General features: G+C 40.7%; 2 protein-coding genes across 9 annotated transcripts; both read right to left on the bottom strand.

The window, feature by feature from the left end:
- Nucleotides 1-32,485: 32,485 nt before the first annotated feature.
- On the bottom strand, nucleotides 32,486-74,000 carry BCAT1 (branched chain amino acid transaminase 1). Of its 8 annotated transcripts, none has more exons than XM_074163561.1 (10): nucleotides 73,935-74,000; nucleotides 55,539-55,739; nucleotides 52,152-52,262; nucleotides 51,139-51,258; nucleotides 49,161-49,324; nucleotides 47,374-47,516; nucleotides 41,703-41,788; nucleotides 39,622-39,762; nucleotides 38,413-38,487; nucleotides 32,486-32,755 (listed from the first exon to the last, which is right to left on the bottom strand). In XM_074163561.1, exons 2-10 carry the CDS (start codon nucleotides 55,647-55,649, stop codon nucleotides 32,714-32,716), a joined length of 993 nt encoding a protein of 330 aa, XP_074019662.1. In that variant the 5' UTR covers nucleotides 55,650-55,739; nucleotides 73,935-74,000; the 3' UTR covers nucleotides 32,486-32,713. The 8 variants fall into 8 exon arrangements, with proteins under 8 accessions (XP_074019662.1, XP_074019671.1, XP_074019657.1 ...); XM_074163570.1 differs by lacking the exon at nucleotides 73,935-74,000 and adding an exon at nucleotides 54,293-54,349 and having other exon boundaries at nucleotides 32,714-32,755; nucleotides 55,539-55,733; XM_074163556.1 differs by lacking the exon at nucleotides 73,935-74,000 and having other exon boundaries at nucleotides 32,714-32,755; nucleotides 49,161-49,382; nucleotides 51,137-51,258; nucleotides 55,539-55,649.
- Nucleotides 74,001-101,156: 27,156 nt separating this feature from the next.
- On the bottom strand, nucleotides 101,157-115,299 carry GOLT1B (golgi transport 1B). The gene is made up of 5 exons (XM_074168491.1): nucleotides 115,189-115,299; nucleotides 109,684-109,775; nucleotides 107,610-107,788; nucleotides 105,101-105,182; nucleotides 101,157-103,747 (listed from the first exon to the last, which is right to left on the bottom strand). The coding sequence occupies exons 1-5, from the start codon at nucleotides 115,211-115,213 to the stop codon at nucleotides 103,709-103,711; spliced, it is 417 nt and encodes a 138-aa protein (XP_074024592.1). The 5' UTR covers nucleotides 115,214-115,299; the 3' UTR covers nucleotides 101,157-103,708.
- Nucleotides 115,300-116,464: the final 1,165 nt, after the last annotated feature.

The raw sequence follows: 116,464 nt of genomic DNA, 5'->3' as shown, positions 1-116,464 counted from the left end.
ACTGCCTACATCACCAGACAGCATCCATCCACAGATAATTTTAAAATTACTCATTTAGTCACTGGCAGGCTGCAGCCATTTGGTCTTGGTATCTCTAGTCCAGTTCACCACTGCTCTTTTTGTGCAATCTGCCATAAGGCGCTAGTATACTGCAGCTTGAAGCTCCATGGCATCATGCTTTTTTATACCCGTACCATGTGCTTCTCAGTCCTTTTTTTCTGACTTATCTCATCAGCACAAAGGAAGAATTTCCATAGGAGTATTTGACGTACCCACCTAGCATTTTTGACAAAGTTGTATGCTTAGCTTCACGAATTGCTTATGGTGCTGAACTTGGCTCATGAAGTCTGGGACGTTTCAGGAATCTTTGGATGAAAGAAACTACATAATGAAAGCCATTTTTGGCAGGAGCAGCATCGATTATTAGGGGACTTGAGACTGCACCATTAAAATCTCTGGGAGTTTTGTCATTGATTTAATCAAGAAGAGGAAGCCTGTAGTTGCAAAGCTACATCCAAAATATAAATATCTATTATTTTTTAATAAAATGTGTAGGACAATGCATGCTTGCAGCAATATCTGCAGATAAGAATTCACAAGATAAATGGTGGTCCAAAGCTTACTATTCTAAGCTTTCCCTATACTTCAGATTTAGCTCCTCTACTGTCTCTGCAGCAACTGCATACAATTATCTTCACTCTAACAGGATCCCTAAAGCAGATGTAATTAGGGATCTTTGGAGCCAACATATGCATATCTTAATTACAGAACCAATATGGGATACTATTTGTTCCAACATTTACCATCAAAAAAAAAAAAAAAGTCATGGACGTCTGATTTAAGAGATCGTTATTTTTTATGCTAACTTTGATTAGAATGTACTCAGCTAAACTGGTCACTTTAAATATGACACTGAATAGTCACTGGGGAGGAGGACCTCACAGCACCCATCCTAGCAATGCTGGGACAAGACAAAAAACCAGATTTTTCACTCTGAAGAATCACTTATAGCAGAACAAAGTCAACATCTAAATGTTGGATCAGAGCCGTCCATGTACTCATAGCAGTTGTAAATTGCAAACTGAGGTGCGAGGTAAAGGAGAAGCAGACCCTTAACCTGCATAATTCAATTAACTGTTTGACTTATTTGACTTCTTGACTTTCAAAAATGTTTTCAACAATTTAGTTAGCCTTAACATACTACATGAGAGGAAAAACAAAGAGTTCCTGAGTTGCCAAGATCCCAAACTTTTCTCATGAGTCAAAAAATTAAAAATAGACATCACAGCGTATCGAAACATTACATACATTCATGGGATTGGATCAATATTTGTAAGCTAAGCAAAGTATGGAAGCAAAGCAAAATATGGAAAATATTGGATATGTAACTACTTACTGCTTACAGCATCTATATATTTTTTCTTTGAGCTGTCATCAATGAGTTCTCTGGAACTCTTTTTGCATCTTATGTTTTCTGTAGAGGAAAGGACATCTTCATTCCATGGTCTAATGCCTGCAGAAAAAGGAACAGGAAGCAGAAATTCTCAGTTTTCAGTCTCCAGTCTGAGACTAATCTCCTCATTCTCCATTTCTCTGTGTGAAATTAGAAAGTATTAACACTTAGTTTCCTCAACAGGTGGTGTTTGTAAGCATTATAATTCCATAGTGATCATATGCTTTACAAATGCCTTGTAAATTAAACAAACCATTTTAACAAATCAAGTGGGCTTCTGCGCAAGAGTTATTTTTGATGGGAGTGAGTGAACACTAATAACCCCCCAGTTGCTTCATTCTTACAATAAATGAAGACTTTACAATTGATAGCCCAAATCTCCTTGTTCGTTTTCCAGTTCAAACTCCTTACCCTGTACTTCCCATCATATTTCATGCCTTTCTTAATTTAAATACTTTTGTAACAGCTTCGCTTTCTTCAGGTTTTTAATGCCACTTGTTACAGATGATCTGTGCCTCCCTAGGGACACTGAATATCATATATTTAGTGATAGAAACATCAATCCTTTCAGATATTTAAGTGTGAAGACCAGAGGGCTGCACCAGAGTAATGTTCCAGTTGATATGACACAGGTGTTTCTTGCATCCTGCTTTAATTCAACAGCAGGCTGTGAAGGACAAAGGACAGATTAACAGCTTCAGTTAGGAGGTGAACCAGGGAGTGCTCTGGGAGGAACTGAATCTGTCTTTGATTTCTTGGCTCAGGCAAATTACATTGCCAATTTTGCCACTCTTGAAGCCCAGATGAGCAACTGACCAATAATAGTTTTTCAATTTCTTTACACCTGAAGAAGAGCAATTGCCTGATAACTTTCCATGAGGAAAAGACTGATACTCAGTGACACTCCCATTCAGGTGGTCAAGCTCAGGTAAGCTGTATCAAGCTTTTCTTCTTTTAAAATACCTTCTGATTAATTATATGAGTTTTGTTAGGTTTTTTTACTGACTGGATTAAGCAAAGTTTTATCTTATGGAAATTGCATCAGATCACTTGGATTTTTGCTACCCACATTCTACCATGGCACTTACTGGGTAAACTGTAAGCATCAAGGTTTGAGACATTTCACCTCAAGATCAGTGGCTGAGCAGAGCAAATGGACATGACAAATACAAAACATAATAAACAAAGTGGATGTGACAAGGATAATTAAACAAAGCAACGTATTGAGTCCCAAGATATATAACATATATATCTGTTGTTAATGGTATTACAGAAAAAGAGTAAAATGTAAAGAATATATTGCAGTTTTTAATATTTGTGAAGTTCTAGATAAAGAAAAATATTATTTTCCACATCTACTTTATGCCACCCATGCCAGTCAGTGTATGACTGAAGAAGCTGATAGGAAAGTGACTTGCAAAGGGTCACCTACCAGGACTGCCAGAACCACAACTGCGTGCCAGGAACACAAACTTGTGTCTGGAATCAAATGATAACACCAATAGCCCCCACTAACTGCTCAGCATTTTGCACCGCCAAAAACACAGGCAAAAAAAAATTAAATACTGTGACTGATAGCTAAGAGGCGATGGATAAATCCCCAACAAACACGTCACTGGTCAGAGAGCAAGCTGCTGACAAACCTGCATGCTGACTAGGAAAAGCAAAGGAAGACCTGCAGAAGGAGAGTGTTCAAGGGAAAGGTGAGGGGGTACAACTGCAGTAACAGCAAGAGCAGTTTGACTGCCCTCTAGTTCATTGCCAGTTCTTAATCAAAGCTTCAGGGCATCATTGAAATAGGAGCATTAAATAATACTAATCAATAGTGAAGGACAACTACGATCATAAATAATTTCCTTCCAACTGTGAGGGCAATGCACGTCCCTCAAGTGCCCAACATCACACTCTTGACTGACATGGTGGGCTTACCTATGCAAATACAGATCATATCCAGCATAGCATAGCATTGCATCTATGCACCAGGGAACTATAGGCCAGTCAGCCTTACCTCTGTGCCTGGCAAGATCATGGAGCAGATCCTCCTGGAATCTCTGCTAACGCACATGGAAAGTAAGGAGGTGATTGGAGACAGCCAACATGGCTTCACCAAGGGCAAATCGTGCCTGACAAATTTGGTGGCCTTTTACAATACTGCCACAGGCTTGGTGGACAAGGGCAGAGCAACAGACGTCATCTACCTGGACTTATGCAAAGCATTTGACACTGTCCTGCATGACATCCTGGTCTCAAAATTGGAAAGTCATGGGTTCGATGGATGGACCACTTGGTGGATAAGAAACTAGCTGGACGGCTACACTCAAAGGGTTGTGGTCAATGGTTCAATGTCCAATTGGCAGCCAGTGACGAGTGGTGTTTCTCAGAGGTCGGTACTGGGACCAGTGCCGTTCAGCATCTTTGTCAGAGACATGGACAGTGGGATAGAGTGCACCCTCAGCAAGTTTGCCGACGACACCAAGCTCGGTGGCTTGGTTGACATGCTGGAGGGACCTGGACAGGCTTGAGAGATGGGCTCGTGCAAATCGCATGAAGTTCAACCAGGCCAAGTGCAGGGTCCCGCACCTGGGACATGGCAATCCCAGGCACAAATACAGGTTGGGCGGAGAATGGCTGGAGAGCAGCCCTGAAGAGGAGGACTTGGGGGTGTTGGTGGATGAGAAGCTCAACATGAGCCGGCAATGTGCGCTGGCAGCCCAGAAAGCCAACCCCATCCTGGGCTGCATCAAGAGAAATGTGGCCAGCAGGTCGAGGGAGGTGATTCTACCCCTCTACTCTGCTCTTGTGAGGCCCCACCTGGAGTACTGTGTCCAGCTTTGGAGTCCTCAACACAGGAAGGACATGGACCTGTTGGAACAGGTCCAGTGGAGGGCCATGAAAATGATCAGAGGGATGGAACACCTCCCCTATGAAGACAGGCTGAGAGAGCTTGGGTTGTTCAGCCTGGAGAAGAGAAGGCTCCGGGGAGACCTCATAGCAGCCTTCCAATATCTGAAGGGAGCCTACAGGAGAGCCGGAGAGGGACTCTTTGTCAGGAAGTGTAGTGACAGGACAAGGGGTAATGGTTTTAAATTGGAAGAGGGGAGCTTTAGATTAGATATCAGGAGGAAATTCTTTCCTGTGAGGGTGGAGAAGCACTGGAACAGGTTGCCCAGGGAAGTTGTGGATGCCCCATCCCTGGAAGTGTTTAAGGCCAGGCTGGATGGGGCTTTGAGCAACCTGCTCTAGTGGAGGTGTCCCGGTCCATGGCAGGGGGGTTGGAACTCGATGATCTTTAAGGTCCCTTCCAACTCTAACCATTCTATGATTCTAGTGCTGCCTAGCCATTTTTCATTGATGACAACAGCAATCCGCTTCTCCTTTTATCACCTTGGTTGGTAGGAGAAATAGCTTGATTTTTTTGGAGACCATTTTTCTATGGCTTATGTTTGTATGGATATTCTGCACATTTCTCTGATCTGGGGCAGTATATACATATTTCAAAACTTAATCAGTGTCAGCTGAATGAGAAAGGACCAGTGTAGGTGCTTGTCATCGGACCTGAATGATGCTGGAGGGGCTCCCTAATCTGTGTTAGTGGGATCCCCATCTTAGGTTGCTCCCTCAATAAAACCTCTCTCCCTCGGGTGGCCATTTCATAATTCAGATGAAAAGCAGGTCCTGTGGCATGCTGGATCACATGATAATCTTTGGGTACTTTGTCAATCATTTACTTGTTAGGACTGAGAACTAAGTGGGAAAGTGCAGTAATGCCAGATGTTCCCCTTTTGCCTTTTTTCTAAGCAGATAGGTCAAGATATTCTTCACTTTATTTACCAGTCAAAGCATTTTTTCAGGGTCAGCTTAATTTGAAGAGCAGTACAGATCCCTGGTACACTGGGATTGTGAAAGCCAGCAAAAGAACTGTGCATTGGCATGTTCCTCAGCTTCTCACTGTTTCAGCCTTGAGCAGATTTCAGCCATTGCTTGTGAAGAGGTGAGGGTTGGGGAGGCGGACATAAGGAGCCATGTCCTGCAGGGCTCTCCCCCAGGCTCAGGAAGGCTTTCTCCCCACTGGGATGAGGTGACACTGTGGCATGCCTGACCATCCTGACCTGCCCCCCATGCCTCCAGCAGTTTGCTTTGGCTCTCAGAGCAGGCAAAGGGTAAATGTGGATGATTCCTCAAGCTGCCCCCAAAACACTGCTACAGCTACACACAGTAAGCTCTCTCTGGCCAGGCATGCCAAAAAGCTGGAGGTGGGCAGGACTTCTGGCAATGCACGAGCTCCCAGGACAGCCGAAGGGGCTCTGCTGCCTGCTTCCCGGCTGTGCCTTGGCCAAAGGATAGCCCCAAAGCTAGCCCCAAGTTATCCATCTCACCATGTCAAACATTCCTCTCTAAACCACCAGCCAAGGTCTGTTTTTTAATACAGCCTTACACAAGGGGAGGAAGGGAAGAGAGCAAAGATGTAGGAGCTCATGGTGATATTTGTGGGTGGGGTGTGGTTGTGGCATTTGGTTTGGTTTTGGTGTTCTGGGATTTTTTGGGTGTGTTTTTTGTTTTGTGTTTTTTTTGTTTGTTTGGGTTTTTTTGGTTGGTTTTGTTTGTTTGGTTGGTTTTTTTGTTGGTTGGATTCTATGATCTCAAAGGTCCCATCCAACCAAAAATATTCTGTGATTCTGTGTTTCTTGCTTAATATTATTGTGTTAATTCCTTGTTTGTCCAGCAGCTGAATCATCTGTGCCTCCTCTGGGACATGGCTCCAGCTGCTGTGAAACCCAGTGGCGAAGGCAGAGTTGATTAACTGTGGGCTCCCCTGCTGCTGAATCCAGCCACCAAGCCATGTACGGGCCATTTCCCTGGCAAAATTTGTCTGTTTATTGAAAATCATAGATGGATTTCCTTTGGCTTTGCCTTCCTCCCTCCCTGCTGCAAGGAAAGCTGACATAGCCAGGGTACTCTTCGGTATCAGGGAGAGCAACAGCAGGAGCTGGCTTCTGCCTGTGCCCTGCTATAAGTCCCACAAGGGTCTAGGGCAAGGGAGGAAGAGCAAGAAGGCTCACACCTATAGTCTGGAAGGAGTATATTTAAAACTGTTAGGGGAAGAGCCGCAAAGGAGACCTGTTAAAATCCAGATTTCCTGGAGAGTGATAAAGCACATAGTCTCGAATGAGTGACCACTAGACAGACACAGAGGCCACAAGCAGCCAGCATGAGGACACACGGAGTTCAGTTGCTAAGTGCGGATGACCAAGCAGATTGCTCAGCACTAGAAAACAAACCAAAACCTTACAGTTTGCTGCTTGATGACTACTATATAGCCTCTCCTTTCTTGCATGGAAAAAAAAAAATCCCTGTGTGATGCAATTGTTTTCCTTTGGCTTCTACAACTGGTGGCATAGTGAGCTTCCTTACCAGATAGAAGCTACACACAGACAACAGTGACCTGTGCTGGTCAAACTGGAGATCGAGGATTGCTCTGGTACTGGCCTATTTAAGAGGGCCCTTTTTATTGTAGATCAGAGATTGTTTTGAAATCAGACTCATCCATTCACACAATTGCCCAGAAGAGGCCTTTGAAATAGCCTGTTGGTTTCTGAGGATGGACTTGCCTGCCCAGGAGAGATGAGAGGCAGCCTCAGATCAGAGAGGGGTTACTGTCACTTTGTGATAGTCATTATTTTCAGCTACCTCATCTCAATCAGACCAAACGCCAGGTCAAGAATGCAGCCAGCCATGGGAGAGGACTCTGCATTCACCAAAGACATTTTCATCATTTATTATGGTAAGCAAGTAATGCAGAGTCAGGTCTGGGAAATCAGCACCAACATGGATAGCAGTGTAGTAATGCTGCTTACAATGTTTTGTCCTGAAGGCTGTTTTGGAATTAAAAAAAAAAAAAAAAAAAACACCATTTTTTTTTTTCATTTAAAAACATGAGCATTTTGCAAATAAGTGCTCTTTTTAAAGATTCCTCAGTTTTTCAGTACAAAGCAGTTTTGTTTACTGTTTGATTTCCTCCCTTTTTTTTTATTTTCTTTTTTCTCATTTTTGTACTGAAAAAAAAGAATGTAGGGAGAGGCTGGGGGAAACTTATTTGTCAGTTAAAGTTGATAAATATCTGGTGTTCTGTTGAGTTTTATTTGTTTGTTTGTTTTTAAATTACAAAGAAATAAATGTGGGAATCCCCAACAGTACTCAAAGGGGAAAAGGTGAAGAAGTCTTCAATGGTGGAAAAAGGTTATGGCTGGTTCCTTTTAGTTACATTGGCTTATGTACAAATATATATATTACACTAAGCTATTTGGTTCAATACTAATGAACACTGTAACAAATATACAGCCATCCAGGAGCTTCATCTAGTGCGCAGCAACGGGTAGCACAGAGCGTAGTCCTTTTCAAGGACAAAGTCTAACGGACACTGGCTGTTGATGTTCAGCCATTTCAGGGCATGCAAGGACATGTGCACAAGCACAGGATAAAGTTAAACATTTCTAAATCTATCCACTGAAGGCAGTTGTTTCATACACGCACTAGGCTAATATTATGACGCAATTTGTACAGCCAAAATTCTTAACGAAAAGAAATCTCTTTTTAGTATGATAGCAGAGAATAATGGTAACAGAAACTTTTCAGGTAGGCTGGAAATACCCCAATAGGCTGTACACAGACCCACATCTTTTTGAAATGACCAGCAAAACTCAGGAATTGGTATAGCATCAAGCCTTAGCATCAAAGCTACCATTGCTCAGCTGATGCACAGCAGCTTTTTGATCCAGGATGACCTGATGACCTGGCTGTGCATCTAAACCCTTGCATTCAAAACCAAATCAAGGTTCAGGCTCTAATTCAAGTACATTGAAATCACATAGCCAAGGAACTGAAAGTCTGAACCAACAGTAACTCTCATGACACTGATTATGTCCCTTGAGGTTACAATTTGTGAGGCCTATAATAGGCAGAAAGAAAGTTGAGGTCCCTGTCTCAAAAAGCAGTATCTAATTTCATGGCAAGACAATAGGAGAGCACTGAGAATAAATTACAAGAAAAAACCCATGGACGGAAAAGAGGAATTGGGAAGTAATAACTTCTGTTCGCATCCTTGGTGTGACTTTGTGATTCTTGGACATCTTAGGTTCTTTAACGTAATTCTGTGTTTTCCAAAGAGGAACAAAATCTTAAATCTTACAGTTATTTTTTAATATTTGCAGAGAACTTTTAGCTAGAGGGAAAATCTTGGCTGACACTATGGAAGCACAAAGGGACCGTAATAAAGCCTAGCCGACTGCTCAAGGTTCCCCTACTGCGACACACTCTCTGGTGAGTGCAGGTGGCTCTTGTTCACACCTTTGGTCCCTGGCATTGACCAAATGCCACCTGAGGAGTTTCTGGAGCATTTCTGGAACATCTTGAATGCCAACTGCATTTGAGCAGTTGGTGCAGAGGTCCCTGTAACATCCAAGACACAACAAGCCACCAGCACCTCCAGATACCTGGCAGATATAGCAGTGGCACAGCAATATCTTGGTCCTTAGGCTGAACACAATCAAACAGGGCTGGAGTCAAAAGGCAGTAGTTTTTAAGTGTTGTAGTCATAGAGATTTCTGTATTACAAAGACAGAGGAGTCCAAGCCCATCTCTACTAGATCTGTGGTAGAGGTCCTTTGTTTTCTGTATGGAAGGAGGGTAAATGTTTTATTCATAAGATCTTTTAATGTTGCTGTGGCCACAGGAAGTTGAGAGGTTTAAACAGAGGCCAACAGGAAAAGCAAAGTGTGACATGCCGTATTGCTTATTCAAAGCCAATGAAGATTGAGAACAACAGTTCTATACAAAGGACTGTTTGTATTAACCAATGCATAATTTTAAATTTCCTGCATGAGTCATTTTTTTGGTATCTTTTTGTCGTGTCTCTTTGCCATTCTCCACTGGACTGAAAAACGTAAGCATGACCACGTTAAAAATGTTTTTTCTCTTTTTAAGGAAATCCTAGTGCATCTAGAGCCCTGTAAAGCACCACCACGGTGGTGGCAGCGGCACACCAGCCACCAAGAGCTGAAGCTGAACGGTCACACTAAGGAATTGTTTGTAAGTTATCTGGGGCTGGGAAAAGTAAGGGACTTGCTAGCTCTGAAGAACGATTTAACTGAACACACTTGACCTGACTTGAAGGTGACACCTTTGAGAACATTTAATGGTCTTACACGTGGAACTGTTGAGCATCCAAAGACACCAACCTGGTGCTAGCAGGAACAGAATGAGTTCTGCCTCTCTGAAAACTAGCCTCTGCACTGCATCAGTCTCTGCACCCACATAACACTTGGCTTCTCCCTGAATACTGATAGCACACAAAGCTGCACCCAAGGGACTTCTGTGATGCCAGTTCGGTGGGGAAGGGACCTCAGGAGAGTACTTCTGACAGGCAAGCAATACATAACAGTTCAGGAAAACCAGTCTTTCCCCTTTATCCACAGAGAACAGCTCTACATCAAGGTGCTACATTCACCCCCAAAAATCCCCATAGAGAATTCGCATGCTTAGGCTAACGGCTTTTTAAAATAAAATCAGGGTTCTTGCCACACAATACAATGAAAATGGATGTTTTTCTTCTTAAACACATTTTAGCTTTTGTGAGCTTGTGTGAAAAGAGCCCATTATTAAGCCTGAGTTATTTAAGCAATATTGGAAATGCCCCTGCCTTTTTGTTAATTTGCTTGGCTTGCTGCACACATGGCATTTGTTTTATATCATGTGTGGAACTTGCTTCTTTTAAAAGTCTGCAGGTTTCAAATTCCTCCACTTTTGATAGATGTACTGTATGTACTGTTAGGTTTAAAAAAAAAGTTACAGGTGGCTGCTATTTTTCCCAATTCAGTCCACAAAAGCCCCTTTATTAAAAGAAGTCCTTAATGAAAAAGAAAAGTAGAACTACTGTATGTGAGGTTGCAAAGATCTCTGGTGGAAATATTTGGTGTTTACATTTTGCCGAACTATTTATACTGTGGACACATACTACACTAAAGGCTCTCTTTTCCCTGCATAATAGAAATCCTTGTGACTGAATTCTATATACTTAGTATGGTTTACATTTTTTTATCCAGCCTTACCACATTTTATTCCACCCTGCTTTCTATGCAACTGTGTCTTTAACAGAGCTGTATAATAGCAACACCTTCTGGAGGAAGAGAGACACTGGATAATCATTTCTGCCTCTTGCAGCTTGTTGCTCTCCCCAGCCAGCATACATTACTAATAAGGCAGAAGTTCGGGAAAATAATTAGGATACATCACTAACTGTATGTGCATTTATTGCTTCATTTAGCAGTAATTGAAAACTCTGTGGTTTTTATTAACTCTTTCAGAGTCTTTTTGTTCAGGGTACTTTTAACAGTTAACATTCGGTATTTTAATTACACGGGATTTATGAGTCTAAGTCTCTGCTTTATACATCCTTTGTCTGACGAGATGAAAAAGCGGAGGAGCGCCCTGCTGCTTGGTGGCAGCAGCCACCTCTTCTCCCCGCAGACCAGCGAGAGCCATCAGTGGGAAGAGCAGCCTTTCCAATCTCTACTGCCTTCGGCAGAGCTCCTGAAGCTGTAGACAGGCGACTGAAATGCAGTGGTCTGCGTTTAACAACAGCCAAGTGCCTGCAAGTCTCACAATCTTGGATAAGCAACTGCAGCCTTCCTAGTGTCTTTATAAACAAACCTCTGCCGCTGCAGAGCCTTTGACATTGGGGCTTTTAAGTTTTTGCTGGAGGGCAGACGACCCTTTCTGCATCTTGCTACAAACAGCTTTGCCAGCACAGGTAGGAAACAGCAGGTTGGTGGCAGCAGGAAGAACTCCTTTAACTGTCTCTAACTTCAATCCATGACAATATTTTCTTTTGCAAAATACTGCAGAGTGATACTATTGTAGTAGTAGTAATAATACTACTGCCACCACTTAGATCTTTGAACAGAGACGTGACCAATCATTTTCACACTACTGTTGTAAGGTGAGTACGGCTAGAGGAACGTGGAGAGAGAACTGAAGTCCTTGGTGAAAGACTTTATTGAGGGACAAGAGGCAAGGAGAGGAGCAGAGGAGCTTCCGCATTTAAACATCTAGGCTACACATTTCAAGCAACAAATCCACTATACCTTGCCTTAATGGTGCCAAACTGGTGAATGGTCATATTCTAAAACAGCAGACAATTATTCAGGAGGAGCTTAGGTCCTGCAATATTCAGTTGACTTGAAGGATGCAGGACAGAGTCCGGATGAACTTCAAACCTGGATGCCTTTCCTCACACAAGGCCAAGTCACAGTCTGGTTCTCCCTGATGGGCAACTGGAGCTAGGGTCAGATCTGACAGATTTTGATAATTTTGCAAAGTTAATACAAGATTTCTGGTTTTGCTTTTCATTTTCAAGTGATGTGCTTCATTTTCAATACAGGTGTGCTTCAGAGCAAAATTTGCCTGTGCTCTTCGCTTTGACACCATGTTTCTGTATCTTCCAAGTCCCATTCACATCCTATGTCAGGATTTTATTTTGTAAGCTATTCCTTTTCTTTCTGCACACCCTTACTCGTGCTGGCTCCGGCAATGCCAGCCCCTGCCCACCGAATAAGGAAGCCAGTGTGCTGCAAGGCATGCATGCCATGCAGCCATCAGCCACGAGACACTTTAACGTTGCTCACTCCATTGTGCAAAATAGCTCCGAGGAGAAGCCTTCTGAGAAATGGAGAAAGAGATTTTCCATGATGGAAAAAAAGAAAAGCTTTACAAGTTATGTTTAGGTATGTCCATGGGGGTGGGAGGGAGGGGACAGGATGGGACAATGTTCAGGAAAACAAGTTAAGTATAGTCTTCAAGATGTCACATTTTGGCAAAGCGTTCCAGGGCTACCAGTAGCCACAATACATACCCAGCACAACTAACCACAGCAAACACGCCTCCTCTCTCCACACCTAAGTAACATCATGTCTGTTCCTTAAAAAGCAGGGATCTCAGACATGATCCTGCATGAGGGCAGGCTGTGCAGCATTAAGAGATCCGTGAGGGGACTGCAGGCAGCTGCTTGGCATGGCCAGGTGAGGATAGCTAACCCAGCAGTATAGATAAGGCCATATGGCACCAGCTGTGCCCTGGCTCCCAGCAGGACAGCCTCTCCTCTTATGAATATAATTTACACAGCATGCATGAGAGTGAATTACTATTGCAATAAAACGTCCTGTCCTTTTCCTCACCTTTACCTGTCACCTTCGGGATACTGGGCTATCACACAGAAGAAAAAGCCAGTGCAACGAAAACTGCAAGCTCTGAGTCCCGCCCCCTCCCCGTGGGGGTGCTTCCTGCTGCCGCCAGGAAACGAACACAAATTTCAGTAGGGAAGCCTCTTCTGCTTCATGCGAAAAATGACTATGTCTGCTCCCCACACCTGCAAGTGCCAAGAGCCACGGGGTGAGGAGCCAGCAGGACTGTGAGAAAGTTGTTGAAGCCTTTCTCTGTGGTTCTGCCCGCGCAGCCTCACTCCAAATGACACAGCTCAGATGTGTCCCCTGCCCTGGAGAATCCTGGGTTAATCCCAGGACAAGGGGAGTTTGTGGCAAACCACCACTGACTAGCCTGAGAATCTCTGGTGGGATTTTAACATGTCTGGCCTGGGATCCTCAGTCGCTGATAATGACAGGCATTACCTGACCCAGCCAGCAAGAGGATCGCGATAGCTGTTCTCAAGAATTTGCAAATCGTTCCCCAGTTCCTGGCTCCTTCCCTTTGACTATCTTGGCAGCCTGTTCTGGCAGCCAGACTATCTCACCTAAGACTTCTCCAGCTGGTGAAGCATCTTGGCGCTCCTGCCTCTCTATGCCCACACACTTTCATCAACTTCAGCAGTAACCCTTTTAAGTGTTATCTTGCAGGCCTAATTACTTCAAATACGTTTTCTGGCTGACGGCATTGGACAGGTGGAAATTTAGCGCCATCTATTGCTAGCTGATAAAACATTGCTTTGGTAAGAATGTGAGAAAGGCCTTTTCCAGAGGGGAGCTTTGGCTGTAGGATTACTGCAATCCAGCAGAAGCACCCCCACAGAAGCCAGAAACTCTCCTACTTTGAACCGATGGTTAAATCCATGTAGTTTTCCCGAAAATACATCTATAAATCTGGCGTGGGACCCCAGCAAATGTCTTCAATTATTGCGAGAACTATCTTTCTTCTACGATTTCTAAAATGTCTTGATTAAAGTTTGTCCTGAAATACCATGGCATTAATTTCTCCCTCTCCCTGTCACCCTACAGGTATTTGGGTAACAATCCCCTATACTGTGTATCTGCCATGGACAAACTATAAAGCTGATCTCTTTATTCACAGTTTGTAGGCCCGAGCCCTTGGCAACACTGGCCATACCGCCTTTCCTACTGAGAGCAAATGAAGTGAAAGACTGAAAGACTGGAGTAGTCTCGAAGGCAAGCAGCATCCCCCCAAGCTCAGCTGCAGCAGAGGAAACCCCCAAACCTTAGAAGGAGACTAACTGGTCAGCATCACTGGCTGGTGGGAGGAGGACTATGTTTCTGAAGAGACACAAATGAAAGACATATTCTTGTCAAAGGTCTTGGGGATTTTACCTGCATAGGATTAAATATTTTACAAATGTATACCCCTAATACGACAAGAACGCCGAAAAATCCTATCAAAAGACAAAGGCTAGAGAGCGAGGTGTGTCAAGTTCCATGACAGGAGCAAAAGCCGTGTCTTTTCACAGCTCCATATATAACATTTGAACACATCTGAAGTGATGTGCATCAGTTGTATGACATGTTAGCACCAGATTATACTGTTGTTAATCTCTATTTCTTGCTGTAAGCAACTACTGATGTTGTAGTCTTTTTCACAAAAAGGTAAAGACTGCCTGTGGTGACGACAATTAAAGTTCGTAGGATAGATGGGCAGACACCTGAAAACACTTGTTAAACAAAAGTGCTGCTATACACAACCTGCAAAGACCAGAAGCATGCTAACTCTGTGTTGTCTCCAATAGATATGGCTGCAAAACTTCCCAAGAGAGGCAAGAGATGACAACAAAAATAAAGATGAGCAGCACTACTTCAAAGTGTCTGAAGCCATAAAGTTGGGACATCTTAAAACTGTTAGAAAAAAATACCTGATACACTGTAAACAGCTGTTTGTGTTTTATTGCAAGCTCCATAATACCTAGTACCTTTTTTTAAAGCTCTACAGGCTGTAGACAGGAAGAAATTATTTTTAAACATAAATTTTTAGCACATATGATGGAGAGGAAAGGTGGAATATGTGTATCAGGCAGTTTAAAAACAGGAAAGCCAAAAAAGAGAGATCCAAATGTTTGGTTTATTTTTCAAAAGATGCTTGGGATTTTTAAGGTTGTCTTGAAGGGTTGTAAGACTTGACTCATGATTTTGGATTAGGCTGTACTACTGATCCCAAAAAGTTAACATAAGCTATGTAGTCAACATGCTAATGACTTCTTTCTTGTTTTAAATAAATAAAAACTTTTTTTCCTCACAAAGAAACAGAAGGGTGAACAAGAAATCAAAATGAGAATTAAGTAACTCAAATTCAGGTGTGTCCTCCTTGAGACTCTGCCATTCCCTCAGTTTAATATAACATAGCCCACATTTCTCACTGCTGCCATGAAGTTAGGAGACCACTTTCATTTCCCACTATGTGTTTAGAGAACAGAGCCTCATTCACATGGCCCTGCTGAGCCAGTCCTGACAGCTTTGACTTTGACTCCCTATTTTATCTCCGTCTCCTTTTGCTGTTCCCCAGAGCCTTACATCAGCAATGGCAGAAATCAGGTTGGCCTGACAGCATTGCCAGGAGAAGAGAAGGGGAGAGTAAAACTTTATTGTGCACCAGATCTGGCCCATCCACTGACCAGCTCTAATTTAGAGCAATATAAAGGACAAGGCAAGACAGACACTAGGGGGAAATTTGTCCAAATCTATTAGTGGCTGCTACTTCTAGTCAGCAAGTCAGTGGTGGTCCTTAGACAGAGCCCCCAGTGGGATGAAGAGACACTGGAGTAGAGGAGCATGTTCCTGGCAGAACACCTATACACTCACATGGTAGGTACAGCCAGGGTACAAAGCCACTTGGTCAATCCATCACCCCCTCTGGGAGACGAGCACCAAGGGTTCAGGAGGAATAACGCTGCTCTGTGTCTGCCAAGGGCATCCTCCCACCAGGAGAATGTAACCAAACAGACCAGCATCAAGACTGAAAAGTGAATGGCAGGCTGAAATTCAAAAAGCAAAGAATTTAAAATTACTTTACTACGAATCTGAATACTGCTGGTAATAATCTGGGCCGTATTAATGGAAAAGTAGAGAATGTGGTGTAAGAAACTAAACTTGTAAGGTAGCACCCATGGGATGATGATGATGATGATTGTGGTCCATTCTTTGGTAGACTTTCCCAAATGCCCCCCTTTGTACACTATTTCAGCATAAGAGGGATTTTATTTCAGTTTTTGTTTGGTTTGGAAGAAACATAGTACTAAAGCTTTTAAATAAATATAAAATGAATTAATACTGTTGTGTTTCTTGGCAGGACTAATACAGAACATTTCACGTTGAAACACACTCTCTACCTCTGTTCTCTATATTTGCTTTTGCTTTCTTTTTTTTTTGAGGGCAGGGTGCTGGATCGCAGGGGAAAGGGAGGATGTAATTTTGTCTGGAGGGTTGAACTATTTTTTTCCTGTAACAGATTTAAAGCTGGGAAGGTAACTAGAACAAGATCCAATTTCCCAATCCACTGGCAAACTTCTCATACCAGGTAAATAAGTGCTAAAGTAAAAAGGGTTAAAGTAAAAATGGTTTCAAATTATCTTCTGGAGAAGGCAGTACTCAGATCTGCTCCAATGACTAATGTGGTAGAAGTAGTTATGGGTGAAGAAAGGATATTCTAGTTCAAAACAAATCATGGTATGTTACAAAGGCTCTGCAAAAGCCTGTTCTAACTCACACAAGCTCCCAGGGCTGTCAAGAAAACACCAAAGACCTGAGTCGCCTGGGATCAGTAAGTTTAAAGGCAATCTGTTCTTCCTGAGCTCTGAGAGTCCTGTGAGACTACGACTCCGTTCCAAACTTCTGCTAACAGCAATTCCAACTAGGAACATGGTGAATTGTGATTTCCCCAGCAGTGCTGTGCCAACCAAAGCCCCAAATGACTCTGCTGTTCTAGTAAAATTGTGCTTTTCCTGGCCCTGGCCAGGTGTAGTCTTACTATATAAACAAAAAATGCAGCTATCACAGCTGTATGTCTGCACTGATAAAACGCATCTCAGCATAGACATAAGAGCACAGCATACCATGCTTAGGTTGTAAGCAGGGTTGGAGGTTGATTATGTACAGCAGGTCTGAAAATCCATTGCTACCTCACAGAGGCTTCGCTGTTCTCTTTTGCAGTGTTGTGTTTACTCAGGGGAAGCTATTGCAAACTGAAAAAACGCAAGGTGTTTGTTTTGGTTTTTTTTCCCCCTTTTGTGCATGAAAAACAACACCTCCCATTCCCTACAATTTCCAGGGGAGGGGACAACTGCACATATCCCTTAATGGACATCTTCCTTCAGATAGGAAGAAAGATCCAATCACGCATCTCAAGTTAAAAGATTAAATTGCCTGGAAAGTTAAAATTGTGATAAATAAGCTAGAGTCATTCTGCCAGTGGAAATCAGAGGGGTCACAACCTGATTGCTGGAGACAAGGCAGGTTTTAGGCGCCAGCTAAATGAAGAAAAGTTGGGAGCTCTGTGTTTTATCAGGGAATGAATGTTCCTGAAGTTCAGGCATTTGAAAAAACGCATTAACCTGGAAAAGCCAAAGCAGGGACAATATACAGACATGAAGGTAAAAGATACTGACTGCGAGGGCTCCAGGGCAGATGTCAGCTCTTATTTCTGCAGTGGAGGTCATGGAGGAATCTTTTGGGTACTTTTTTTTTTTTTTTCCTTTTTCTTTTAAATCAGCACTACAGAGTGCTTTTAAGCAGCAAAAATAGTTCACTTGTGGGCAGGAAGGAAGAAACCAAACACGGGTCTAACTTTCTATGTCTCAGTCACCTTGCCTCATCTTGTACACCTAAAGATTATCTGGTCAGCTAAATAAATATGGTGCTACACAAATGAGCCAGAAAGCAGCTGCAGAATAACCTGCTTGTGGAGGGAACTCCACTGCAGGTACAGCAAGCAGAGCCAGCCTGACCTCATCCTGCCCTGGGCTGGCCAGGCAAGAGTCCACAGTGCTCAATTCTTCACTAACATACACAAAAGCACCAAAGAGCTCTTGCAGCTGTGAACTGCACACGCAGCCAGGAGTTTTGGAAGAGGAAGATCTTGGTTAAGTCACTGAACTCAAGTCCATCTTTTCTCTCCTAAGCAATAACCAATGTGTTGGTTTTTCCACAGATGGCTGTGGGGTTTCCTAGCTGTGTGGGCTTGGGTTAAGATCACAAAAATAAACACAATAAATGTTTCAAGTCTCACCTGTGTGGATTCTTTTACTCTATGCTGCTTAGTAACATAAAAGAACTTTGTACTTGCAAAACAGCTGGTCCTCAATCAAGAAAACTGTGTATGAAAAAATATGGCCACTAAACACATCGGCACAGAAACCTGAGCTTCTGTTGCAGGGTCCAAGGTCCTTTCTCTTGCATCTTCCCTCCCTCCTCTGAGGTCCAAGATGTGTTTGGCCCCCACGTGCAAAGGAGAAGGGCTTAAATTTCAGGTGGCCAAGCACTCTTTTGCAAAAATATAGCAATGTGCCTAGATTCCTGTTGTTGGTATAATTAATTTGCTTTTGAACACCTATAATCCCAGAAGATATCACCTGGGATTGAGAGCAGAACATTTAGGCAGTGCAAACTCCTCCAAGGTTAGGCGAATATGAGCCAGGTGTTTATTTGTTTAAACCAGAATCAATACTGTAGACTGGCAAGACCTGGAATTATGAAAAGTTTGGCCATGCATAAACTTGATTTTCTTGCATTTAAATATCACTGTCAGCTGTAGGCAATGTTCCAGCTTGTGAAGTTTCACTGAAACTGGAAGCAACACTGAGCTTGGCAGAAATGTGATTGTAAGGTTTAATTGAAAGAGTAAGCAGTTATTACAAATTAATGTGGAGAAGGCAGCTATGGTGGAATCTGTCTTCGGGTCCATATGGCCCTCCATTGCTCATTGATCATACAGCCTATCACGCATTTATCCTCACAGGAGTCTCTCAGTTTGCTGAGAGCTATTACCCCCATTTTACAGCTGGAAAATAGGAGCTAGGAGAGTTACCTGCCTTGCTCAAAGGCACAGAAATGAATTGATCAAGGGTAACTGCTTATCTTTTCTTCCTTTCCAGATTGCTTATAATTTTCCCCTAATGAAAAATCACTTCTTATCCGATAAATTTATATTATGCATTGCAGAGGAAACCAAGAGAAGCAGCATCTTTTAAAAATAAGTCGTTACAGACCTACGTGATTTTAGCAATTTACTGTAATTGCAGTTTGATTCTCAGTTTTCCTGTGAAGGATCTCAAACTTATTATCTTATGACTGAATGAAACAGTAATTTTTAAAATATATTTGGTTGATTACTGATGATCGCTGGGTCATAATTTTCTTTTTTCCCTGAAAAATTACTTTTTATTTTTTAAAAGGAAAACCGTACATTTTTCTGGCTACAAGCTCAACACAAAATTCTTTTTCCTGACAATATGTATTTTATCAGAGAAAAAGAAATGTTTAAAGCAGGCTGAACAAGTAATTTTTCCCTGAAAATTAATTTTTCCCTGAACTTCATATATGACTTGATGAGAGTCTCACTGGGTCAGACATTTTGTTGGCTTTCCCTCATGCTGCTTAATATCATAGTAACAGATAATAATGTTCATGTTACTTTCTCTTTCCAGGAAAAAGTTGCCACAAAGAGGCTGTGAGGTTTGGCAGAGACACATCAATGTCCAGAAAATAAAGTTTGTGTTTAAATATGATCTTACCCTGTAAAATTGGGAGGAATTTCCCTTTTCTCAGCCTGAAATTAAGCCTTATTGACAACTCTCAACTCCTGGGTTGATGTTATCTTAGTACTGAAAAAGCTTGCACATATTACACAAATGCAAAAGCGGAGAAATAGTACAGATGTTGTTATCTTTTCTGTTGGAACGTGAAATGAAATGTGGAATAAGAAGTTCTCCTTTGTGCTGCTTGGATGTAGTAGCATGGAGACTAACAAAGGGAATCCTTCCAAAGGACTCCGAGAGTTAAACACCTGTAGGAGGTACAACCAAGCTCTTCAGATTCACCTTAGCAGAAGTAAGGAGTTGCAAGGCAGGAACCCAATACATTGACCTTTCAAAAACAGAGCAGCCACCTGATCTAAAGAAACTCTCCCTGAAACTAAAAAAACAAAACAAAACAAAACAAAACAAAAAAACCAACACTATGCTTTGCCTCTTTGGAGGTCATACTGCACCAGGAAAAAGGTGCACCAGCATTTGGGGTCTCACCAGATTCTTTCCATGACAGCAAAAATACAGGCAATGAATTTAGGTAATATTATTTCTTTAGGTTGATTATTTTTTAAAAAGAAGCTCTCATTTCAGGAATATGATAGGACCAAACAACAAAAGATAGGTTCCTCACTCAGGAATCCTCAAGTGTGTTATGCAAGTAAGTAAAATCTACATTCCCCAAACTGCATTTCTTTGCTCCTTCAGAAAAGCATATGCAATGCTACCTTTCTCTGCTCTTCACCTTAACACACACAGAGGCTACAAACTCTGCAGTCTGAAAATTTCTTGTCACAACCATGGACAGATCTGAAGATCTCTGGATTAATGACTCACCTAATAACAACTACTAGCACTTCCCAGCCTAACACCATCACCAATAGTAGATGAAGATACTAAAACAAAGCAAGAGAAAGGGTAATTTCTTTTAGTAAGGCAATGTATAATTACATACCATAACCAACCACCAACATAACCAACTCTTGTCTTACTTTCACAACGCCTGTATAAGTGCAAAGATTGCTGCCACTTGACAACTAAGTAGGCATTTTGATTACACCCAATGCAGGACAGGTAGGGTCTCTCCCTATCAGTGAGTTACTGACCCTCCCCTTTCAGAGGGAAAACCTTCTGTATCAACTAATTGGCAGCAAGGATTAGGGAGAATTTCTGACCTTGACTTTATTTCAGATTCAACTGTTTTTTCCTCAAAAGCCACAAAAATTTCCAACTGCCAAAGTAAGGAACAGCAAAGAGAACCTAGTTATGCCTAGAGGTTGGTATTTGTGGGGGTGCATTTTTGAGACAGGAGCATAAGCAGCTGACAAACCACTCAGGTTTTCTCTTTTTCGCATGATATAAGAACAGACTCTGTGGTGGAGGAAGGGAATGATGTTAAGTTTATAAGTATTTAGGAGCAACGTGAGCCTTAGCTGGTAGGATCCAGAGCAATGGGATGGTTGGTACCCCATCCCCAGAGGTAAAAAAATACTGGGACAGTAGTTGGATCTGTGACATTTTTCCTAAAATTTTCAAGTGCTGAAAGTTCCTAAGAAGATGGGAGTGTTTTTCAGTATCTTTTTTCTAATCAGTTTTCAGCAATGCCCTTATGATGATGATACAAAATCTTCATAAGCTCCCTTCTTTTCCAACCTGGGACCTCACAGTAAAGCAAATACTGCAGCCTTTGCTCAGGCACAAGGATCATACGAGCTAAAGGAGGGGAAAAAAAATGAACCCAGAATTCAGCAATGATTTAAGCAAGGTCTGGTGCATAAAAGTTTAAGAGCCATAATAAAAGCGGCTAGCACCTGGGAAATATTCAAATCCTAGCATTTCATATGGGAGTGACTTCTTAACTGGCCTCAACTCCTTAAAAACTCTGCCGTGGTGAGAAGAGCAGTCCTGCTCTTCCTATGCATATGCTTCCCCCTTTCTGTGGGTCAAGTAGTGATACGGTCACTCTGCAACTGCTCTGGAGCCACCAGTGCCACAAAGGGACGCTCAGGGATGGAGCAGCCGGAAATAAGAATGGAGCAATTCTTTTCATCATGCTCAGAGCATGAAAGCCACCTCAAGTTAGGCTCTGAGCTAATACCAGTTGAATTTGAGGTTTCCAATGAAATTAGTGTTTCCGCTGGCTCTGCTTGGTGATGATGTATGTCAGCTTCACCTGAAAGGCAGGTGAGTCACAGCCTTTGTGTTCAGCTTGGGTGTGGGACACTAGATGCATTTCATGCCTGTCAAAATGAGAGTCAGAACAGCCCTAGCTGTTTTACAGGTGATAGCGGTTTTGGTGGTGGCAGCCTCCCAGCATATGTTTAATTTGTATATCTCTAAAGGATTGGTATAAAATCACCTCCCTCACATATACACACCTGCGAAGCACACACATCTGCATCATAGAATCATAGAATCATCCAGGTCAGAAGAGACCCTTGGGATCATCGAGTCCAACCATCTACCCTACACTGCGAAGTTCTTCCCTATATCATATCCCCCAACACCACATCTAAACGGCTCTTAAACACATCCAGGGATGGTGACTCAACCACTTCCCTGGGCAGCCTGTTCCAATGCCCGACCACTCTTTCTGTGAAAAATTCTTTCCTAATGTTCAGTCTAAACCTACCCTGCTGGAGCTTGAAGCCATTCCCTCTCATTCTGTCATTAATTACCTGTGCGAAGAGACCAGCACCAACCTCTCTACAGTGTCCTTTCAAGTAGTTGTAGAGAGTGATGAGGTCTCCCCTCAGCCTCCTCTTCCTCAAACTAAACAGTCCCAGCTCCTTCAACCACTCTTCATAGGATTTGTTTTCCAGGCCCTTCACCAGCTTCGTGGCCCTCCTCTGCACTCGCTCCAGCACCTCGATATCTCTCTTGGATTGAGGTGCCCAAAACTGGACACAGTACTCCAGGTGTGGCCTCACCAGTGCTGAGTACAGGGGCACAATCACCTCCCTACTTCTGCTGGTCATGCTGTTTCTAATACAAGCCAGGATGCCGTTGGCTTTCTTGGCCACCTGGGCACACTGCCGGCTCATATTCAGCCTCTTGTCAATTAGAACCCCCAGGTCTCTTTCTTCCAGGCAGCTTTCCAGCCACATTTCCCCAAGCCTGTAGCGCTGCTTGGGGTTGTTGTGGCCCAAGTGCAGAACCTGGCGCTTGCCCTTGTTGAAACTCATACCATTGATTTTGGCCCAATGATCCAATCTATCTAGGTCTCTCTGTAGAGCTTCCCTATCCTCCTGGGAATCAACACTCCTGCTTAGCTTGGTGTCCTCTGCGAACTTGCTGATGATACACCCTATGTCCTTGTCGAGATCATCAATAAAGACGTTAAACAGAAATGGCCCTAACACTGAGCCCTGAGGCACACCACTTGTGACCGGCCGCCAGCTGGATTTAAATCCATTGAGCACCACTCTTTGGGACCTTCCAGTCAGCCATTGCTTGACCCAGCGGATCGTATGCTCATCATGACACAGCTTCAGTTGTGTAGGCTTCATCTGGACCAGGTCTTTACCTGCACCTGCCTTTAGGCAAACCCAGCTCTCTGGCCATTCTTGAATACGGGGTGTGTACAGACGACTAGCCTGCTCGCTGAGCATTTACAAAGCACCTGCTTCATAGATATTGCCACATATCACATCAGTCTTGGCTCCATCAGTCTTTTGTTTGAAAGGCATGTTTTGTAGACTATGAATATGCATATGTCACCCAATAAGAAGACAATTTAAAATATTTTGTTATTAAGTCCCTTTGATAATATGTGGAGTGTCTAAATTTAAAGTGTGAGTGCATTTTACACAGTCTGCGGTTAGAACTGACCCATTTTAAACATTTGTTTTTCTGCTTATGCTTTAAAGTCAGGTACTTGTCTCACAAACACTGAGTTTGGTTAACATATTTTCTTTGTATATGGATTTTTCTCTACCTCACTCTAAAAAAAAATGTTAGCCTAAAGTGTCATCAAAGCAAAGGATAAACGCCTATATATCACTAAGAGCATAAATTAACCAAAGTTGAACCTTTGGAAAGAATTATTCCAAGAGCAAGTGCAGGTTCCTCTGAAATTACTCTAGAAGAATGTAAATTCTTTGACTAACCCACAAGAACTTATATGAGTTAAGATAAACAGTTTTGTCTTATCTAACATGGCATTGGCAATGCTCGGAATTTAATATCCCAAATTTGTATAGATACGATATAATACCACCTGCAGGTGAAGTTGTACAAGCATTTTCTTACCTGGCACTAAAAATCATTCCCTTGGGAGAGAGAAAAGTAGATAACTTCCACATTCTTGTATTTGCTTCTGCAAGTTACTCTTTGGAGGAGCATCCAGAACAGCAAAGGTGCTACTACAGAAAATGTTGCTCTTCTTGGCAACGGGGTAATTCTTTAGCAACTCTGTTAAAATCACTGCTGTGATGCCACAATATCAGAAGACTGAGCAAAAGAAAAGGAAGAAAAAAACCCTGAAATTCAACACTGGAATTTTAATTCTAATATTGGCTACCTATATTGGAATCCCCAACTTTTCCCCTTGCCCTGTTTATACGTACACAAGGCAGTTTTTTCCTTCTGCTTTGTCCTCCCCCTGTAATATTTCAAAACATTTTTTTTTGTCACATCAACTTTACAAGACTATGTATGCCAGATCAGAGTCCTCGGCATTGATACCCTCCACCCCCAAGAACACAGCGCTGGTGGTGGCACTGCAACAAGTGCTTTATTGAACAGAACTATTGCCAGCTGCTGAGATGTTTCAAAAGGGAAGAAAAAAGGGGCCTTGTGAGTGTTGCTAAGAGGCCCGGGTCTGTCTGTCTCTGGAGCCCCCTCAGCACCTTGTAGGATCAGTCCTCTAATTATTACTACTTGGGATAAGCAAGTTTTGAGTCTTAGTGAAGCTGAAGCTAGAGTTACAGTTAAGAAAGGTTCCCTTAGGATGAAAGTGGAGAGGCCAAAATACAGGAATGACGTCTGATTCTGACATGTTAGGTCTGTTCTCCTAACAGTAATTAACAACTCTTAGTACTTACCTGTCTACAGTTTCTTTAAAATGTCCTGTATCCATACCAGCTTTCTCTGAAGTCACCGAGAACCAAACCAGATGGAAAATTTACCCTGATGTATACTTTACCACAGCATGGATCAGCACTACCTTTAATCATAGTATTCCCTGCACTAAAAAGGGGGAATACATCAAGTATAGCTACTACACATGGCAAATGTCAAGATTTTAATGACACCCGCTTTTCAGTGCTTTCCCTCTTCAAAGGGCTTCCCATTGGTTGGCATTCTTGAGAGTAATGACTCTTCAAAACTGCCCTGTGAAGTAAGTGCTCAAAGTATAAAGTTATTTTCTGGCTTTCTTCTCTCCCTTGAGTTCATCGCCCCAAACCCCTTAGAACGGTGGCTGTGTTCAATCACTGCTGCATAGTCCTGGTATGTTCAAAGCTGTTTCATGACTACATGGTTAGCAGGTAGGTAGTAGTTTTGCTGCTTGATTTGTCCAGCGTTTTACTGTAAGTGAAACAACTGGCTCAGCCTCCAGGCTTGGCAGGGTAGATGCACGTCTGCCATTGTTAGGGCCTCATTCTTCCCTCTGAGTGTCGTATCAGACCTTAGTGGAAGCCAGAAGGCAGAATACAGGCTTTGTATTTTGACTATAGAGTTGGCTTATCTCTTACCACTTGCATCTTGCTCTGCTGTTCTTAAATGCTGCACTTCATTCAGTAATTCTTTTTTCTTTTTAATCCAGCCTTCAAGAATGTATTTCATAATGGCTCCCATCTGTGGGATAATTATGCTTAGTTAGGTGTACTCAACAATGATGATTTCATAACATACCACAAACAGGTGCCCATTAAAGTCCTTTATTGGAGACAGTAACATTGCATAATTACAGATTTGATGAGGAAAACTGCAAATAGTATAGACTGTTTCTACTGCCAGCAAAATACAGTTATTACAGGATTTATAGACATACAAATATAAAGTGTTTCTTTCATGCCAGATGGTCTGTACGTAACAATGCCATTAGGAGCGCTTAATTGTGCTTCTACAAAACCTTTAGAGAAGAATGAGGTAGAGTTTCCTTTAGTTTATCCAGTATTTTTTCACACATCTGTCCTTTACTGCTTTTATATGCTCAGATCCTTGTAAAATACCCAGTTAACATTAACATTTGAGAAAACAGAGACCCTTCAGAGGTGTTTACTTCTCCCTTTTTAAGTTACTAATTTCCCACTGCTTATACTTTACAATTCCAATAACTACTACTGCACCCTTCTAAATGCCTCAAAGGTCAGGTAGATTGGGACACATCTTTCCAAATTTACTGCTGCGACAGAAATTGTTTGCAAGTAGCTTCAGATAAAACTCTTACTTTTCTCCATCATGGCAAAGAACCTTTAACATTCTGTCACTCTCTACTATAGTGGCCAAGCTAGAGTCCAGGCCATCTCCCCAGGAGATGGAGGGAATAGATTCACTCTTTCTCAACATCCTCTACTATGGATACAGTTAATGATATTTTTTCTCTCTTACTTGCAGTTCTAGTCAGCTACTGGGCCATTAGAAAATAAATATAAATTATGGGAACAGAATAGGCCAGTGGCTTGCAGAAAATAGTTTCTCACTGTTAGATGATCTGGACCATTACCTGTTCATTTTGATCTAATGTTTTACTGTTTCATGACATATAAAAGTATGTTGCAGGTTTCAGGTAACATACTAGGGCCCAAGTTACAAAGTTCTGAAAATGTGGGCACAGATGTAAGTATTTAAGTAACTGAGTAAAAGCATTCTTAAATAGCAATCTCCCATCCTGCTAGACACTTAGTATACCTGGGTAGTCTCTGTTTCGGACTGAATGAGAACAGTAATGATGTTCTTCTGACCTCCTATCTTGACTGACTCAATGGGTAATTTTACTCTCATTCCTAGCCTGCCTCTTCTGGAGACAGAAGACTTTTCACTTTACTTTTTGCTCTGGCATTTACTGTGAGCACTTAGTACTTACTAAAAAACTGAGAGTGCTCTAGTAGGGCACAGCAGAGAAAAAACCTTCGTTTCACCTGAAGGGGTCACAATTCTAGTGGTGACGAAATCATGATGAAGAGAGGATTTGGCATACAGCAAGAAGGTGATTACATAAAGAATGAGAATGTTTGCTTTCTTCTCATAACCAACTGAGACATGATATTTTAAGATAATTGTTCAGTGATACTGTATCAGAAGTCTAAAATGAAAAGCAAAATTTTTATGAAAAGGTGCAAGATTTAAAAGATTCCATGTTCATATCTTGATCGCTTTGATCACAAAATGAAGGGAAATCTGTTCCTGCAAGACGGTGCCACCTGACGTAACTTCTGAGCTCCTCCACCTCACACTTAAATGACTGCTCTAAGCCTGACGGAGTCAAGTCCTATCAAGAGTTAGCATTATTAAGAGAACCAGCTCTTAGAAATTTTCCCAACTCTTACTTAGAAAAAAAAAGCACTACGCTTATTTTATCCTCTATTACCTGCATACCTTTTTGGTAAAAACAAAAATTGATCAGTGTTGGAAACCATTTGGAACACTGTAATTAATTACTTCCACAAAGTTGTCGTCTCTTTTTCTGCCTTAACTTTATCCAGCAGATATTTTAAAGGCTTTAAAATTCTATATCAGGGTCTTAAATCCTCCTTAAGATCTTCCTATGAACGTGAAATGTAAGAGTATTTTTTTAAAGCATGTAATGAGAATTCAGATTATGGTAAAAATCAGACATAATTCAGTTTTAAGATAAACAGTATAAATTCAGGTTCAGAGAAAAGGATGAGGATCTAGCCATGCTGTTATTACTAGTGAATTTAAACACTTGTTTTTAGTAAATTTGGGTGTGGTTAACCTTGCTAGTGTGCTCAATGAGATTTATTTCTATCTGAGCCACTAATTCCAAAATTTTGTTACAAATATAAGGCTTGATTATTCTAATTCAGTATTGTTCCACACCTGCTAAGCCCGATGTATTTGACTGTTCTAGCTTAAGGTAACGGACAAGTTAGTTTTGTTTATGGAGTTCAGGATATATTTGCTAGCTGTGCTATAGATGGTGCTCAGATTTTGCATAGTCAGGGAAAATACCCTGGAATTCCCACTAATAACCATCATGCTTAAAGCAAGGAATGGACAGAAGGATTGCTACAATTTTTTTCACCAATGCAATACCAGTACTCTCTTTTGCTATTATGACTAAAAATACAAATACTTATTAAGATGTTACTTTACTTAGATGATTTAGGACCTATGAATTATTTTTCCAAATTTTCCAAATCTTGAGAATAGTGGCAAAATGCAGTCAAACACAGTTCTTTGACACTTACCATTTGCTAAATATTGCAGTTCAGAAAATCTGTGGTCAAGCGCTACATGATAAAGTGTACTTCTAGAATAGTTGCAATCTCTACATTGAGAGGTACAATGTTTCCTTCAAGCATCACTTTTAAATAAGATAGCACTGTTTAGGAGGTGGAGATGTATTCTCTTCTCAAGATCTTTCTCTACGCTACTTTACATTCTGAGCTATATATTTTACTTTTTTATGGCTTCATACAGCAAACAAATATTTTTCTCATTCAAATAATGCTTTTTTTCCTGCTTAATCAAGATACTTCCACTCTAAAGCAATCCTTGAAATACTGAACTTTACACGGCACCTCCCTCTGATGCTTAAAAAGCTTTCTAGAAAGCTTATTTGATCTTTATTAAATAACTTTTTATGCAAAAATTTGGGTTGGAGTTAAAAGTGGTATAAGTGGTAATATTACTACTCCGCATGAACAAAGAAGTTAGATAACTTGTCCAGGGTCACCAAGTCAGTGGCAGTCTGTTCAGGTGTTACATGTGCACAGGTGGTAAAGTGCAATTCTGATCCCTGAACACCTTCAAGATGAACAAAACACTTTTTTTATTTTTTTTTAACTGTCACCACTGCAAAAAGCAAAAAAGATGGAAATTTCCTTAAATGGTCACTTCTAGACAGGAGACTTAGTGGCGTCGTGGTAAGAGGCTGGGGAAAAGGTGTTCTAAGTCTGTGTGTAAGGGAAAGCAAGATGGCAAGGAATGGCCCACCCCAGGGCATGCTCAGCCATCATTTACACTTGCCCACCTCTCAGTATACGAGCCTGCCACTAGGACATTAAAACTTATAATCAGCAGGGTGATTCCCATGAGAGTGCCAATGTGCCATACCCTGGCAAGCTGTGCTACCATCTCTGTATTCTACTTCATAGTGAGGCACTATCAACAGACAGTTCACACTAAGTAATCTGTTGAGATTATGCAGATTGTTTTGGAGAGGCAATTGAATTTGAGAGGGTTCCTCCTCTAATTAGGTGGCTATGAAATCAGTCCCAGCTGTTTTTCTGTCTACCTCCTTGGAAGACCATGCATTAGACAGACATTTCAAGTAACTCGCACTCCAAATGACTCTTTCAAATATCACGTTTTTCCAAATCGCCATTCTTCATGCCTAAGGAAAAATAAGTATAAAATAGGTATATAGAAGGGATCAATGAATTAGGTAAACCTTGAACAAGAGCTTATCTGGAGAAGGAGGAGTGGAGGACAACTGCTTTTTGGCTTGAGATAGTTGAACAGGTGTAAACAATGGCTGGGCAGAGAGATCTCTCACTATTTTGCTTTGGTCTTATCAGACTTCCCTTCTATACCCAAGAAAAATCGTGTTTGCCTTGCACTACTACAAACCAGATTATCTACCCTAAGCAGGGACCTTTATTAGCATTCTCACCAGAGTCTGTCACTGTAAATTCTCAGTGAATTCACCCCCCTTGCAGCTAAGAATCTAGTTAAGTAATGCCAGTTGCTGAAGCCATAACTCTTGGCATCAGAACGGCTTGTATGAAGTGCTAGTTTCATGAAAAGTTCTCTCGTTTAAAGGACTTCTTTCCTAGGCATGAATCATGCTCACCAAACAAAATTAAGGACAATGCTCAATACTGAAAATAATAATCAAAAGAATGCAGGGGAGAAGAAAGAACATACGAAAATGAGAGTTCATTATCATCATTTTAAAGTACCAGTGTTTGTAAAACATAAGCATGTGAAAGGCTGAATCTCATTTGATCAACCCAATTAAACATTAAATAATTGCAGTCAATTATGCAAATATCACACAACAATATTAATTTGTTGATCTTTTTTGAACAGTCTCAAATTCTCCTAATGTTAGTGTATCTTATGTCTTAAATGATCAATTAGCAGAACCATAACTAAGTGATGAAGAATAGATAATTGCCTAGTTATGATGTACCATACTCTTTCTAGGTAAATCTGTTGCAATTAAACAAATAGGGCACATGGAGAAAAGATGTGCAGGTGTTCTTTTACAATCTATTCTTAGCTCAGGGAATACCACAGTTCCCTCCTAAATCTCACAGGCAAAAGTTGGAGGAATGCAGTACCAAATACTCACTATTATTTACACATATTATTTCTTTCCTTAGGTTAACAGGATAAAAAAGCAGTGGCAGAACACAGGGTAGGACAGCATGCAACACCAGAAGAATTTCCTGTATTATACTGACCCATCAGCTCCATTATTTAGGTTTTAAAGTTTAAAATCTAGAACCTACTCACCTGAATCCCATTAAGAAACAAGCACAACTTTGAGTTGACACAGTCGGAGTAAAGCAATTAACCATGATGTTAAAGACAACAGTTAACATACACACACTACATATTCTCATTTTTCTCTTCCAGAAAAATCTGTGCATTTCTGTGGGTCTCACCGGTTTCAACTCTCCTCATTCTGAAGTCTCCATCAGCTCAAAATGTGCAGTAAAAGGAAAGGTGTCTCTCTGGTCAGTGCAGGAAACAGTGCAAACTACAATAAATGAAAACACCTCGTTTCCTCACATTAAATTATTTGCATCCAATTTAAGGGGAGCTTTACACAACTTTTAGGTTTACACCACAGTAAAATAATTCTGCTAACCGGTCCTTATTCATTCTGACTAGTGAATAGATTCCTGCTAGTATATTGATGCCTTTGTGGGTATTTTTGATATAGGATACCTGTCATCTCTATCAACATCCTGAGATGTTAAGGTATCGTACAACCGCTTTGCCACTCATCTGCAATGAGATATTTCCACTTTTCCTTTTGCTGCTAAATCTAAAATGAACACAAGGGGACAGATTAGATAGTTCAGTACCAGGAAGCCACATAATCTATAGAGAGATCCATGCCACGCTCTAGTTAAAGGCACTCTTTAGTTATGATACTAGTCTCATTGGATAAAACTCTCTACCCCATGTTGAATCTTGACATATTCCCCATGTTAATTTTACCACCCTTATAATTAAATAAAAAAGAAAGACTACCAGCCACACTGAATGAAGACCAGGACACGATATAGATTCACATGGTCAGAAAAGCAGACACACAGTACTATGGCTACTGTCAGCAAAACAACATTTTGTGCTTGCAGTTGTATTCTAAAGAGAAAACCACCTAACAAATTTTAACAATGGTTACGTTGTCAGAGAGAACCTTCAACTGTTCTTCATTAAAAGATCAGATTGGACTGCAGTGAAAGATAGTAAAAGTTATGATTTGAGGGAGCAAAAGAAAGTGATGGCTAAGTAGGGGTTGTCTTTAAAATCTGACCAAAAATGGACAAGAAAGCCATAAGGCTACTTTTTAGCAGTTGCATAAGGTATGGATGGTCTGTTAGAAATTACATTTTGCCTTTTTGAACTGTTAAAATGTTTTAAAACACTAACAAATGTCAGTAACTACAAAGGACTTATAATGCATGGGAGAGATATTGTTGGGTCTTAAAAAAAATAAAGTGCTAAATCTTTCCCTTAATACTGGTGCATCTCTACTGCAAACTATGGCAATAAATGTTTCACTTTTACTTCTTATAGGACTCCATTAGTGTCAATAAAGTTCCATCAGTTTTACACTGAAGTAGCACTTTGGAACACTGATATAAAACATGGTGATCCTTTTTGGCAAGAGATATCTTAAAGCTGTTCAACAAAGCTGTGTGCAAAAAGAGAAAGCTAATAAATATTACAGTATAATTGTTAGCCAACATTTGCAGAAGTTATTTCCCTAATATGGGCTACATGCTCTATACTGCTCCCAAATAGTATTAAGACTGCATGTGAGAGAGTAGCGGTATGTGAAGAAGTATGTGCTTAATCGGAACAAAACAGGGGTTTGAGTGAAATCTCTTCCCTTCTTGTGCTAGGTATCGCTTGTTCCTTGACAGGAAGGTCCTGTTAAGGTACATGTGTGTCAATGGAGGCCGGATACATTTCATAGCAAGTGGTGAAGGGGACAAGGAAAATATTTTGCTGATCTAAATTACGTGACTGGATGGTGAAAGAAATTCCTCAATCCAAAGGCTGGGTTGCTCTGAAGAGTGGTTCAGCTTTCACAGCCACAGTTGTCTAATCTTATTTTCTAGACATTCACTCAGAAGGCAACGCTGTGTCCACAGCGCCCAGCTCTGTGCTAGGCCAGACAAAGGGGGATTCTTGTCTGAGCAGGGTCTGGCCCAGCCCTGTAAATCATGTATGGAAGGATCTATTAAACTAGGAGAGAGGCATGCACTGCCCAAGCAGCCACAGTGTATCCCCATGGAAGGAAAGGCAATAGCCTGATGGGGAGCCTACTGCAGGCTAGATCTAGAGGGATCTAGATCTGCAGGGGATCTAGAGGGCTGTGCAAACTCAGGAATCTCCCATACAAGCAGAGTATGAAAGGAAAGAGTGTATGGCTAAACTTCAGCGTTTTCTGAACACAGAGAAAAAGGCAGAATAATGTCAATAGAACCCTGTGGCCAACTAACAGGCAACATCTTGGTGTTATGTGACAACGGGAATGGCAGTTAAAACAAACCAAACAAACTGAAGAGCAGTTGAAGAGCATTTTACAAGTTTTCAGACTGTACAGAAGACACAAGGAGGCACTAAGAAAGGTCATTAGGAAAGTTGTATTGCTAACATTTAGCACCTCTACCAAGAAGACAGGCTTCTACTAACAGGATTACAGTAGAAATCAAAATGATTGTGTTCACATTCACCAGATTGTGGAAACAATCATCCTGGGGAGCAAACTGATACAGAAACTATGCTATGCACAGGCAGCTACAGAAGTCATTATTCATGTCTGTTCTGTCTGAAGGGTCTGAACTCTTCCACCTTCACGACACCAGCACTGCCCAATCACTGTCTTCTCTTCCATACTGAAACAAAGCAAAAATGGAGTTTAAGAATGAAAGTTGAAAGTAACAGTGTACAATTAGATAAATTCTTAAGTCTGTCCCCAGAAAGATTCATACCCACCACCCTGATAGTAGTTTAGATTATTTCTTACGCCTTTACTTCTGTCTTTGATTTGAGCAAAGCCTAAACGCACCTTGAAGCTTTATCCATCTTACAATAAGTAGACTAGGAAGGGGAGATACTGATACTCACTAGAGATAGTCCTGCTTCACTAGAGCTTTCCATCAATTTAATACAGATATTCCCTGAGGTCAGTTCACTAATTCATTCATAAGTATGCCCCTGCTCAAGCTCCAATCAATGAACACATTTGTTTTTATTTCTTTTTATTTTCAAGGTGGCTTTTTATTACAGCATTCTGATTGAATGTGAAATAAAACCCATCTTGAATGCCACAGAGTACAATTAGAGAGAACTGTAACCCAAGTAAAACAAGTCATCTTTCCACATGCAAACCAACAGGATCACCAGGCAGAAATGAAGGCAACCAGGCAACCCACCACATGGGGCTGTATCCCTTCCAGGGGAGGATACAGTCCCAAGGCAGCACTTTTGGTTGTTAAACTGGCTCCATGTTCTAAAGCTCTTTGTCACCAGCCCTATAAACAATGCTCCAGAGAGGCCCAAAAAGGCACTCAGGGTTCAAGTATGTAAGTAAAGTAGAGGTGGACAGACTAGTGGCAGATGTAAATTGGGAGCCTTTTCCTTCATAGTACCATATCCAGGGAGCTTGAAAACACTGTCCTCCAAGCAATAAAGACTGTTTTCAGAGGTTTTATGTTGTCTGAAAAGATCACTTGATGATAATTTCTTCAGAGACGATAAAAGGAAGTTCCTCCAATCCAGGTTCTACGTCAGCAGGAAAGGAGATAAAGGGACAAGAAAGCAGGGAAAAGGCAACAGCTCCAAATCGGGCTGAGCCAGTGAGGCGCGGAAACAGACTCTACAACTCCCGAAGAGTTATAAAGCAGGCATGTTTATTGTGGCGTCAGGTGCAAGGGGGATCGCTCCTCCAAACTTGCACGCTGGGTTGTAAAACAAGTGTCTATTTATGATAAAAGCATACATATTCATTAATATGGGCTGGGTTATTGTACTTAATTCTAAGAAAAGGTGTTACTATTCTAATTATTTCTAGGAACTCATTATCATAAGTCTCCTCCCCTTGCCGCATGCATACTGTCATCCGGTGGTCGTGGGCCGGGGTCTTCTGGAGGAAGGCTTATAGTCTTCTTCACTGTGTACTTTTAACTTTGGCTTAGAATGCTGAGCTGGCTGGACCCCAAGCCGTGAAACTGGTCCCGACCAGATGGACACTTCACCCAGACAATTGGGTTCCTCCTTAGCATGCAGGCTGTTCCTACTATCTTATACACAAGGCCAGTTCCTTATCTTGGAATGCTGGGCTCCAAGCTCTGTTCTTTGCCAAGCTGTACTAAATCTACACTAACTACGTTTAACCACTCATTCTCCGAATCACCAGAAAAAACCACACTTCTGGATCCACAAAGGAATGACATTCAATTTACTTTGTGTTTTACTCTTTACTCCAGCAGGTAAAGCCTCTAAATGACCTCCACATGTATCACATCTACTTTTTCTTTTCATTACTAATTCTGCTGCACTTGTTCTGCAGTCTGCAACGTGGACTAAACACTGGTATGGTGCTACACAGGATGTTGGATGAATTACTTGTTCAAGGGATTTCCAGCTTACATTCCCAGATGTCAGTGTGGTTGCCTTGGGAATTCTGACCAAGGAAAAGCAGATGTATCATTAGTTTAACTACAAAGCACTGGATTACCCCAGTGTGAGGCAATTTTGTTGAGGATAAGGGCAAAGGGATAAAAAAGAATTGTCTTTGACCTTCATATTACTCCTTCTCAGAGAAAAGGTGGCACCCCTACCTCCCCCAAATCAGAAAGCAGGCGAAAGCCAGGGCATTATTTGTAAGTTTTACTGGCTTTAGGTAGTAGTGTCACCTAATGCTCTGATGCTGACTTCAGAAATTGCAAGGGTTGGTCTGAGTTGCCATTTGACTATGGTTTGAACCTGCTTCCAGAATTAAAAGGGGAATGAAGATGTTATACCATAATCAAGATGTTTTCATTCTGGAAATAAAAGTAGATTTAGCTTCCTTTACTGATTCTGTTACAGGCTTTGGTGACCTCAGGCTAGTCAATCCCATCCCTCTTTTCCCCACCACAGGTCCTGCTTTGTAAAACACATCCATTCTCTTTTCCTGTTTTTTTTCCACTGGTCTACGCGTTTAGACTGTGCAACTTCAAAAAAGATAAGTTTCGACTAAATGTCTGTTCACTGCTGTCTTGACTGCAGTGTTTAAATGTATTTTATATCACGTAGCATAAACAATATATCTTACCTTCTATCCATCCCTTCGAAGTTGCATCCTGACTACACTTTAAAGGGTATAGTGAAAGCTTGTTTATTCTCAAAGCATGGAATGCAAAACCACAAAACCACCTCAGTGGTAGTGCAGTGAGTGTATTCCCAGAGAAAAGAATCTCATGTCTAAACCTTCTAACTCAAGTGCCTATAGAAGACAGTGTACTATGACTAATTCATTCATAAGCACACCATTACTGTATACAATGTAAATGATTTAATCTAAAATCTTGATCAGCCTTTAGTAATCATGATTTCCTCTCAGTGATAGGAAGGGAAAAGTATATTGCAGTGCTACTACTGTCTTTCTCAAATGGCATGAGAAATGGAATCAGTTCTGCCCATGAGTTTCTAATTTGTCACTCTAGCTCTAGTTCCACTGAACAGCTGTTCAAATCCAAAGAAATCCTGTTGAACACAGAAGACTTGCAAAAGAACAATGAGCAGCATGAAAACTGACTTGGAAACACAATAATGAAGATAATCTGAAAATGTTAAACAAGCATGTATTGTACACAAGGGAATCGGTATACTGATATCGGATATGGAGCCCTGCACCTCTTGTTCACAGGTTCAAATGCAGGACAATGCTTGTACTGAGAATTTTTACTTTTTTACAAATGTCCGTTGTCCAACATTAAATGGATACATTGCCCTAGTTCAGGCAACAGCACAGCACAGAGATCAAATCTGTGTTTGGTTGCAACTTCCATTGCATTTTATTTTTCAGAACTTGAACGTTCTTTGGAATAGCAGCCTCAGACTGTTCAAATGATATGACAATAGTCCAACTGCAAAGAGATCTTATTTTTCGCCCTTTTTCCCCCTCCTGGCAGAATATATAAAAGATCTTTGCAAAAGACCCTGAAAACTCCCCTGACATTTAAAAAATATTATATGTTGCATTTTGTGTGCTACAGCATTGTTTTCTGTGTGGCAGCCTGGGGTTCATTTGGATATGAGCTCACCTCTTCACAGACAGGAAAGTGCAGAAACACAATCAGCAAGCACTGATTGACTCTCGAAGGGGAAGTAGCCATCATTCTCTCTAAAATCATGGTTCTAATAATGAAGTGTTCTAACTCTCCTGGCTTCTTTAAAGAGGGAAGAAAACCCAGAAGTAAACATCTACATAATAGTCCAGCACTACCCAGGAGTGAAGGAATTACTCTCGATATGTAACTAATGAACACTTGGTATGTACATAGTTGTAAGGCGAAAAGGTCCAGATGCTTAGTTGTAAAGTGAAAAGGTCCAAGAAAGAAAACGGTTATAAGCAACCCTTACTTTTTCAGTCTCCTCCTGAGCTGTGGTTGGGAGTGGAAAATCAGAGTGATCAGGGAAGGCATGGGAGGAAGCCTCAGATAGCAGGCTGGATAAATTTGTCTTAATAATTCACTCACTATCTATGGGCCAAGGGAGAAAGACATGTATTCCAGTGTTGCCTTCTAAAAGTTCAACCAAGCCAAGTGCAGGGTCCTGCACCTGGGACATGGCAATCCCAGGCACAAATACAGGTTGGGCGGAGAATGGCTGGAGAGCAGCCCTGAGGAGGAGGACTTGGGGGTGTTGGTGGATGAGAAGCTCAACATGAGCCGGCAATGTGCACTGGCAGCCCAGAAAGCCAACCCCATCCTGGGCTGCATCAAGAGAAATGTGGCCAGCAGGTCGCAGGAGGTGATTCTACCCCTCTACCCTGCGCTCGTGAGACCCCACCTGGAATACTGTGTCCAGCTTTGGAGTCCTCAACACAGGAAGGACATGGACCTGTTGGAACAGGTCCAGTGGAGGGCCATGAAAACGATCAGAGGGATGGAACACCTCCCCTATGAAGACAGGCTGAGAGAGCTTGGGTTGTTCAGCCTGGAGAAGAGAAGGCTCCGGGGAGACCTCAGAGCAGCCTTCCAATATCTGAAGGGAGCCTACAGGAGAGCCGGAGAGGGACTCTTTGTCAGGAGAGGTAGTGACAGGACAAGGGGTAATGGTTTTAAATTGGAAGAGGGGAGCTTTAGATTAGATATCAGGAGGAAATTCTTTCCTGTGAGGGTGGAGAAGCACTGGAACAGGTTGCCCAGGGAAGTTGTGGATGCCCCATCCCTGGAAGTGTTTAAGGCCAGGCTGGATGGGGCTTTGAGCAACCTGCTCTAGTGGAGGTGTCCCTGCCCATGGCAGGGGGGTTGGAACTCGATGATCTTTAAGGTCTCTTCCAACTCTAACCATTCTATGATTCTATGATTTTATGAAAAAAGAGTGCTGGATTTCACAAGCTATTCTTCTAGTGACTTCAAGTTAAAGTGACCAGTGGAGACTCAAACTGACCACAAATTTTTGACCCTTACATATATTACAAAAGATCACCTTCCATCCATTCCAACGAATGGGATTTTAGGTGGGTCAACATATGACAGCAGACTACTATTCATGGGTAGTTTTTGTTTAGGGTCTCATCAGATGAACCCTGTGCCAAGAATGCAGAACAGTAACCATCAGGCTTGACTTGAAGAAATCATGACAATACTGCTGAGAAGCTACAATCAGATCTTAAATAAAGGGGCCTGTAACTTGTCAAAGCCTACTTCTATCCCCAAATACATCCCCCACACCATAAACTATGCTAAATAAGGAAATGAAAACAGGCAACCTAAATAAGAAGGGCCATCACATTCTGATCATTGACTTTAACTGAAATGGTATTGACTCCTACACCCAGATAAGGAGGTCAAAACACAGATTCCAAACAGACTTTAATATTTAGCAGACCACAGAGTAAGGAACTCTTTTAAGAACAAGAAGTGACCATGTGATTGGAAAGATGCAGAAATGGTGATCAGCTGGCTGCTGCAAGTGAGTGCTTACTACTTCACCCGTCTCTTTATTTCTTAGCTTATATTCACTTGTGATCATGGTTATTTAGATGCTTCATCTATTTTTTCCCTTAAAAAGGAACATATAAGAACAGTACTGGACTTCACTGATAACAGTAATATCTTGCAACTCTCATTCAGCTTCCAAATAGGGAAAAAAAATGTATCAGTCTCCATCCATATCATACTTTTCCAAAGAAAAAAAAAAAAGATAGAATAAGCACACCAAACAAAAGAATCTATATTATTATATAGTGGTGCTATAGGTCTATTAAAAAGACCATTTTCTGTTTTCAAATTTTCACCTTTTATTATTTTATCCGGTTAAAGAAGAGGAAACACCTTACCTGGATATCACTCAGCTTATTCAGGAATCGTGTTGTTATCTGAGGTCCATTCTCCATAGTTGGAATGTGCAAATGCTGACATTGAATAAAGGAGGCGGGGGGGAAGAGAGAGAATACTATGTAATAATAGCTTTATATATACATATGAATACCTTAAGGTCACTAAGAATTTTAATAAATATTTATCAAGCTTTCTAGCCCTCCTTACAAGTAGGCAAGTATTGTTGTAATGTTTTTTATAGGAGGACATGCTGAGCCAGCGAAAAGTAGGATTAGTTGAATTGTTATGCTGTTTTTAAACAAAGGCTAATCTAAGATCTGTCCAAATCTTCTGAAAGATCTGTCCAAAATGGAGAGCATATTGTACAGGCAAGAGCAGAAACACTACATACAGCATTTCATTTCAAAGTATATAAAGTAGAAACACAACAGGTACATTTATAGTACTTATTATCACTCAGCATCTTGATGTCTCTCATGTTATCTTAGCATCTGATAATACCAGTACATTTATTCCATCTTATTAATTCAAGAAATATCACTTTACAGACATTTACTGTACTTGTCATATTTAATGGAACAAAGCACATCAAGATAGGCAGCTACAATAACCAGCCTTCTGAACTAACTTTGTGCTGGCTAAATAGCACCAAGTCAGCTTAACAGGCTGAATGCCCATGGAATTCCACCTGTGCAGGAGAAAGCTCCCATATGGTGGATAGTAGGTGGAAACAGCTGCGCACCCTACTGAAACAGAGCTGGGTTCCCTGCAATGAGGGGCGAAGAAGAGATGAACCTGAGAAAGAAAGAATGCGGTGGCTCAGAAAGTTGGTTCCTTGCAAAAATTTTTCCCATCCTCACCTTTCCCAGGTGCCTTCAATTTTGGAAAAAATGTTCAATAAAGGAAATGTGGAAGAAGGAATTTTTCTATATTTTCAAAGAGGCTGGGAACTTTTATTTTTTCCTTGTCCCAGGCTTTGAGATTTTATGATTTCAACTATTAAAAAACCACAGAAGATGAGAGGGAAAATTATCTTCTGACAACATACTAGTAACTCACTTGAGAAACAACATATGGACACTGTTAATCTTTCCAGGAGCCTCTGGCAGCACTCCTTTTCTATCTAACTTTTTTGCTTCAGCTGCAATTAATTATGATAAAATTCTAAAGAAAGAAAAAAGGGAAAGGGGGAAAATACATTTTCTTACCTTGCCCTTATATAAAATTTTAGAGATGGGACACACAATACAAGCTGTTCCAGCACCAAACATTTCCTTTACTCTGTTCTCTTCCAAGGCAGCTATCAGGTCACTCATGGTGATGTATCGCTCAGACACTTTAAATTCTCCCTGCACAAGAAGAATCAACCATAAAAATTGTAAAAAGTTTAAAAATGGTTTGTATTCCTGTTTTCCATGTTGAACCACCTCTAATAGAACTATTAGCCTAGTGGCAATGAGTCAAGTTTTGGCTGGGATCTTGTGATCTTTTCAAACTTCCCGGTGTCACACAAGATAGACTCTCATCAAAAGAATGACTTTCAAGGAAGTCAGTTGTTTGCCAGATACAATGCTGATGGTTAAGTGGCACTTTCTTCTGATTTGGTACGAATATCAATGTTGCATTAGGGAATAACACAAAAGAATTTGTCATGGGGTTATGTGACACAGGCTCTGACTACTCATGGTCTCTAGCATGCTACAGTTTGTACAAAAATTACTCAATTACATCAAGAAAGCTTTACATCCTACTTTCAGACAATTCCTAAACAAAATACATTCTGTTAATTCCACCTGCAATGGCATAACGGCAACTAGATGTGATATAGTTCTTTAACTCCTGATGAAATCTCACACTGTAGCCTGCACACAGCTGTCACATACAGAAATCAACTGCACTGCAGGTATGAGTAAAGCAATTCACATTGGACAGTCTTAACATAGGAAGTGTTTTACCTTCTACAAGTGTTGAAGAATGCATAGCAACTGATTGAATGCATAGCAACCGATTGAGGGGACATGTTTAAAGAATAAAAATAAACATCTAACTTTAAAATTTTTTTTTCATGGATTTATGTGGACTTATTGTCCTATCAGACCAAACTAAAGCTTAGCCTTTGTTTTATATACAAGCTCTTTAACATAAAACAGAGATGGTTATGATAGCAGAAAACATTATTAGATCTGGACAGGATAGTATTTGGAGAGAGAGGCAGGGACACCGTGTAAGCAGAGTTTCAGACAGGTTAGGGAATGGAGGTCAGGAAGAAGAGAACAACCTTTGTGAGAGTAGAAGACACCTAATTATTCAAGAGGACCGAGGTGAGACTCTGGTATCTCACAAACAAGACCTATCAACTGGCAGCAATATCTCTCTGTCTTGTAAAGGAGACGGGACTGAGAAGTGTGCATGCATATTTGCATTAGGGGAGTACCAACACGAATAAAGATGCACAAGAGTTCAGTGCAGGTCAACAAGTGGCACACATTTGCCACAAAGTACATGCCCAGCTCTCTTCACTGCAAGTTAGATTTAAGTGATATAACTGCAAACTGTATTTCAGGAAGTCTTTCAGCTACAGGTGGTTGAAAGCTGAACGAAGGTTGGAAGCTGAGAAAGTACCACACATGCCTGTGTTATTCCTGCTACTCCTCCCTAAACATAAGCCTGGTGAGAACCAGGAGACAGGATACTGGGCTTGATGGACCTTTGGCTGTATAGTACTCTTATCCAAGCCACAATAAAACCTTCAGGTATGGTACAGGGAGAGTGAACAATCTGCGCATTTCAAGACATAAGGTAGTCCCAAGTGTCCAAATAAGTATTTGGATGGCTACACTTACAGAACTGGAGTCTGGAAGCAGACAGGTGACTTCAAGACTGTGGCTGGACTTTAGGCTGCATGCTACTTATTAGAAATAAGGGTGGAACCATGAGAACTAAGTGGAGAAATAGTGTGCTGATAACTGAAGGATAGCTGTGGTCATGCACGATAATTGTTCATTTCCTTGCTTTAAGTTGCTGGTACCAGTGGATTTGATGAGAATTTTCATGTTGAATATTACATGGAGCTACTTTAACAAACTTGGTATTGTTCTGTGTGACAGGTGTGGGTATTCTGATGATGTTTCTGGGAATCTATGAATTAGCGTGCCCTTAGTTCCTATTTAGGTTAAGAGATTTGACCAGATCAGCTGAACTTCAAGATACTGAGTACCAGGAATGCTTACTTTTGTCGATATTATAACATGACAGTTGAAACCATTACTGCCAAGGTCAAAACACTCACCCAGTTTTGTGCCAGATCCAAAATGCTTTGTCTTGTCACTCCTGGAAGGATGATGCCATCTAAAGGTGGGGTTGCCAGTTCATTTTCTGTCAAACACAAAAGAAATAGAAACACTGGTTGAAAAACAAAGAAACAAAAAAAGTGTTTACTGATATTATACCAAATATGAAAATTAAAAAGATTAATCATATCAGAAACCCAGTAAGATGCAATATTTAACAGAGTTCCATAAGAACACAAGTTACACAAATTCAGTTCCAACAGGTTGTTGTTGAGTGTTTGAAACCTTTTAAGTACACTTCAGTGGGTGGGGAAGAAACACCTTTAATAGTTTAATAAATACACGGCTAACGCCTAGTAGTAGGTTTTATTCCTCCGTGTATTATGGATTAGCTGTATAACTACTGGGAACCAATGAAAGGCTTAATCTTCAAACTCAGAATAGAGAGGCACAAGGGAAAGCAATGCCTAATAATTCCAGGGCAGATCATGACTTTTCCTGAAGTGATCTACTTAATTTAGGAACATGGGGTTCACTATACCTACTTCCTAGCATTAATATGAAACATCTATCAGAAATTTTGAAGCTCATTTACTGAACAAGCAAAGCATTGGAAACCTTTCCAAATGCACCTTGAGGGGGCACTTCCTTAATGACCTTTTGTCTTAGTCTAGACATCTTTTTTTTCCCCCAAGTTTTCTCTTTGCACAAAAAGAGCAATCCTAATAAAATTCCAAAAGCACTAACAATTCAAATGGTTCAATTGGTTTGTTAGCTTGCTTTTCCTATTTGCTTTTGGAAAAGAACATTAGATAAATGTTCATCTAACATAAAAAATGAAATGGTAGATAAATGGTAATCCATACTTGGTAAATACTTAAACAACAATACATACAGCTTGTATGTAGTCTTTGTTCTTCCATCTGAACTTTTCAACAAATCAGAGCTAATCTTTTTAATTTTAAACCACCACTTTCATTTTAAACCATCACATAGCATACTCGGTGGTTTCTATTATCAGAGAATACTGAGCATTTACTTGCAGTCTTGAAGGAGAAGCTGTCCTAAAAATGTTTCTATAGGTCCAGTGAAAACTTGCAGCTGGGTAGAAGAGAGAAACACACTGTATCCTTGGACTAAGAGAACAGGTTGAGCTCAGGTGTTTAACACTCTGTTTTCAACAGTCAGCTAGATAACTCTGTGTACAAACACCGCCTGCCAGCCAGTGCATGCACAGGTCCAGACTGACTACAGCATGGGCTCTCTTCTGCTCTTCAAGAGGAGGCTTTGGGAGCTGCTGGGGTGGGATAGGGGAAACGGAGGATAAATAAAAGGAATTCTTCATTGAATCTGCTACTCACTGTCCATTCTCTCAGGAAATGTCTGTTACTTTTTAATGCAGCCACCCTGCATTTATTAATTTGGACTAGAAGTTTTTCCTACCTATGCTTCCATGTTCCTCTTATGAGGATACATACACACACACACACAAGTAAAACTGCCATACCAAAATGTATAAAAAAGCTGCGCTACAATAGGCTATATATTCTGCTCTGCTTTGAATAACCAATAGTGCCGTTCCCCAACCTATCCCAGACTCCTAAGTACAGGAGGGGTCTCTTCTTTCTCTTCTATAGTTAGTAACAATAGCTTTCCTTTTTTAAGAGTCTGTCTATAGCAACACTACAACTTGTGATGCCTGTCTGGTCCTGATTGTGGCACAATTATCAAAAGAAGAGGACTTAAAAACTTTCCATGAGCCAGAGGGCTCACCTTATTCTGAAGAGTGGAAAGCTGATGTTCTGCATCTGTGACCCAGTCGTATACAAGTTGTCCCCTTTCTCGAACAGAAAACTTCAAATAATGCAGACCTTAATATCAAAGATTGTCACTACGCTCCAGATAATGTTCTGTATTTGGTGAATGTTGCGACAGATCTTGGCCAGGACCCGTTTAAGCTCAGCAACATATATTAATTGATTTGAGCTAGTTTGAAAAGGTGCCAGGCCAAACCAGCCGCCAAACAGCACTGAGCAGACAGGACATGGGAGTTTCAAAATGTTTCAAACAGCCTGCTCTGTAGAATTTTGTCAAGTACACATATGATGCCTACCAGCCTGGGGCCACCCAAGGAACATCTGCTCCCCTGGTATACGGCAGAGATGATAATGCTATACAGCACAGCATGCCAAACCCCTCATCCTCTCTGTGAATTGATGCCAAACCAGGCTGCCTATGGCATCAGTTTGTCCATCTTAAAGAAACTGACTGTGAGCTCACAGACTCCATTTGGCTTCTGAATTATTTTGAAGGGATAGGAGCCTTAAAACGTATAGCAGCAAAAAGGGGGAGAAAGGCATTTGAAGGAAAATGTCAGGGTTTCTCTTCCGTTGTCTACTGTTACTGTTATAGTGGTAGCACTACTAGTCCAGTGCCCCATTACACCAGGCACAGTGTAGGCATGCTGTAACAAAGAAACTCCATCAGAGTGTTTAAAAGGACTTTTTAAATGAGTTCTTGCATATTACACGGCTTCAATTTTTACATGTGTATTTATGAACATATAGCAGATAAGATTCCAAACATGGGATGCCTTCGGTACTAGTCACACAATAATAATGCTGAGAAATTCACCAAAATGTATTTTACCAAAATGATAACATATGCCAAGTGAACTTCAGGGTCAAGGAGAACCCAGGAAACCCTAATTTCACTATTATTAACAGCTGAGTTCCTCTAACATTTCTTTTTCTGGACCCTTCTATTTCTTTCTCCCTATTTTCCCTCAGGCTTTTCTTCTACTCTCCCTTCGTGCAATCACTCTGTCTTCGCATCTCTGTCAATTTATTTTCCTCAATTATTTTCCCCTCCTTTTCTTTGTCTGCCATCTCATTCATCTCCCGCTCTCCACTCCATGCTATTTCTTTCTATTAAAGCAGAAGGTATGATCTTTATTTTGTTAGTAATCTACTTGTACAAGAAACTTCTGCAGCACAAATAATCCTCCACCTACAAAAGACTAAGCAAATTTGCCTGATGTTTTACCTGACTGTTCCAGAGAATCTTTTAACATATTTATTTTTTAATTTATGTAACCTATATTGAAGTAAGCACTATTAAATCCCATTTTAATATCAGCACAGGAATATTAAGTAATGCCTGAATGCTATTCACAGTGCCTTAACATTAAAGCTAGAAGTAGAGGCCAGATGGTTCCAAATCATTCTGAAGACATTTAATTTTTGGAGAGTGCAGACAGATATCATAGTTAGCAACCTTCAGGTTGGACATATGTTTCAATTTTAAGGTTTTCCATAAAGTCAAGCCTATATTCTAGGCAGAAAAACAGACACTATTAAAGAAAACAAGTTTCAATGTTAACAGTTTCTTGGGATTGTTGTGTGCTCTGAAGATGCAGGTGGAAGGAACTGTAGGGTGACCAAAATTTTCACTTTGTGAATATAAAACATAAACAGTATTTGAGGAATGAATGAAATATCACACTCCTGTATTTATGCAACAGCAGGGATCCAGATTTGGTCATATTATAAGCCTCAGCTGGAGCAGCAGGGGGCATATGAGAGCAGCGTAGAGCATGTCATGTTATTTTACCAGAAATTGAGTGGTTTCCTCCCCTACTCCCTCCTCGATGTTACAAACGAAACATTTTTCCAGGCTCCTCCTGCTGTCCAAGACAACGTCATGTTTAGTTACAATGCTGTAACTGAAAATATATAGCAAAGGCTTGCAAGAAAAGCCTACTCTTGTTGGAAGCATAGATGTCCTTTAGTCTAGGCTTTACTGGGCTGGGTCTTTGATTTGCTATAAACCAAGGAGAGCAATTCAGACTACTCCATGTTGACCTCTGAAAACAAAAAGAAAGGCATTTTCCTTTTGATGATGATCTGCAATTTCTGCCTCACTATTTTTGTGTTTGATCCCTCTCTCAGCTGCAGAATTTGCATAACAAAACAAAACCTTGGTTGACAGAACTTAATGGCAAACACTTTTTCATTCACAATGTAAAGCCACAGGCAGGTATGCGATGACATACACTGACAGCAAGAGGGATTCTCAACCAAAGATATCATAAATTAAGCATTAATCAACATACGGGGAGACAGCAAAGTGCTCCAATGATGCTAATGACCATGTCGTGTGAAATGGCAGGTTTGACAGCATACAGTTAGCTTGGGTGGCATGAATTACAAGTTGTTTGCTACGGCCACCTCACAATAGTACTATTCACTAGTGCACTGGTAACACAGTGATTGGCAGATCTTTGGAACAGCACGGTGCTGCAGCTGGATAATTCCAGCATATTCCTGGTTTAAGTACAATGAGAACATTGAATTCTAATTATGTCCTCCCTTCAGTGTCCTTTCCCTGGGCAGAATGAACCAAAATCTATTTTTGTGTCTCTCCAGTGAAGTTACACAAAGCATGAATTTGGCTATTTAGCAACATTGACAAATCTACTGCTGCTAAAACAACAACAAGAAGAAGATTTCTCATATTTATAGTTTCATTCATAAGTCTTCACAGACTCATTCAACACCGAGGGAGCGTCGTCCCTCTTCTCACGGAAGTGGTAAAGATTTTGCAGAACAAGTAGTGAAACTGGAGCTGGGAGTCAGGTAGTTGGATTCCCATTACCCTACAATATCCAAAGCACACTGCTGTCCCCGCAGACTATCACCTCTGTACTGCTGCTGAGCATTGTCAGAAAAATGTCCGTTTTCAAGGGTCCTCATGGCCCTATGACAAAATCAGAGTCTGAACCCTGTATCTGCTGCCATGCAAAAGTTCAGTAACACTTAATTTTCCTGGAGGGCCTACACTCATGGAAGTCAGGAGGTGTCCTTTTATTCACTTGCCTAGACATTGGCTCAATCCTTTAAGGACTCAGAGTCATGTAGTCTTCCCAACCAGTTCTCAGCAGCTATCACTTCTCAAGCACTGAATACTTGCATGCCTAATGGATGTTTTGGAGATGCCTAAATAGTTAGGCTGCTCGTTAACTAGATAGTTTTCTAATCAGAATTTACATTGCTCAGAGGTAAAAATGGCTTCAAGAATGATGGTATATCTTGAAAGCATCATTTGACCATTACTGATGTGGAATGGTGACTGACATGTTTCTCTCTACCTCCACTGGACAGAACTTCAAATTCTTCAAAGAAAGAGCCAAGATCTTCATCAGTTGGACACTGAAATACTTTTGGCTATGCTTCAGGAACATTTGACTTGCCAGAAAGTGATGATGGGAATCACTCAACCCCAAAGCCACAGAGTCTGAAGAGTTACACAGTCCTAAGGTGTCTTACCCAAGGTGCCCAACACCTCCTTCAAGATCAAGTATGCTACTAGAGTTGACATCAAGCCTGCAATGTGATCTTGTACCTGGTTAGACTCTACACTTCTGAGCACTTGGACTGGCCCAACAGCTTAGTATGTTATCAGTAGGCAGTACTAACAGCTGCTCCAGAATCTCTTATTTCTCAATGGTATAAGTAACAGTCACCTATCAGTTTTCAGAAGAGAACAGACATTTCCTTTGTAAAATCATGTTCATTAAAACGTTTATGATCTGCACTCTAATAATAATTTTGTGGATTATTATCCCAATTGTCTACTCTGTTAAAGTTTTCATGTTGTGTGTTATTATACCTCCATCTTCATTTATCCAGTACAGAAACAGATTCATTGTTCCAACTTCAGTTATTTGGTGATCTTCTCCATAGAGCCACAAAACCTGCTGGCAGCCTAACTCCATGGCTTCTTGCTGGGCATAAATAGAAGAACCATAATTCCTTCCAGAAGAAAAAAAAAAAAAAAAAAGAATGAGCAAACAGTTAGGAGTATCTGGTTGGGTATTTTCTCATTTTTATGCAAGGTTGTGTGCACACCTACCATATAAGCAAGTGCTCTACATAGTCACTGCCTATCCCTGGAATATTTTCATTGGAAGTACTCTACTAGTATTTTACTAGATCATTTGTATCTACAACCAAAGAAATTTAAAGGGCTGAACAGCATCAACAGTTCCTACATATTCATCCAAATTGTCTTAAAAATACCTCTTGTTCTATTTTTTGGACATTCTAATCGTTGCAGTTAGACACCTTAGGAAACCATTTATATTTATTTAGCAGTTGGCATCCTGGATAGAAAGCAACAATTCCCATCCAGTTCATGTTTTTTAAAAAGGCAAAACAAAACCATCTACCTCATTTATGTCAGATGAACAGATGGGTCATATATGTCAGATGAACCTCTTGGAACATAAAAATCACCAGAGGTGAGTTATTTGTTTTCTAGTGAAAGACATTCACAGAATTAGTAGCTTCAGGAGCCGCAGATGGGCTTTGATGAATTCCATATCCTTGAGGAGCAACTGTTTTCCTAAAATGCTGTCTACAGCATGTACCTGACTGAGTAATATGTGTTTACTCTGTAGCTGCACTGAGGGGGGAAAATATTCCAACCCTTTCGCTTCTGATGTTCCAACAACCATCAAGACCCAAAGTCAGCAACTCCACAGTTCTGTCAGCAGTGACTCCAGACTATTCCTTTTTTCATAGCTGACGTGTGAAGGATGCACAGAAAACAATAAATATATTTTAAAACTATATAAAAATATATTTTAAAGTAAATATATTTTAAAACTAGAGTAAAGGTCTCAGAACATCAGACTGGATGAAGGAAAGCTGTTTTCTTGCCCTTTGATTATTCTACTAGTTCAGCTGAGCAGCACTTGGCAACTACTAACCTCCTGCTTAGAAGAGAAACTCCCAGGTAGAGACAATAAGCTTCGTTTAAATCAAAGACCAAGGATGTATAATCTAGTCACTTATTTAGCCACATCCAAGTTATTTGCTCCAGTCAGGTCCTAAGCAGCTTCACTCTACAAGTCAAGTACTTTGACATTAACAATTATATTTCTGCTTAACTGTTCTGCTAGACTATGGTCAAGTCAATGCAGATAATTCTCTCATGCTTTCCCTTACACACCCACAATCCCCTAACTAACTGCAGATGGCTTGTCAGGACAGTTTGCCAAGGAAGGAGGTCAGCAGTCAATACTGTTCACTGCCATGTTGGCAGCAAGCTGCTGTACTGAATGCTGCATCATAGAATTGATATCTTTAGTGTCAACTTCTGCAAGGCGAACAGCCAAAGTATTACATGGACACCTTCCAGGTCCAGTTCCTCAGCTTGAGATGCTGAAAATTTGCCTCTGCAAATAGTCCACTTGGCTGTAATATCCAAACAACAATATGCAACTGAATTGTATAAATAATACTTTCAAAGTACAATTTTGAAATCTTTGCTACAGTACATTGTTTGTATAACTGCTACGTTTAATACCTCTACTTCTGCTGGATTAGATACTTCACTAAAAACCAAATCTCCTTTGAGAGCTATGTAGAAGACGCAGAATTATGTTTTCTTACCCTCCCAGTTTGCAGTCTCCTGTTCCTCCTTTCCAGGCTCTTACATATTTTGGATCTGCCCATAAGGATATTGGATTAAAGCTTCCACTTGCAAAGTAAGGGCCCACAGGGCTCATTATGACATACAGTAGGGCTTTAGTCGGCTTCTTCACTCCAAGGGAGGGCTGAAAAAAAGGATTGGGTAGAGTTGAGTAGTGGCTCTGTGAATGGCTGCGTGACAAGCTAAAATGATTTGCCCACTGGAAATGGTTCACACAACAGCACAGGAAATAACCTGAAATGTGTCGTTTGGGTTTTTTGCCCTCCTATCTGAGACATGGCTTCTCACTTCAAGTCATCACCGTCAATACTGGAAGGTGGACGTGAAAAGTCTGGCACTGATCAAAGTCTGAATCCTGCAGTAGGAAACTCAGCTTAACTGTGTGATTCTTTGCAAAGCTCAGGACTGACCACAGAATCACAGAATGACTGAAGTTGGAATGCACCTCTGGAGATCACCTTGTCCAACCCTCGAGCTACATACAGCTGGTTGCCCATGATTCTTGGGATCTTCTGTGCAACTGAATGGGTTACTATTTTCTCTCCACTCAGAGAAACCAGACTCGTAAAAAGAACAAGATCATCCTTGGTTTCTAAGATTAGGTCTCCATTGAAAAAAAATTATTGAATTTAAATCTTTAGGACCAAAGGTCTAAGCAAAACACTGTACACAATGCACTTGAAGCTAAATTGGGAGGTGGGAGGGAAAATAATAGAGTAATAACGGAACTATTGAAAAATTCAAATAAACCTTCCTCAGGTGCTAAGAGGGTTCTTTTGATTTCTGTCTACATTACTCCTTCAGCAAAACTTCTACTAAGATTAACTGAGATCTTGATATTTTTCCTGATTCTTACACTACCATTCAAAAGATCGTGCTGATGGGTTTCTTAATTGTACTGATTCATAAAAGATTAGCAAGAGATGCAACCTGGAAACAACGTATGACATTGTGTAAAGGCCAGGTATGTTGGCTAATCTGAAACAAAGCTCAACACCAAAAGAATTCCGAAAATGAAAATGGGGGGAGTTTTTTTTTTTTATATTAATACTTTACAGTCATTGAGTAGAGATCCTTCCATCTGAAAATCTGCAACTAGTTTACAAGCATTAAATTAATGGAGTCCTAGAACACATACAAAAGGTATAATGCTCATGTATAATAACTACTTACAGATGTGGATATTGCAGAATAGTAACTTGCCTAGTTGGGAACTATACATTCTTTAGCTTCCTTGTCCTATGTTCTACCATTAGAGGTTTAAAGCTTTAATTAAAATAAACTCCCTGTTTCTTATTCCCTTTATAAATACTATAGTCTGGACTCACATCCACATGAAACTCACAGAGTACACACTAATACCTTGCTGTTAAGGAGCCTTTTATAAGGTCAGGTTTATCCGTGCTTAAGAATAAACTGACATAAGAACTTGTTCTTAGTTCTGTTAAAAGTCTCTCTCAGAAAAGCCATCTTAATTTACTGGGTAGAATCTTCCAAAATCTCGTCACTAACGTCAGGATAGAGATACAAGATGAAATCACAAAATCTAAACAGCAAATTTCTGTTCCCTCACATTTTCTCCGGATTATTACTATTTTAAAGGCATACATTAAAATTTCACGAATAACTATGATTTTAGTACAAAATTTTTAGTACAAAAGTTAATTTAAATTTTGCCATTACCACTAATTTTGCCATTAATCAGTTTATTTTCTGTGATCTTAATCAATGTGTCCACTAGGTGGTGGTGTGGTCAACATAAATTTGTGAAGTAGAGCTACAGGTGACTTACTCAGAAGTAAAAACATAAAAACAAGTTGCCCCTGAACTGTAATACTGTTGTCTAGTGACTGCTGCGTATTTCCCTTTATGGACGGAGGCTTTTCCCTTGTGCTTAAATACACAAAAGTACAGAGGAGGGAAAAAACCGGTTCACACCTCAGTTCCAATTAAGGTAGGACGGATATACAGGCTGGCAGAGGTTGAGTACGGGACCCACTCCTTTTCCACTTCCACAAGCTTCCGGATGCACTCTAACAGCTCATTCTGGTCAAAACGCTGGGAAGGAAAAGCAAAGGGAGAAAAGCAAATGGAGAAATATAGCCTGGATGCTCTGTGGTCTTTATAGATCCATACATTAAGGGGAACACTTCATCAGGATGTGTAACAGTGATGGTCCGTAGAGCTTCATAGGACTACATCATCTTCCTTGAGTTCGTTTCTTTCAGAACTTAAGATCCCACGGTCTTTGTCCCTGTGGCTTTTTATACAGTATCCTGAATGCCCTCCTGTTGCTACTATCCTCCTGAGATAGTAAAAAAGGAGCCATTGACCCTTCTTGCCTCCAAAGCACATGGTGAGAACTCCCTGTGCAGCCAACACCTTCACTTTGGCAAGCTATGGCACCACCTCTTCTGCAGAAGGGTGTTTTGGGTTATAACTCCAAGGGGCCCACCAAGTCTCCCAGCTTTATAAAGTTGCAAAGTTCTTACAGTAATAAAGCTAATTAGTGTGGGAGGAAACTCACAGGCCACTGTGAATACACCACTGCTAAAAGCAGCCTTAAGTTGCTAGCATGACCAAAAATGAAGGCACTCTGAGGCTGAAGGACTTAACCGGAGCGGAATGAAGAAAAGGGAGAACATTAGCACCAGAACAATTTCATCAGCTGTCTGGGTGCAAATACCCGCAGATCAGCACCCATCCCTCAGAAGTAGACTGTGTACATCTGAGGCAGTAGGGAGACAACAAAGAAAGCAAAACACTGTTGTGATTTAAAAGAAAAATGCATTTCAAAGAGTTCACTGAAGAAGATCTCTTAAAGCTTTAACTAAACTGGTCAAGAGTTAGTGTTTGATAAATGTTACACTACTGTACAATTTCAGAGATTTGCACTCTGAAAATGAAAATACACTCTGTCTTAAAGAGAATAAAATGCCTTGGGTACGTACTGGCAGAGCTGCTCGTATTGCTGATCGTGCCATCCTGTCCATGTTGAGAGTTGGCCGGAACAGGCGGATTTTGCCATCCACTCCACGGTAAGCCTTCATTCCTTCAAACAACTACCAAGCCAAAAAAAAAAAGGGAAAAGAAATCAAATAATAATTGAGACATGTTATCCCATGATGATCTATGCAAAAGCAGGATACACCCTTTGGAAATAAACGATTTTCACTTTCTTGCTCGCAGCGCTCAAAGTATAAATGCTAACTAGTTAATCCTTGCAACACACTCCTGTGAGGTAGTATTATGAAATTTATATCACAACAATGACCTGCCTATGCGTCAGATTAAGTTCCTTGAAAGAAAGATATATTATAACCATTTTTTTCATAATTTGGTTACAACAATTAAAATTTGTAGCATGTGTTCGACTTGACTATTCCCTCACATCCTGGCTGATACCCAAGACTGAGCCAAAACAGTATTGTCCCTTACAGAAAAGATCTATAGAATGTAATTGTATAAGTTAAGAATTTTTAGAGCTCTGTCCATAACGTGTTTTGGTAGGAAACATAGCATAAGGTAATTAAGGGAACTCTGTTGCAGTTCTCGCTGTAGCAAAATCTTGGTCACTTATTTTCCCCTATGCTGTGGAAGGGGGCTTAGCTAGCATGAGAGACAGAGGCATCAGCCTTACACGAGAGGAAGAACACATGAAAATGTTTTATTTATACTTTACAGGAAACTTAAATTAATCATAATCATCCCATCAAACTGCAAAATGCAGATGACTGGTGTTGAAAATCAATTTACCAGAAACCTTTACCCCACCAGTGTCCTCCCAGCAGAATGCTCTACAGCACCTCTTAACCACAGCAGAAAACATATGCCCACAAAATATCTATAGCTATTTTCAGTTAGAGATTGATAATTTCCAATTATAGGCAGAAACCACATATATTATATCAGCTCACTAATATATACATATATACAGGTATTATTTGGATTAAGTATTAAAGGATCATTTATGCTTATAGACAAGGGTTCAGATTTTTAGAATTTATTTTCTAAAGCATTTCTTTGTACATTAAATTTCAGTGTAAGTTCTATGAATTTAACTGCATCACTACTATCAGTCTCCTCAGACTTCTCCTCCTGACTGTTCCACAAAAAATGGCTGTAAACACATTCTATGTGGTTGGAAGTCTACATATGCAGGTGTTTTATTTGGACAAACGAATCCTGTATTTGTGTATAAGTAATTTTAGTAGAATACGCACGGTTTCATTATTAAATTCTGTAAGATTTTCCGATAAGGATCAGTGAAATGCAATGTTTAGAAAGCTTTTGAGCAGCCCCATGACAGAGCTAGGTCCTTCCACATGACAAATTTTAATTGGGTTGTAACTGGGTTGCGGGAATCCCTGCAATTTTCCTTAGGCTACACGCCAACTATGTAGCAGAACTTCGAACTTTTTGCTTCCAACATTTATCTTACTCCTATGGCAATGCCAACCTTATTGAAAGCTTTGTACTCAGTTTTGAAAAAGAAACTGTTCCTAGGATAGACATTGTAGCTACAAGAAAACATGCTATCTTTAATAAAGGATGGCATAGCTGGTGATGTGGTTGATACTTTGGTACGATTTTTATTGGGTCAGTGACTAACACCACATTTCTGTATTGCTACTTTCTTATCACAGAACGGTTGTTTCCCCCCACCCTTCTCCCAAACACATTCACAGAACTTTTAATGAGAGGGAAGAGGAAGGAATGTTACTACTAAGATTTGACCAATGGTTTGAGAAAAGTAAGAATCACATCATTGCTGAAACACAAAGCCTTCTCAAGCTGTTAAATCTTTTTCTTCAAGAAGAAAAGCCTTTAACCTGCCAGAGCTCAGTAAAATCTTTCACCCATTAAAAAGGGAGACAGTGATGTGTTCCAGAACTGCTCAACTTGAATAAAAGCAACTGCTGTGGTTGCTTGATGGTTGCTTGCTACTGTGGTGTGCAAACAATATTAACTAACACCTTTACATCACAGGAGCTGGATCTGGAGTTCAGCAGATCCAGACTATCACACTGCATCATGGAGGGCAAGGAGAAAGGGGAGGGAATGCCAAATTCATCATTTTTGTTATACCCACTGTGTATTCATTGAGCCACAGCATTGGCACCAGATTCTCCTCTGTCTGTCCTCTTGGCTAGAGGAAACGTGATGCAATAAGGGTAAAAGAATAACAAATGGGAAAAAAAATAAGAGCATATTCATGTTAGCAATGATTTCAGACTGGGCCAGAGGCCAAGCATTAAAGCAATATGCTACTAAGAGTGAAATATAGATTTGGGACTCCAGCGTGGTTTCTTACTTCGTGGGCAGATCAAGAGCTGCAGCCTTAGTCACAGGGGCCTGTTGTAATTTGCACAGGACCTTTGGAGGCTTGGTGACAACAAAAAATGGTGAAGGCAGGGGCTCAGGGACAACAAGCAGGGAAAATCTTGATCCTTCCCTTACACCAGTGGTTAAAAAAAAAACAAAAAACAAAAAACAAACAAACAAACAAACACTAAAAAGAAAAAAAGGAAAAAGAAAAAAGGAAAAAAACAAACAGTAAAAGAAGCTCAAGTAACTCCGCTATCTTCAGTGGAGACACTCCCACCCACCCAGAAGTGGGAGGAGAAGCAAGCTTCCATTTCAGCATATGTGCCCTACCGAGGCTCTCACACAGGTGTGAGTATAGCCAAAGCTGCTCTGGAGACACAAAAGGCAGCTTTAGACAGTAAGCAGCTAAGCACGGAAACTCTTAACCACGCTGGTTTCCGACTTCACATTTCACTTTCCGAAGTTCCTTGCTGTATATTCTCTGCTTCAATAGACTTGTATATTCTGAATGCATCAGATCTAGTTCGGAGCTCCCCAGACTTGTTCAGAGTTGTAAACAAGCATCTGTCTAGTCTGTCCTGCAATTCAAGCTGTGAACTTTTAAAACCACTTAAAATAACATTCCCAAGGTGCATGTTCAGTCCCCAAATTAAAGCTACTCATGGAATCTCACACGGTCTTATTCAGTGCTTCATTAAGTTACATCAGAGACAGTAATTGGACCGATCCACTGCCAGTGAACTAGAATGCTTTCTCAAATGAACTTGTCACCACACAAGAAAGGGCTCACCTTCACTAGGCTAGAAAGTTAAGTGAACTGGAATCCACAGGCCAGAGCTGCTTCTGAGTTATACTAACATAAACATAGCCCTGTTGTCTGGAAGGACATCAGTTAACAAAGCAAAGTGTAACTCAGTACTTATACACGGTGGCAGTCCTTGTATTACAAAGCTATGGCTTCAAGTGCTAATGAAACAAAATAGCAGTTTCCAAATCTATTCAGTACTCACTTCTATAGCATAGTGCAGAGACGAGGAGGCTGGATGCAATGAAAGGTTCCCAAGCGGCTTAATATAAGGTTTCTCCCATCCTGAAGCCAAGGACCATTCAATTGTCAGCATGTTATCAGTGAACACAGTTCCAAATACCAAACCATTAGGGTCTGGTTTTTCCTTGAAAGTTGTAGCTGGGGTGATAATCAAGTCTGAAGCCTGAAGGAACATGAAGACAAAAATGAAGCGTATAAAAATAATTAAATCAGACTGATTTAAAAATTACTCTGCATCAGTGAACATGGACAAATGAAATATTTTATCTGTGGGGACATTTAATGGCAGAACAGTTACAGGCAGCTAACCTCTAGGAAGCTGGCAAAGTATTCATACTGTGTACGCATACATACATATATATATACATATACACAGTGCCGTTTATACCAGAAGTAGTTAGCATATTTTGAAATACCGTTAAGTGGAGGAAGCAGTACAAGGGGTAAAACCAGAAAATTAGCAGATGAAAATTTCTTGGACATTTAGATTAACACATCTATACAAGTTCCAGAAACACCAGATTGCTGTACTTCAAAACATAAGCTGATCATCAGAAATTAATCCCCCTCACAACTAAGTAGATATGTTATGCCAATTTTCCTTTAATGCATAAAACCAATGCGAGAGATCAGAGCCAGCAGTCAGCAGATTACTTGGGCCACATTAGCTTATTTAATCACATTCATATTTTCCTAGAAAGATCCCATTAGGAAAGAAGGCTAAATGTTTCCCTGCATCATTAACTCTAGAGACTTTCCCTTACAAGCCATGACTAGCTGCAGGAATGCAGCATAGTTTTTTGTACTGGTTTTGGCTGGGATAGAGTTGATTTTCTTTATAGTAGCTTGTATGGTGTGAATCATCATAAAGAACAGCAAGAGAAGAAGGAAAGCAGGATCTCTGGCATGTCACTCCCCTTTTATACATAGATAGGGGCTAAACAACTAGAGAGGGCTATGAAGTGGGCAGAGTCTTGATCCACCCTCTCCATTCTCTTTCTGTGTCTCATGAGGATTTAACCTGTGCCGGTCAGACAGGCGAGGAGGAATTCAACAAAGAATTGTATTTGAAGCTCCATTTTCCTTCCTAACTTGACTCAGAAAGCACCGACCCTTATTAGAGACCCCCAAGGGAAATCTTACTCCTCAGTGTTGGGCACATATAGAATAGACTGGAATACTAGTAGTGTAGTTCAGGTAGTTCAGGTTATTGGTCAAATGTTTTGCACGTGCAGTAAAAAGGCAGTTCTGCAAAAGATATCTCTGATTTGACTTTTCAAGCTCAGCACGCATTTTGCAAAATGAGAAAAAATTAGTCGCAAGCTTTTGAAAAAGAACACACACCCCTGTCTTTGTAAATGACCTAATTTTCAACATGTCTTTAATCAACAATGGCCTATTTTTTATTGGTTAGTTGGTTTTGGTTCAGGGTTTTTTTTGATTTATTTTTTTCCTTGCTTAACGGCTTAGCTGTGAAATAAACTTAGAGCTGGAGCTCATGCACAGCTAAAAGCTTGTTTCAAACTATCTCCAATTATAGGGCTTGTCTAGATATTACAGTGCATTAGCCTGGTTGAACTAATAGATAATCTGATGAAACAACAATTACTCTTCTTAACTCTTTAGAGTACCCTTTATCCTGCTGACAGTAAATGTGCCAATGCGAAAAGCACTACGTAGTGATGTCCTAAAAATAAAAATGAATTTTACCTGACAACCTCTTATCACGCGCTTTGGGAAATAAGATATCACAGAAAAGCGTGGATCAAAACAAAAGCCATAAAGGAGTGTTTGCAATTATCCACAACGCAAGACTCTGCTCAGGAAAACACTTATGCAGGAGCAGGATGTCAATGGGGCATATGTAAGGATGTAGAACACACTTAAACTCTTTGCTTTATCTCTGGACAGAATCACAGCTTTCAAAGAACTCCCACTCCCAGTGAGCAGCCACTGCACCAGCCAGTCAAGGCTTCTGTCTGATCTCAGCTCATTTTCGTTAAGGTAATTATCTTTACAATAAACTGGCCTGGGCACCAGAATTATCACACGGAGGCTCATCCCCTAGAACTCCCATCAATGTGCTGATTTCTGCTTTTATGCCTCAGTTTTCCACTTCCTCAGTTGTGGTAGCACAACTAGTTGAAAGGCAGCACTATAAAACCGCCTGCTAAGCTCATCTGGGCTAACAAATAGCTTTTACTTTAAGGATGGGGAAAGATTTTGACGTGGCTCGTCTCACAGGCCCACAAGCACACGTAGCTGGAGCAGCAAGCTGCTGTCACAAGTGAAGAAACACGCTCACTTTGGAGCATTTGGGCTTTCTTTGACCCAGTTTTGCCACCAAAGATATTTCTGCAGCTTTGGAGACCTGTGGTTCGAGAGAGCCTTGGACAGTCTGTCATGTGAGTGATAATTCAATAAAATTATGGTGATCAAATACAAGCACACTGTTACACTCTAATGATTAATAGAAAGAGGGTCGCAGAACCTGAGTCCCTCCTATGCTGGCTCACTAGAGATAAGAGGTGGGCCAAGTGTTCACTCCTGCAAGTTCAACAGAGCAGGTACTGCTGTGTGGTAGGTGGTCACACAGCAGCGCCTGTGGCTCAGAGCAGTAGCCCACACCGCTTAACTCTCAGCCCCCACAACTGGGGACTTCCTGCAGTCACAAACAGAAATCCCCGGACTGGATTTCAGGTTGAGTCACTTGAAGGCAGAAAGACTAGAGAGGTAGGTAGCTATGATGCTTCTCCAGAAAGGAAGCAAATAGCTTCTGGATCACAGAGCTTCCTGGAGCTGCACACTCTGAACAAGGAGCCTGCCTGCTGTTTCTGGGCATGTTTGGTTTGGAAAAGAGGAGGCTGAGGGGGGACCTCATTGCCCTCTACAATTACCTGAAAGGAAACTGTAGAGAGGCGGGGGTTGGCCTCTTCTCCCAAGGGAATAATGACAGGACCAGAGGAAATGGTATGAAGCTGCGGCAAGGGAGGTTTAGATTAGATATTAGGAAGAATTACTTTACTGAGAGAGTGGTCAAGCACTGGAACGGCCTGCCCAGGGAAGTGGTGGAGTCACCATCCCTGGAGGTATTTAAGAAACGTGTAGACATGGCTCTTCAGGGCATGCTCTAGTGCCTGGGATTGTTGGTTTGTGGTGGGGTGTTGTGTGTGAGATTATGGGTGTGGGGTTTAGTTGGTGGGTGCTTTTTTTTTTTTTTTTTCTTTCTGGTGTGGGGGTTTTTTTTGTTGTTATTGTTGGGGGGTTTTTTTGTTTTGTTTTTGTGTGGGTTTGTGTGTGTGGTTTTTTTTTCTTTTTTTTTTTTTTAATGTGGTTGGACTTGATGATCTCAAAGGTCCCTTCCAACCACTAAGATTCTGTGATTCTGTGATTCTGTGATTCTCATTTCTTTCAGCATTTATTCAGGCATTTTGCAAACAGCTGACTCAACAATATCAGGTACAACACTTGACCCATAACACTTCCTTCAAACAACAGTAGGAACACCCCGCAAAAGACCACAAATATAAGCTAAACTGCACAGACCAGTAGGGCAACAACAGGAAACTGGCAAAAAGACAATTTTCCTGATCCTTATAATCCTGTTAAGCTCACAGGAGATGCGTTTAAGATTTATTTTTTTTTGGCCATTACATTATTGAGACCCTTTCTTAAGGCTCTTCCACCTTATTCATTCTATTGTATTTTTTCTCCCTCTTTTTACCAAGCAGTGAGTAGTGCAAGTTAACAGTGTGCAAAATCACCTGAATCTTTCAGAATCCTAATGCTTTTTATGTCAAGACACCATCAAGAGCTGCAATACATTCAATCTTTTTTTCCCGTGGAGGGGTATAGGAGTGGGGGAGCTGGAGAACCCTCCCTTGGATTACTCTCTCCCACAGTGTGGTCTGCAGCATGAAGTATTGCCAGCACCCTCAACCTCTTTAGGTCCCTGACTGATAAGACCTCCTACTTAACACTTCCTTGGCCCACAGACCCTTTTGGCTTAACTTGTCCCAGCGTTTTGTGGTGCTGTTCAAGCAGCACTAGCAGGAGGGAAACCAAACACTCAGAAGAACCCGCACAAAGAGAGCAGAGCAAGGCCAGGTGCCTAATACCAGGGGTACTGATTAAGTATCAATGCCTATTTCTTTAATATCCTTCATTAAAAAAAGTTATCACAGTGCTACCATGGTATCACCTATGACCTTTATAAACAGCAATTTGTTTCTTTCCTTTGTCAACAGCCCTGAAAGCAGCACTAAGGATGCATTAACACCCGTCCAGATCTCTGCTGTTTGTACTGCCAATACAAAGGGCAATTTTCAACGAGGTTTGTTTTGCTTGGTTGGTTTATCCACATGCTCTCAAGCACCTTCTATTGCTGCTGCCTAATAAAACCATTAAACTGGAAGGAGAACCGGTAAACACAGGAACAAAAAGGATAAGGGAGATAAAGAAAGAAACAGATGTGGCACACAGTCTATTGAGTGCAGCTATTTGGCCCCTGTTGCCTAAAGTAAAATGACAAAGATGTATTTCCAGCCCTGCAAACTTTGCACCTCAGCAGTACAGTACGTACAAGATATATGTGCCTAGGTCCCAGCCCAGGGCACTCCAGTGCAAGTAAAAGGAAGATTGCCCAGATTGCCCTGCCTGTGGTAGGCAAAAGGGGACAGTGAGGAAGGCAGTTGAATACTGTTGATTTTCAGGGCTTCTATAGCAATGCTACACCTACAAACAGCCACTGTCTAGGCCAGACACACCTTTTGAACAGCCCCTCATCTGAAAAGTGCCTGCTGATTCCAATGTAACTACTTCCAGAGTGAAGCTTTATCCAGCCCAAGCAAAGAAGATATATTGTGACCTCCTGAAACTGAAATTAATCATTTGATCAAAACAGATCTTGTCAATTACGAGCTAGGTCAAATCAAAAGTGATGTGCTGGTCGGTGTCAATTTTAGCCAAAGCTGAGACATTCTGGTGCCTCTAGCCAAGATGTCAGTTCAATGCTTATTCTACCCAGCCTTTGCAATAGCCTCAAGTGGATTTGGAGCCGACAGCAGCCTTTGGCCAGAACTGCTACTCTCATTACTACAATCCTACCTTTCTTACCATAGAGAGCTGCCTTGGGTAGGTGCAGATGGCGACTAAATATTTTGTTCTACTCTTTCCATCAAGTTTTGCCAACGCCTTCCCAAATGATGCCTGGCTGCAGTTATTTTCACTGTGCTGAAACTACTAGACTATAAGCAGTAGGTTGAGCAGCTGTAACAGGTGTAATTCATTTGACATACCCAAACTTTTCTAAACACTGTGCTGAGCCGAGTATTTCTGAGTAAAAGCAGAACTGGCAGCCTCAGCTGTAAAAAAACTTACAAGTTACCCAACTGTAACAGCAAGTTTCAGCAGAGATCCTCAAGACATCAACTCAGTGAGACTGACTGTAATCTATACAGATGAAATAAGTAACCGCCCTGACTTGTAGTCAAGGTGATTCATTCGAGATCACAAAGCAACTGCAATTATTATTTTCTATTACTTATGCAGAGTTTGTAAGCATATCCTAGGAAAGACCAGGGACTTCTGATGCAATAGCAGACATGGAAGCGTAGGCAAACTTGAATATCTTGGTTTTGCCCTTGCACTTGTGAACAGCAAAATGTGGTTGCAGAAGCAGAGCAAATTTTGAGGAGGAGAGAGATTACAAAGAGCGTAAGGAATTACTATAAAGGGAAAATATAACAAAGCGTAGCCAGGGGGGATTGAAGAGAAAGAGGCTTGGACTAGACAGAATGGTTTTGGGGAGGGCTCCAGGAATGGGGAAGTTGTTTTCCTGCAGTTCAGTCCTTATGGCTGTTGCACCTTCATCATTGCTTTTAAGCTCTCCCCAGCACACACATCTCTATCTCAGGAAGTCATTATTTCTGCTGGAGCAGCTACTTTCACCCCACAATGTCTTCTGCCTGGCCTCCTGAACCTGAGGTTCCTCCTATATGACAGACTGAGAAGAGGTTCGTGCTGCCAGAGAGAAGCAGTGGTGGACAACTAGGCTGAGGTTGCTAACGAGGCTGAATAAAGTGTCTTGTTCACCTTTGGAAGCTGAAACCCTTTCTTGTTATAAACAAGTTTGGGGTTTTTTTTGCCTTGCAGCCAATGAGCCAGCTACCACCTTTCTCCTGCAACTCATTCAGCTCTATCGCTTTCCGGATGTTGAGCTGCAGGTGGCAGAGGATTGCTCCCCTTTTCTTGGTGACCTGAGCAGTGATCCCAGCTGGCTGGAGAAACTCATCCATTAGATATTGCAGCCCAGCAGCCTCATACAGCAGGGTTCAGGCTACTTACTATAAGTTGCACATAATTGCTCCTGTAGAGCAGCTACTATGAGCAGCCCACAGGGAACTGCAACCTGATCCAGGAAGAGCCTTCACCACATGGGCGTGCTTTCTGTAGGCAGACATCATGAATCATGCTTAACAGCTAATACTGCACACAAAACAAAAGGCTTGTGCCAAACTACTGCCAAACTCTGTGAGGAATCAGGGATGACACACCAACTCCTCCATCAGTGGTACCAGAGCAGACAGCAGCAGTGCTAGGTGATGCAACTAGAAAGTAGGAAAATGCTACGGAGGCTGTGTGTGGTGTTAGGGCAACTAGTACTTTTCTCCTCCATTGGGACAAAATAAGCAATCACCTATTCTGCCTATTCCTAAACCCTTTCTTAGAAATAGAAATATTGAATACTGCTCCAGTAGATGAAACCAACTGCAACCTCTTCTAGCTGGTGTTGTTTTGTCTAGTTTGTCTGACTTACTACCTCTTAGCTCTATCCACTAATCACTAGCTGACACAACAGCAGCATCTACTTGAGTTTAAAAAGAGATTTATGTCCTACAGGCCGTGGGTAAACCAAGGTCTGTGGTTTTTTGTTTCTTTTCCCATCCCACCTTCTTTGGAAAAGAGTGCTGGTTTTCTGGGGCAGAGGCTACTGCTTTCTGTATAGGGCTAAGCCCTGTACAGCTCTGATCACAATAATAAAGTCTGTAGTAGAAACAGTATGAACAATAATAATTCTGTCAACTCAAAGCAGAATAAGATTGAGTTAAATACATCCTTAGAATCCTGTTATTAGCTTGTAAGTATAAAAAGTAATATTAATGTAACCTATCCTATAATCCCTTTACCATCATTACTATTTTAAATTTACAGCAGAGCCTAAGGCTTGAAAATGGAAAGTGTGCCAAGACATAATAAGATTTCAGCAGGAAGAAAGCCCTAATCTTCCTACTACAAAAAAATAAAGAGAAACAAAATATAACAAAATATCTTCTGCAACCCCAGGGAAAATACCCAGAAATCTTTCAACATAAAGCTTCCCTGAGACTTCATCTGACAATATGTTAGCACATGTGATTGGACTGGGGCCTGGAATCATTGCATCAGGTTGACTGTACACTGGGTAACAAACCACAGAACAAATGACAAAGCAAAAGGGAGTCAAGGCTCTGAATCAGTTGTGAGTCAATCATCACAGAAGTTACAGAAAATATGGCTGAAAGGACTTTGTCTAATCCGTCCTCTGCAAGGCATCTTCTTAGACTATTCATTACAGATATTTATCAAATATTTGTCTAATGAAAGACTGAGCTTCTGCTACACTCTGCAAGCAATGGGAAAAAAAGGAGAAGGGCACAACATTACTGTTGGCTTCTTTAACCTTTCCCCTGACCCGATGGATGCTCCAGCTCTGATGCAGGAATGTTTGATTTGAAGCAGTAGGCAGGGAAGTAAACCTGCTCTCACAAGAGAATAGATAAGGGATTGGAATGGACATAAACTTCTTGCCTTGGAGAATGAAAATAGCACCTAGGGCAGCAGCACAGCTCAAAATGCAGTCTGAAGCTCCTAAAATGTGCCAGAAGGGAAATAAAGATGTTGGAAAGCTGCAGCCCAGCTAGACTGTAGAGAAAACATTGAAGGAACAAATCTTGCCCTACAAAACACTCAAGCACATGGATAATACATAATATTGTTGATTTCAACAGCAGTAATTAAATTTTAAGATTTTTTCCATATGTCACTGAAATGTTGCCCTATACCTACACCCACTGATTTGATCCAAAACCTATTTAAGTTAATCAAGACCCTTTCCTCCATCTTTGTAGGAATTTGGATTGTAAGGGAGGCAAAACTACCTGAATCTCACCCCTTTCTACTGCTTCAGGAAAACTAAATGGACTAGTAATGTTTTGGGGTTGGTTTTTTTTCTCTTACTTATTAGTCTGTTCTCCATTGACACACATTTCAGAAGCTACATATTTTTACAGTTAAGAAAGATGAAAATGGGGTTCCTACAGATCCTAAGGAAACTTTCTACCTGATATTAAGGAAATCTTAAGGAAAGCATCTACATGATTTTAATGGGTCTATCTCCTCTAGTCCAGCAAATGGTATTTTTCAGATGTACAGAAAACAGTCATCTACTATCTCACCTATCAAAGAATTATATAAAATATTTCATATATGACTATCTTATTAAAATATAAACCACCAAGATGCTGATAAGACTATTAAACATAGGAACAGAAACTGGACATATTATTACATTTTGGTCATATAAACTGTTTCTGTTTGCTAACAGCTATTCCAGTTAATTAAGTGGGGTGATCAGAAAAGTGTGAATAGGGAGGAAGCATGAGCAAGCTTTAAGGCAGTCATTGCACTGAACTGAAAAACACATTGCTGTAGCTCACTGTTCATGCTGGTCAGGTTAGCTATATAAAAATCCTCTTTGGCCATGCAACTGCACTTCATGTCTGCAATGTAGATGTACCTGAGCTTTTAATTAGAAAGAAGCAATTCCATATAGAATGAAAAGGGAAATCACAAACTGCAATTCAGTAATAGCCCAATTCCTTGCACAGAAAGTCCTCTCATAGACTCATACTCAAACATTTCCATAAATACAAAACTAGGAGCATTTTTCACTAAAGGAACACATTGATTAATTACACTATTAATATTATTCACTACTAGTATATACTGCTTCTTCTTAAAAGATCTGGCAGCTTGGTTAATGCAATTCCTGATGCTGTGCTGCTCCTTGCCTCACAACCACTGTATTTCTTTATTGTAGCATAAACACAACGTTCCATTTTTAGAAAGAGTTTGCCTGGGAGAAGGTTTGAGCCTAACACAAGCTGAGGGCTCACACTGGCCTGAAACACAAAACTGGAATAGAGAGATCTGCGACATTTCACCAACACCACATTTCTGTACAGCAGCACAGTGTTTTAGATGTTCAAATAATGCTCTATGAAAACAAAACTTATCAATTTGGTCCACAAAGATTTAAGACACTATTGTCTCCTGGTTCAGGAAACACTGTAACTTCTATTCCACACCAAAAAAAATTGAAACAAAAAATGAGATATTTACATTTAAGCTTTTCTAAAAAAGTAGCCATATTGAAGGAAGAAATGAATCGCAAACTAAATTTCAGACAAACAAGCTGGAAATATTTTGCCTAAGTAGCCTGACCAGTCACAAACGTGTTACGTGGAATAGCCGAGAATAGAATCATAATCTCACACGTCCAAATCCAGAGCAGTTGCAATTAAATCTTCTTACCCTGATTTTAATAAGCTTGCAGACATGCAGGAAATTGGATTCATGGAATGAAGGCATTCAGAATTTACCATTTCATATAGAATTTTAGAAACTTTTGGGAATATAAAATGCTTTCATGGTACAGTTTCTTACATATAGGTTACAGGAACAGTTCAAACATTCAGTTAACCACACCTGCCCTTTCCTCTTGTCCCATCTCCCTCTCACAATGGTAGACAGAAGGTAAACTTACAGACTGCTATGAATTTCAGTGTTTGATCTGCCACTGAAACTGCCACATTTTGCCAGTTCATTTCATTCAGTACTTTCCTAGAAATGGGAACTAAGTATGGGATTAAGATAAAACTCTTCCAGCTCTCTAGACTGTTAGTTCATGAGAGTTGGGGTAGAAAGACAATTTCAAAAGCAAGCAGAAAGGCCAAATTGTAGCCTTGCTAAATTGTAGCTCCTATTCATGTGTGTTCAGCAGAAAAGCCATTTAATATCAAGTCTGTGGACCTGATATCACAATGACATTAAAATTCAAGAATTCCTGGAAATAGGTATGGACACCATAGATTTTGTAAATTTTTGAGTCAGATACTTTCCCTTAGGAATGATTGTATGGTGCTAAAGCCCTGCATTTTAAAAGCAATTCTTCATCTTGGGAAAAATAAATCCAGGAAAAGATACAAGTCAAATGGAATTTCCAAAATTTTGGTACAATTTCAGTGCTTTTAGAGACACCAACTATATCTTAAGTTTCTAGTTAAAAAGAAGATAAAGTATCGCTTTCTTTGCACTATAAATCAACTCAGCCAAACTGTCCCCTGGCTGTTTTTTCTAGCATCTTCTTTTTATCTTGGCTAAAATGTCCTGTTATTTGCTGAAGACAATTAGCTTTATTTGCAAATCCTACAGCTTCAGATAACGGGACCATCAGTTTCTCTACTACAGCTTAGAAAACCTATTTGCTAAAAGCCTGCCGACTATTTGAAGGACATTACCCACCTGAAGAGAAACACTGAACTATGTGCCACTAACCTAAAATTAATAAAGCTGCCACAGATCTCAAATGCCACATTATAGACAGGCTCCCAGTGGCACGAGAAACCTAATTGCAGAGTGATGGGAAATCATCCCTTAATGTACCATGGAAGAATCATGGTGAATTTTTTTTTCACAGCACTGTCGTTGCTCAGTAGCATTTCTTGGCTACTATGACCCTGTATCAGTGATGCTACTGCTGCTACTCTGTGATAACAAGCTTGATTTAGAACCATGGTTGTGCCAAGTAGAGCCATGAGCAATACTAAGCTGCATTAGTGTACCCTCCACCACCTGTGCTTGCAACGTCCGTGGTCTCCTTCAGGAAAGCTGCTTTCTCCTAGCAACAACCAACCACTGAAACATTCATTAACACATATTGGGCTTTGTTTCTTCTCTCTCTTATCAAAACAGGACACTCAACTGTAAGTGCACTGTGTGTTGATCATTACTGTGACCTAGACCCATACTAACTGGAATGAAAGCAGCAGATATGGCAGTCAGTCTTGCCCAGCTGTTATTAGTAATATTCAAAAGAGTTTGTGCAATGCCTGTGTGGATGCAGAATACCACAGAAACCACTCAGCGCTCAGTCCTCTCTGTGCTATAGCTCTTTTCCCTCTTGGCAGATGACGATAAAGGAATGGATTTGATTGTAAATCACCTGAAGTAATTCTGCAGCATATGCATACCCTACTAGGAGGCATAATCAAGTAATATGAAGGCACTGAGATCTAATAATATTATTACTCACCAATCTTTTTTTGATTCAACACATGACAAAAGCCACATCATTTTATTGCCCTTGATAAAAAGGTAGAGTGAATAGACTCAGCTGAAATTAAGATAAAATCAGAATGACCTTTTCTAAAGCAATGTGCGGTCCACAAATGCTAGATACTGTTATGACAACCACAGAATTGGCCTCTAGCTTGGCATATTGATCTAACAGTGGATACAACTATGTACTTCCATGGAAATTATACCGAGATGCCCTACCAAATGGTAACTGACAGAGTTTTAGCTTAGGACATCAGAAAAATACATTTTCTTAAAGAGAGTAGTGCAGCAATGTACTTAACAGACAAAGCCACAGCTGACCTGATCTGGTGCTGATAAGAGTCCCACTTTCAGAGGGAGGATGGACAAGATAGCCTATGGTTCTAAAACACAAAATATTTGGAGATGTCTTATTGTGTAATGTTATACATACACACACATAGATATCCAATTGATCATCTTTCTTTTACTGCTTCAAGACAGTTTATATAAAAACAGCTTTCCTATATGCACATTTGGGGGAGCTACTGCTCATCACAGCATCAAATATTGGTAAATTTCTGTAATAAATTTTTCCCCATACAACTTAACATAAACATGAAGGAAATGTCCTGATCAATCAAAATTTAAAATGGGGTCTAATGCAGAATTTAAAAAGGAAATGCAGGGCATTCTCCTAATAACTCCCCCCCAGTGCAACCCCCACCCCCCACCTCAAAACCACACAAGAATCAACAGCTGCAACACGACAGAAGCCTCACTGAGTGCCCATATGCTTTGGGAGGTAAATAATTCATTGATGTCAGTAGAAAATGACAAATTGAGAACAAGCTGGAGAGGAAGAGATGTGAAAAATATATAAACCATGTAAACTGCTTTATATTTGTTAGCTTTGTACATAATGTGGTAACTACAATGCATACATGTCCTCGTTCCAAAAACATTTCAGCCTTCCCTTGATCCATATGCTTTGAGCATCTCAGAAGCTTTCATTTATAAAATGAAAACACAAGAGAAGTGCTATGTACTTCCTAAAGTCTTCAAGGAAATTTCCCTGTGTAACTCTAATGATGTGCCAATGTGATAAAGTCAATTAGTTCAGATTTTAAAAAGAGGTTTAGAAAAAAAAAATCAGACTATTCTTATTTTATACATTTTTAGTCTTTGCACTGGAGGGGAAGAAAGAAAATTTGGTGAATAAACAATTTTCATTTTTAAAAACACAGGGTTGGAAAATTGTTTATTCTTTATCTCTTCCATCAACCTTTTCACATATATAATATTTTTCTAAAATAAACCTTAAAACTGTCTAATATCTCAAAATGGATTGGTCCCTCTCCCAGTTCCCAGAGTAAGGAATCCAATATCCCGCTATGTTTGGCTCAAATTATAGATGCACTTGAGTTTCATTAGTATAAACATGGTAATGAATCACAGTAATGTAGTTTCTTCATTAAACACAAAAAATGCAATAATTAATCAGGTTTTCCTTTTCTCCACAGAAAAAAGGAATTTTTCCAACTCTAGCATACACTTTAGAACAAGAAATACTGCATACTGCAATAACATTTAACCTGCATCTTAACTGCAAAGATTGCTCCTGTAATACTACCTTATTTATAATTTTAATGTTTCCAGGGTAAGACCTGTTCTTTATCTTTAATGTTATTGCATTATTTGTCAAGAATGTGAAAACAAGGCAGAGAATCAGAATCAGCACAGTATGTTTTGCATAGAGCCAACCAAGTCCACAGTCATTTCATGCAAAGGCTACATGTTTTAAAACATGCAACTACAGGTTCTATTGTAAGGAGCAACTGTATTTGTGTGAAGAGACCTCCAAGAACAAGATCAATGTCTCTAAAATTTTTAACTGGCAATCTCTCAATTTGAACCACAAATGCCTGCACTGGAAATAAATTTTCGGTTTCTTTGTACTTCATCCAGAGGGAAGATACACTACATATTTAGATTATGTGGAAAAACTGTCAGAGATTTTGGTTGTTTATTTGTAGCTTCTACCTACAGCACGGAAATCATGTTCTAATTTGTGCAATACCTAGCACAATGTCAGCTAGGTCACGGCTTGGACTCTAAAATGTTATAGCAATGCAAAAAAGAAAATACCAAAACATATATCATTACCAAAAGTTCACTATATCCAGCATCATATCTCACAAAGCTTGACATGAGCTAGCTTCAAACTGGAAGCCATGCAAGCGTATTAGCATAGCACTGTATTCAGTCTAGCAAGTCCAAGATCTCGCTGGGGGTTATTAGTTTGAGCACAGCACTGCACTAACCTGCCTATATTGCTTCCAGCCTGCCAAGGGCTCACATCCCACTGGCTCAGAGCCTGGGAAGATTGGGCCTGTCTGCAGAAGACTGTGAGGGAACACTCAGTTATTTAGACTAACATAAGGAGCCATTCAGATACAGAAGCTCCACTTAAGCATTTTTCATTCCACTACCACAAGTCTTCATATTAGCAAGTCAATCCAGATCCACTTGTAAACTCCAGTTACTTTATTCTGCTTTGGCATAGCAGACTAGCCAGTATGCCCTCAAAGGCCTGCATCATTTTGGTACACTAAATAGGCCCTTAAAAATTAAAACAAAAGAAGTGAACTTTGCACCATGAAGATGCTCAACATAGCTTCAGATCACTGAAACACAGAGAAACATATTAGGAGTAGGTAATACCTTCTTAAAGCGTTCCATGTATCAGTCTCTCAAAGAGAAAATGTATACCATGACAAAAGGTTACCTAAAAACTAAAATCATCTTTCTTGATATGAATTGATAACATGAGGAAAAGGCAATTACAGATGCCTTTAGTTTCCTAAGAGCAAGTATTATGAATTCAAAGTCAGAGCTAATACATACATTAAAAGAAACTAAATTAGAATTACGTATGGAAATAGACTACTACATTATCCAAATAACATTCATTCTGTCTTGTGACAGTACAATAAGCAGAATGAATGCATTACAGAAATTACCAGATTTTTAATCATAAACAGTAAGTCCCTTAGACATAACTGTGTGCTATTTCCTGGTATTACTGAATGCAAAAAAAAAAAAAAAAAAGTATAAGCACAAAACCAGAAATGTGCTCTCCTTTATTCAACATTCCAAAATGCATTCAGTGGTACAAAGGATGACTGCACTTTCCATTACTGGTTTCATACTCCCCTCCTAGAGGTCCAATGCTGGCAATAGGCAAAAAACTACAAGTATAACTTCTTAAGTTATGGTCACAAACCACAGCTAGTTATTTAAATAAATAAGTATGTGCATACAACCCGGGGAGGGAAGAAGATTTCACTCTAGTGGAAGGAGCTGAGTAGATGAATCCTGGAGATTTGACATTTTCTACAATACAGGAAACTCTAGCATAATCCCTGTTTCCTTCGATGTTTTTTATCAGTTCCAAGATCACTGGTGATGTGTCAACTCTAAATGCGATACATTAAGTATCTTGCAAATCATAGGCCTGTCAGGATGGGATTTTTAACTGCAGAAGTGAGTCAAATTAAGGTAATTTAGTAGCAGTTAAAATTAACAAAGTGCCAATTCTGATCTATTGACTTAAGAGAAGCCTATGAGAACGAAAACAGTGAGCAGATAGCAGAGGCGCTCACTGCTTGCTAGAAGCTGTAGGTAGCATTCATTCCTTCCCTCCCAGTGTCTATAGGGAGTGTCCGAGTCTCTACTTTTCCAAGTCAGGCAGGAATTGCAGTAAAATTCAAAGAAGCTCGCCGCACCTAAAAAGCACAGCACTGCATAGAATCATAGAATCATAGAATCGTCCAGGTTGGAAGAGACCCTTGGGATCATTGAGTCCAACCATCTACCCTACACTACAAAGTTCTTCCCTATATCATATCCCCCAACACCACATCTAAACGGCTCTTAAACACATCCAGGGATGGTGACTCAACCACCTCCCTGGGCAGCCTGTTCCAATGCCCGACCACTCTTTCTGTGAAAAATTCTTTCCTAATGTTCAGTCTAAACCTACCCTGCTGGAGCTTGAAGCCATTCCCTCTCATTCTGTCATTAATTACCTGTGCGAAGAGACCAGCACCAACCTCTCTACAGTGTCCTTTCAAGTAGTTGTAGAGAGTGATGAGGTCTCCCCTCAGCCTCCTCTTCTTCATACTAAACAGTCCCAGCTCCTTCAACCGCTCTTCATAGGATTTGTTTTCCAGGCCCTTCACCAGCTTCGTGGCCCTCCTCTGCACTCGCTCCAGCACCTCGATATCTCTCCTGTAGTGAGGTGCCCAAAACTGGTCATAATACTCCAGGTGTGGCCTCACCAGTGCTGAGTACAGGGGCACAATCACCTCCCTACTTCTGCTGGTCATGCTGTTTCTAATACAAGCCAGGATGCTGTTGGCTTTCTTGGCCACCTGGGCACACTGCCGGCTCATGTTCAGCCTCTTGTCAATTAGAACCCCAAAAAGCATTCAAAAAAAAAATGTTTTCAGAGGGCTAATCTGGCACTCTAACGTTGGGCAGCATCCACTTTAAGCAATGTGTTTTGTGTAAGCATAAACCAAAACCATACCCTGTTTTCTACATTCCCACAATCTTGGATTACTTAGGTTACTGGCACAAAATTGGAGCTTTCTTCAGCTCAGTCAGCCTCATGGGTCAGCTTGATTCCTTTGAAATATTATTAGCTATAGTTTCTGAAATTGTAACTGCAACTGTCTTCCACAGAAGTGTTTGTGAAATTCCCTAGAATGAATCCAGGTTATTTTATTTGCCATTGTCTGGTGTTATGTTTTCCTTCTTTTATAAAGTTTTTCTTTTTAATTCAACAACAAAGTTAAAGAGACTGAAAATAATTATTATAATGCATGACGCTGCGATCAGTACCTGTACTCCCATCATAACTTTCATACACACACCTGCCAGAGTACAATGGTTTTTTTCTAAAAAACTGTACCCCTTTCTGGTGACTGCAGCTAATCTTCAGAAACAGAGCCATAAGGCAGGAATGAAATTACAAATTAGGCTTCAGTCTGAGCCAGCTGTTTTTTCTAGTATTATTCCCTTTATGACCATCTGTCCCACCTGCTAATATATTTTTCCCCTCACACAGACTCTCCACTACAATGATTTGCCATTCTGGCTGACATAAAAGTATTGATGGAAAGGAAACTGGATTGAATCCAACTTTGTGGCACTCCACTTTGGAGCTTTGGTAAAGCACCTGCTTGACTGCTGGTATAATTAAAGATGGCTTAAGTCGGCTTTAGTTTATGCCCAGTTCGCCTACAACCCAAACACTATCAGAGTTTGTTGCCACTCTGTCTATCTTTGTTCTGGACTATGTCAATGAGTGGAAGGAAATAGCACAGTGTGGTTACACAAGAGTCTCCTCTCTGTAAAGCAATTTTTGTTTTTAAATACACTAGCACACTCTATCCTGCCTATTTATTAAAGGTGAAATCACAAAACAACTCTGAACTCGATAATTGTGAGTTCTTGGGGTTTCAAAACAGGTTGCATGCCTAGTTCTCCCAACATTTTCCAAATCAGACCTTTTGGCTGAAAAGTCATCCTAAATCTTCCTACTTGGGCAGAACTGCCAGAGAGACACAATGCAAAGAAATGAGGAAGAGAAGAACTGGGAAGGGCTGAGAATGAGGAAAAAGAAATTAAATGGCATGTTGCTACATGTAGTCATGGAGTCTCAAGAATTCTTTGCTGTTTGCAATGAGAAGAGCATCAGAATAACACTTAACATTTTCTGCAGCATTTATTTTCCATATCTGGATAAAGCCTGGCTATTAAAAGAGAAATAACTACTTAAGCATAATTCAGAAGACTGCCCAGCAGTGACACTGCCCAAAAAATCAGGAAGAACATGACAGTTACAAAACGTATCATTATAATTTCATCTCATGTACTGCTGACAATAGTCAGCAATAACAGGAAGGGAACTGCTGAAAAAGCACTAGTAAGGTCACTTTTTTCTGGGTACTATTTTTAAACACCTGCAAAATATACATGAGACTTTTTAAAGTTTGTAAAGCAGGGAGAGAGAGAGAAAGAATTATAGATGTGTGACATAAGGAATAAAGGCAAAAGAAGTCTAAAGGACGCAGAAGAAAAAGGGAATTGAAAGAAGCACATGCTGATGGGCTTTACATTTCCAACAAAAAATTAAAAGTTGACATCTGTGTCCATAGAGTGTTTAAAATGAGCTCTCAGTTACTAGCACTGCTTTCAAGAAGGAGGCAGAGGAAAAGTGTGGTATCGTAACTGAGCTCAGTTCTAAGCATAAGATTAAAGAAAAAGGAAAAAAAAAAAAAAAAAAAAAAACACCAAAACCGAGAGATTCAAATTCATGTCAGTTCCTGGCAGCTGCTCAGCATTGCCTATTATCATAGCCCTGTTTGCTTGTTGAGTGCTGATAATGTGCCAGAGCTGTGGTGTGGTTTGGAGTCCTGAGATCCTTAGCTCTGCAACTTTGAGGCCAGATGGAAAAACCTACTTTTGAACACCATTCATAATGCCAAAGTTTAACAAATAATAGAGCGTTACACAGACTTTTTTTGGAAAAAAAACCTTAATGGGGGGAAATCAATCTTTATTTCTATTGCTTTTGAAGCAGGTAAGAGTTAAAAATAAAATCACCTATACCGTTTTAATTTTTGCTTAATGACTACTAATCCTTTAGGTAGTACCTGAAATTATATTAAAGTTTTCTTGTAACATTCTTAATTTTTATATTGAAAATATTTTCAGCAAATACAACTTACATAATTATTTACAGAATTATGATGTTCAAGCGTGTCAGTAGCTATGAATGCCTGCACAACAATCACTGCCATGCTACAGATGCTGTCTGGCACCATCTACTGAAAAGCTTCAGACACTCATCTTTTAACAAACAACACACCTTGAAAGATTCGGTCACATGCTTTGCTGTTTCTCCCAAACATCCTCCAGCTGTGCACTCCTCCTGACAGCCCTAGAAGAAATAAAAATGGAGGAAATCAAATTCAATGCACATTGCAGAAAAGTTGATACACATTGAGTTAATTCTTTTTAGGGACAGATTGCATTGAATAACCACTCAGACTTTGTCATCAGTAAATATATTAGAAAGAACATTTTGGTAGTTTCTTAGCACAATTTTGTATCTTCTAGATTTTTAGTTTTACTTCAGTTGCATTATTTTGTGCAACTGTATTTCAGGGCCTTATAGGAGAGACAATGTCTTAGTTTAGATTATCGCTCTAAAGTGAGGAAGGGTATGGACAACACAACAAGTCTTTCATTCAAAGCTGAATAAATAAATTGTGTTTTTACTCAATTCCATCACATCCCACTTTCTCTAATAAAGCATCCACCTAACAGATTTGCTTTTGCCTTTTCTAAGAGAAGCTTGACTAGGCAGAATGGAAGAAAAAGGGAAATAGTTTTTGTTAAATCCTTCATGAAATGAAGACAGTGATAAGGAATCCCCATCTATATAAATATATAATCAGGGTATTTTGAATTACCTACTATGTTGAACTTAAGGGTTCTGCCAACTGACCATGCTAGAAAGGAACTGAAAGAAAAGGAGTTATAGTTCTAGGCATCCTTCTGTTCAACAACAGAAGGATAACACAGACAGATGCAAGCCATCTACCAAAAAGCAAGATCCCCAGTTTCCCCAGCACCAGGCTATCATCTTTGTGGACCTTCCTGCACTAGCTAGACCTTCCATGCCAGTGGCCAGTAAATGCATATTACACCCAAGAGAATGGAGCGAAGGAGACAAATGCAGCCCTGACAGCATTTCTTATTTCCCAGCAGTGTTTAAGGAAGAGCTGGAAAGGTGAAGCGGGGGCAGAGGTTTGTGAGAGGGAGGAAGGTGCCAGGAGGGAGACTGTCTGGGGGATGGGCCATGAAGGGATGGACAGGAGGATGGCTTAAGGGAAGCACAACTGGCAAGATGGAGGGGATGGCTAGATGATGGCCAGGGATGGGTCGGCATGGGGAAAGAGTCAGGCTGGTCAGAGGCGCTATCTAAGGGGGTGAAGGAAAGACAGAGACACTAATGGATGTTGTTGCTAGGGCTGACAGGCAAGGGGCTTTCCACCCTACAAGGGAAAAGCCCTAGCAGGAGCCGGCACTGGCTGCTCACCGCTTGGCCGCTCCTGCCACCCCTCAACCTCGCTGCATCTCAGATGGGAAGTCTCAGCCCAGGTGGGAAAGCCCCAGGTCAAAGGTGCAATCCCCTGAAGGAAAGAGAAAACCCTTCATGGTCAGCCTTCGAGATCCCTGCCTCAAGCTCTTAAGGAGGGAGCAGCCCTCGCCCTAAGACTTAATATGGCAGTGCCAGGGAGACACCAGCCACCACAGTCCTGCAGCAGCCACTAAACTGTGGGGCCAAGAAAGGGGCTGCATGGCTCACGGGCTGTGAAGCATGACACGCACAAGGCCAATAGCATGAATTTTTTCCCTTTTTGCAGATCTTAGGGATATGTTAGACTGCAAAATAAAAAGACAAGCAGTATCTTCAGCGGGCCTTTAACAGACAGCAGGCTTGCTACCAACAAAAGAAAGAGCAAACTCCCAGCCACAGCAGATCTCACTTCCTCTCCCCTCCCCCCAGGGCCCCAGGAAGGCCATAACATCCCTCCTGCCTTTTCTCACCATCAGCTTTAACCCTTCTGTTCCTCTTTTTTATCAACCCTCTACAGCAAGACCCGCAATCATCACAGCTACAGGCTCCTTCCTATCAACCAAAGGAGGAGCTGCTGAGAGGAATCACAAATCCTTTTACAATGTACCAATATGCTTTACCTTAAAACCTTATTAAAAATATGTTTTATTTGCCGTAAAGCTTAGGGTTTTCTTTTTCTCCAGAAATAAAATTTTTTTTGATAGAGTCTGTTCATTGGCATTCAGTGTCAGACCCTATAGGACTAAAGCATCACCCAAACTGAGGTACAGTCTGAACTAAGCGCTGTATAATAGGTCCTTGTTCTCCATGTAATTCTTCAAATGCTTCCAAATTCAGTGGTAAAATCCCTGAAGGCCTCCAGTTTAAAATAAGATAGTTAAGTGTTCTGAAGATGAATTAAACCGACTGATTTTTCTTTGCACTGCAGTGAATTCGGATGGAGAGTGTGCTGGTTACCAGCTAACAGGATGGTAACTGCCAGCTGCAGAGCAAGAATCTCTCAAGTAGCTCCAGCTCCACTGCTGGCTTTTGTCTAATATCTAGTAGGCAAAGTTGGATTTTCTAATAATAATTACTGTTGACAGCAAATACTGACAAATACTCAACCCTTATGCTTCAATTTCTTCCTATCTCTGCTTTATGAAGTTGCCCTAAAGCAAGCGTTGGCATCAACACAGAGGGGTCTGAAGCTGGGTACAGTTTAATAATCTCTTTCATGATCTTTAAAAAGATACAGAACTTGTATGTGAATTCCTGTGGACGACCTACAGGAACAGCCCCGAGGAGCTTGAACATGTTGCCATTCAGTTCAAGGTTCCCACCGAACTCAATGAAGTCAACAGCCCATTTTTGAGGCATCTGCCGTGGGGCCAATCCTGTTCTCCATGAAGTCATTATGTTTTACAGATTTAACTCATATTTAAAGCAAGTAGCTAACTGCCTTTGTTAACCACACTGAGATTAAAGTGAGTTAATCCCCCCGCACCAGAAAGACATACCACAATTACTTTCTAATTGATGGAGTCATATTTTAATGGCTCCATGACTTTTAAATCTGAAACATGTTGTTAAATGCGATAGGGAAAATTACTCCCTGGTTTAGTGCCAACATTGCCAAGGGAGTTATGCCAAGCATAAATTTGCCCTTTGTGTTTAATAGCATAGCAGATTTAAAACTGCATTGAAATACTGATGTTATCCTAAAGATACATTTGAGCCACTGGGCCAGTGTCTCCTCAAAAGTTGCTCAAGTCTGTATCAAGTTGCTGCACAATTACATAAGCACAATAGTATTTCCTATCTTGTAGCATATAGCTAACAACATTTTCTTTATGGTATATATAACTGCTTTTTCTAAATTGGAAGCAGGATGGTATTTCACAGTTTCCTTCAAAAATAATGACATTTCACATTGATTTTATCATTACTGTAAAGCCTGTATGAGAAAGTAAGTGTAAGGCATTAAACTAGATTAAATTTTTTTTAAAAATGGGTTTTATATGTCATTGTATCACTGAGAAACACTACTAAAATAAAGACCTGGTGATGACTAATTCTTTAGTCTTTACTTTTATAGAAGATCTCAATGCTATAATAATCCTTGCAAATCCGTTTTGCAAATCATTTGCAAATCGTTGCAAAAGTAATCATAATATACTCAGTTGGATAACAGTGTTCCCTCACTTCCAATTTAACTCTTATATACAGAAGAGGAAAGCCTTAGGGGGTTTAGTCTTCTCTCAACATGTGAAGGATCACTGTGTGTGTGTAGCACCAGCACTTTCGGAAATTTTGTATTTGACGGTTGTCACCTGCACTTTGGCTAGAGCTTTCCCAAGCCTGAACATTCAACTCCTGCATTTGGTCCTCAGAATGCATTAGACATATATTTTCAACATCTTTTAGCATCAGGATGCTCTAATCAATTCCTCTTGGCTTTCCCTGATGTCTCTGGCACACCTCTAACTGCTATTCTGTTATGGGCATGAGACCTTGTAGCCAAAGAATTGACCTGCAAGAGCACCCAATAAACTATTGCCATTTTGCCATGCTTCTAGTTGTGCTCATCTTTTAGGGTATCCCCCTGTACCTCACTGCTTCTTCAAAACTGAGAATCTATGTGTTTTATGCAGTCAGACCACTTGCCCTTTATCTGAAAGGACCTTCTGCTGCCCATCTCCTCCCCAGACTAGATGAGTCCAAATTCCCTAGACTACACGAGTCTGTCTTTCTGTGCCCCCACATTTGGTGCCTTTTGAGACCCAGTGGTAGCACCAATATCTTAGTTCTTGTTTGGGATTATCTGTTCTATAAACTGTGATTCTACCAGATCCTTTGTCAAACTGCTGCTCTTAGGTTTTAGCTACCCTATTATCCCATAGGCTCACCCTCAGTTATGAAATAGGAGCTGAAGATTATCAGAAGCTTCACCACTGTAAGCTCAAGCTGCAAACAACACTTCTTTAGCCTATGGTGCATTACAGTATTTAATAAAAAAAATTGCACCTATTCTCAAAAAAAAATAATAATTTGAATAATTTACAGTTACATCTATATGCCATGTACTTTGTCACCCTTTTTCAAAGAAATCTAATTCTTAAATCAGTTCTGTGCTCACTTAGTTTTCCATGTTGTTTGATAACTCTTCTCTCCACTGGGGAACAGAAAGCTTTCCCTAGTGGAAGGCAGGAGGAAAGAAATAAATTGCAAATAATTTCGCAGGGTTCCCACTTTCAGCTAGGAAATCAAAACAACTCAAGATCTGCAGTTTCACAAAATCCTTAGTCATCTTTTTGGTTTCAATGGTGCATGCTTATCCAAGTCAGCCCACAGACAGCTCTGATATCTTCACCCTGAGTGAGAATTTCATCAACAGCAGCAGTGTCTTGGTTAGACTACTAACAGTGACAGGGAACACCAGAAAACTCAGTTTCATGCCCACGAAAGAACTGTAGACAGTGCTTTGTTGGCAGGCATTGGCTATTCATGGAGGATGAGAATCTAAAGAAGCACATAAGCCACAGGTACACAGCTATGGCTGCATATAGTTCCTTCTACTCAGGCACTCCCATCTTCTGCTATGCAGAGAAACTTAAACCCAAGACTATCTTGTGGCAGTCATCAGGCCCCAACAAAGATGGAGTTGGAGTTCCCCCTCAGAAGTCACATGAAAAACAGTTTTCAATGAAGAGATTCCTTTCTGAGACATTTCTCTGAGCTAAAACAGTGTCTTACTGCTTTTTTCCTGTGCTTGCTTCTGGGTACTAAGTATCTAAGAAATATTTCATTCTCTAATTTACACTGGAAGGATAATGAAGTTAGAATACTTACCAAATTCCAGGAATCTAGCAGATCAATAAATTCAGTACATGACTTACACTATGGTACTGCCTACAGGTCAGCCAAATCAAGTGCATGATGACACGTACTTTGGCTTACAAAGCCATGCAAATCGGAGTTGACTTTCTGTTCCAGGTATAAAATATAGTCCGACGTGCACAAATATCACATCTTCTGTGTATTGCTATAGTCATATAAAACACTTCCATGACTTCAAAACAGTTTTTATCTGCCCCTAGGAAATGTTAATATAATTTGACAGCCACACCACATAAAAGATGAATTTGCAGAAGAAACAGTAATGATGTTCATAGCTTTAAAAAAAAAAAATCCACTCGCTGTCAAACTGAGAGAGAAATTCTGAATATTGCTGTAGGGCCATGTCATATAGTACTATTTTCAATATCAACTAAAAAGATATCTACTTAAAAACATTTATTAAAGACTTCCAGATCTCAGGAAGCTCATTTATGGAATGTAACAGCAAGGCATGTTTACCTCAGCTGTCATGGGAGTAGTTCCATGATATAAAAATATTTTAATACTGTCTTTATGTTATATGTATGTGAACATGAACATACACATATGTATGTGTTACCGTGCAAGTGTCACCAAGTACATTCACTGGGCTGAGTCATTTACATGATAGCATGGCATGCCTTATCCATGCAACTTCTTTTAAATCTACTTTTTTCAAAATCAAGACAGAAGGAGCAAGAAAACCAATGCTTAAATTATATTTCTAACCATGTATCAAGCCAAACAGAGATCTTTGAGGTATCTTTGTTAGTTAGGTTGGAGCACTCTCCACCTATTGGCTTGCTAGTCTTCAATAATGAATTCAAAGAATGTGTACAGCAGAAATCCCCCGAAAAAAAAGGGGAAAAAGGGGAAAAAGGGGAAAAAGGGGAAAAAGGGGAAAAAGGGGAAAAAGGGGAAAAAGGGGAAAAAGGGGAAAAAGGGGAAAAAGGGGAAAAAGGGGAAAAAGGGGAAAAAGGGGAAAAAAAAGGAAAAAAGGAAGAAGAAAAAAATGAAAAAAAGGATTATTTGGTATAGTCAATAGTTTTTTTTTTTTTTAATTAGTTTGCCAAGAATTCTCATTTGTGTTGATTTCTGTGCTTCCAATACATTTTTTTAAGACTACTCTTACCTAACATATATCTACCCTGATGCTTTGTCAGCTGGGCATTATCACCTTACTGTGGCTGCTTGTTCAACCTTGAGCTAGCACTAATGTAGGTTAAACAGTAAGACAGTGTAATAACAGTATACAGTAAATAACAGGCAACTAGCATAGCAGAAAAAGAAAGCTCCCACATTAATTAATGATAATTTTGAAGAGTGAAAGCATGGGGGCTTAGAACATAGATGAGTTTCTTTATCTAAGAAAGCTGCATTGAATAAAGTAAAGTTGAATTTAAATAGATTATCGTTAAATTAGTCCAAAAGACTGTGCAGGCACTTGTCTTCTGGCTTGAGCAGTTTATTTAGTTTAATTTAAAGCAATTTAAGTAGTTTGAATAAAACTGAAATATGCTCCTCTTAAAACAAGTATCACTGTTTTTATTATGTTTAAACAAGAGACAATTCGGATTATATGAGCAGAACTTATTGGTTAGAAAAAACCTCAAAGCAGAGAACATAAAGAAATGGAAATAGTCAGCTAGTTCATGCAAGATTCATATTTGGTAACATTTATAGCTATATCACAACTCGAAAAACAGACTAAATTCATTTTACAAGATTAAATAAATGCAGGACAATGTTGCCAAAGTAAACTCATTGCAGTCAGCGCTCAGGTGAGAAAGCTCTCTAGGAAATAATGCCCATTTCTTGACTCAGTGCTTAAATTAATATTTGAATGAGTTCAGTAATGTCTAACCTGTTGTACAAGAAAGCTTGGATAAGTTCACCTGAAAAGTAGCAAGGCTAGGCAAGGTGAAGGATAACTACTTGTGAAATTCAAAAAGAACATGTGCTTGACAAAATGGATTATCAAGAAGGCTAAAGGGAAGTGTTCACTAGAAACAGAAGATAGATTAATTTGTTGTAACTAAAGAGAGCCTGACCAGCGATCTATTCAGCTTCAGGTTAAAATTCTTTCACCAGAATAACAGAATTCTTCTTCTGTTATTTCAGAAAATTTACAACATGAGCTGTGAAGTGCACTCATGCAAAATGGATTCCAAAGTGTGATCCTTCCCATTTGAAAATACAGATAACCTACCACCAGCCCCATCCAATACAGGACATACAGCAGCTGTACATCTCTGCGTGGTGCCCCTTCATTCAAGAGTTAGTTTTGTCTTAATACATTTCCTGCACAACCAGAAATAGGCAAGTACTCTAAAGAAACCCTCTTCGCGAATGACCTCTAAATGAAACATGCTTTAACCTTGATTTCTAAGCTCACTGCTCATACTGTTCTTGTTTGTTTTCCTTCCTATGACCCTCGTTGCTCTTGTCACTCCCCAGTGCCATTTCCTCTGCCTTTATCCTCTTGCTCAGTTCACCAACTCTTCCCTTCTGATTGAGGAAAACAGCCTCGTACTATTAGGGGAATAGGCAGATGACCTAATGGAGCTCTTCCATCTCTAACTCCTATGAACAGTGCCTCTGAGTGCCTCTTTTGTTGGTTTGTTTGTCTGCTCTAGCATTAATTAGGTTTTTAACAAGTGCATTGTGTGCTAGAATGGCATAAATAAAAGCATGTTAAAGCAACCAGCTGGATCTAGTTGTCCTATAAATTCATCTGCCTGTTTTCTAACTGGACAGTGTCTTATGGCTATGTGTTACAGTTATTACTCAAACAAAATAAATGAAAATGCTAAAAGTCACCGTGGTTTTATTGGAAACTACACACACATCCTGCAGCTGGTGACCAAGGCAAGTTGCTTGATGCAATTACGAAATGATAATGTGAATAACATGAATGCATACACAGTAGAAACAAATAAAATCATTGTCTGAAGCGTTACTGAGGGTTTAGAACTGGAAGCAGACAATTTAGTGTGGGAGACCAAAGCTTCTGCAGTTTGCAAATAAATCATTGTAGACTCCTAGGGAAAATAATAAACAAAACAAAACAAAACAAAAACACCACAACAAAAAATCACCACCAAACCACAGCAGATGCAGTGATGGATTCCAAAATGAGAACTGACTTGCTTGGAGAAAAGAGCTAGCAGACGAAAACCTGTACTTAAGGACGTACTCGTCTTTGCAAGCTCGCTCATAACTACAGCGGAACCAGAAGAAACATGGGGTCAGGCCTGAATCACTGGCCTGTAGAAGCGGTCATTTGTAGCTATTCTCACAGTGCTTACACCGTGTCCCATTTAAGTCCATTTTGCACTGGAATAAAGGTTTACATAAGACGCTGAGCAGTGATGAATCACACGCTGAAAACAAAAGCTCTGAGGGGAAAAAAAAGCTTTTGGAGGAGGCAGAAGTTACTTTTTTCACCACAAGTCCTGTACACAGTTCAACTAGAGATAATAAAATAGTAACTTACACAGCTGGCTCTCGAATTACACTAAGTACAATAAAACATTATGCAACTGCGCATGTGGTTGCTGGTCTGTAAAGGGCAGACATATTCCAGCTTGATATCACACCTAGTCCTGATAACTTTGCATGGCCTATTTAATTCATCACTGAGTATCAAACGCCACTGGTGCAAGAGCATAAGAAGCACGACTTTCTGTAGTGCGTAGGGCTGTTAGCGCAGTTATTGCCTGTTCCCTGCTTCCCAAGAGGTTTGTTTAGCTGTTAAGTGTCCAACAGATGAAGCTGATAAAGCATGGCAGCAGCGAGCTAACCTGGGGAGCTGAATGGGCTCAATACTGCAGGAGTATTCCTTACACACCTGCCTCTCTGCTATATCGGTTTTTCCAAATGGCTGAGCATACCCCTTGGTTTGCTCTTGCAGGCAGAACTGTGTACAGGTAGATAGATATTCGTTCGGACTGGATGTTGGGCCATAATGTCGCAGGAGGACCCAGACCTGAGCTTTCAAAGCTTACAGTGGACTGAGTAGGGCTCTTGAAATGGGCGATGCAAGCCAGAGCAAAAAAAATAAAACAGAAAGACAGCAGGCTTTGGCTACAGGAGTTGCAAATCCTGTGCTTTCTCTTGAATTCTGGTGGTGCGCTAGTTTCTATGATGCTTGCAGTTATTTTACTGCTTGTTCCAGATAAAGAACTGAGACCTTCATTATTTAAAAGCTTTAAATGAATCTTCTCACTGTAATACCTGGAAGCCTGAAAATTTAATACTGGCTCTGCAGCCACAACCACTAAGTGAACGAAGGTAGAAATACCTGTCTCTTCTACAGGCAGGAAATTCAGGCATAGATTGTCCCACCGGCATATCTCACACTGGCTGGTTTCAGAGAATTCACTGGGAGGCAGACAGTGCCAGAATAGGGTGTGCTCAGTTCCCCAGGAACTAAACCTATAGCTCCTCTTCCTTATAGAGACATACCCATCAGACCCATTACAGTTCTTCTCAAGGAGGAAGAACAAGTGTAAACGACTGATGTGGTTTTGGCTGTGCACTCTGTGCACGGCTATGCCCTATGTGAGCTCCTTGCACAACAGCACACAGGTGCTGGCTGCAGAAGACCTGCCTATACTAGCTCCAGTGGGTTTTAAGCCTGGCATAATTGGTTTGAAGTAATGGGAGATCTCTCCTTGGCTTTTAGCAAAGCCTGGGTTATATCCTTGTGACGTGCCCTTTGCTGTGTGTTCAAACACTGACTTAATTTGATTTAACTGGACACAATTCAAAGTAGAAAGGAAGCTGAAGCTTTCCTCTTGATGTAAAGGGCACCAGGAACAGAGCTACCCAGCAGCGAAAATCCTTGGAACCTGTTTGAAGAGAGCACCTAAAATGACGTTTGTGTTCTTGTTTAAATTAACAACAGGCTACAGAGATGGAACGTATTTGCATGATGGACGTCCAGCTCAGAATACACTAGGGACTTCTCTTGCTTTTTGGTCTTTATGAGTTTCAGTGGCTGCAACAAAAGGTAGTAAATATAATCCACTATACCAAGCAAATATAAATAATCCCAGGGAAGATTACTAACAGGCCAAGAAAAGCAGAGCACAACTACAGTGTCACTGTAGAGTGTCACACATTACTCCCTTCAATGTGGAAAAACACCAAGAAAACAACCACAAGAAGGTGCTTTTCTTGATGATGTCCGCTCAAAAGTTGTAAAATATTTTAAACTAGTGACAAAACAAGATACTCCACCTAGTTATTATATATTCAACTGTGTAACAACTCTAAGACAGGGAAAAATCATGCATTATAACACTCCAAATTTTGGATGTGCATTAAAGTTACCCTATGTGTCCTTTCTAAATACTTTGTGAGCAAGCACTTCATCTGAAATCCCCTATCAGTTGTTGACAGTGCCCAGAACAAACTGGATTCTGCCTTGGGAAATTGAGAGCAAAATAACACTCAACACATTAAAAGTGACCTTGAAAAAGTATGGTCACAGATCAGGTATTTGTAGAGGTGTTGGCATTAAGCACACAAAGCAAACAGAAGCCCTTTGCCAAAATTATAGCATGGTAAAAGGTCATCATAAATCAAGAGTGACACAGTCTCTATTAGAAAAATGATAACTTTGAAATACTAAGAAACAGCACTGGTAATGAAGATAGTAAACAGGCCTATGACAAGTAATGTAGGCTTGTCCTCTTACAGTTCAACATCAGTATAAGTGATCAGCCAGCCCTGCTCAGCTCAATAAATCTAAATTGACAAATGACTTACTTGTAACACACCCGTGAACCAAGGGTTTTACCCAGCTTCAACGCGCATGAACACCAATGCTTTTGACTAGAATGTCTCTGTCATTTCTGAATTTATGAAGCTAATCTTAAGCACCTTAAAACAGTTTAGAATTGGATCTGATTTGTTGAAATCCAGTTCACTTGGAAATGGCAGGACAGAACATTAATTTTATATGCATGTCGCAATAAATATTTTGCCCAATTGACATGATGAAAACTTTGCTGGCTACAGCAAAACCATTTAAAAGAAGATCCAAAAGGAAACAATTGTAAATGCAGCATTTTCAGCTCAATGGAGAACCAGGAAGGAATGCTGATGTTACTGAATTTCTATCTCCAGGTGTCAAGAAGAGAATCAATCTGCAAACACCAAAAATCATCTCTGGAAAGGCACTGAAAGGCAAAGGATAATATTAGAAAATGAAGAGATTCTAGTGGTACAGACTCTTGGCAATATGAAAAAAGCATAGACTACAGAACTTGTCTTTGTATTCTATAAAGCACTGTGTAATACTGAGGACGAAGCCTGGGCATGGACTGGGCCACAGCACAGGATCAGATTTAGAAAAAAAAGCACATCTGTGTTAGAAGGACATAGAAAGAAGAAAAACTGAACTGAACCAACTACAGTCCAACAACCCAGTGGACTTCCTTTATGGTTACAGAAACAAAATACTTTCCAGCATGGGAAACTTCATTTCATTTGCCTCCCAAACTGCCCTTCTGTTTCTAAAGACAGTTAATCCAGTTTAAGGCAGAGCCTGCAATTTAGTTCCCATGCGCATATAAATAGGTTACAGCATATCTAACGACCACACTTGCTTCAAAACCAAATGATAATACTCATGATGGATAAATGCCTCAAATATACGAGCATGTGAATAAAATATGATAGATTTTATGGGGTTTTTTTTCCATGCATTCATGTATATATGTAGCTGTACAGCTGTGGCAAAAAAATGTGGCTGTAGCCACTGTATGCAATAATACCCTATGCTACAGCTACTACTTCATGTCACGTAAGGAATAAACTTGGCTCACATTACACTTTTACACAACCATTAATTTTTTATGGCTTTCACCCTCTATACTTCAGGCAATACTTTCTAGCAATTAGGAAGGGTTTTTTCAAGTTTATAAGTAGGCACTGCCACAGTATAGGGGAAAAGTCAGAAGGCCTTACAGTTTTGAGTCTTAACACTAGCACTGATTGTGACCTTGACGATTTGATGATCTTAATAAATCTTGATGTTCTGTTCTCAGAAATGATTATGGTACATCTGAAAGTTTTAAAACTATAGATCCTATTAAAAAAAAATGAATTATGTTTTTATTCATCCAGGATCAAAAACTCCATCTCTCCACCTTAGTTTCCTCAAACTTTAAAATCAGAGAAAAAATAATTTTCTTGATCCCATCATGCATCTGGTAAGAAACTTACTTAAAAACTAGCCTGTTAAATAACTTGGGGATGCTGCAAGTATTAAAATTTGCTATAAAATTTTCTTCCTCATATTGAGTTTGAATTTCTGTCATTTTAGTGGGTGGTGAGAAACTCCATGCATCAACATAAATTATACTATTACTGCTGATTTTTAGTGGGCTTTATTTGATTTTTAATGAACTGCATGATGATATGCAGTTATAAAATACCTTGTGAATTAATAATTTTGTTGTAAAAATAGAATTTGCAATTTTGTACGATACATAAATATGTTATATTTAAGATATAGTAATTTAAAGTTCACATTCCAGAAAAACAAAAAAGTCTTTTTTCCAGTGATTCATATAGTTTTGCCAGTGTTTTATTTTCCACATATTAAGGGAAAAATTACACAATTTAGAAAATTTAGTATCAAATATTACAGAAGTGAAAGCTACTAGAGAGAACCTTTTCAAAAGTTGTGAGAAATCTGACAGTGCATTGAACTTTACTTGCAGTTAGTTGCATTGAAAATAAATAACTAGAAGACCTTGTGAATTCGTTTCAAAACCAACAAGAAGCTGTTATTTTTTTAAACCCCAGCAGTATTATAAAGACCTCAACATTAAGAAAAAGATGTTTGAATTCTTGAGATTTCCCCTTAACTTATCCTTGACATTAGAAACTTCCCTAGGAGTTTTGACATACCTCTTTCCCTTCCCATGGCCAGTGCCTAATGATACCATGATACTTGTTCAAAGAATTATTCTTAAAATACATGGTAAGGAAAAAAAAAGTCTAGCAAAAGCTAGATGTATTATGATTATGAGAAAAAGTACTAGCTTGGCTCTCCAACGTGGATGGGGAAAGAAAGTACAGTACTTAGAGGGAAGGTGTTGAGAGTGTAGGAAGGAGGTATTGTCCTCTTTTCCTGCCCAGACTCAGTCGTAGGCACATCGATGGAGTATTGATAAACCTTACCATGGATCCTAATGAGGTAATTAAAGCAACAAGGTTCCCAGGGAAAAACACCCTCACTCCTCCCAAAATCCCCAAAAAACAAACTCCAAAGGGTTCACATAAAGTAGTGTTCTTGTGAAAAGACTTGCACCAACATTACTGCTCAACTTTTGTGTTAAGCACTTGGAGTTCCTCAAGATAATAGAGAAAAACGAAATACTACTACTATACAGATGTTAAAGAAATTACCTTCTGCAAAGAAATCTGCCTATACTGATGACTTTAAAGACCATCTTTGCACAGAGTTCTTTGTACTGTTAAAAGCCCAGCTAGCAGACCTCTGTACTGATCCACACTAGTGTGTCAAAGACTAAGACTGGATTAAAAACAAATGAAATCTTAATTCATAAGCTTTTTTTCCAGGACCATAGGAAAATCCAGGGTGGAAGGGCCCTCAGGATGTCTCTAGTCCAATCTCCTGCTCCAAGTAGGGTACGCTCTGAGCTCAGACCAGGTTTCTCAAGGCTTTAACCCATTTGAGTCTTGAGAGGTCCCAAGGATGGAGACTGCACATCTCTTGGTAAACTGTTCCACTGCCTGACTGCCCTTGTGGAGAGATTTTTTTCCAGTCTGAACCTTTTTAATTTCAATTTATGCCATTGTCTCTTGCCCTCTTACCATAGGTCATTGTTGAGCCTGGCCCCATCTCCTTGATTTTCCTCTCGATTTTGGAAGACTGCTATTACATCACCCAAAAGCTTCCTCTTCTCCAGATTGAACAAACCCAGTTCCCACAGCCTCTCAGGGTTAAAGTTTGAAAAAAGTTCATTCTCAGTAAGGGTAATGCAAATTCAAACATTTATTACAGAAGTAATGACCCCTCATACAACAGTCTAAATAAAATTAAACAACTGGACATGACTTGTACGGCAATGATCTCTCTGAAAGCTAGTGGAAATTAATACAATCAGAACCTTGTGGAATTGAACCCTACTTGTGTCCCAGGAAAACCAATATATTTTCTGTGCTTACTAAAAGTGTTTTTATCAAATACTGTGTGAAACGCTCTAATAGGCAAACTGAATTAGCAGCAGCTGTGTACCTACTGAGAAGTCATATGCTACATTTCATTAATGCACCAGGTATACTTTAAAATAAAACTTGGAACGAACTGCAGACCTCAAGGGAAGAATGTAAATGAGTAACTCTGTTGGAAGGGTATTATGACATTAGTTTGGAAAAACAGTAATAAACTATGGGCCAAGATGCAAGAAAGACAGATGGGTAAAAATTCTTGATCATTTTAAAGATAGTTTCAATTATTTAGTACGTTAGCTCTTTTAGATCATTTGATATGCACACCAAAGGGCAACATTCGGCCTTTCCATAAGCATAATGCTGGATTTTCATCTGCAATAGCATATGGTAATATTTGCTAAATTGCCCTTCTACAACAGGTGCTGGATTTTATGAGGTAATATTACCTGTCCCTTTAATGTCTAAAGTCATAAAGTAATGAAATTGTTTCCAAGGTAAATGGGACCACCTATTCACTTCATCCTATGTAAGAATTGCAGGTATCAAGTTGCAAGTTTGTAAGTGACTATGAACAACAAATTAGGGTCACGTACTACTTTGATTTATGTGCAAATATCACCAAAATTCAGACATTCAAGATGAAGGTTGTGCATTTAATCTCTAGGTCACAGCCTTCGTGGCAATTAGCCTCAATTTATCATCAAAAGCCACAGTCAGTATTGAGAGGCTTGAGCTCATAGAAGTTGAGCTTATCTAACACTGTGGAGTACATAATATGTCGCTGTAGTGACATGAAGATGCCAGTCCTCATGTGTGTGGTCTCAGAGGGCTAATTATGAAAATTTTCCAAACAGAATTTACCCCTTAGGTCCTTTATTCTAACACTGAAGGTCCTGGCTTCATACCTGCCAATAATCTGCAGTTTTCTATATGTTCAGCTATGATTATTCATTTAAGAAAATGGCATAACATAAGGAAGTAATGAAAGTAATGTCCATTCTGATCTTTTAGCATGCTCACACCAAATAAACGGTTTTAAAATGGCTGAACAAATTCAGAGCATCTGAGTGCTTACACAATTAATGAGGTGGTTTACCTCCTTTCCTAATATGCCCTCCCAGGGATAAATTCATCACTAGTGAATTCCATTTGAATAATTTTCATCTACCAAATTAAACCCAGGATGTGGGCTATGGCCTGATTTCGCAAGATATCAACTGTCTTAAAGCTACCTAATGATTTTGCAATCTTCTTTTTTACCTATGACTTTGCAGCAGATTTCAATACTCAGTTTCCATGGGGAAAATCAGGATATCCACTGGATCACAAATGCTAGGAGTGCTCAGCTGTCACTAACAATCAGTGCAATAGGTGGACGAGGCAGAACTGCAAAAACCAGAGGCATAATTCATTTCTTATACATAACATTCCTTTAAACAGGCCAGAAAGAGAAGGTTTAGGTTGGGTTGGAAGTGGTTCAATGAGAAATGGAGGGTTGTGACTAAAAGCATGAAACGATGAAGAGGGAGATGAAAGGATAAGCTGTAATAATGCTGTTGCTTACTGACACCTTTATAAATTTATTGGGTTTTGCATAAGTAACATGATAATCAAATGGTAATTTTCTGCATCTTTGATACATTCTCTGCAAATACACAGAGACAGCTATAACCCTGAAGACCTTACAGTCTGAACAGATGAGGCAAATAAAGGGTAAAGGGCTCAGACAGAACTGACTTGCCCAAGGCTACACCACTTCCAAGTGACAAGAGTGTACTTTTACTGATGTAGCTATTGCTTCATGCTGTCTTTTCTATAATAAAAATACACAGCAAAGTCAGTTTTTGTGCAGGTGGGAAGAACCCAAGGAGATGTCAACACTGCTTTGAGCAAACAGGCAGGTAGGTCTATGGCTTGCCTGCCACTTGTTTTTGGCATAGGCATGCCAAAGCATTACTGTCAGATGCTGGATAACACCCCAGACACCGGGGTCATGCCCTCTTTCCTAGACACACAACAGGTGCATCAAAAGTGATATAAAACATGACAGTCTGTCTCACTCCTTGACACGCCCACTCCTAAGCGTTCTGGCTGGGGGCAGCTGCTTGGGTATTTTCCCTGAAGAGTTTCAGATCAGTTTTCTGCCATGTCTGGTCTGCCACTCTCCAGTTGCAGAAGGAGCAAATGGGTCTAATCAGAGCCTCCTGAGGCTCCTCCCAAGCAGTCATCCACTCTAGCCCTGCCATCGTCAGTAGTATCTGCACCACTGCTAGACCTGCCCAGGAGAGAGCAATGTTGATGAGACCTAGGAGAGGATGAGAGTAACACTTGTCACCAGCGGCAGAGAGGAGCTGCCAGTCACATACCTGTTGTGCCTATATTCCATCTGTTATAGTTACCCAATGAGAGCAAATAACTCAGTCTTGTTTTTCCTCAGCTGTTAACTTTGGCATCAGGCTGTGGCTGTGAAGTTCACAGGCAGCCCAGCACAGACCTTCTTCAAAACCCAAGAATCATTCTTAGTGCAGCTGTTCCACAGGGTATAAAGTTGCTGTGATGTTCCCTCAATCTAACTGAAAAGCACCTGTGCTATCTCCACGCCCTTTGTCTTGACAAGGAAGACTTCTTTTTAATCCCCAGATCAGTCTCACTAAGCAGAAGAACATAAACATGGCATTTATAAAAGGATAGTTCCCACAGATGATCATCTCTCATGTTAGTGTTCACCACCACCAGCTCCTCTTTCATTAGTTAAAGTTATTCCTGAAATTACTCAAAACCTCTGAATACATGTTACGGGGTTTTACCCATAGTCTATTTTAGTACAATGGCAGACATAAGACCTATAATAAATGCATACGCATAAAAAGGCATGATGTCTGCCAGGATACCATATCCTTTGCAGGTTTTTTTTTTCTTTTTAATCATTAAGAGTCCCGTGTTACAAATAAAACAGTAAGAAATCCCCCCCACACCCCCCCCCCAGAGGAAATTATACACCTTCCCTTCCCCCTCTTCTCCCTCTCGACTCATTTCTTCTCCACACATGCTGTCTGCAATGAAAGAACACGGAAAGAGGTAGAATCACACACATCCTCCTTCTGAATCTCAAGCAACAAATCTCCTAGGGACAGAAATCTCCTTCGCAAAGCATAAATAACAACAACAACAACAACGAAGAGCATTAAAATCTGTAAATACAAATCTGTGAACTACCGCTGTCCTCGTTTGCCGAAGGAAAACTCCCTCTTGCGACTCCGCATGCCCCGAAGGACGGACGAGGGGATTTTTGGCAGGAAACCCGCTCCGCTTACCTTCATCATGCTGGCAGACGCCGGCTATTTCCCCGGCGGCGGCGGCGGAGCGGGCTCTCGACGGGCCGCCGCTGGTTGCGGGCAGCGCTGCTACTGCCGGAGCCCCGCCGATCCCCGGCTCCCCGGATGCGGCTCCGCCGGCGGCGGCGGGGCGCTGGGCGGACTCCGGGCGGCCGATCCGCTGCTGCCGCCGCCGCTGCTGCCGTTGCCGCCGTGGCCGTTGCCGCCGCTTGCGGGCTCCGATTGCATCAGCGCGGGAGGGCGGCGCGCAGGCCGGCCGCCGCTGGGGAAAGCGGCGAGGGGCTGCGGGTCGCCCCGCCCGGCTCCTCCCGGCGGCCACGCACACCTCGCCGCCGCTCCCGCCTCGCCCCGGGGAAGCACCGGCAGCCCCCCAGCCGGCGGCGAGGCCAGCGGGAGCTGACCCCCCCGCACCTATCCGCGGGGGCAGGTTGGCTTGCGGGGGTCGGCCACGGCCCGTGGCTTGCCCCTAAAATGGCCCCACATCACGCGCTGTGAGACAAGCTGAGACAATTAAAAGCTTTTACTGTAATTTATACAGAGGATAACACGTTCTTAGCCCCCTCCCTCAACAAGTATGAAAAAACTCATCATTTTCAGCCTCTGAGTCATTTCCTCCTCCTCGCGTTCAAGTTGTCTGACACACCAAACACCTCGCAGTTTATCCCTCCCATCGCTAGCAAGCCCTTCAGCTCCCACACTGCAAGGCAGGCTTGCCCCAGCCTTCCCTCTTCCATCACTTCCTGCACAACCTTTGCTAAGTCCTCCAGCCCCCGCGGGGCCCGCACAACCCATTCGAGATGGAGCTAGCTGGGATTGCATTGCCAGGTGTTTCACAATGGTCATCCCCACCTGCTAACCAGCGCCTAGTCCCCACTGAAGTCTACCTAGCTACACCTTCACAGCTCTTCATGCCTCGGCTGGCCACCTGGCAGCCAGCCGGTGTGTACTACCGCCTCACTGGTTTCTGTGCCCAGGTACCCGGCAGGCAGCACCTGAAGAGAAGAGAATATCTTGTCATCAGATGCCGGTCTACTCTGTTATTTCTACCAGTGCTGCTGCCAGTCAAACCATACAGCAATAGTGCTACAAACCCAGGATATTTAAGAAAAAAGTCCCAGTGTAACCACAGTGTAATGTTCCCAACGTGCTTACTTTCATCTTTACTGATTTTAAGTCCCTTCTTCCTTTACTACTGTTTTTGTAAGTGCTTTCCCCTTCTGATCTGCTTGAGAGTAGTTGTAAAATGCTGTTTCATCTCAACGCTACTGTCAAAAGTGACAGGTTCTGCTTTGCGTGATGTATGTGAATTGTTCTCTCCTATACAGTGCCAGAGGTCAGTTACACAAACACAAGTAGATCTCTGTTCCTGCCACTCTTCAGCCAGGTAAGAAAGTGCCATGTAATGGAATAATAAAAATTTGGATTCCAAAGAAACACGGGTAAACGACACTACCCAAACTGAAAGTTCATGTGAACAGTGATGTTTTAGTGACTATTTAGGAGAGAAGAAAGACAGAGCAAAAACCAAGAGGCAGAGAAGACAGCAAAGAAGCATCAGACAGATACAAATCATCATCACTGAACTGCTATTCAGCACTCATGAGAGCAATTCTACCCATTCACAATGAATTATCTTCATATTAAAACCCCAACATAGGAACAACCATCAGGCCAAAGGTCCATTTAATTCAATATCCCGTCTCTGACAGCCAACAACAAAGATACCTACAGAAGAGTTACAAGAACGGAATAAGCACGTAAGGGCACTCTCCTCACATGCTCTTTTAGCTTCAAGGGGTTTGCACCACAGCAGTTTCCTGAAAGATGGATTCTTTAGGCTTAACAGTTCTTCATGGACTTTTGTTCTGTTAATTTAATTATTCCTTGAACCCATGTAAAATTTGTCATCTATAAGATGTGCTAATGAGTTCCACAATTTACCCCTGCTCTGCGGAAAAATACTTGCCACTTGAAAATTCCACAACATGCTCCCATCTTCTGATATTGTGAGACTGTAAACACCAACAAAGATCAAAATATTCATCCCCTCTATGGCATTTGTGATTTTACAGACTACTGTTGCATCCTCTGTCAGCCATCTCCTTTTCCCAGATGAAGAGTCCTAATCTTTTTAGTCTTAATAAAAAACCAGTTCCATACCCTTGATCATCCTTGATATGGGATGGGGACATGAACTACACAAAACTCTCAAAATGCAGGTCAATATATTTACCTTTAATTCACTTTTTCCCCTCTGTTTCTTTTCCTAACAATGCCTGGTGTTCTGTTTCTAATTTGACTGTTCCTGAGCACTAAACTGAACCGATATTTTTACAAACTATTTAATTCCAAGATTTCTCTCCTGAAAGGTGACAGGTCATTCATAACCCATCACTGTTCACATAAATTTAGTGAATTTTTTTTGGCCATGTGCATAATTTTATACTTGCAGACATTATTATATGTTATTTTGACAACCATGTACTCAAATTCAGAAGGTCTTTCTGCAACCTTTTGCAGATAGCTCTGTTTTGGCTGAATTAACACCATCACACTGAAGGTTTTAATCTCATCAGCAAACTTTGTCCTTTCTCTATTTGCCTCCATTTCCTTACCATTTTCTCAATTGCAGAGACTCTCTCTTCTGTTTCTTATCTTTTAACCAATTAATGAGAGCAACCAATAAAGCACCTTTCTTATGGGAGCTTATCTTTTATGAGCCTTTAGTAAAGGACCTTGTCAAGTCCTTTGGAAATCCAAGTAGACCATATCAACGGGACCTCTACTGTCTGCATGTTCATTGAATCCTTCAAAGAAGTTTCTAGGTAGTCAGCTCAGGATTTCCTTTCAGAAAAGTCCTGCTGAGTCTGCCCCTCAACCTGATATTTATTCATATATCTTTTTGCATTTCTTATTGCAGGTTCTACAGTTTCTGCAGACTTAATTTAGTATCCTGAATCCCTCTAGAACAACAGCTGTTTGAGTGCAGTTTTGGTGTTTCCAGACCTCGATTTGCCTGTCTGGACAGTATTGTGCTGGGAGCCCTTTTTCTTTCTAAGTTCTCTGCGTTATGCTCCACCATACAGATGTATTTCAAGTTATCCTCAAACTACTGCCAACTATTGAGGTACAGAGCAGAATCCATGGCCTGGGTATAGCCAAGAAATAGGAGAAGGAAAGGGAAAGGAGAAATGTTATCTGAACTACAGAGGATTTGTGCAAAGCCAACACACCAAGTTATTTATGATATATACTAAAAAGAGATCTTTTAATTGATAGTCAAGCTGGTCCTGAACTTGATAATAAAAATCAGAAAAAGATCAAAACTCAGAGAAGCTGCAGAACTTACCTCAAAACTTGCATCTTGCTGCAACACCCCAAAAACTGAGATTGACATTTATAAATGTCATACAGACATATTTTTGCAGTGTTGGTTTGCATTGCCTCAATCTAGTTACGCTTCCTTATGTGACACGCCAGAAGTTAAAATGCAAGGCACATTGACTTTACCTGGAGGCATTCAATCAGTTGTATTGATCCATCAATAGTAACATAATTTTTCTACATTCTGAATATTTCATTTTCATAAACCAGGCCATTGTACATTTTTATGCTAGATTTTCCATTAATGCAAAGCATTCTGCGAACGCTTGACAGCACTGTTAAACTTTAGAAGTTGTAATGAGTAAGTTTTTCACAGATATGAGAGAATTAGGTAATTTATATGCTTTGAGTCCAAAGTGTTTCCACAAATTCTAGAGATTCACAAGGTGAATAGGAGCTGTGACAGCTGGGGCCTTAGGGACAGATTATGTTCATAGAGCGGGCCCAAAAACCTGCGATTGGTATGTTCCATTCATTTTGCTGGTCTGCACAGAAGCCGTGCAGAAGAGCACACCATTTCTTCTGCTTCCCCTGGGCTCGTGAGTGGAATTTTTGCAGAAGACCAAAGCGGTTTCATCGTGCATGTTATCCAAACCAGGACTGAATAAACTCATGATTTAGCCACAGAAGTATGAGGAACTACTGTTGGGAAAATGAAAAGGTTCTATGATATGAAGCCAAATGGGAAATTTTGAAAGAGGAATTCCATAATTCTACAAGGAATGAAGGGCAGAAGCCCATAGTTTGGTATACTTTCAAAGGTTTCCTCTTATAACCCTGGTGTGTTTAAAGAATGTAGGGTGAAGGCGGGTTTTCCATTTAAGAGAAAGCTGGGATTCTGAGATATTTTTTTTCCTTCTCAAATGGAATGAAAACTTCCTGGAGTAAAATGTGGGGAAAGCAATTTTGATTCAATCAAAAAGTATTATTTAGACAAAATTTGTGTTTCAGTTTGATTTTGATCTTTTAAAATTTTCAAAGCTTTTTGTAATATAAGCCCTTTTGAAATGCATTCCAAAGCTATTTAAAAAAAACAAACCACAAAACAGTTTATTTTTCAAAAATTTCAGAATGGTATGTTTTGATCTGTCTGAAATACTTTGCTTCTACTTAACTTTTGTACCAAAACTCAATCATGCTTAGTTTCTGCAACTGCATGAAAGTGCATTGGCACAAATATTTAAAATAGGGAAACATCAATTTTCATCTAAAATATTCTTTAGGGAAAACCTGTGACTGATTTCAGTCCCAAAACTAAAAGTCTTCAGAACAAATAAGAGGGTAACTGCAGGACATGATTTCCAGATAGCTGCCTTGTAGAACTGGGAATACTGTTGTGGAAAATTTTTAAAGTCCTGACGTAAGTGAGGGAAAGAGAAATCTTTGGATGAGAATCAGGTTGGAATAGTAGAAATTTCCTAACAGGAAAAAAAAGAGAGAAGTATTATAGAAATATTATATGTATATATGAGTTCATATATGTTCAAAATATTAGGGTAAGATCCTTTTTAAAATTATTTTTATTTCAGAGAAGGACAGGTCATTTAGAGTCTTGTCATTTTGGCCTACAACAGGATGACAGGAGAAGCTGAAATAATAAGCCTTATACACAGAAAGTGCTGGCTGCAGTCTTCATTTTGGAAAAGGAGAAGAAACAGTTCTGATTCTTTGTAGAAACAGAAAGATAAAGGCACAGTGGCCTCGCTCCTAGCCACAGGCACACGTCATGTCACAGAAGGGCTCAAGTGAGACGCGAGGTTTCAGTGGATGTCATTTTCAGAGAAGCAAGACCTTTCTGTGGCAGCACCTTCTCCTGGTGCTCATTTCCATCCTCATGCCATTCTTTTTTCCACCTCCTGGGACATGCCAGCTCCTCTGTGTGTGGGCTCTGCTGTAAACCAGATTAAGAGAGTGATCGGGGTTTAAAAAATCCAGATAAAAAGCACGGGGGTAGGAAGTAATTGTTGTAGATGCTAAAGGGGGGGGGAAAGCGTCTAAGCTGGCATCCTCACAAAGAAGTACAGACTGTGTAATTGCAGTCTCTGAAAGAAACACTGAAAAATGAGAGTCGTGAGAGAAGATGAAGGGGAAAGCAGCCACAGAACACCTGTCAACCACGAAAACACTAAGAAAACGGCTGAAAGGAAAAAGCCTCCATGTGTGAGGGTAATTGGAACTCAATAAACACAAGGTGTCCTGCCCTTTCGTTCCCAGCCACTCAGGGAAAAAACATTTTACGCATTCTTCCAAAATAAGCACTTTGTGAATGTGTCACTTATTTTTTGCCCTGAGAGGCAAGAAAAACATTGCACTCTGGGTATTAACCAAGAACAGAGTTTGTTTCCAACATTTTTCTCACCTTCTGTTTTCTAGCTCCTCCTCTCCCCCTCACAGCCTCCTCAGGGGCCTCGGGACAGGGCCCTCCCCACAAGCCCCTTTCCAGAAGTTTCCAGGCCGCCGCCACCCCCCTCGCCTCAGCACCGCCCGCCCTGCCGGAATGGGGCCAGCTTCCTTCAGGTCACAGAAGGTAAAGTGCCAGTCATGCTCAGAAGGGCATTTCAAATGAGTTTGGCTGGGCCAGAGGAGGGAATGGGGGTGCAGGGAGGTGCGGCCGGAGGTGGTAGCAGATGAGAGCCTCCTGTAGCTGGCTCCATCTGAGGCTTTAGCACCCGGACCCTGTGAATCCTGATCTCTCATCAAAATCAACCCACTCCACCTTTTAAGGGAAGTGCCATGATTCCTCACCAGCCCGTTTTCCCCATCCAAGGTAACTCCTAAGATTTCATAACCACTAAGTCACTTCTTTCTCCCCCACTCAGGCATGCTTAAAAACTGGCAGAAAAGCAAAACGGGAAACACTGGAGGTTTTGTGCTTTTATATTTTTTTCTGGTGGGGTAAGGAATTTGAGGATAGTGCTCCACATAAGTTCATAGAAACATAAAATTGTTTAGGTTGGAAAAGGCCTTTAAGGTCCTCAAGTCCAACTGTTAATCCAGCACTGCCAAGTCCACCACTAAACCATGTCCCTCAGTGCCACAAGTACACGTCTTTTAAACACCTCCAGGGATGGTGACTCAATCACTTCCCTGGGCAGCCCATTCCAAGGCCTGATAACCCTTTCTGTGAAGAATTTTTTCCTAATATCCAATCTAAACCTCCCCTGGCACAACTTGAGGCCATTTCCACTTGTCCTATCACCTGTGACTCGGGAGAAGAGACCGACCCCCACCTCTCTACACCCTCTTTTCAGGGAGTTGTAGAGAGCGACAAGGTCTCCCCTCAGCCTCCTTTTCTCCAGACTAAACAACCCCAGTTCCCTCAGCTGCTCCTCATAAGACTTCTGCTCTAGACCCTTCCCCAGTTTTGTTGCCCTTCTCTGCATGTGCAGAGTTAGAGGGTTAATGATGAAAGCCGCTCAGCAGGGTCACCTGGAAGACTCGCTGCTGAACTGGTTGGTTTCAATACTAAATAAGTATTTAAAGACTGATCTAATGTGATTTTTTTTCTGTGGTGTTAAACATTTTGGGCCAAAAATGCCTTTTATTTAGATTGTAGAAATCCACATGAAATCTTGCTTTCTCTGACGTTGCTGGAAGAGCTTTTGAGTGCCTGGAGAAAAGGCGGCAGCGAGGCAGTTGGGCTGTGGCAAGGGAAAAGCCTACTTTTCCCCACCTCCAAATCACAACCGGACTGCTTCAAATCCTGCCAGCCCAGAGAGGGGCTGACGCGTGGCGCTTCAGCACGAACAGCTCTCTATAAAAAGCTCAACATCCGTTTGGTGTTTTAAAGCCGCATCGCAGTCCCCCGGTCTAAACCGAATCAAGCTTAAAAAAACTCCAGAAGTACACACAACAAGCCGGCCAGAAATTTTCAGGACATTTTTCGGGGCCCACTTACCGGCTGTAAGACCCCAAACTGTCGGCCTGTTGCTTGGCTGATTTGAAAAAAAGACAATAAAAGGCATCTTTTGGCCTCGACCACACGAGGTATCGCCCCTTGGTCTCCAGGTATGACCCCGCTGGCTGTCCCGGGGACCCCGGGCAGGGCAGGCTCCGTACCGCTGCTCGCAAGGAGTCGGTGGATCCCCCGGGACCTTCCCGGTTCCTGGTGGCCACCCGGCCTTCCTCTTCCTCCCGGCTCCCCCTGGTGGCCACAGGCAGCTCTGCAGAAGGGCCGGTGCGAACACGAACTGAGGTTCCGAGCCAGGCACTGAAAAAAAGGAAAATAAAGAGGTTGAGGGTCACCTACGTTTTGCCCGTGGTCAGCCACGCTGTCACTGCGGTGGTGCAGGAGGCCAGCTCCCAGTCGTAAACATCTTGGCTCCTGGATCTCAATGAGATCTACACCCCTGTACCTAACAGTGGGTTAAACATTGTTGCCCTCTCAGCAGAGAAATTCCCGTATGTGGTAAAACCAGCTAGGAATCCAATCCTTTTAAGAGCTTTTACACGCAATAAGATACTTCAAAGCTATATATTTCTATAGGGGATCCATTACATTCCCCAGCAAAGTGGTACTACTGCTTCAATGAAAAATGGTTATCTGCTAGAAAGTATACAGGAACACAAATACTTTTCAGTAAGTATACGTCCAGACATCTGCTACTTCAGCACGTAAACTAGACACATTAATGAGTGATAAAAAACACATAAATGCATTTCTACAAATAGATCTTGAGCAATATCCCAAATTATCAGTCATAACACTTAGTTTGAGATAATGAATTCCACATCAAATCACTCCACATCAATCCTGTCATTTTTCTGCAAATTGTTACATACTTGAGGAGGATGGTTTAGCATATAATAATTGCACTGAAATTAGACTTGGCGAGGGATTGCAGCAGCTGCAGAATCTCTTTGGTGGAGTGAGCATAAGTCTTCTGAAAGATGCTTTAATTTGCCAGGACCAATACTAGTGGAATAAAGGTTAGAACAAGTGGGCCACAAAGGCCAAATTCTGCTGGGTAAGTTAGTCTGGTAGTGGCTCACTGGTGCTATCATGGGTGGTAACAGCAATCTGAAGGGTAGAAGGAACAGCCAAAGCAAGGCAGGAGGCGGCAGCCAGAGAAATAGAGACATGAGTTGGAGGGTTGGCAGTGACATCTGACGAGACAGCAGGGAGACACACATTCTACATTTGGCTTAGGGACATGGACTCTACTTTCCAGCCTGATAATCAAGCAAAGCAGAAAGGCAACAACTAGATGAGTCCGTACCTTCTGGTGAGGAAACAATTTTAAGTAATCCAATAAAATCTCACCTTTGACGTCTACTGCAGAGACAAGATAGCCTCCTTTACAATGTTTTGGACACAGACTCTAAGCTACAGCAGTACCATGTTGTGAGCGATAACAAAGTCAAAGTATTCCTGGTAAATAAATGGCAACTGTTCACTGAAAGTACCTGGCCAGGAGCTACATGCAGATTAACATGATACCTCTCACAGTTATAACTAGATGTAGCTGTGATTTTTTCCTTTTAAATTAGGAAGTGCCAATTATTTGGAATTCTTAGGACAGAACCAACTTTGGTAAAAGTTGAGAGGCTGGAACTTTATTCAAAGTTAAGTTTTTAGGGCATCAACTAGCACATGGCACCAACACATGACAACTCAACAGTCAAATAAAACCCCTGCTTCGCTATTCAACTCCATCTGTGAAAATCCTGAACAGCGTGTTGTAAGCTTGGAGCCCTACAGAACAGTAAACCTGCTTATCAGGCCAGTCTCTAGGCTATAGGGAACTCGTGCTCATATCCTTGAACTAAACTGAAAGCACAGGGACTAGAACCTGCTCTGAGTTCCAGACACGTGCCCTTTTTCTCCTGAAGTTTCACAGTTTTTTCCTCAGATAGGAAAGGAGGTGGTTTAACCAAGAAACTACTTCCCCCATAATTAATTTCCACATTTTGTTGTGATGCATTTGAAACTGGAACCTGAATAACTAGGGGGATGTTTATGTAAAAGGTTTATTGTAAGAAAATGAGGAAACCTTTCCATTTAAGATTCATCAAAGACACTAAAGCTATGAAAGTCAGAACAGTGTGAGATAGCCAAGCAGTAACAGCATGCACTCCCTAACCTTTGGAAAGGAAAAGTTCCCAAAACATTTTCTTAATATGTGCACGTAAAGAGACACAATGACAAATTATAGAAAAAGGTACCCATTTATTCAAGGTATGAGAAGGATATTTACAGTATTCTTTTGCTCAGAATAAGATCCACCCTTGCGATTTTTAAAGCAGCAATTATAAATTACATTTAAAAGGGGAAATGTTCCAAGCATGTTTCTGTTAAGAGATATTTTTACAGCAATAGAAACACTTTAAGGCTAAGTCATATTGACCTTTGCTGCCACCCACATTTATCCTGGCAAAACTGTCTCAAAGACAACATTACCTTGAGGGATAAAGACTGCGCTAAATTCAACATACAATTTTGTTCCCTCAGATGCTTTTCACAACAGTTCACGTGACAAACTGACTTTTGATTTAAAACAACGAATTAAATAGAAGCAAGATGAACTGCCTACATCCCGGCATTTCGGAGGGCTAAAAGATCATATACAGCAACACATTCATTACCTCTGAAAGGTATCATCAGCTTTCTTGTTGATGAAGGTACTTGAGCTTACCGAGCAATGTGCTTTCAGTCAGAGCTCCATAGTCGTGTGGTGCAGTCCACCTTTCCCATCACGTTACTTCTCAAAAGTCAAGAACAAAAATCTCCAGGTAGCTGACTTCTAATGTAAGTCACGAACACCATCTGCTTTAGACAGTACTTGATTCCCACAGTACAGATTAGGCTGCTAAACCGCTGTAGTGTTATTGTCTAAGTCGTTTTAAACACACAACAGATCTACCGGAACAGTTAAAATTGGTTTATCTCTTGAGGTAGAAGCCACAAGTCATATTTACTCCTGTCTGTAAATTATAACACACATACCATCAGGTAAATATAGGCATCTTTTTTGTAATTTGTAAAATAAACAGATGCTATTCGTTGTAAATATAATGGCATTTTTTTACTGAATCATTGTGTGTTTGTTTGAGAAGGAACAACGTCGTTGATTAAACATTGGGAATAGTAGATTGTGGCTATTTATACAGTTGTAATGAAAATAAAACATGTCTTAAACTTCATGGCAATTTCCAAATGGGTTGGTATATGAGGATTCTTCTTAAAAGTTATTTTGGAAAATACCAATTTTAACTGCATAATAAAGAAAAAAACACCAAAAAAACATCCATTAGACATTTAAGACTACATAGCTACTTGAAATACTACCATTGCATTTTTGGTAATTTTTTTAGGGTTACAGTTAAGGGAAAGGAAAGTTAAATGCAACAGAAACCCCCAAAATCTGCACAAATACAATTTCCTCAATGATCATGTTTTGTTAGGTGAGGACACCATGTAACTAAATCTACTGAAAGTGCACAATGTTTAACATTCCAACAGAAGGAGAAATGGGACCCTTGCATTAGTAGGGGATATTCATTCCAGGTTAGCTAAGAATCTCTGTAACAAAGGTGTTGCTGTAACTGACAGAAGTTTTAAGTTATTTGAAGATAACCCAAGCAACAAGATACAAAATTTATGGAGATTGGCACCTGGTCTTTAGTTAGCCCCATTAGCTCCGTGTTCTCCCCAGAGACTCACATACACACAACTTTAAATTTTCATTTTATTACTGTAAAAAATAAAAGTCAATTTGTAGTTCCAGAGTAAACAAAGAATCCTTAGCTTCAAACTATTTAAAAACAAAGGTTCAAATTTTGATAAGATACATTTCACAGGGTTCATGTCAGCACCTTAACCAAATGCATTTTATTTTTTTTTTTGTGAACCAAGCGTATTTCACAAAGTCTTCATGTTAGCAACAAGGGGCTACAGTCTCATCTGGATGCATGTGTAACATCACTCAAGGAGAACAAACTGGAAGGACTGCGAGTCATTTTCCAGAGTTCCCTGTTGAGCTCTACCTGTTCAGAACCAAAATTTAAGACTGAAGTTATTAAAGATTGACCTTTTGCATATTCCGAAATGGAAGGCAAATACAATCAACTTACATTTGGCTTTGAAACATTAAGATAACAATGTTTTATTTCAGCCACATATTTACAAAAATGTTTACAACAGAACCGTGTAGGGTTTCCTTTTTTTTTTGTCATAATACACTTGAAGATGAATAGTCATCTTAACCTTCATGCAAAGACGCATCTCTTGTTACACAAGAAATTTTCTGTTTGGTTGTCTGTTTTTTTCTCACTCTGAGGATAGCAAGCAGAGGGTTGGATAAGTTTGGGTCACCCTTAAAAACGAAGGCCTGTTTGCTCTACTGCACCTTCAAAATAAGGAGGTAAAGTACAGGCACCGTTAATTCCACAAGGGTTCATTGCCTTTAGCATGTTTTCCAAAAACAACAAAAAATAGTCTTGAACAGTTGTAACATGGGTTATTCCATGACTTTCACCTCTTCAGTTTACTTCCTGAACTCTGGAGTTACTTTCCTAGAAGCATACTTGCTGAGCTTCTTGTCTAATGTATATTGTTGACTCTACATTTTAAATTAAACTGTTATGTAAAGAATGTAACAAGATTTTCCTTTGTACACAAATTAATCTTTGTGCTGAGTATTCTTCAAAAGGATTTTATAAATAATACAGTAAGTTTAGAATCAGTCTTCTGCTCTCTTGTCATTATACCATGTTGTTGCTTTCTCCAACTTTATCTACAAGCTGTAAAAAAAGGAGACAAAAAGGTTTTTAACTGCATGACATTTATACACAGTGAAGTTACTCTCAAATATTACTTGCTACTTGCACAGTTAGTATGCAACTGAAAATGAGAGAAAAATAGTACTCACCAAGGTCTCATGATTTCAGTTTGTGAAAATTAGAAATCTTACATTGCAATTGTGTTTCTGCATGACATGTTTTTCTCATATAGACATTAACAGTGCAACATGAAGATGCAACAGAATGAAAAAGGAAATAGAAGAATGCAGATAACACTGCTAGCTTAATGATTAAAACAAAACGATACAGTATCAGCCACACATGCATTAGTAGACCAAGTAAGATATTTCAACTGACCATCACTGTGGATTCTCTTCTGAGCCTACGTAGGCTTTGAATAAAACATTAACAATTATCTTTTTAAAACAAGATTTAACCCCATTATGATCAAATTAAATATGACTAAGTAAGATCAATTGAAAAATTAAACATTCAATTGATCATGAATTATAAGCCAGAACTTGGCCTAGCTGTAAGATTGGAACAGATGATCTTGAACACTAATTTTTAAAAAAAAAAAACAGCCTGTATACATCTAAATTATAGCCCCTATTTATTTTTTAGTAGTAGCTATTAAAACCGTTACTTTCAAAACTAGGGTTGACAACGCTTGTGTTAAAATACATACAGAAATTAGCACAGTAAAAGTAGTTAACTGAAACACCCTAGATTACCATCTTTCTGGCACCTGTTAATTGTCTTCAAATCTCTGGCTACTTGGTCAAGAAAATGGAAAACTGCATTTAAAAAAATACAAATCTCAGTAAATAGCAAGACGGAGCCTGGTGCAGTGGACCTTAATAAATATATCTGATGAATGACTACGCATCATGAGAGTTTCTGGATTCACCATACAAGCTTCAACTTAACATTGAACTAAAACCATTTGCTTTTACAGGCCACTTTTCATAAACATATCCTAGTACAACACAAAGAACAGTGTCCTTCTCGTTGTACAGACCGGAGAAGAAGCACTGAACAGTGGCATGATTCATCTGTCCGGTCACCTAGGGCCAGGAGTGAAGCAGGATTTTCAAGTCACGATCCAGGGCTCTTTCCACTTCACAACATGTAAGCGGAAGCAGCTTCTGCAAAGGTGTCCTTTGACATCTAGAAGTCCCTCACTGGGATTGAAGGTGATCTGTATGGTGCAAGAACTATACAGGAATACACTCAAAGTCACTGCTCTAAACCTACATTTGCTTTATTTCTGATGCATTTCTACTATGGCTATAACAATGGAATAAAAAACAGTACAAGCTTCAAATTTTGCATGAAGTACCAAACACTTACCGAGCTTATACCAGGTAAATTCAAGAGATATCCGAGAACTGGAACTCTTCTAATAAAGCCAACCACCACAGGAAAGAACCCCCTTTAGGTAAGAATATCAGAAGACTGTATTAGTTTTTATAAATAAACTATTCTCATGGTGCTATAAAACAAAGAAATAGCAGGTATTTTTAAAACCAAGTTTACATAAAATCTTGTAGCTTGTTAGCATCACATTAATTTCACCAAATACATCAACATACACTCAGCAGAGAAGAGAGAAAACCAGGAAAGGAACCCCTATTTTTTAAATGAACTTAATTTTCTTCATAGCTGGCAACTTTCAGTCAGCTCTTCAAAAAATAACTAAAGAAAAAATACCCAACTTAGTCAACAGAACTGATGCTCCCAACAGATTTCTCAAAACTACCATACATATTTTGAGATGATTTCTTATTACATTATAGGAAATACAGTCTTGTAATACTCAGTGTAAAAACAACTGAAGTTAATTCTGAGTAATCCCCTTTGAAGCCATATATGGTAGTCTACATTAACTAAAGAAAATTAAGCATAACATAGTTATGTATTCACTTATTTCACAAGTTTATGTAAAGTCAGAGATTTGAATCATGAGCCGGGGATGTTGCCTGGCATAGCTGCTACAGTGCAGCCCCCCACACTCTCCACTTCATCTCTGCAGCAGGAAAAGAAATTTTCTATGGCAGTATCTGTGCTGTTTGCAGTCACCTGCAGTAATTCAGCTGGTGGTGGCAATCTGAGTTATCCCTTGTTGAGCTATACATTCCCTGTGTAGAATAAGGATTAATGTGTAATGAAACCTCAGCCACAGTGAAACAGTGAAGTTTCACAAGTCATCCTCCTCTTCACTACGCTGGTAAAAACTATTTGCTGGATAATAATACCAGCAAGTTTTTTCCTACAGATTTTCTTCTCTTTTTCTCCCTCCACTCCCCCCCTCCCCCCGAAGACCAGACAATTTCAGTGGCCCAGTAAGTTGTGATGGAGGACACACAAACCACTTAGATTAAAACAGTTGGTGTAGCCAAGAATAAGGAAGTCAGTATAGCAGGATAATATTGGTAGCCATAACTCTGGATGCCTCTAATGTAAACAAGGTTTCAAAAGCAGATTAGAGTACAACAGGAGATACTATCCCAGAATAGCCTTCTCCACTGCATGTAATCTGGGCATGTGAAACCATGGCAAAAGCTAAGCCTCTGATGGGAAACATTAAAAACAAGAAAGGAAAGACATTCTAGATTTAAAACAAAGTAGAATAATAATTGTCTGTCTCTCTATTTAGTCAGATGCATCTTCAAAAAAATAATAATCTTTGCAATCCTGTCCTTTGTTTAAGTGTTACTTGGTCATCAGTACCTAACTGCTGCTTTGTGGAGAAGCAGCGCTCTGCAGTTACTACTACAGGGCATACAAAAGGTGACTGTGTTAAAATAGCCTAGGCACGCAAGACAATAACCTAGGAGTAAAGGTTCTAGAGGGATCTGAACACTTACTAGAACTGGTTTAGTGGTCTAAAAATCAAGAGACTGAAAAATAAGAAAGTCTAACAGTGTTTATACTTGTATTATCTTAGTCTGAGTTGAAGTAAAGTTACTAGAACTGCTAAGTTGCTTTTGATAAATATAAAGGTTCTCCATATAAAAGTCCCAGTAATCCACATGACTGGAATCATTAGGAAACACAGAAAGAAAAGAAACAAAAAGAAACAAAAGTCCAAGAACAACTAAAAGCCTCCCTTCTTACTTATTAGCATATGTTGTACTTTGTTCTATACTGAAATACCAAACTTCAACCATGGAAATAAAGATAAAATATAGATATACAGGTTGCAACAAGTCAAATTCTTTCACCATTACCATGCATTTATGGAGAAGTCAAATGATACATTGTGAAAGCTATAGTTTTTCAACAACAGTCTTGATACATATAATGAGTTTTCATGTTTCCTTAACTCAGTCCAGATAACGCTAACCAAAACCAGCAGCTCTCATGCTGCTGGGTACAAGCGTAACTGAAACAGGACAGAAAACACCTTTTCACTGGGCTACCATAGTAATGAAATAAGGTTACAAACGTAGGATGTTTGTAACAAAGTATTTTGACTCATTTCTTGAAGAACAAACTCTCCACCAAAAAAAATACTAAGTATCTAAGTTGCCTTTTTTATGGGGAAATACTTAAACTTTGCCCTGCTAACAATTTGGGGTCCCAGCTGCTTTGAAGCTTTACAAATCTTTGCTTAGATATAAACAACATTACCAAAGTCGGTTTGGTATATGCCTCAAACATTAGCAGATTTAAATCTTGGAGATCTACTTATCAACTTTCCACCTCTTGCAAATGTAAATCAACAACTTTATAAAAAATTGATCGAAAGCAAACATTTAAGGGATGCTGCTTTGCCAGCTGTAACACAGGAACACTGAAGAAATACACTTATTCCTAGATACATCAATACAGAAAGGTATTTTGAAACAAGTCTTACCTGAATAGTAGGAAGAACCCATAAATTTCAAGGATCATTCCTATTAAAGGCCAACCAATGAGAACTATGAGCACACCACCCAGGAAAAAGCCTGTTGCTTTCATTTTGTGTTTTTGAAAGAAGAATCTAAATGTTCTTTCTAAACCGATAACAAAAGACAGGCCAGCCACGAATAAAACCTAGAAAAGACAAAAACCAACCAAATAAAGAAAATAGCTAATTATATTCTTAAGTTTAGGATGTAAACATATATATATTCTACAATATATATTCTACAAAATTAGACTGCATTTCTTGCATAACTTCTTGTAATACCAAAAGATAGATGGTGAGAAGTAATTTACTAGTGATTTTCTTCTGTAAAGTCCATTTTAAAGCATTTGTAGCTAGCATTCAAAACTCTTCTCACACCTGCTTAAAAAGTAAAGAGTCTACCTTTGTAGTCTCTGACAAACACAATCATGTCAAAAGACCTAATGATTGGTCATGACCAATCATTGGTCAAGGACCTAATGACCTATATCTGTCCTGTAACATAAGTACAATCATTACTCACAAGCAGCACTAAAGCTCAGTACCACTGACAGCAAAAGTTCCTAAAAACTGAGAACAGACACGTTACAAAAGCACCTCCATTTTGTACCATGGATATCTTCAACAGCTTGTACTGATCTACTGAACAGTATGAAGTCAAAAGAGGAAGATAGCTGAAGAGCATTATCTCACTCATTTGTTTTTATTGTGGGTTTTTATTTTTCTTGGTTTTGTGTTTGTTTAGTTTTGTTTTTTTTTTTTAATGTGTATAGTCTTTCTACTGTTTACTAGTTCCAGTACAGACTCAACATTATCACACTAGTCCCAACTAGTTACAACTACTTTTAGTGTCCTTTAGCAACAGGACTGACTTGTAATTATTTCAGCTTGTAAGCATACATCTGGGCAACATTTTTGCTGAAAAGGGAATAGTATCTCAGATTTTACTCAAGATTATAGATGGAATTTAAATTTTGTATGTTATTTAATAAACCACTTCCTTAGCATATTTTTCCCTTTCTGATATCACTTTTTTTTTTTTAACTTCTTATAAGGATACAGTACCTTTTCTTGCATTATCTTTGGTTACCACATAGCCTGTCATTGTCTCTTCCTACCTATGTTTTCATCATTTTCCCTAAACAGGATCTCGTATTTCCACCTTACATTACAAGAAGAAAAAAATAAGCATTATTTTATTTTTTACTCTTCCACTATACACTTCATTGATGGTTCAGAACAATGCTTCAACTAACACACTCAAATTCAAATATATGTTTTAAAATTTTTCTTCTGTGAATCTCAGTATTTGACTCTGCTGCCACAGAATCAAACTGATCAGTTTTGACCACAGACCTCAAGGCATCAGGAAAACAGGATATGAACCTCAACCAGGCTGTGCTCTTGGCTGGCAAAGCTGAGAAAAGCAGTAGCACAGATATTATCACATTCAGAAAACACCTTGTCATTTTATATTTACTTTAGATTGGGAATTTTGTGTACCAGAACTAGGTTTTATTTTCTATCCTGCTTTAAGTGAAAACGTTGATTTGGTAAAAACTGAAGATATTAAATCTCTCTACTGTGTAGGGTTATTGCCTCTTCTAAACCCAGACTATCAGTAATTCATACTTCTTTCTTCCTTCATAAAGCACAGCAGCGCACATTTGCTAGCATGTACAAAACACTTCTCTATTCTTATCCAAATAGATATTAAAATCTGACAGTTATCTTACAAGGTGACAAAAAAGCAAGCATTAGTAATCACAGCCAATCTAAAAATCTTACTTTCAGCAGCATAACAACTACAGAACAAGCTGCTTCTTGCCTGACCAACATACCGCAGACCTGACCTGGAGGTACGATCTTTAGATTGATGTGAGCTGCTCTAACTTTAATCAGGAAAAATGATTCACTCGTATCACTGAGCAGAACTCTTCCTTTATACTGATAACATTGTTCTATATTTAGCTTATTTTTGATATATCATATACATAATTCTAAGTGGTGCAGAATCTAAGACTAAACAGCAGGCACTTACATTTCCAATAGCCAAAAGAGCTTTGTCAAAGAAGAGTATCATTCCAAAGAAAAGGAAAAACACTCCAAAGCCTGTTAGTCCCATTCCAATCTCTGGAAAAGAAACAAATTTAGGCATGTAACAAAACATGGTACAAGGAAAAACTTGTGCATAAAAATTGTGAAAAACTTAAAATGTCCAATCTACAGACATTTTAAACTTATAGAAAAACTCGGCCTATTTTATGACATTGCCATCAAGCAATGGCTGACTGGAAGGTCCCAAAGAGTGGTGCTCAATGGATTTAAATCCAGCTGGCGGCCGGTCACAAGTGGTGTGCCTCAGGGCTCAGTGTTAGGACCATTTCTGTTTAACGTCTTTATTGATGATCTCGACAAGGACATAGGGTGTATCATCAGCAAGTTCGCAGATGACACCAAGTTAAGCAGGAGTGTTGATTCCCAGGAGGATAGGGAAGCTCTACAGAGAGACTTAGATAGATTGGATCATTGGGCCAACATCAATGGTATGAGTTTCAACAAGGGCAAGCGCCAGGTTCTGCACTTGGGCCACAACAACCCCAAGCAGCGCTACAGGCTTGGGGAAATGTGGCTGGAAAGCTGCCTGGAAGAAAGAGACCTGGGGGTTCTAATTGACAAGCGGCTGAACATGAGCCGGCAGTGTGCCCAGGTGGCCAAGAAAGCCAACGGCATCCTGGCTTGTATTAGAAACAGCATGACCAGCAGAAGTAGGGAGGCGATTGTGCCCCTGTACTCAGCACTGGTGAGGCCACACCTGGAGTATTATGACCAGTTTTGGGCACCTCACTACAGGAGAGATATCGAGGTGCTGGAGCGAGTGCAGAGGAGGGCAACAAAGCTGGGGAAGGGCCTGGAAAACAAATCCTATGAAGAGCGGTTGAAGGAGCTGGGACTGTTTAGTATGAGGAAGAGGAGGCTGAGGGGAGACTTCATCACTCTCTACAACTACTTGAAAGGACACTGTAGGGAGGTTGGTGCTGGTCTCTTCGCACAGGTAATTAATGACAGAACGAGAGGGAATGGCTTCAAGCTCCAGCAGGGTAGGTTTAGACTGAACATTAGGAAAGAATTTTTCACAGAAAGAGTGGTCGGGCATTGGAACAGGCTGCCCAGGGAGGGGGTTGAGTCGCCATCCCTGGATTTGTTTAAGAGCCGTTTAGATGTGGTGTTGGGGGATATGGTGTAGGGGAGAACTTTGTAGAGTAGGGTAGATGGTTGGACTCGATGATCCCAAGGGTCTCTTCCAACCTAGATGATTCTATGACCACCTAAAAACTTTCCTGAGTGTACAAATATAGTAAGCCTTGTAGACACCAATTACTTTAATAACAGAGAGATCTCTGGAAGCTGCTTAGCAAAAAAGTACATATTTGGATCTATAGACCAAAACTGAATGCAACAGAAAAGCGTGCATGCATATATACATACAGCAAAGACAACCCTTTTAATTTGCTGCTGGTATGGAGAAAAGTATTGTTTTGTGAACAGATAATGAAACTTTGTTTTCCATTTGCAACTCTTATCCATTATCTTTACTGCAGTAACACAAGTACCCATGTCCTTTCCATCCTCCTGAGACCTCACATTCCACCTCCCATTATCTTGCATAGTGGTCCCACTTCCCCTGACTTCTGGACTGAACACAGCTCAGATCAGTGCTATAGGCTCTTTCCAAGTTACACACGTGCTATTAAACACTACCTTGGCTCTCCAGTCAGATGCCAGTATCTTTGCATTCTGCCAGTCTGTAAAGGTTGCTCAAGAAATACTAGGAAGGCAAGAGTAGGATGGAAGTCTTGTCTGAGAAACTGGGCTAGAAATGCCAAGCTATGATTACAGCTACCACTTGAAAACAGCTTCTGAGGTATCTTGCAGACCATACTTAGAAATACATCCTACTTTTAAAATTAAACATCTAAGGCCTTCCTTTGACACAGACTGCAATAGGAGAGAAATAACAGAAACAGCAGCAACACAGCTGCAAAAAATCTTTGCATTCATCCATGCACTCACCCTTACATTATTCCTAATCCTGTGCCCAGAGAATTTAGAAACCTACAGGATACATAAAAACAGCTATCAAAACTAGCCATAATACTATAGACAGGCTGGCAGCTCAGTTTGTGTCCACATCTGGATACATATATTTCGGAGAGAGTGATATATATACAGGAGATTATATATATACATATATATGTTTTCTCAGTAGTTTTGTATAGTCTAGCCCGAACGCCCACCCACACTATAATAGCCTTCACTGCTACTGTTACCCAGATCTACTTGATCATTTACTATTACTTGAAGAGCTCAGGAGTAAAGGAGCATCACTCTGCCCATTCCAGAACTTCCATTTAGTCATTGCAAAAACAGTTCAAAACAGCTCAGAGTAAAGAGATTTGTTACTGCAACATTCCACTTCCCTAACTTCTGCAAAGGCTCATCTTTCAGCGAGGTTGCAGACCACATGGTGTTAAATCTGTAGTTCTACAGTATCACCTGCCACTTTAAACTTTTGCTGTGAGCATTTTAACCACCCAGAATTAAAACTACTAAGTAACCTGCTACAATTGATTTACTGCAGACACTCTCAATACTTGTTTACAACAAAAAATGGAATTGGAAGCTGCACTTTCAATGAATCTGCTGACTGAAGGCAATATAACAATTGCAATCTGCCCTTTTCTCCAGTACTCTTTACTTTAGAAGACCAGAAACAATCTGTATTCTGGAAGGAAAACACTTGGAGGCAGGACTCCAAAGGAATTACCAGCTGCCAATAATATAAATATGCAATCACAGGAAGCCAGTATTCATTCCTCCCACAGACACAACGCAAAGTAGGGATTTTGCAAGAAGGCAGAGGCCAACTCCCAACAGCTGCCGCAATTACTACTCTGACACTTCTGTATTCACTTCAAACATGTTTGTAATCACCTCCTCCTACAACAGATTCAGATTCACTGAAGTAAGTCAACCATATCCTCTGGTTAGTGGATGGAGAAGAAAATAGAAAAGGAAGACTATTCTCATTATCCCCAAATTACTGCTGAAAGAAGATGAGTAGTCCAAGACTATTATTCTCCGTTGCCAATATTTCAGCAGAAGATACTACTGACTTGATTCATATCAGAATTCGGAAATACATTTGACTAGCATTCTTAGAGGGAGAAAAAAAAAAAAGCACTGACATTTTGTACATAACCTTTGCAACAATGAACTAGGAATTTTTATAGAGGATGCAAACTATCTTTACACATTTCCTCCTGTGCCAGAAGAGCCTTCCCATATTACTCAAATACAACATTTCAATGCCTAGAAATGCAAAAACACATACTAGCCATGTTAAAAAACCCAGAGTAAATGTAAAAATTATTATGATTTACTGAGAGGAAGAAGCAATGCTTTCTCCATGTTTCTGCAGAAATCCCATAAGCTGTGCAAGAGTACTGCAGGACTGAATCAAATTGGCTTAGTAAATATTAAGACTCAAAATTAAGATATACTGGTTGTGAAAGTTAGGGAAGACGATGCACATCCTCTATCTTTTATGTACAAAATAATAATGGAATTGTGGTCTATAGACTCTCAGAAGACAAAAATTAATGCAGTTTACAGGTTATGAAAAATTTCAATTTTTAATTATTATTTTGCTAGCAGTAATTTTAGTATTGAAAAATTAATTCGGGAAAAACTAAGTGCATTCTTTTGCAATTACTGGTGATTTATAACATCACTCAAGGAATCATTTAAGAAATGTTCCAGACTACAGCTGCAAATTTAACTGTCCAAACATCAACTAATGCAGTGGTTCTCTCCAGGTATTTATCACACTATTCTACCAGTGACTCTATGGAAAACCCCATATTTTCCAAATAGCAATGAGTTTAAAAATATCTGATGAAATACCTTCAGAATTTCAGAAAAAACAGTGAGAAAACTGAAAAACACTGAACTCCATAGTATTTTACTTACTACTCCTGGCTCTGATGGTTAAAACCAACAGAGTCAGCAGTGGAGTTAACTGAAGGTCCCAAATGAGGAACTAAGAAAAGGAAAAACAGTGAATAGATACCATCTTTCTGAACAGATTTTTCTTTTTCCCCAGTGAATAGTCTGGAGAGGAAGACAGGAGAACAAGCAAAAGCAAAGCCCACAAGCATTTAATCAATCGGAAACCTAAATATTAACCCCAAGGGTTAGTACCCATCCCAGTAACAGAGCACGGCACTTGAATTTCTCAAGAAGTCATTGACCTTGAATGCTGCTAACCTGCTTTTCTGCCAGTCTTCATCCTTGGCCTTGATGGGCTCTCCAATACCTCCATTTCCAGTATCCTGCTCTCCAGTTAAACTTAATTCTTTAAACTTTCTTTTCTACATCTTTCACACTTAGCCTCCTTCATAACTGACACAATGGTGCCTATCAAGCAGGCTTATTTCCTTTCATGGCAACCATGCCAGCAATGTGTCACGTGTGAAACATTAATTTAAATCAAAGACCTAACATTATCCTTTACTTTGTGGTTTAAACACTTACAAACCCCTTTCATTTGATTTCTTTGTATTTTCCCTTTCAACATCTCTATTTCCAAGTATTTCTCTTCAGTGAGAGCAAAACTACAGTCGCATACGAGTACCTTTTTTTCCCACTTCAGACTGAGTTTCCGGTCCTCACCTTAAAAGTGTCACCTGCAAGTCTTCCCCGTGATAACAGCCAGTTAAGAGAAAGGCAGTAAGGCCACTGACATATCACTGAGCGATTCCAAACCACCGATGTCCACAGGGAGGCACACGAGAAGACTTCAGCTCATTGCTACTTTTGTTCACCGTTCAGCTTTCATTCATTCTCACCACCCCCGCCAACACCAAAGGCCTCACAGCCCCACTCAAACGGCGGCGGCGGCGCTGGTGGCGGTGCCCTCCGAGGAGGGGGGTGACCCACCCCTGCCGAGCGCCCGGCCCTCTGTAGCCCAGCATCCCGCCCCACTCTCCGTTTCCCCCGGCAGCTCGCGGTTCCGCCGCCAGACCCGAGGCCAGGCCAGGCCAGGCCCAGCGCGGGTCGAACAGCCCCAACCAAGCGGCCACTGCCAGCTGAGCTCCGCCTGCGTCCTCCCGCTCCCACCCGCGGCTGGTTGCCAGCCGGTGCCCGCCGTGGGGTGGGACACGGCCGTGCCGCCAGCCCTGTCTCGCCTGCACAAACCAGACCCCGAGAGCTCCTCAGGCGGAGAGCCCGGGCTGAGGAAGGAGACGAGCTCTCCGCAGCGGCCCGGACCGGGACCCTGGGCCCCGACCGCATCAACCGACGCGCCGCGGGAGCGCGAACAAAGGGCGAGGGTCCGGGAGCGGCGGGCCGGGCCAGGGCCGCCCCGGTCGACTGCTACCAGAGCGTCCCGTCCCCCCTCCCAGCCCCCGCCTCCCCGCTCCGCAATTCGGCGGCGCCCACCCCCACGGGCCCCTCCCACCGCGGAGCTGCCGGCGGCCCTTACTCTGGCTGTCCGAGAGGGAGATCATGGTGGCGGTGGCGGCGAGCGCGGGGGTCTGAGGAGAATCAGCGGCAGCAACAGCCACGTCTTCCGGAAACACGCAGTCCCCTTCGCTTCGCCGCCGGGTGAGAGGGGGCCGCCGATTGGAGGGGCCGGCGCCAATCAGCAGCTGCGTTGTTCGCGCCCCTTCCCGTCTCGCTGCCCCGCCTCGCTGCTTCCATGACAGCGGGCGGGAGCCTCGCGGGGTGCCGCTGCGGATTGGGGGAGAAGGGGGCGCGCGTGCTCACCCTCCCGCTCCCTCCTCTCTTGGCGATTGGCTGAGGGAAGCCGGCAGTGGAAAAAGGCGGAAGGGGCGGGGCCCGAGGTCCGGCTGTCCAGGTGGGAGCGGGGAGTAGCGGCGGGGCCGGCGCGCGGTAGCGGGGAGGCGGGGCGGGGGCGCGCGCGCGCCTCGGCACTGACCGTTGGGGCGGCGCGTGACAAGGGCGGTAATTCTGAGGGAGGTGGCCATGAGTGCGCGGCGGGGGCAGGGGGTCAATGTCCGCCTCCTCCTCCGCCACCCCTGTGGGCCCAGCAGCCTTCGGCCGTCCCCGCTCCGCGTGCCGGGACGCAGGTGGCGGCCCTGCCCGCGGGTGGTGTTCGGCTCGCAGGTGACGGGTGCTGAAATGGCCGGCGTAAATATATCTCCCTACTGTCCGTTTGGCTTTCCTCCCCCCCCACCCCCTCTCTTAATGACTTTGGTTTTTTTTTAAGGCGGCTCCTCAGGGATTTATTGTTGGATGGGGGATTTTTTTTAACAGGGTTAAACTGCTGCTAAGATGGCAGACGGGCTTGTGCAATTGTTGTTGGTTTCGTTCCCTAGCTTTAAGGGTTCTTCCTTTGATAACACTCTGTCAGCATCGTTCACTTCTTGGAGTCGGGGCTGAAGAGCTTTGGTTCAGAGGCTGGGTAGACGGCGGGGTAAGAAAGCTTACCGTCCTGGGATGCTGATTTAAATCTCTGCAGGGTGACAAGTGGCACTTACACGCTGGCCATGCCTAGAACAGACAGGTATCTGCTTTGGAGGCCTCTTTTTCCCTGCTAGTGGGCTATTTAGAAAAGGCTGTAATGTGATGGATTCGCAGGAATTTAGCTGTTTTTACCGTGGGGTAAAAGTGACCTAATGGGCAGGATGCTTCTGCTTGCCTTTTGTCCACTGTGGCTTATAAGATAGGAGTTCATCATTACTCAGTTTCTTAGGAGCTTCATTTTTGAGGAATCAAATGGTAATTGGGGGTCTTTT

The sequence above is a fragment of the Numenius arquata genome, chromosome 2 (genome assembly GCF_964106895.1).
Source record: "Numenius arquata chromosome 2, bNumArq3.hap1.1, whole genome shotgun sequence".
Classification (NCBI taxonomy): domain Eukaryota; kingdom Metazoa; phylum Chordata; class Aves; order Charadriiformes; family Scolopacidae; genus Numenius; species Numenius arquata.
Note: the sequence above shows the minus strand (reverse complement) of the source record. Positions and strands in the feature narration are given on the sequence as shown.

Coding starts and splice junctions, on each gene's coding strand:
- GOLT1B (XM_074168491.1), bottom strand. CDS start 115,213: ATGATCTCCCTCTCGGACAGCCAGA. Junction 109,776..115,188: donor CTCCCTCTCGGACAGCCAGA/GTAAGGGCCGCC, acceptor TTTCTTTTCCAG/AGATTGGAATGGGACTAACA. Junction 103,748..105,100: donor ATTTACCTGGTATAAGCTCG/GTAAGTGTTTGG, acceptor CTTTTTTTACAG/CTTGTAGATAAAGTTGGAGA.
- BCAT1 (XM_074163556.1), bottom strand. CDS start 55,649: ATGCTGACAATTGAATGGTCCTTGGCTTCAGGATGGGAGAAACCTTAT. Junction 47,517..49,160: donor GGAGACTGCAAACTGGGAGG/GTAAGAAAACAT, acceptor TTCTTCTGGAAG/GAATTATGGTTCTTCTATTT. Junction 32,756..38,412: donor ATAAGCTGAGTGATATCCAG/GTAAGGTGTTTC, acceptor GCTTTGTTTCAG/TATGGAAGAGAAGACAGTGA.